The sequence below is a fragment of the Vipera ursinii genome, assembly GCF_947247035.1.
Source record: "Vipera ursinii genome assembly, chromosome: 1".
In the NCBI taxonomy this organism is placed as follows: domain Eukaryota; kingdom Metazoa; phylum Chordata; class Lepidosauria; order Squamata; family Viperidae; genus Vipera; species Vipera ursinii.
Genome location: NC_139512.1, coordinates 99719779 through 99863957, shown reverse-complemented (window position 1 = coordinate 99863957; position 144179 = coordinate 99719779). Strand labels below are relative to the sequence as shown.

At 38.3% G+C, this 144179-nt stretch overlaps 1 protein-coding gene across 8 annotated transcripts; it reads right to left on the bottom strand.

Annotated features, from left to right (window-relative positions):
- Positions 1-67129: 67129 nt before the first annotated feature.
- On the bottom strand, positions 67130-141660 carry STK33 (serine/threonine kinase 33). Of its 8 annotated transcripts, XM_083368837.1 has the most exons (17): positions 141576-141637; positions 111209-111273; positions 101813-101951; positions 98424-98713; positions 93266-93385; positions 92084-92197; positions 86108-86212; positions 83885-84023; positions 82096-82184; positions 79721-79820; positions 78027-78102; positions 75084-75196; positions 74773-74858; positions 69535-69783; positions 69311-69388; positions 68435-68624; positions 67130-67410 (listed from the first exon to the last, which is right to left on the bottom strand). In XM_083368837.1, exons 4-16 carry the CDS (start codon positions 98643-98645, stop codon positions 68457-68459), a joined length of 1659 nt encoding a protein of 552 aa, XP_083224963.1. In that variant the 5' UTR covers positions 98646-98713; positions 101813-101951; positions 111209-111273; positions 141576-141637; the 3' UTR covers positions 67130-67410; positions 68435-68456. The 8 variants fall into 8 exon arrangements, with proteins under 8 accessions (XP_083224963.1, XP_083224964.1, XP_083224962.1 ...); XM_083368838.1 differs by having other exon boundaries at positions 67130-68624; positions 141586-141646; XM_083368836.1 differs by having other exon boundaries at positions 67130-68624.
- Between the last annotated feature and the right edge of the window lie 2519 nt (positions 141661-144179).

The window sequence follows — 144179 nt, the reverse complement described above, 5'->3', positions numbered from 1 at the left end:
TATTGTAATATTGGAAAACTAATAAAAAATAGATAAACCCAATAAATGTTCTTGGTTTGTTCCATGGTATCTTCTCTTCAAAGGATCCATCCACAGGTGATAAGGAGAGTATAGCAATGATCCTGAGCAGCAACTGCCAGTAAACAAAAACAATTGATAACCTGACCTAACACTGCTCTGAAGCTTTCCATTCTCACTTATGCCTCTTGTGCCACTGTTATCCATTTTTATGATATTAAGCTTTAAAGGTTTTGGTTAACAACAAGCAATTAAGCCAGAGGGCTTGTAAGACTGTTCCCATAAGGTTCTGTGACTCCATGGGTCTTTTCTAGGTCTCAAAAGAAGAGACTCAGCTGGCCATATTAGTGTATAGCAAGTATGCTTTATGGATCTTACTTACATTTCCAGGACAGGAAAGAAATAGGTCCCAATGTAAACCACACCCATCGAACAGATGCAAATTCTACTCCACAACACATTTTCTTAGAAAGTCCACTGTGAGTGTAAAGTAGGGTTCTGTAAATATAGTGGAGACCTTTGCACTAATATTATTTGATTTTTAACCAAAAAATGGGCGGAGGATATAATTCTTTAATGATAGGCCAAACTCTTGGAGAGCAATCCTTAGTTCAATGAAACTAGGTTTTGCTCTATGCACTCGCAGAACTTTTTTTTAACATTAATTTTCTGGTTTAGATCAAACATTTTTATTGTTTCAGGCTGACGCTCTCTCATAAGACGTAATTATTTTCTTGCTTTCTATGTTCATTTTGGTGAAATGACTTTTCACCTGGCAATCAGCTACAGCTCAAACTGCAAAATATAATTTTCAAAGGACAGTAGTGCTTTATCAATAAACAAACATCAAAATTACAGATCAAAATCTAATAGTTGCTAGGAACCCCAGGCTTTGCATTTGGCTATCAAAGAATCTGCCAATTTCTAGAATGGAAAACATGCTTGTCTCGACCCTTCTGTGATTCTTCATTCTCTTGCTCACATTCCTTCTGTAGACCATCGTGTATAACTAATTTTTATACCCAGCATATCTGTGCCTCCATCTAAAAAGCCTGAGTTTTCAGACAGATTCATGAAGAGAATAAACTTGGGGTAGGGGAATAATTTTAATCATCACACATAGAATAGGGCCCTCCGAGGTAAGTTCACTCTCTGAAATAATCATTTTATTTCATTTTACATTTGAGCCCACTTTCTACATAGTTGCAGGAAACTGTTAACGCTTTGTTTGAAGAGATCCTAATTTTGTATTTCCACATCACATCTAATTTGAAGACAAAATATCTGCCAGGAATAAAAACCACCCTCTGATATCTAAGTTTTCTTTTTAAAAACGTACAAGACTCATTAACTGGCCTTGCTTGTTACAGTTGAAAATGCTTTCTTCTAACTACATACATTTGTTGAAAGCCTAAAAAGCTTTCTAATACCTAGCTACAGAATTGCTACTGCAAGTCTACAATAAAACAAATGGAGAATGTATATTTTCCAAGACAGTGGGACTAAAATTTGAACAATATGTGCAATTACTATAATTATATTTCCAGCCATTGCCACCTACAATCATTCAACTTTGTACACGAATTAAGCTCTGAAACTGTTAGTATTTCTATGCCCACACATATTTTTCTAGCACGTATTTGTAGCATACTATTGGCAGCAGAAAAGTTAACAGTTTAAACTGATGGAGTCACTTTATATGAATGTATTAATCACACCTGAATAGATAGGACATGCACAGTTGTAAAAATGAATTCTAGACCTTTAGTTCATATCTTGCTTCAATTTTCATTGTTTGGTTAATTTCCATTTCCAAATTTCACCTGTTGTCTGCCTTCTTTGTGAAATATTGTAGCAGTGGTGATATAAATGACTTATCTGGAGAGTCTGGAACTGCATTAACACATGCTTGCCTCTTGATGTTGCCTTCATTAAGTAATGGATGCTCATACGTCATCATTCATTCTATCTCGAGATCATGAATGTTACCATCTCTTCAGCTACTGCAAGCAATAAGTGTTTTTTCAAATATACAAGTGCAAGTTATGAAGTCCTTTGATCACAAATGCTTTAGATTTCCAAGGTTCCAATTTGAAAAAAGAAAACCCACCCAATCTGAATAATTGGTTTCCAGACTGATTAAAATTCAGGACCTCCATTTTCTATGAAGAGGTCTGCCCATTCATCAGTTTATAGAAAACTGGTTAGAAGAAAATGTTTCCACTTCAATGTACTTTGAGGATATATTACTTTTAGAAGGGAAATAGTTCAGTTGTCAGACTGTAATTGTTGTAACACTATCACTTTTTGATAAATGTTGCTAAAGAGACTCTGGGAGAATAAATCCTAGGAAAGAACCACTTTCTTAGGCAGATACTAAAGAATCTGATCATTTCAGAAGATTAGCGGACACAGGTATTGGGATTGTGCTAATTTATATATGAGACTGGAGGATAAAACATATGAAGAACGGTTGCAGGAATTGCATAAGTCTACTTTAATAAAAAGGACTAGGGGTGACATGATAGCAGTGTTCCAAACCTAAAGGCAGGACAAGAAGCAATGGATGGAAACTAATCAAGGAGAGAATCAACCTAGAACTAAGGAGAAATTTCTTGAAAATTAGAACAATTAATCAGTGGAACGACTTGCCTCCAGAAGTTGTGGGTTCTCCAGTATTGCAGGTTTTTAAGAAGAGATTGGACAATTGTTTGTCTGAAATAGTATAGAGTTTCCTGCTTGATTAGGATGTAAGACTAGAAGACCTCCAAGGTCCCTTCCAACTCTGTTATTCTGTTATTGTATTACACAGTATGTCAGGACCCTTTGTCTGAACTTGGCAGAAGCTGCCTAGGCATTTGACATAGCATGGATAGATAAGAATCTCTGTTAAGGATGCAGCTGTTTTAAGCCTTTGATCACCCCCTGTCACTGTGAGAGGAGGTGCAGTTCCTTTAGACATGCACCACTGCAGTATAAATCTGATACTCCGCCCAACTTTCCCTTCTTTTGCAGTTCTCAGGCCATCAATTGCTGACCCAAGTAGCAAGTCCTCTGAGAAACACAAACTTGTCAAATGCATGGCCTACCTTACCCCAACCTAGTTTATTGGACTATTACTCTTACAAATCCAATCAACTTGGCAAACATTGTTTTGATAAATTTGATGAGATAACAAATTGGTTAACAGGGTTTCATCCTCTTACCCCTTTGAGAGAATTTTGTCTGGATTCTGAAATGTGAGGAATGAGCTAGTCTTTCTCTGCACGCACCAGTATTGGTTCTGAGACAAGGAGCCAAAAAAGTTTAGTTGCAATATTTAAAAGATGTGTGCAACTCTACAACCATGGTGTTTAGCCTCATTTGAGCAACCCAATGGATTGAGAAAAGCTTGGCTAGCAGAAACTCAACATCAAGTCATGGAATGATTGAAAGTCAAAAAGTCCTTCTTTGATGAAACATTAAAGCTACTGTTCTCCAAACAATGAAGGCTTAGAACAATAATTTAGATAAAACTTAAAAGATTTGCCTCAAATAGTCATTCCTCATCATTGCATACATATCAAAGTGTCTTTTGGATTTCATGTGATGAGGGCAGGGAGTCTGTAAAAATATTACAAATAATCAGGGCTTTTTTTTCTCATAGAACGCTCAGAACAGAGTTCCGGCACCTTTTTCTTTTACACAAAAAGCACTGCAAATAATTATTTTACATATTTTATGCAGGGTTCCAGAACTTGGTGCTATAGAAACTTTAAGAAATCTATTACAAATAGACAGAATAAATGTTCTCGACTAGACTATCTCTCTGCTCCCAAGGAGTGAGAAGCGTTTAGAACCTTAAATGCTTTAAAAAAAATGTTTGAATAGAAAAGGCTGCAGCATTATCAGAATTCCTTCTGTCACTACAGTATTGGTTATTTCGTACACTACATACAAATCGCATCCTAGGTTTGAGCCTTCCTCAGGTTTGCTTTAGACTCTAAATTGTGAGGATAAGGCATTTGTAAACTTTAAGATACTTAGATGAAATCCAACAGACTGGACTCTAAACACTGCAAACTTTCATCTTTCAGTGGCTCACTCTTTTGAAGAACATTAAAGATGGCAGACAGTATTGACTAATATGAGTACTGAAATAGACTTTAGAGTCTTTGTCTAACAGAAGTGTTATATGGATAAGAATCACATTCATTTTTAATGGAATATATTTTCTGCTGCTATGTTTCGGACCAAAGAGTGCATGGAAATATATCAAGCATATACACCCACTTCAGTGCAAACTTGAAAACATATGTAAATCAAAAGTGAATTGAAACAGTCAGTATTTTCTGAAATACTACTCCACTATAATTCCTTCTACTAAACAAACAAAAATGTTTCAATAGCTGTGATAGCGCTGTAAGATAATTTATAATTTTAATTATCACACAAAATACATTAATAGAATTACAATTTATATAATGGCTTACTTTCACTTGGGATCATCAAGATTTATTTTGGAAACTTTTTTCTTATTAAAATGAACTGCAAATTGCTTTTATAAGTCAGATGAAAAAAAAGTGCAACAAACTCTTTAATAGCTAAAAGCTCTCAAAAACCTCCCTCCTTCTAGAATCTGAAAACAGGCTTTCTCCAACTGGTCAGTAGTCCCCAGTACCTATCAAAGCCAGTCCAGTAGGTCCATTAGAGCAGGGCTTTTCAACCAGTGGTACGGGTACCACCTGTGGTACATTGGCACCTGGCAGGTGGCACGCGACCATCCTAGAAAAGTGGTAGCGGGGGAGAGGAATGGCAGCACCGCACAAGCCTGAGAGAGAGATGGCTGGAGCTGCAGGGCTCAGCAGAAGCGCCAGGATCAGCACTTCTTCGAGGTTGTCAGGGCTCAGCAGAAGCACCAGGATCAGCGCCAGGCTCCAGCTGGAGCTCGGCACTGATCCTGGTGCTTCTGACCCCAGAAGAAGCACCGATCAGCTGGAATGTTGCAGCATCTCCAGGTTCTTGTGATTTACATTCAGATGCTTGGTAACTGATTCATATTTATGACGGTCACAGTGTCGCAGGGTCATGTGAAGTGACCAAAACCTGCTGCGACCACCCAGCAGACGGGGGGGGGAATAAAAACCAAACACCCCCCCACCCCACCCCACCCCCGCTGCCAATCCTCAACAGAAATGCTCACAACAATGAAAACCTCACACAGGAGGAAGAGTGCTGCTGGGTGGGCAGGCAGGTGTCTTGCTCAGCTGTGGCTTGGGGGGCACTTTTTTCAGTGCCATTGTAACTTTGAACAGTCACTAAGTGAACTGTTGTAAGTCGAGGATTACCTGTACTTCATCAGTTTTTTTCCTTTTGGGGGGGGTCATCAAGTTTTTGACACCTTGCTAGGCAACTGGTGGTATTCGGATGCTGCCATATCCTAAAAGTGGTAGAATGGGTGAAAAGGTTGAAAAGCCCTGCATTGGAGGGCAAAATGAAGCAACTGCCCCAACAGCAGATGCCAAAAGGAGGGAAGCAGCAGCAAAAGGTCAAATCATAAGCTGGCTTTCTTTCCACAAGTATGTCTATGGAGATTCTCAGTCATCCAGGTCATGGTTGTCCCAAAGATGCTTTTTCAGGAGGCAACTGGACATTCTTGTTTTTCTTTGAAGACATTTTGTTTGTCATCCAAGAAGCTTCTTCAGTTCTCCACCATCCAATCAGAGCTGAAGAAACTTCTTGGATGAGAAGTAAAACGTCTTCAAAGAAAAACAAGAATGTCCAGTTGCCTCCTGAAAAAGCACCTTTGGGTCCACAAGTATGGTGGAAGACACTTTCCTGTCTGCATCTCTCAGTCAACTGCAGATGACTGAGAGATGGCAGCAAAGAGATAAAGAAGCCTCTAAGCCAGGGGTAGGCTCTAAGCCCTTTCCACCATCTATTGTTGCAGCTCATGTATGAAATACCAAAGATTTGCTTTAGCTGAAATTAGAGTTAGAGAACATTCCGAGGTCAATCAAAGTAGAGATAGTTTTCAGCTTAATAAAGATCCAACACAATGTGACCAAGAATGGATATGATTAAAAAAATTAAACTAGCCCTAATAACAATGGACTTTTCAGATGGCTAGTCTGAAACTACATTGCTAGCCTGATATATGTTTTCATGGTCAACATAGAGAGGAAATTGACTAGGGTTTTTTTAATCTGTTATGACAGGGGACTTTTGTGGCCAATTTCATTCATGGCAAAAATGATTTGTATTCTATTAAATATCTGGCTAAATGTTGTCTTACCTGTGAAGAGGGAGTGGATTTAAGACATCCCTTTTCGGTCATGATTTTACTACTTGCCTTTTCTCCCATAACAATGTGGAAAAGAAAATTGCAGGCAGAAATGTAAATGGAAGGAAATCAAACTGTGATATCCCCCAAAGTGGACTCCCAATAGAACACTGATCTATTCTAGTAGAATAAGGTAAAGGTAAAGGTTCCCCCGCACATGCGTGCTAGTCGTTTCCAACTCTAGGGGCCGGTGCTCATCTCCGTTTCAAAGCTGAAGAGCCAGCACTTGTCCGAGGACGTCTCCGTGGTCATGTGGCCGGCATGACTAGACACCAAAGGCACACAGAACGCTGTTACCTTCCCACTGTAGTGGTCCCTATTTTTCTACTTGCATTTTTACATGCTTTCGAATTGCTAGGTTGGCAGAAGCTGGGACAAGTAACAGGCGCTCACTCTGTTACGCGGCACTCGGGATTCGACCTGCCAATCTGCTGACCTTCTGATCGACAAGCTCAGCATCCTAACCTTCTGAGCCACTGCATCCCTTCTTCTAGTAGAATAGCTGGAAGCTATTATTTTATTCTAGGGCATGAGCCTCAGTGTATAATCATGCTGGCTATATAACCACAGAAATGTCTTTGGACAATGCTGGGTAGGAAATGGGGCTGAGTACTACACCCTAGAGTCGAATATAACTAGACAGGAAAAACCTTTATCTTTTACCTTTTTATTCTTTTATTGAGAACCAGTTTGGTTTAGTAGTTAAGCTGCTAGATTCAGACCAGGGAAATCTGGGTAATATTCCTGATTATTTGGGGCCTGTCACACTCATAGTTCTAGAAATGCCAAGATGACTGCATGCATCCAGGTTGTCAACAGGAGTCAAGACTAAATTATCTGCCCAGCCAAAAGAAATCCCCCACTCCACTTTTAATATCATGGGTAGTTTGACCCGGAAAGTGCCAAGTTCAGGAAAGGTCTACATGTTTTCAAGATTAAAGCCAGTATTGGGCTCTCCAAAATACTTTAGAATTCTTGAAATTTTAAGATCAGAAGGAATGGAAAAATGTATTATTAACAAGACTTCACATATGTGTCCATTCTAACATCAACAAACATTCACATAAATGTCAGAAAGGAGGAGAGCAAAAGCATAAAGAAAATTTTACATTATGGATGGGTTGTTGTTGTTTTTTTCATTTTAAAGAGAACACTTGTACAGGAAGCCAAGAGTTTTTTAAAACATTTCTTAACAGAAGCTGAATGCCCATACATACCCTTCAAATTAGTTTTAGCATATACTTCAAAGATTGAAGTAAATCAGAACTGGATTTTTCCTTTTTTTTGGTGAAAAAAGGCCAGTGGCCCACTCACCTAATGGAAAAATAACATTGAGAGAACTTTCTTTTGACAATTATTATTAAGAAGCTATATCTGTGATGAATCCTCTGCATCAGGAATACTAGTCATTGTGATGTTGAAGTGATGATATAATTTCTGGTCTTACCTTGACAATTTTTTCACTGGGAATTAATCTAGTTCATAAATCAGCAGGCAATCTGACAGAATTTAAAAAAAGGTTTCTTGCTTCCTAGATTCATATGTGGTTAATTATATTCACTGTTAGCATGACTTAGAACAACTTAGTTCCTGATTTGTGGCAAATGTTTCTTAAACTCTTTTAAATGTTTTAATGTGTTCTAAGCCTTTGACTCTAACATTTGAAGTGCTTCAGCTTCAGACATGAGTTATAGATTTCTTTTTCCCACCATATATTAAAATTGAAAATATATTCTTTGTTTTCTTTTATCACTTAGGCAGAATGTGAAACACTGAACCCTTACATCAGGCTAATTTGTTTTTAAATAGCCAAAATTCAGATTGGAAATTAACTGACACATTAACATACCTTTAAAGATAGAATGGATGAACTGCTTGTCTAAAAATGGATGAGGTGTGGCCATTTAGCTGTGTACACAGCAGAGTGTTCAGTTAATTCTAAGGAATAAATCCAGTGACTTTTGACTGGTTAGATGAAAGCAAGTTGATCTAGATGAGTGACTTCAGTTGGCATGCCAGCTGTGACAACACTAACTAGAGACATGTTAACTATAGCCATCTATCTGCTGGCCTCCAACCATCAAAATTACTGCAATGCATTGAATATGGTATTGCTTTTGAGGACAATTGGAAGCCAAACAGTACAGACTGCTTGCTGGGACCAACTGTTTTCAATATATCACTCAAGGATTGGGTCAGCAATATAAACACTTTTCAGATTGAATGTCTCTTGACATACAAAAAAGTAGTGAGAACCAACTTGTTAAGATTATGATTGTAAGGGGATGCCATAGATGTACTTCTTTTATTTTATCTGATGCATTGTCTTGTTTTCTTTCCTTTAATATTCACCATAAACTAGCATGAGTCTTAAGAGAAAGGTAGAGATCTCTCTGTCAATCCAATCCATTTTCTTAATGAGATCCCTATTTGCCTTTGCACTTTGGAATGTTTCTGGTTTGCTCACAATAATACATACACAAAAATAGAAAGTACAGTATAAACAGAAATATTAAAAAATAAAGAACAATATGGAAACTCTAGCCAACAACAATCAAGCGTATGTGAGATTGGTCCCAATCACTCTACTCCAAGTCCTGGAGAATAATTAAGTTTTTTAAAAGATTTTTAAGAGAGAAGGCATGCTTCTTTGATTCTGAAAGATGACATTATTTCACTGAAAGGGTCTGAAGCTATTATAGGCCAATTTTTGTAGGCTTTTAAGGGCTGAGAAGATACCACAGGAAACAGGCAGTCCTTCAGATTACCTCTTTGTTGCTGTAAACCACCCAGAGTCAATTAGATGAGATGGGCAATGTAGAAATTTAATAAATAAATAAAAAAAGGCCCCATGCCATGTAGAATTTTTTAGATCATAAGCAGCACCTTGAATCACACTCAGAGACATACGGGCAACCAGTACAGTTTCTGTTTGTAATGAAAATAGGCAAAGATGTACCTGAACAGAAAAATGAGGATTGAACGCTGAAGCAAAATACAAAAAGTTCAGTTCTGGAATTATGCTATATGTAATTAGAAGGTATCTCTGCAATTATAAAGGGTTTTCAATTCATGTGCAGAGACCACAATCCTAGCTCAACACTATTTCCAATGCTGAGAGGGAAAGTGAATTTCATCCAGTTGAAGATAGCTGTAACCTTTTTTGTTTGCATGGACCACTCCCCAGTTGCAGAGAAGACTATAATGCCATCTGCAGGCTTCCTCTGACGATGATGATGAAAATTGTGGACAGTCTCCTTGTAAGAAATTCTTTAAAATTGATTGCTTCTGACAATAACATTGGACCACTCTACCAAGCAATATTTTATAGATAAAATTAGTTCCTCTCATGTCAGGATGGCTGATTTCCCATCCATGCCAGCTTCTTCTCAGTTTACAGATTGCAACCAGCCACAGCAACTTTGGTTGGCCCCTTCTCAGCATCATGTTTCATAAAAGATTGCACTTTGGCAGTATTGAATATGAGTTTTACTATTGCTTAAATTATTGCTGTATTTTAAATTCTCATTGGGAACTGGGTTTGAGGAACACAAAGCAATGGCTTAACTTGGCTTAACTAAATTTGGGCAGGAGTTGTTCCCATAGATACAGCACATTGCATAGTCTGGTCTCTGAGAGAAATCCAATAGCTCTTTTTAAATTATTATAATCTTTTTCTCTTGTTTTACTTTTTTTTTACTTTTTCCTTTGGTAATTAATAGGTATAAAATTTATACCGAGAAACAGAGAGGAATCCCCGCTCACTAAGTAACAATAAGTAAAGGAGACTTCATAAGTAATCAGCTTCAAACCTCTATATAAACATTACTTTGATGTCAGCTATAGTGTATCTTTTTCAGTTTTGAATGAAAAAGCTAAATAATTTTATACTTGTAATATGATTCTCATTATTCTAAGCTATTTAAATAATAGAACATTAATAATTTTTAAATATATTGTACAAATATCAACACATGAAAACATATTAAGATTGATAACATAATAGAAAAGGGGGGAGAAAATACTGCAAATTAAGTAACAATACATTGCCTACGTTCAGCCCTACTAAACTTAAACCTTGTTTGATTTCCAGCTCAAAAAAGCTTCTCCCAATATCAACTTCTTTCTTCTGGGCATCCAAACTGACAATTTCACCTGGAATTTGGAATGAGTTGTGGTGGGCCAAAAAGTTGATAAAGCAAATTTTTTAGCCAGTAATGCAGTTCTGAATAAAGTTAGGTTCTCCTTGGGGTTAGCTTTGCATTGAGAAGTATGGCTAGCTCCAGTCCTGTTTCTGAACACTCAGATGAGATCTGTGACCAATAGCAATATTTAGTTGATTGACCTTTAAAGAAAAAACCCTTCTTATCAACAGTGCTGTAGGAAGCAGCAGCAAAGTTATGAGACTTCATTCTCAGAGAGAGAGAGGGGGGGGGAGAGAGAGAGAGAGAGAGAGAGAGAGAGGGAGGGAGGGAGGGAGGGAGGGAGAGAGAGAGAGAGACTTCTAATACTGCCAGCAGCGTGAGTTTGGGCCAGACACCTTGAGTTATTTATAAAAATAATAAAGGCAAAATATAAATTAACAACTGACTATAAAGTACTTTCATACTCAAGGATTTACATTAATTTACAGTCAGTTGTTAAGGACCATTTGGACTACTAGTGCTTGGCTTTAAAAATCCAGGAGTATGCAGTCTGTTACCATGCGAATATTTTACACTAATCTGTCAGTCACACTCAGAGCAGTAGAAAATACACTCAGCAAGCATCAGGACCTTCTATGTAGTTAATACCTAGAACTAGAAATTCTCATTCCAGAAACATTTTGTAAACTCTTTCTTTTATTCCAACAAGTTGACTTTCTTTAGTTGGCTTTCTGGAAGCAGAGAGAGGTAAAGCATACTGCTAATTTTAGATTAGTTAATTGTATATTGATTTTCCTGATTCAGATTGTGTTTTACTGAGCGGTACGGTTGGTTTCTTGATTGTGGGTGGGGTGACCAGCATTTTTATTTATTAGGGGATGAGGAGTGGTTAGCGAAACTATTTGCTGTATTTCACAATAACAGAATAACAGAGTTAGAAGGCACCTTGGAGGTCTTCTAGTCCAACCTCCTGCTCAAGTAGGAGACCCTATACCAATGATGGCGAACCTTTTAGAGACCAAGCACCCAAACTGCAACCCAAATTCCACTTATGTATCGTCGGGTGTCAGGTAGGCGTGGCCCATTGGGTGGGTGTGACCAATTGGGTGGGCATTGCCCATTGGGTGACTGTGGCTGCAGTGGTAACGGCAGACTGGGTGGGACTAAAAAGTTCAATTAATTCCAACTTTGCAAGATGTTTTTTTTCTCACGAGAAGTTGAAATTGATTGATTGATTAATTGAACCTCTTTTTTTTTTTGCACAAAGTGGCAGAAGCCTAAAGAAAAATGGTTTTATAAAAGCCAGCTGAAGGCCTAGGACTGGGAAGATGCTGTGTGTGCCCACAGAGAGAGCTCTGAGTGCCACCTGTGTCCCATAGGTTCACCAATATGGACTTAGGGTTATCTAGGTTTCCTGGTAAAATACGTGGGAAAATCCCATTGGAGGAAAATTCCACTTAGGCTTAGGGTTAGGTCACCATGAACTCATAGAGAAAAATGGACATCGCCAACAAACTTGGAGTTCTTGGGTATGGAGAGGGAGTGGGCCTTCCTCTTGACTTTGCCCTCATGAGCAACTAGGCTAAGGAGAGCAAGCACAGCAGCAGCAGCCTTGAGGAGGAGGAAAGTGCAGGTGCGCACCCCCTTGAGGAAGTGGGACTGGAATTAGTGCCGTGGGTGCTTAAGGACTGGGCTGGGCATTTGACCTCGGCGCCACCATCCTTCTGCTTCCTTCGCATGGCCTTAGAGGAACAGTGAGGCTCCTCCAGTAGATCATGCCTTGGCACTTGCCCCGGTCCCATCTTCTTCTGCCAAAGAACCTCAGATCTGTCCCACTCCTGCCCAGGCACCCACAGGCACCCTTGATGCGAATGATGTAGAGCAGGCCATGCTCACCCAGTAGGCCAAATGCACTCCAGTCATGCCCACCCAATAGGCCGCACTGACACTGACCACACCCACCCAGCCCCCCGAGGGCAACTGCAAAGCTGATGCGGCCCTCAATGAAATTAAGTTTTTGGAAGCTGCAAAAGGATACGGTGGGGGAAAGCCTCAAGATGTTACAGATAGACAGACAGAGGACAATGGTGTTGGAGGGGATCAAGTCACAGTTTCATCGGTTGCTGCAGGAGGCCAGAAGAGGACGCGTGCCGCCCTAAGAAGAGCGAGACGAGAGCAAGAGCAGGATCAGCAGAAAGTTATGGAATCTCCAAAGCGTGCTTACAGTGAAGATGTGAGAGAGGAGCGGTCTAAAGAAGTTTTGGGGGTCATGACAGAGGTGCTCCAAAAGTTTTGGGGTGTTAAGATTGCTGATTAATTTTTAGATTAGAATGTCAATGGAGTAAAATTATTATAGAGGAGAAAGAAGGTTTTTTTTCTTTTTTTTTCTTTTTGTTAATATTTTACACAATTTAAGATTGCTTGCTAGAAAAGTATATTAGGGTAATGGATTTAAAGTATGTGTTGAACTAAGAATGGGTATGTAAGCTCCTAATTAATAACAAGTTGTCTTAGAGATTGCCTAAATCTTTATATATATATATATTCTTTGTATTTGAACTTTTATTTGAATTTAAGGATGATTTGGAACTGTGAGACATTTGGTGTGATACATGCAAGAATTATTTTTGATCGTAGTTTAGTTTGGTTGGAGATTATTAAGACTAACAGAGATAGGCACTTTTGGACTTCCGGTGGCGGCGCGGCGCCGAAGACAGCCTTCCCGGGCTGCCCGCGGCTCAGCTGTTTGTTTTTTCGCCCGAAACAGCGCCGATCAGCTGTTTGGGCGAAATTGAAGCCCCCTCCTCGGGAGAAGAGGAGGGGGTGAGGCCCCAGGTAGGGGTAGAGTTCTCCGGGGCCGCCTGAGCTTGGAGCTTGGGCGGCTGAAGGATTGAACTCCCCCGAAGCCTGGGTTGCTCCCAGCTGGCCGGCGTCTCTGCTCCGAACTTCTTGGAGCAGAGCCAGGCGTCTGCGAACCATCCCTGCCTGAAGAAAGGACTATGGTTTAAAGGAGCAGGCAGAGCGGTACAAGAGGAAAAGGTGAAGAGGATTATTTTACTATACTCTCGAGCTTGTTGGACTTTTTAAACTTTAAGTGAAAGTGCGTCATAATTGTGGACTAAAAGATGGCGGCGAAACCTCCCCCTAAAACTCTTCGGAGTGGTGGATCCTCGCCGGTGCAACAATCATCACTACAGGCGTTGCACCCTCCTGAAGCGCTGACATCGAAGGATTTGCGAGATGCTTTGGATAAACATGCCCAGGTACTTTTGGAATCAATTAATCAATCAATTGCTGATAAATTTGCACAGATGGAGGAGAAATTGGAGAAATTGGAGGAGAGAATGGAAGAGAGGATGGAACAGAAGTTCAGCGTGATGAAGGTAGACATTTTGACCTCAGTGCATAAAGTGGCGGAATGTGTGGAAGATTTAGATGAAAAAATGGATGATCTGGCTCAAAGGAATGCTATATTAGAAGTAAAAGCACGGGAGAATGAAAATGCAAGAGACAAAATGGAAAGGGAGTTAAGCCTTGCCCAATATTACCAGATGCAGTTTGCTGTCAGAATCAGAGGTTTAAAAGAGAATATTAAAGAAGATTTAAAGCAGCTGATCTCTGAGGCTCTCGAAGTGGTATTGAACCAGCCAGCATCTGAAATAAGAGCAACTATGGATAAAGTGTTTCGGGTGAATTCATGGATTGCCAGACAGAGAAAGTTGCCTAGAGATGTGGTGGTTTATTTTGCAAAAAGAGAAATTAGAGATCAAGTTATACAAGCTGCCTATGATGCTAAAGTTGTGATTGCTGAACAAGAAGTCTTGGTTTTAAAAGAAATCCCTCCAAGGATTTTAAGGGGAAGGAAAGACTATACATTTCTCGTGCATGAGCTTAAGCAAAGAGATATAAGGTTCAGATGGGAGATTCCAGATGGGCTGATGGTGATGCATGAAGGTAAAAGGTATCGGCTGATTACTGTGAAGCAAGCGCGTGATTTCTACAATAATGTCTTAAAAGCAACCCCATTAACACTTCTGGAAGCTGTAAAGGGATCTGGAGAAGGAGAACATCAAGAGGATGAAACAGAGGAAAATGGTGCTGGAGGAGATCAAGCTACAATTTCTTTGGATGATCCTAGAGAGCAAAGAGTAACGCGTGCTGCTTTAAAACGAGCAAAGAAAATAAAAGAACAAGATCAGCAAAAGTCTTCAGATTCTTCACAACGTACTCATAGCCAAGCAGTGGGAGGAGCACGGCCTAAAGAAGTTAGTCCTATCAAAGCTGTGGTCCAAGAGCTTTTGGAGGATATGCATGGCAACTAAATTTTTAACCTGGAATGTTAATGGACTAAATTCACCGCAGAAGAGGAAGAAAGTTTTTCAATATTTAAAACAATTTAAGATAGATGTTATATGTCTGCAAGAAACGCATATTAGAGTTTTGGATCAAAAGCACTTACTGAACTCGAGGCTGGGTACGCAATTTGTTGCTTCTGCAGAGAATAAGAAAAATGGAGTGGTTGTTTATGTTAAAAGTGCCTTAACAGCAGACTTAATTGAAACAGATAAGCATGGAAGATATGTTATGATTGAGCTGTTGTTAGAAGGTAAAAAGACGCTTTTAGTTGGATTATATGCACCTAACCAACAACAAGCTGACTTTTTTAGCTTACTTCATACAAAGCTTACCCAGTTGGATTATAAATCTTTTATTTTTATGGGGGACTGGAATGGTGTTTTGGATGTGCAGTTGGATAAGGCTGGAGCTTTTAAGCGCATTCCAAGTCATGCTAGATTGCCTAAATCTTTTTTCGAATTGAAGGACGACCTGGAATTGCGAGATATTTGGCGTGAGAGACACTTGCAGGAGAAGGATTATACTTTTTATTCTGACAGACACCAATCTTTTTCGAGGATTGATTTTATTTTGTTGACTAATGATTTTTTTTGAGAACTAAAAAGGTGAAGATTTGTGCAAGAACTATCTCTGACCACAGTCCAGTTTGGTTGGAGATTGATAAGGAGAAAAGAGATAGGCGCTCGTGGCGCGTAAATGAGAATTTGTTTAGAAATCAGAGAAATGTGGAAGAATGCAAACAGCGGATGAAGGATTTTTTTGAGATTAATATGAATAAGGGTACCTCTATGGATATGGTTTGGGATGCTAGCAAGGCCTATATGAGAGGGGTGTTGATATATATGAATAATAGACATAGACGTGCAGTGGAAACTAGAAGGAAAGAACTGGAGAATGAAATAAAGGAAAAAGAAAAGGTTTTGATTTTGAACCCAGAGGATGTGAAGATCAAGGAGGCTATTAGACTGCTAAGAGGACAATTTGATAAATTAATGGCTGATCAAGTGGCGACCAATCTGCGGTTTGCTAGGCATAATACTTTTTGCAACGCTAATAAACCAGGCAGATGGTTAGCTTATAGACTGAGGAAAAAACAAAGGGCCTCTAATATAGATAAGATTGAGTATAAAGGAAGGGTGGTGTTTCAACAGAATCTTATTAAGGATGCTTTTGTGGATTTTTATTCGAAATTATATACTAAAGAGGAGATTAATGCAAAAGATATTGATATATACTTGGAGAATGCTAGCATCCCGGTTCTTACGCAAGTACAAAAAGAGGGGATTAATCAACTGATTACAGAAGAAGAAATTTTTACAGCAATTAAGGAACTGAAGGTGGATAAAGCACCAGGCACGGATGGCTTGACTGCGGCCTATTATAAAAATTTACAATTAGAGATGATAAAACCGTTAAAGGAACTGTTCCAGACAATCCAGAGGGGGGGGAAAGGTGCCACCGTCTTGGAGAACAGCTTTTATCTCTTTGATTCCGAAGGAAGACCAGGATGCTACTCAAGTTAAAAATTACAGACCGATATCGCTTTTAAATACAGATTATAAGATATTTGCTAAGGTTTTGGCTAATAGACTGATGAGGGTTCTGCAACAGGTGATTCATGGGCATCAAACGGGGTTTATTAGTGGTAGGCAAATGAAAAATAATGTGAGACATATAGTTGATGTGTTAGAGTTTTTGGAAAGGCACAACCAGATCTCTGCAGCGCTAATCTTTTTAGATGCTGAAAAGGCCTTTGATCAATTGAATTGGCAATTTTTGTTGAAAGTTCTAGACAAAATGGATTTTGGGGAAATTTTTTTACAACCGATTAGGGCATTATATCAAAAACAAACTGCCCGAATCATAGTTAACAATAGCCTGACAGCAGCATGTAATATTGAGAAGGGCACAAGGCAAGGGTGTCCGTTATCGCCCTTGTTATTTGTGTTAACATTAGAGATATTATTGGTTAAGATTCGGAATTCGGAAAAAATTAAGGGGATACAAGTTGGAGATCAGGACTATAGATTGAGAGCATTTGCAGACGATCTGGTTGTTACAGTGACCCAGCCAGAGAATTCTGTTGTGGACCTGATGGAGATAATAACACAATATGGGAAGGTTTCTGGATTTAAAGTAAATACACAGAAAACTAAAATTTTGGCTAGAAATATGACAGTTTCACAGAAGGCTCTCTTAGAAGGATTAACTGGATTTGAGATTGTTAAAAGGGTTAAATATTTGGGGGTGATTTTGTCACCCTCTAATACAAAGTTATATAAAAATAATTATGAAAAACTATGGGGGAAAACTCAAAAAGAATTGGAGAGTTGGAAAAAATTGCAATTATCTTTGTTGGGACGGATTGCAGCAGTGAAAATGAATGTCCTGCCCAAATTTTTATTTTTATTTCAAATGATACCGATTCTTAAGAAAGATTCTAATTTGGAGGAATGGCAGCGTGGTATCAATAAATTTGTGTGGGCAGGGAAAAAGCCACGAGTTAAACTTAAGATTATGCAGGATACTCGTGAGAGAGGTGGCCTTAAATTGCCTAATTTTAAACTATATTATGAAGCTGCTGCATTAGTAGGAATAAGCGATTGGATTAATTTGACGCAACCGAGGTTATTAAATCTTGAGGGCCATGATTTGTTGTTTGGCTGGCATGCATATTTGTTGTATGATAAGAAGGTAGATACTGTGTTTAGGATGCATATTTTAAGGCAGGCATTGCTGAGAGTTTGGAAGAAGTATAGACATAAGTTAAGCAGCAAGATACCATTGTGGGCAATTCCAAAACACGCAATAGAAAATATACATGCTGGTTTCAAACATGATGTGACTACGTACAAGGAAATTTTAAGCTTGGAAAGGAATGTTTGGTGTTTGAAATCATATAGCCTCTTGCGAGAAGAGAAGGTTGTTCAAACTTGGTTTCAATATATTCAGTTACGGGCCAGGTGGAAAGAAGACCAGAAAAATGGATTTGCAATGACTGATGAAAATTTGATAAAGCAAATTAGAAATCAGGGACCAGCACATATCAAACGGATATATCTTGCACTGATAGAGATTGATTCAGAAACAGAGTTTGTTAAGGATTGTATGATAAAATGGGCCCAAAACATTCAGGAAGTTATTACAATGGACACGTGGGAAAAGATTTGGGTGAGGAATGTAAAATTTACTCAAGCTCAAAATCTAAGAGAGAACTTTTACAAAATGTTTTATAGATGGCATTTAGATCCTAAAAAGCTTGCAAGTATGTATCCGAATTACCAGCCTAAATGTTGGAGGTGTGGTGATGAAGATGCAACATATTTTCACATATGGTGGACATGTAAGAAGGTTAAGGTTTTTTGGATAAAAGTCTGGTGGAATATGCAGAAGATTTTTAAACGGAGGATAAAGTTTTGTCCGCAATTTTTTTTGTTGGGAATAATTGTTGACGCTACAGTTGTGGACACCAAGTTGATGTTGAACTTAGTTACGGCAGCAAGACTTTTGATAGGTCAATATTGGAAGAAATAGGAACTGCTGACCACAGAAGAGTGGACTTTAAAGGTTTCCAACCTGGCAGAGATGGCGAAGATTTCGGCCTATTTGAAAGATTATTCGCAAGAACGTTATATTATGGAATGGAGAAAATGGATTGAGTTTATCCAGAACAAGTATAGGGTTAAGAAGTTTTATGTAGCATTTGAATAAGTCTTCTTTCGTTTTTTTTTTCTTTTTCTATTTTAGTTTTTTATATATATTTAATATTGCTAAGGTTTGTTTTATCCTATATAAGCTAGAGAGTGATGGATTTTAGAATTTATAGTTGTTAGTATATGGTTGTTTATGATTGCTTTTTTATATATATATACCTTGTATTTAGCTCTGGGAAGTCGGGGGGGAGGGGGGAGGGGGGGAGGAGGGAGGGGGGGAGGGGGGAGGTAGGGGGGAGGTAGGGGGGGAGGAGGGAGGGGGAAGGGGGGCTTTTTAAAGGAAAACTGTATTTTAAAACTTTTCAATAAAAAAAAAAGAGATAGGCGCTTTTGGCGTGTAACTGAGAAATTGTTTGGAAATTAGAGAAAGGTGGGAGAATGTAAATAGCAGGTGAAAGTTTTTTTGTTTTTTTTCTTTTCTTTTTTCTTTTTCTTTTTTTTTGAAATTAATATGAATAAAGACTGGGATTAAGAAAATTTATTTTGAGCAAAGCTTTTTTTCTGTTTTCCTCTTTTTTTCTCTACTTTATTTGTAATGTTAATATTGTTTGTATTCATTTTATATGAGCTAGAGAGAGATAGAATTTATAGTTTATTGTTGATAACATAAGGGTGTCTATGTTTGTTTTTTGATTTTATGCCCTGTATTTAGCTCTGGGAAGTCGGGGGGGGGAGGGAGTGGGGGGGAGGGATAGGGAGGGTTGGATAGGGGTGGGGGAGGGGGGATTAAAGTTAAAATGTATTGTAAAACTTTTTAAATAAAAAAAAGAAATTAAGTTTGACACATCTGCATTAGAGGAAAATTCCAATTAGGGTTAGGGTTAGGTCACCATGAACTCATAGAGCAAAATGGACATTGCCAAAAAAACTCGGACTTCTTCAGTATGCTAAGGAGGCCACTTTCTTTTCTAGGCTGCCCTATCTATATTTCCTGGTAAAATATATGGGAAAATCCCATTGGAGGAAAATTCCACTTAGGGTTAGGGTTAGGTCACTGTGAAGTCATAGAGCAAAATCAACATCACCAACAAATTCGGAGTGCTTGGGTATGGTTAGGAGGGCACTTACTTTTCTAGGCTGCCCTATCTATGTTTCCTGGTAAAATACAGGGGGAAATCGCATTGGAGGAAAATTCCACTTAGAGTTAGGGTTAGGTCACCAAGAAGTCATAGAGCAAAATGGTCATCGCCATTTTTTTTTTGCACATGGTGGCTGAGGCCTTAAGCGAAAAGGTTTTATAAAACCTAGCTGAAGGCCTAGGACTGTGACGACGGCCCGCGTGCCAAGAGAGAGGGCTCTGCATTCCACCTGTGACACGCCTACCATAGGTTCGCCACCACGGCCCTATACCATTCCAAACAAGTGTCTTTCCAGTTTTTTCTTAAAAGATTCCAGTGATGGAGCACCCACAACTTCTGAAGGCAAGCTGTTCCACTGTTTAATTGTTCTCACTGTTAGGAAATTTCTTGTTAGTTCTAGGTTGCCTTTCTCCTTGATGGGGGAGAGGAGGTGTTTGTGAAAAAGCTATGGGATATCTGACTGAACTAATTTGGGATATATGGAACACTCCAGAAGGCCTGAGCCTGCTTCATTCTTCTTTTTAGTTACACTTTATGTATCCTTTTTGCAATCCAGAAACTCAGACACCAGGTATTTTGAAAAACCTCTTAACAGAAGCCACCCAGGGACCTGATTCAGGCTTTATAGCACACAGACAAGTACCAATTTAAAGTGGAAGCCAATTCCCAAAATGGCATTATCTGTGTTGTGTTAATTCTTTATTATACAAAAGATTGCTAACGGTTCATATCTGCACAAATGTGTTCATGCTTCATTCATTCCAAGTCAATAATAATGGATTCTTACTATTGATTATACATGAGCCTTTTTGTCCCATCATAATGAAATTTTAATGTTGATGGTCCCTAAACTATTATTTCAGCCTAATAGCAGCGAGACTTGACAATTACCTTGGTCTGTGAATTGCAGATAGAACTAATAAGGTCATCCTTAATAACTTTTTGTTTACCTGACATTTGGTAATTTTATAGCTATTATGTATTACTTTAAAGTCAGCGGCTTGTTTTTGTGGAGGAACGTTGCCTCTCCGTGGAATCAAAATACAGTGCCAGCAGAAGGAGGCCCTTTGGGGCTGGAAGATTCTGACCTGCTGCGTGGCCCTCACTTCTGTTACAAGATCTCTCCAGCTGCAGACAAGAAAGGAGCACGATGAACTTCCCAGATGCCAAAGAGAGACAGAGAAGAAAGGGGAGAAAGACCTCTTTAGATCTTCCAAAACAATTTAGGAAGGGAGGGAGGAATTTAATTTCAGAATCAATAAGAGCAAACAAGTTGCCACAGTGGTGGCGGTAATGCTGCTTCTCAACACAGACATTTTACTCTGACTATAAACTGCATGCTAATGTGAGGTTCGCCGTGAAGAGGTTTCAATAGGTGTGGGGTTGGCACAAGTGGCTTTCTCTGCTTGCACCTAATCTAATGCTGGTGGCCTGAGCAAGTCCGTTTGATGTAGTGGTGAAGAGAACCTATGAATGAAAAAGTTTCCTCAATGAGTGGCAGACAAATGCCAGTACTCACAAAGGAAGCAACAGCCACCCTATGCAGGAGTGCCTGTGGGAGAGAATTGCACTAATCTGAAGTTGCACTGTATTAGGAAGTTACTACTACACTCTTGTGTTCACATATAACACTAAAGGTCAAGCCAGGATTTCTAATCATTTAACCATAGCTAAGCCAGAATGGCTGGATTCATGCAACACATTAAGACAAAAATAGATAAATTGCCCTATCTTCTATCACAGACATGTCAAACACAAGGCCCGGGGGCCAGATCCGGCCTGCGAAGTGGTTTCATGCAGCCCGCGAAGCCATCCTGGAAACAGTGAGGGAACGACCCCCACTGCCTTGGCCCTGGCCCAGAGACCCTCAGATCTGTCCCACTCCTGCCCAGGCCCCCATAGACACCCTTGATGCGAATGATGTAGAGCTGGCCATGCCCACCCAGTAGGCCATATGCACTCTAGCCACGCCCACCCAGTAGGCCACACCCACCTAGGCCATACCCACCTGGCCCCTTGAGGGCAACCACAATGCTGATGCGGCCCTCAATGAAATTGAGTTTGACACCTATCAGATACAATTAACATCCTTCTAACTTTTGATGGGATTAGAAGGATGTTACTTGTGCCTAACAGAAAACTGGGTTTTACTTAGTTTTACTGGAACAGACTGAAAAGTTCTTTGTCTATATATACCAAGATGCAACAGAGATATAAACTTATATAGCTTTTTTTTTTTAGAAGTGATGTCGTATCAGTTCACTTGGCCAAATGACCAGGATTTGCCACGGATTACCAGATCTGCAAATCACCAGGTCTACCAGTTTGATATTAGTTGTACAGCTATCCCACTTGAAAAATTCCTCTGGGGAGCCATCTATAACCACTATTATCTATGCCTTAGTAATTTTCTTATTGCAATATTGCTATATGTGTGGCTGCAGGATGTAGCAGTGGCTGTTTCGCTGCATTTTTTTCTTAACTTCTTAATCATACAGATCATTATGCTATTTTAACAAAAATAGTATTGATATTACTAATAATTGTATCCATAAACTTTAAACCTCTAATTTCCACATTGTTTAGTGGCTGATTTCCCCTTGACCAACCGATGGTAGAAAAATATGGAGATGTAGAAACAAGACTTCCAATAAGCAGAGTGCAGCATCGTAAAAAATATATATATACAAACCAGGTTTTGCTTTACAGTAGTTTCAAATCACGGTGGAGTCAAGAATAAAAATTGGCTCAGCTAATGTCCAATGTTGACAGCATTCCCTGAGAATGTGATCATTATTCTTTTCTTCCAGCTTCTATCATGCCTGAGCCTATCTTGAAACTCTGCCTATATAGGTATGGAAGAACAGGATTATTCTGTCGTATCTTTAGATTTATTGAAGCTGACAATGAAGCTAGGTGACATAAGAATGAAATCTTGTTTTTGCTTCTATTCAAAGAGAGCCAGCATAATGTAGTGGTCACAGTGCTGGACTAAGAAGGGGGAGCCCCCATCTTGGTGGAGAGCCTTGGTGGAGCAGTGGGCTAATGCCTCCTTAAGTAACACCAGCTGCCTGCAATTAGTGCAGGTTCGAGTCCCACCAGGCTCAAGGTTGACTTAGCCTTCCATCCTTCTGAGGTAGGTAAAATGAGGACCCAGATTGTTGGGGGCAATTAAGCTGACTTTGTAATAATGCCGCTTGGGGTGTGTGTGAAAGCCCTAACAAGCAGGCATATACATAGAATGAAGGCTACTACTAAGCTTGTAAGCCGCCCTGAGTCTTCGGAGAAGGGTGGGATATAAATGTAATAAAAATAAAAATAAAAAATAAAATAAATCTTCTGGGCCTCCCCTAAGCATAGAAGCCGGCTATGTGACCTTGGGCTAGTCATTCCCTCTTAACCCAAGACAGCATCAAGCTCTGTGACAAGCTGGCTGTGAATAAAGTCCCTTGTCTTGTCATGTCATGCACTGATAGCGTCACTGGAAGAAGTGGCACAATGCAAAAACAAGTGGGTCCCGCAAGAATGCAGGAAAATGGTGAGAAAAAACCATTCCATTTCACAAAGGACCTCAGGATCTTTCTCTTTAAGGCTCATCTGAGGCCTTCAGTGAAGGAGCCTTTCATTTCAAGAGCATGAAACCGTGGTCATAGCCTAGCTTTAAGAGAAAAAAGGCTAAGAGAGGGACAGTATGTGAACGAATTTGATTTCAGTTCACTACAGCTGAAATGTTTTCTTGATTCTCTTGCACATTTGAGAAAAATAAGGAAATGTCCTCTTCCCAAACTAGATTTTTTTGAGATTTACTCATTTTGCTTATAGTAGCTGATCAGATAGACCGACTCATTTGAAAGATCTCATTTAGGACTGAATTAGGTCTCATTCAAATTAGAAATTCCACTGTTCGCAAAAAGTGCAATCCCAGTTAGAAATGCTGAGAGGTTCCGCACCACATACTCTGTTTATGAAAAATGGAAGCACACTCCTCCAAATCTTCCCTGCCTTTAATGAAAGCAAAGTGCCACAGAAACATTTATAATCAACAGTTCTGCTTTAGTGGTGTACATGCTTATAAAGTTGATGGATTCCTTTGTAATAAATAGGGGTTTAATACACCACACAAAGAGCAAATGCAACCGCCTTAATAAACATATTCATTTCCTCTTTAGAAAAGATAAAATGCAGTCATAAAAAAATGTGCAGACCTAAAATGTACAAGGACAATTTTCCACCTCAGCAAACATGCTGGGAGCAGCCAACTACTGCCCTTACCAGAGGGTTTCTAATTAAAGACTCAGACATTTGTGCACCCAAGATAACAAGATACAGTTTCCTGTCTCAGAGGTTGCCCAGATGCTGTTACATAACAATGGCCTGTGTTAACCTGCATCAATAAAATACTTTAAAGATGTTTAAGATGCAGTGCAATGCATATTCATAGATAAACATGGCAAAAAAAGCTTCCCATCAAATAAAAACCAACAAATAAATAAATATCCCAACAAAATTATGAGGGAGAAATCTCTGGCAATCTTGTTTTGCATGTCTAATCAGAAGGTACACATCTTTGCTATTTGTAACTGATCTCAGAGTTACACTGGTTAGGTTTTCATCTGCAATGCGTTTCAGCATTAGCGTCTCTATGGCAGGGGTGTCCAGCCTTAGCAATTTTAAGGCATGTGGACTTTAACTTCCAGAATTCCCATGGCTGGCTGGGGATTTTTGTAAGTTGAAGTCCACAAGTCTAAAAGATGCCTGAGTTGGACACTCTGCTCTATGGAATAAGTAGTTTAGGAAAAGATTTCTGAGAAAGCACACATAAGAAGCACAAATAGTTTGATATCCTGACTAAAAAGGCAAGATATTATAGAGTTAAGGGATCCTTTCCCCCACCTCCACCCCCCATCATTTTGAAGGAAACTCAGTGAAGCTTTGGGGCATAGGTTGTGCGTTCTTGCCATACACAGATTCCCCCCCCCTCCTACTGATCCGATAACCCAGATTTCTGAAAAAGGGAAGGGGCCACAAATTATTGACCAATAGCAATGTTAACTATACAGAACAAATGGCAGATCTGCCCGGAACATGTCATTTCCTTGATCCAAATTATGGGGAAGAGACAGATAGTCTGCTTTCAAAAGCAAAAGCCTACATGAAAATTAGTCCATAGGGAGGTCTGCTGCAAAAAATCCATTTAACCATTAGAGGGCAGCAAAAAGGGCCCCTGTATCACTTTGCTGCCATCTGGTGGTCCCCCAAATTTTTATAGCTCAAATATGGTGACCTATTGGGCCACTCTGGAATTTCAATGTCCTGCTAGAGAGGACATTTAAAAACTTTGCAGAAGAGGTATACAGTTTTATAAATGCAGAGCCTAGTTTTACCCATGTTGCTAAACAAATCAATAGACTGTCCCACTTGTAGGCACTCAAGTCTTGCCAGTCTCTTCATAGGAACTGTTCTGCTTCAAAAATGGAACTAGAACAAGAGCTTTGAAGTCTCTAAATAAGTTTCAAAGCTCAAATTATACCTTTTGCCTACAGAAACACATGCTGGCAGTTGGGCACTTCCCAATCTAAACCATTTGACTGGGAACACATATCATAACATTGTAAATGACTGTCCTTTTCTGAATACCCAAGTTCATTTTCTCAGCAAGAGAAAATCATTTTTGTTTTATTGGATAATCACTTTTTTAAAGGCAATATTTATAAGCTTCTGATGTTTTCCTCCCAAAATCAGGCATAAAAGAGTAGGAATTATCCTTCTGGATAAGATCAGTTGGTCCAGTACTGCATTTCCCCATAGTGCCAACCTGATGTTCATGAGGCTTCTACAAATACATTGTGAGGATAATCTAAAACTAAACTCTCCCTCAGACTGCAGCCAAGCTTTGGAGATAGGGAAAACATATTTGGTCATACTTTCATCCAGCCACCTGCATGAAATCTGCTGCTGGTCCTCATTGTCAGATACTTCTAGGCCAGTGTTTCTCAACTTTGGCAACGTTAAGATATGTGGACTTTGACTCTCAGAATTCCCCAGCTAGCCAGCTGACTAGGGAGTCCTGGGAGTCGAAGTTCATATGTCTTAAAGTTACTAAGATTGAGAAACACTGCCCTTTGTGTTCATGTACATGTACATACATGACTGCACAAGGGAAGATTAGCATAAGCCAAACAGTACAGATGGCTTATTGGCATCTTTCTCTGCAATTACTCTTGTGCCTAGGAAAGCAGGGTGTCTGTTGTTTCTTTCTGGGGTTCTGCACTTACCAGCCTCAGCAGTAATATTTATTAGGTGGAAGCAGCTTCCTTGTATGCATATTTACGCAGGAGTAAATCAGCTTTACAAAGAAAGCATAGGAATGCCTTTCTGGGGGGGGTCTCTGTTGCTTTTTGGCATAGAAAATCAATAAGGAGCTCAGAAGATAATCAGGGGAGCTCATAAATCCCATTTGTGCATGGAGGAGGAGGAGGAGGAGGAGGAGGAGGAGGAGGAAGAAGAAGAAGAAGAAGAAGAAGAAGAAGAAGAAGAAGAAGAAGAAGAAGAAGAAGAAGAAGAAGAAGAAGAAGAAGAAGAAGAAGGAGAAGAAGGAGAAGGAGAAGAAGAAGAAGAAGGAGAAGGAGAAGGAGAAGGAGAAGGAGAAGGAGAAGGAGAAGGAGAAGGAGAAGGAGAAGGAGAAGGAGAAGGAGAAGGAGAAGGAGGGATTCCATCAACCCATTAGAGTGAAACTCTTATCTCATTGCACATGGCTGCTTAAAGGCTTCCTCTCTGGCTATGTTGGGCTTGACACAAAAATGGGAGCAAACCCCCTTCTGACATCCTCTCTTGGCTGCTACATCATCATGCAGGACAGCCAGGACAGTTTTCTCTTAAGAGACGCCAACTTATGAAAATAGATGGGAAAGGTTTGTCTTTGGACTTAACCAGGCTTCCATAAATAACCTAAGACCTTCACCATCACTACTAATCCTCCTCCTCCTCCTCCTCCTCCTTCTTCTTCCACAAAAGAGTGTTAGTCTGTTGTTAGTCTGTCTTTTAAAAAAAATGAGGCTGGGCTGAAGCTGGGCTGTAACAAATAATCCCTTAGTGTGCAAATACATATCTGGAATTTTTAATCCTTTTTTTATTCTCACTTTAACCTCTCTCCATTAAGAATAGCCTTCCCACAGCTTGATTCTTTTATGTTAAACCAATAGTCACATTGCTATTTCATCTTTGGAAAGTACCCTTCTTGATCAGTGCCAATATGCATAGTCAAGGGCCTTTCAAAGCTAGCATTTAAATATTGCTAATGGAACTTCTTTGTAATAAGATCAGGAGATTTAACTCTGCATCACACAGCAAAGCCATTTGAAGCATCTGTCTTCAGACAGTCAACAATTGTAGAATAGAAAGAACTATGGCTCACCCTCACTTTTTGTAGGCATGATCAAACAAGAAAATGGCTTTAGAAAAGTTAGCTTGATAGAAAATGTAATGAAAAAGGCTCAGCTGAAGACAGAACAGTGGAGGCCCTGAACGAAAAGGCAGCCTTCCAACAAATGGTGTCTTGATACTGATGGTCACCCTTTCCTCTCCATGATTCCCATACTTAATGTAAAACAAATGACCACATTCTACAGTCTCCTGGGACCTCTGTCTATCCCAGATTACAGATCAGACAACAATCCAGTATGCAATGTTTCTGAATCAGGATCACATTTGGGATTTTGAGGGCATCTGATGAACACATTCACGAAATGACTGCCATAATGGGCAGCCACAACACATCCATTGATCAGCAGACAAAATAGCCTCTCTGCTATCCCAGTAGGATCTTTATTGCTGAAAATAAATATGATGCCACCGTTCTGGCATTTTGTGCTGCAGTATTTCAGCTCCTGGTTTGTTTTATAAAAAGCATTTTTTCTGTGGTCAATAGGCAGCTTGGTGACATCAGTGGAATTGTCTTGAAACACATAGGTAAGAATGACCAGGGAGGAATTATGTTATATGGTGATTAGGAGAAAGTGATAGATAACAGAAAAAAATGAAAGTTATGTTGTAACCTTTTACAGCAAGAGGTCAATTTAAATTTAAACTTTACATGTGTTGTAAAATAAAGTTGGGTGGCATTCCTTTGTATTTCTTTTTCTTTTATTTCTATACTTTTGGCTTTGCTTTCTCTTTCTTTACTTTTTTCTCTTTCATATCTTAAATATTAGTTTTTGTTAGGTTTTTATCTTTCTAAAAAATCTAATAAAGTTATTTAAGAAAGAAAGACTGATCAGGAAATAAGGAACTAAAACATGGAAAAGCAGTTGACTAATATGGGCACATTTAGTTTTGAGAAAAGAAATTTGTAGCAGTATACTTCCAATTTATTTATTTATGTTTATTTACTTATTCAATTTCTAATGCCCCAAAGAAGCTAATATTAAAGTCAAGTCCTTCTCGTCCTTATTCCAGAATAGAGGGCATGGAATAATGGATCTAATTTACAGGAAAGTTAATTCTGATTAAACGTTTTAGAAAAAGCCTTCCTAGTTGCAAAAGCAGTTCAGCAGTGGAACCAATTACCAGAAGGATAATGGGCTTCTCTTCACTGGATATGTCCGAACAGAGGCTAGACAGCCATCTGTCTGCGTTACTTTAATTTGGGTCCCTGCAGGAAACCAAAATAAAGCAATGGGCTGGGTTCAGTCACTTAAATGGCTGTTTCCAGTTCTTTGAGTCTACGTCTGCATAATTCTGTGACTTTTTTATATTTTAAATTAATACCTGTAGTATATGTAGATTATTAAGGCTAAGGCCACCCTTTAAATCTAAACTATGGTACACTGTATATCTAATCAGCTATAACGTTTGTGAAATGCTGTAAAAACTATCACTGTTCCATCAGGGACACAGATACATTTCGCTGGACTTAATATTTTTCCCCATCCATCCTAAGGGTTTCTGCAGGCATGCTCTTAAAAGATAACATGGCTCAATAAAAAAAACACAGTCTATAATCCTCGAAGAAGTTCTTTATCAACTCAGTCCTGGATAACGGAACAGGTCAAGTTCTACAGCATTCCTGGACAAAGTAATTCAAACAGCCAGTGGACACACATGGGTTCATTTCACAAAAGCTCTTTTTATGTGGATATCAGTTTCATGAGATTGTCACAGTCTAGTGAACTAGTACTATTCACTGCCAACAACAGGACTTATTTCCCTGATTCTAAATCCTGTGGACACACAAGTTTCTAAGTATCTCCTTCTGGTCATCCTTCTCTTAATGTTCAGTGCAAGAAAGAGAGGATTGTACTTATGGGTGAGTTTAATCACAAAGAAATTAAGTCTATTACTTCCAGTAGTACCCTGACTTAGAAAATGTTTTGATCTCAAAGACAGGCTTAAGGAACAAGCAAAACAGAGTTGTGGAAAGATTTGGTATTCCTCAGCAATTTGTTAGAAGCTCTTTGATATAAAAACAAAAAGAATATTGCCCATGTGCTTCTATTCAAGCACAGGAAGGGTGCCACTAGATCAGGGGTCCCCAACCCCTAGTCCCTGGACTAGCACCAGTTTGTAGCATGCCAGCAACAGGCCGCACAAACAAAATAAGCCCCATCCATGGGATGCAGGCAGTACACAAAACCGCAGCCTTTCTGGTCCGTGGAAAAACCTTTCTCCACGGCACCAGTCCCTGTTGCCCAAAAGGTTGGGGACCTATGCACTGGATCTTCTGAGACAAAGATTTGGGGCAACGGGGTAGACCAGGCTGCAGTTCCACTGACAAAGAGATTTCAGATTAAATTAGAGATTGTTCTTAAGATATTTGGAAAGAAGACCTTCAAGAGTGCTAAACATTTTAAAAACTCTTGGAAGAAGGCAATGATAATGACTTTCAAACTGCCTGCAGAAGAATATAGTGTCCCAGTGTTGAATTGAGACTGAAAGAGATTTTATCCACTCTTTTTGTCCAGATCTTATAAATTCAGTTGCAGTGAATCCACAAGTAGAATAAGAGATATTCTGAATGGGGGTTGTTATCCAAGCTTATATTCTGGAATTTGGATTTATGGTTTGATCATATTGGACAGTCATTTGTCTGAAATGGCACTGAGCAGTGATGGCAAACCTTTTAGACACCGAATGCCCAAAAACTGCCCCGTCTGCCTCTGCCCCGGCCTCCACCCCGCCCGCCTCCATGGACCACCACATCAGATCACCCAGGTAGCCCTGCAGCACCATGGTGGCCATGCCATCTGCCCACACCCCACAGCATCATCTGCACGTGATGGGGCGCGAGGGCAGAGTCTTGTCCCTGCTACCCGGCTGCCATGTCCTTGGCTGCACTGCTCCATGCAGGCCGCGCCAGGGGTGACTCTCCTCTGGGGGGGCTACTGGTGAGGAGGGGGTCATGGTGAAGGTGGGGCTGGGGTGACGGCACACATGCCCACAGAGAGGGTTCTACATGTCATCTCTGGCATGTGTGCCATAGGTTCGCCACCACTTAGAGTCTCCTGCCTGAGCAGGAGGTTGGACTAGAAGACCTTCAAGGTCCCTCCCAACACTGTTATTCTCTTATTGAAAAATACAAGAAAGAACCAGAAGGACTAACAATAAGTTCCGGGCACTGCTGGAACAAAATAAATGAGTAGATGCCAAATTCAGAAGTGTTAATCAAATCTGAGAATATTGTTATGTAATGTCTCATATGAAAACGACTATGAACCACGTCTATTTGTTAAGTGTGATGAAACAACTATAGATGATTTTTGTGAATACAGGTAATCCTCGACTTAGAACAGTTTGTTTAGTGACCGTTCAAAGTTACAACAGCATTGAAAAAAGTGATTTACGACCCTTTGTTTACAGGTTTGACCTTTGCAGCATCCCCATGATTAGGTAATCAAAATTCGGATGCTTGACAACTGGTTCTTATTTATGAGCGTTGCTGTGTCACAAGGTCACGTGATCCCCTTTTGCGACCTTCTGAAGAACTAGGTCAATGGGGAAGCCAGATTCACTTAACAACTGGGTTACTAACTTATGAACTGCAGTGATTCACTTAACAGCTGAGGCAAGAAAGGTCGTAAAATAGGGCAAAACTCACTTAACAAATGTCTCACTTAACAACAGAAATTTGGGACTCAGTTTTGCGGTTGTAAGTTGAAGATTACCTGTATGCACAACCCTATTTACTTGAGCAGTGACAATTCAAAAACTGAAGTTGAAAGAAGTTAGTTAATATTCATCAGAACTAAAACAAAATCGCTACATTATTTACTTAAGAGACATTATGTATTTATTCCCAAACTAAAAGTTGTTCGATTTTTTAAAAATATTCCTTTCAATCTTAAATTAAGGATTTTGTCCATCAAGCATGAATTGGCAAACTATTTTGGTTCCTTCATTGGAATATAGTAGTACTATATTACTGAGAGCCAGCTTGGTGTAGGGGTTAAATCCTGGCCTAGAAACCAGGAGACTATGAGTTCTAGTCCTAATAGCTAGCTGGATGGCTTTGGGCCAGCTACTCTCTCTAAACCCAACCCAACCTACCTCACAGGTTTGTTGTTGTGGAAAAACAGAAGGAGGAAAATTACGTAGGTTTCCTGCCTTGAGTTACTTATAATGTAGTAAGGGCAAGATAAATATCTAATAAATATTTAAATAAATAAATAAATAAATAAGAAATCAGGACTTCTATGGCAGTGGCCCCCAACCAGGGAGAACGGTTTTTCTGTGGACCGGAAGGGGCGTGGTTTTGCGTGTTGCCTGCATCCCATGGATGGGGCTTCGCTTTTTGCACTGCCCGGTTGCTGGCAAGCCGTGGCCTGGTACTGGTCCACGGAATGGGGGTTAGGGACCCCTGTTCTATGGGATAATGGCATTGCTGGAATCATTTGAAAAATTATAAAACAGCCACCAATTTTATAGCATCCTTTCAAGCTCAATGTTTATATTAAACAAAACTAATCAAGTTAACATTCTAACCGTTTTTAACACACTACAGTCTTTGACTATCCGAAACACAAAGAAAGCAACCCAAAGGACACCCCACTTATTGACAGGTTGCTCCCCTCTGCCTACTACTGCTAGTTGTCCTCTAAAATACATAGTCCTAGGAGACTGCTACGTTGACGGTGCATTTCTGACCATCATCTCAGTTCACAACAACCCACCACACAAAGCCCAACATTCTGCTTGAGTTGAACTGGAGTATTAGCATCTGATCCATCTCGAGTGCGTGATTTTATATTAACATTACAAATAGAAAAAGACTGCAATCCTATATCCTTTTCTGTGGGAGGGCCCCCTTCTGAAAACAATAGGACTTGACTCCAAACAGACATTACCATTACTAATCTTAAACTGACAAGTGAAAACTTTCTAGCTTTTGTCCCAAAGCTTCAGCTGAAGGATCACATTTCTTTAACAACAATTGGGTTTTTTTCCTCTGAGCTTTCCAATTGGCTTGCAGTCATCTAGCATTTCTGTTTCCAGGTTACTAACTTCTAGGCCTCATTATTCACAGTATTTCTGGTCTTGGTTTTTGTTCTTTCCATTAAATTCCCACTGCAGGAACAAAGTTTGGCAAGAAATTAGAGAAATGGTGCCTGTGGAAGTAAAAGGACGTGTGAATCCCCCGAGGCAGCCATTTCTTTAGAATTTGTGTACATGATATAGGAAATGAGATATATATGGAGGAACTCTAATAGCAAATGTTGGAACCACAAACTGCAGAGGTGGAGAGCCATAGAACTACATAAACCTGCTTGAAAGGATTTTCAAAGAAAAAGAAAGAAAAAATTAAAAAAAAAAACCTTGCCAAATGCATGGCAGAAATGCCACTAGAATGCTGGGTTATATTGTGCTTAGCTGATTGTTAATCTCCTTTTATTTTATTTTTATTGTATTTATTGTTTTAAGTGTTTTAATGGTTGTGATATCGTTTCAATTGTTGTTGTACACTGCCCAGGGTCATGTTTAGTGAGAAGAGTGGCCTCCGAAATTTGCTAGACAGATAGAAGATAGATGATAGATAGATAGATAGATAGATAGATAGATAGATAGATAGATAGATAGATAGATAGATAGCAGATAGATAGATAGATAGATAGATAGATAGATAGATAGATAGATAGCAGATAGATAGATAGATAGATAGATAGATAGATAGATAGATAGATAGATAGCAGATAGATAGATAGATAGATAGATAGATAGATAGATAGATAGATAGCAGATAGATAGATAGATAGATAGATAGATAGATAGATAGATAGATAGCAGATAGATAGATAGATAGATAGATAGATAGATAGATAGATAGATAGATAGATTCAAGTCCTTTAAGAGGGAAGCAATTCCAAGCATTCAACTCACGGAAACTGATACCAAAATCATATACAGCAACCAATGTTGATCATGCAATCTATTTTTGTAATTTCCCTTCATGCTTGGGACATTTTTTTAAAAATCCATTTTCCTTATAGCATTTTCCAGAAAGGGGGAAAAGGCTAATCCAAAATACTTAGATACACCTTGGGTGATCTCCTAAATGATTCTGAACTCCTGTAGTCAAGACACCATTCTCCTTAGGGATGATGTCCTGTTCCACGCATTCTCCATCAGCACATGGCTATTTGTCTCCCACATAGCATTACATCTGCCATGTTTTTCCAACAAATCTTTATTTTCAAGAAGGTGATATGCAGAATGCATGATGATGCGCTTTTTAAACTTCACCATAGAAACATATTATGAGTCATGGGATCTACATACCACAGTGATCATAGTGGGATTAGAGAGATGGAATTGAAATGAACTGCTGGTTCCAGATTAAAGTAACATAAATAAAATGTGTGTTATTTAAGAAAACGATTTAACATAAATCTAGCCTGTTGAGTCTGTTGGATTAGGAAAAGGAAAAAAGCAGACTTTATAAGGCCACAATACTCTTGTTGTGAAAAGAGTCTAAAAAAACCTTAAAACCAAACAAGAAACTTAAAAGTCCAGAAAAATATTTTAAAGGTTATGCCTGCCAGAGACAGTATATAAGGATAAAAAGGAGGACATGTTCTTTTGCTGGATGTCTGGTAAAACTAATCATTCTGGGTGTTCTAATTTTATATCATTCTTCCAATTGTATATCACCCACAAATTGATAAACAGCCGATCAATCCATATTTAGATTATTAGTAAAAATCTTGAATAGCATTGGCCCCAAGGCAGATCACTGCAGGACACCACTGGTTACTGATTTCCAATTCAATGTGGAGCCCTTAAACTTTCTCTTCCTTTTGCTTGTGGGGGTTTGGCCTTCAACCATAAAAGTACTAGTGAGAACACCATCTGGGCGCCAAGATCATTCGCTCTTCTGCCCAAGACATGAAGAAACCTTTCATATGCAGATGGTCATAACTTCCAAGAGCCAGTTTGGTGTACTGCTTAAGGTGCTGGCCAAGAAACAGGGAAAGTGTGAGTTAGAATAGAATAGAATAGAATAGAATAGAATAGAATAGAATAGAATAGAATAGAATAGAATAGAATAGAATAGAATAGAATAGAATAGAATAGAATAGAATAGAATAGAATAGAATAGAATAGAATAGAATAGAATAGAATAGAGCTGGAAGGGACCTTGGAGGTCTTCTAGTCCAGCCCCCTGCTCAAGCAGCAGAACCTATAGCATCTCAGACAAGTGACTGTCTAGCCTCTTCTTAAAAGCCTCGAGTGATGGAGTGCCCATGATTTCTGGAGGCAAGCTGCTCCAATGGTTAATTGTCCTCACTGTCAGGAAGTTTCTCCTTAATTCCAGGTTGCTTCTCTCTTTGATCAGTTTCCAAACATTGTTTCTCATCCTTCCCTCTGTTGCTCTGGTGAATAACATGACCCCCTTTTCTTTGTGGCAGCCCCTCAAATACTGGAATACTGCTATCATGTCTCCCCTATTTTTTTTCTTTTCTTTAGACTAGCCAAACCCAAGTCCTGCAGCTGTTCTTTGTATGTTTTAGTCTCCAGGCCTTTGATCATCTTAGTTGCTCTTCTCTGAATTTTTTTCTGAACTCTCAATATCTTTTTTTGTGTGATATGGTGACCAAAATTGGTTGCAATATTCCAGGTGTGGTCTTCTAGGGTTTTATAAAGCAGTACTAATACTTTGCATGATCTTGATTCTATGCCTCTGTTTATACAACCAAGGATTGTATTAGCTTTTTTGGTTGCTGCTGCACATTGCTGGCTCATAGTCAAGTGATCGTCCACTAGGACAGTGGTTCCCGAACCCCCGGGTGGTGGACCTGTACCGGGCCATTGCATGCCAGCAACCAGTCTGCAGAAACAAGCAAAGCCCCATCTGTGGGATGCAGGCAGCACACACAGCCATGCACTCTCAGATCCATGGAAAAACCTTTCTCCGTGGAACCAGTCCCTGGTGCCCAAAAGAAGAACTATGGACAGAGGTTCGCAACATTGTACAAGAAGTAGCAACTAAAATCATCCCAAAGAAAAAGAAATGCAAGAAAGCAAAATGGCTGTCTGAGGAAGCTTTGCAAATAGCTGAGGAAAGGAGGGAAGCAAAAGGCAAGGGAGAAAAAGAAAGATATGCCCAATTGAATGCAGAATTCCAGAGAATAGCTAGAAGAGACAAGAATGCCTTCTTAAATGAACAGTGCAAAGAAATAGAAGAAAACAATAGAATAGGGAGGACCAAAGATCTTTTCAAGAAAATTGGAGAGATGAAGGGAACGTTTCATGCAAAAATGGGCATGATAAAGGACCAAAATGGCAGGGACCTAACAGAGGCAGAAGAGATTAAGAAGAGATGGCAAAATTACACAGAAGAACTATACAAGAATAAGCTTAACGTCCCTGATAATCACAATGAGGTGGTCACTGACCTCGAGCCAGACATCCTAGAATGTGAAGTGAAGTTGGCCTTAGAAAAACTGAGCAACAACAAAGCTAGTGGAGGTGACAGTATTCCAGCTGAGCTATTCAAAATCTTAAAAGATGATGCAGTAAAAGTGCTACACTTAATTTGCCAGCAAATTTGGAAAACTCAACAGTGGCCACAGGATTGGAAAAGATCAGTTTACATTCCAATTCCAAAGAAAGGCAGTGCCAAAGAATGTTCAAACTATCGCACCATTGCACTCATTTCTCATGCTAGTAAAGTTATGCTTAAAATCCTACAAGCTAGACTTCAGCAGTATGTGGATCGAGAACTACCAGAAGTGCAGGCAGGATTTTGAAGAGGCAGAGGAACTAGAGATCAAATTGCCAACATACGCTGGATCATGGAGAAAGCTAGAGAGTTCCAGAAAAACATCTACTTTTGCTTCATTGACTATGCTAAAGCCTTTGATTGTGTGGATCATAACAAACTGTGGCAAGTTCTTAAAGAGATGGGAGTACCAGACCATCTAATTTGTCTCTTGAGAAACCTATATGCGGGCCAAGAAGCAACAGTGAGAACTGGACACGGAACCACTGGGAAAGGAGTCCGGCAAGGCTGTATACTGTCACCCTGCCTATTTAACTTATATGCAGAGCACATCATGAGAAAGGCAGGGCTAGATGAATCAAAAGTTGGAATTAAGATTGCCAGAAGAAATATCAACAACCTAAGATATGCAGATGATACCACTCTAATGGCAGAAAGTGAAGAAGAATTAAAGAGCCTCATGTTACGTGTGAAGAAGGAGAGTGCAAAACTTGGGTTGAAACTTAACATTAAGAAAACCAAGACCATGGCATCTGGCCCTCTCAATTCCTGGCAAATAGATGGGGAAGAAATGGAGGTAGTGACAGATTTTATTTTCCTGGGCTCCAAGATCACTGCAGATGGGGACTGTAGCCAAGAAATTAAAAGACGCTTGCTCCAGGGGGGAAAGCCATGGCAAATCTAGACAGCACACTAAAAAGCAGACACATCACCCTGTCAACAAAAGTGCGTATAGTCAAGGCTATGGTCTTCCCAGTTGCAATGTATGGCAGTGAAAGCTGGACCATAAGAAAGGCTGAGCGCCAAAGAATTGAGGCCTTTGAACTATGGTGCTGGAGAAGACTCTGCGAGTCCCTTGGACTGCAAGGCGATCAAACCGGTCAGTCCTAGAGGAGATCAACCCTGACTGCTCTTTAGAAGGCCAGATCTTGAAGCTAAAACTCAAATACTTTGGCCACCTAATGAGAAGGAAGGACTCACTGGAGAAGAGCCTCATCCTTGGAAAGATTGAGGGCAAGAGAAGAAGGGGACGACAGAGAATGAGGTGGCTGGATGGAGTCACTGAAGCAGTAGGCATGAGCTTAAATGGACCCCAGCAGATGATAGAGGACAGGAAGGCCTGGAGGAATGTTGTCCATAGGGTCACGATGGGTCGGACACAACTTCGCAGCTAACAACAACAACTTTTTAATATCAAAATAATTTCATTTTTTCCTCACTCTATTGATCATGTGTTCTGATGTACTAAGTTTTTTTTGTTGTGTTCTAATAATTGCTGCCATCTTTGACTCCCAAAAAACCATCATGATCTCCTTGATCAATCCAAGCACCTTAGCTCTTGTTACACTTCACAGCAATGTGCATACTGTATGTTTCCATAATGGGTGGGAAGTGGGATTACACACCAAGTTGTGTAGAGAAACATTTGATTATAGAATATGTTCTATAATTATATAGTAGGATAAGACAAATACTAAAGCTTCACAATGTAAGCAATAAAAATATATTCAACACTGTAGCCTCTAAAGCAGGGGTATCAAACTGCTGGCCTGCGGGCCGGATGCATCATAGTAAATCGCACCCACCCCATTGCCGGAAATGGGAAAAAAGTCACGATACGTCACAACACATCACGTGACGTTGTGAGTTTGACACCCCTGCTCTAAAGGAAACATTGGGGGGGCATATGTAAATTCAGACCATTGCACTGATGTAAACAAGACACCCAATTGTTATCCCAAATTTGTTCTATCATGATTCTCAAAGCGACTTACATGAAGCTCCCTAATGGCTGTTGCTGCCTTTGGAAAACACTGTTTTTCTATTTGTATTTGAAAGCTTGGGACTATTCTTTTTAACCCATATTTCACCATATATTATGAAATTGTTGATCCTCTTTTCCTCCAGAGTTAACCTGCAGACATTACACATTTTTCAATAAATGTAGTTTTTGTTCATTTGGCAATGTATTTCTCCTAGGTTAAAACTCTTGCAACAGAATATCATTTCCAAGCATTTTCAAAACTCAGTAGTTAACAATTGTTTTCTAGAGACATCAATCTTAACTCTAGCATCATTTCACATTACAAGTTGTAAGGTTTTCTCAGTGCTGCCACTATAAATAATTTTTCATGTATTTATGGCATAGTAATAAAGCTTATGCCAGTTGGATCTGAAAAATCCCATATCAAATGCAAATATTTTCCTGAAGAAAGATATGGGTGATATTTTAACTGAACAGGAAGTTCCCAGTTAGAAAAATATTAGTTTTTCCTTAACTAACATATTTGATGCTAGGGAATATGCATGCATAAAAAATACACCATAATAAAATATAATTGTAGGTATGCATTTGCCAATACGTATCCATTTGCGATGTACAACAATTGTTTGATTTTCAGATTTTTTTGAAATTATTTTCCAATTTGATATACTCTGGATAATTGTCCAATTTGTGATGAAATTAGGAGCTCAGGGGCATATATTTGAGTTCCTAAATTTCACCCATCCTACCCATGCCATCCTTATCTTCTCACTTCAATACTGTGAAAGTCAGTGCCCATCACATTAACTATTATGTGATGCAGGTAATCCCAGCTATTGTAGCTAATTCAGCAAACAAAGATAAATAAATGAAGGTATGACTGAGCATCAACTATGAACTATGAACCCTATCAGTTATTTTAATTCAGCTTTTGACAACCCTGTTCCTCTCCAGAACTACTGGCTTGGAGGTCCTAAAAACTATGTCGTTGTGGATTGATGAACATCATAATAAAGTATCACAGGACATCCTGTTAGGGAAGCCAGGCATACTGGCTGAGGAATTCTGGGAGTTGAAGTCCACAACTCATAAAAGGGCCAAGTTTGAAGACCCCTGGCCTTAACTGTTGCAAGGTTCGGGTTGGGATTCAGCAAAGAAGCCTATACTCACAGAAACAAATGACTGCATGACAAAGTATTGAATGTGCCATTAAGTGCTGGAGTATATCATTACAAATCAAGTTGCACAGCTTGCATGTGTTTGGCCAGCCTCAAGAAATCAGCACACTTAACAGTCAGATGGAAGGGCTCCCTTTAACCTTTCTTGCCTGGCAAATCTCCTTAGCACAACTGTTGGTTTTCTGAATTTATAGATATGCAAGAGTCTACAGCCATAATACTGTGGTGCAATGAGTGTTTTTAGGCCTATGTAGCTTTCTTACAAGGGACGCGGTGGCTCAGTAGGTTAGGACACTGAGCTTGTCGATCAGAAGGTCGGCAGTTTGGCGGGTCGAATCCCGAGTGCCGCGTAACCAGTGCTTTTTTTGTAAAAGAAAAAGGTGCCGGAACTCACACATGTCATACAACCCGCCTTGCCTACCCTACAAGGTTCCATCCAAAAAAGGTGCCGGAAATCCGTTCTGAGCGTTCTATGAGAAAAAAAGCCCTGCGCGTAACAGAGTGAGTGCCTGTTACTTGTCCCAGCTTCTGCCAATCTAGCAGTTGGAAACGACTAGCACGCATGTGCGGGGGAACCTTTACCTTTTTAGCTTTCTTACAGTATATAACTTTTCCTCTCCGTTTTACAAAGTTTTTTTTTTAATTAGATGTCCAGGTCTATATGCCAAAGAGCAGCAGGAAGTATAGATACCTAGGGATTTTTTTAAAACCTCCTTTCACTTTCATTCCTTGCTCTGCTTTCCCCCAGCTGCAGTTCCCATCATCTGAGTTTAGACAGGCAGTTCCTTACAAGTAATTCTAAAGAGACATCTGCTGGGCAAATGGAAAATTTGCTCCTGAATCTTTGCTTCAAAAGATTAAAAGGCTACGGGTGTACAGAAGTGCAATATTTAATTTTTCAAATAAATGTGAATGCAAACCCAATATTGTCCTAATAGCTTTAAGGTAGAAACTCATATTAAGGATTCAAATTCTGGCAGAGAAACACAGTCTCCATTCTGCTACTTTCTAAAAGTTTACTTTCCAGTCAATCAATGTCATACAGTTTTTCTTATAATTATTATTTATTAACATATAATCTGATTTTCCTTTAGTTCACAGCACTGTACCTCAGACTTGCTCCTTCAACTTTATCACAAAAACAAGCCTTGAAGGTAGGTTGTGTTGAGACTGGCTTTGTTCCTATGAGAGGCAACTTTAATAAAGACCAAATTAACAGGTCATGCAATTGATTAAACCTAGTTAGTGAGCTACAGATGGCTAATTTAATCCAGAATGTCCCTGGGGTTGCCATAGGCCAGGGGTCTTCATACTTGGCAACTTTAAGACTTGTGGAGCCTGCTGGCTGGCTGAGGAATTCTGGGAGTTGAAGTCCACAAGACTTAAAGTTGCCAAGTTTGAAGACTCCTACCATAAACCAAACTCTCCTCCCCCAATTAACCATGCCATGCAAACCTGGGTTATCAGAAGCTTAGCCAGAGGTTAGTTTCTAATGCCGACAAACATGGAGCTTCCCTCCAAACTCCTGCATATGGTTCTTTTCCTTTTCACACAACCCTTTATCAACATTGGTTGGGAGTCAGAGAGGTTGGAGAAACAGGTAGAATGGAGTGAGTAACCAGTTCCACCCTGGCTGTAACCCAGTTAGGTCAATGTGGACCTGTTCACATTTCACGGAATGGCAGGAAACAATACCATCCTTGTGACTGGGCTTCCAAGGCTAAATATGGATTTGACCCTAAGTCTCTCTAAGACAGGGGTGTCAGACTGCCGGCCCACGGGCCGGATGCATCATCTGGAAGCCAAACCCACCCATTGCCAGCAATAGCAAAACCGTCCCAATACGTTGTGCGACGTCACATGATGTCACGAGTTTGACATGTCTACTCTAAGACAACCCCTACATGGAAACCTCTGTGCCACTCTGGCAGCTTTTAAAGTAAATCCTAATTGGACCCAGCAGGAATATAATGAGACTTGCTATCACATGTTTTGGGCTGGGTGGCTGAAAGACTTAGTGTCAAAGGGTGAGAAAAAAGGAACAAGGGAAGGTATTCGTAGCCCAGTGAAAGCATCACCCGTACGGGCTCATCCTTGATTTGGGTGTTTAGCTGAACGTGGAGATTGCTGTCCAACTGGATTCCCAACTGCAAGCAAGCACAGAGTATCACAAGACTTTAGCTGAGTTGGCAAGTTCAAGCCACAGCCAGGTGTCTGTGCTAAGGCAAAGCCATTCAGTTCCTAGACAACTGTCACTGGAATATACAGTAACTAATAGTACATTCCCTTCCTTTCCTGGACCCCTGGCTTATTGTGTTCCACTCTTCTTCCTAGCCCTTTCTCTTTCATTTCCAGCTGAAATGTTTAATATTGTTTTTTGGGAACATCTAGAGAAGAATGCCTACTTAATCAGGAGAAAGAAACTTCTTGGAGGCTGGGAGAAGCACCTAGGGCAGGGGTAGGCAACCTTGGCTTTTATGACTTGTGGACTTCAACTCTCAGAATTCCTGAGCCAGCCATGCTGGCTCAGGAATTCTGGGAGTTGAAGTCCACGAGTCATAAAAGAGCCAAGGTTGCCTACCCCTGACCTAGGAACATCTAGAGAAGAATGCCTACTTAATCAGGAGAAAGAAACTTCTTGGAGGCTGGGAGAAGCACCTAGGGCAGGGGTAGGCAACCTTGGCTCTTTTATGACTCGTGGACTTCAACTCTCAGAATTCCTGAGCCAGCCATGCTGGTAAATTGCCATGCTGGCTCAGGAATTCTGGGAGTTGAAGACCACGAGTCATAAAAGAGCCAAGGTTGCCTACCCCTGACCTAGGGGTTGGGGCAGGGGTCACTGAGGGAGAAGGCAGAATGGCAATGATGTGATGTGAGTGAAGCTGGTAAGGAGTTTATGTATTTTCTTGGGTTTGAGCAATAGGAGTATAGGGGTTCTTTGTACAAGTAGTCCTCGACTTACAACAGTTTGTTTGGCGACCATTCAAGTTGCGACAGCATTGCGAAAAGTGACTTGTGACCATTCTTCACACTTATGACTGTTGTGGCATCCTTGTGGTCACGTGATCAAAATTCAGATGCTTGGCAACTGACCCATACTTAGGACGGTTGCCGTGTCCAGGGGTCATGTGATCACCTTTTGAGGCCTCCTGACAAGCAAAGTCAGGGGGAAGCCAAACACACTTAACAATCGTGCTGCTAATTTGTTGACGCAGTGATTCACTTCACAACTGTAGCAAGAAAGGTCATAAAATGGGGCAAAACTCACTTAACGAATGCCTCACTCAGCAACAGAATTTGGGGCTCGTAAGTCGAGGACTACCTGCAGCGTTAACCATATTGAACATGTTTTATATCATAGCTTTGTGCGTTTCCTCGCTCAACATTTTGGGGAAACATCCTGCTGATTTTCTGCTGCAAAAAAAGGCCTCAGGGCAACAGGCGTCTGAGGTTGTTCACTGCCCACCCCAGGCTAAACAGTTTTCTGCCATCATTAATCTACAGCTAGACCTTGGGAAATAGGACATAAGCTTTCCTTGAATATAAGGAAACCTCTCTCCTTCCTTTCTTCCTTCCTTCTTCTACTTTCTTGAAATCAATTGTAAGGTTTAAGAACTTCCCTCTTTTGTACTCTTCCACTCATTGAGCATTTCATTTCTGCCCTGAAAGCAGATGATATACAATTACACCAGTATTATGTGCTTTTTATGCTTCAATGTAATTAGAACCTCTTGACATATTTGGTAGAAAGAGCCTTATAATTTCCAAAAAGGGCATTGCACTCACCATTGAACTTACAATGACACTGATTTAATATCAAATTGAACAATTTCACAGTGGGTCACTATTTTCATCTGCATTTTGCAGATGTGGTTTATGAGAGCAAGTGAGCCAGCAAGAGAAGCTTATTTTAAATCTCTATCAAGCAAATTCATAGCAGGGGCAGGATTTTGAGCCAGATTTCAAGTTCAGTCTAGCTATTCTATTAAACAGAAATATGAGGACTTCATTCTGCTTCTATGCTCTCACTTTTCACCTGAAGCATAGGTACCTCTACTGTACATCTTGAAGGAGGGTGAAGTTTTTATGAACTCTTGTTCATTTCCAGAACCCTACTGAGGCATCACCACTACTACATTAAAAGGGTTCATCCAGCTGACTTTGAGTCAGTGTGGGCATAACCCTTGCTTTGCCCATTGGCCATTTGCATTCTGCCTCTGTTGTCTCTGACTCACTGCCGAATAGTGTCCTTGTCTGTGAGTACCATTATTTATAGGCAACATGATTGGTTGTTTCCTGTAGCTTTGGAGCACTCTTTCTCAAACTTGGCAGCTTGAAGATGTATGGACTTCCGAATTCCCCAGAGTGCTTTGGAGCCATCCCTCTGTGGCAACTCACCAAGCAGCAGGGAAAACATCTGCCAAGTGGAACACTGCAGCAGAAATGTGGTGAATCTCACTTCAGGAATCTGCCCATCTTCTTTAGTTTGGGTTACCTGACCTGCCTCCCATACCCCATGTTGAAATTTTCCAAATTTACAAAAACATGTAGCAAATAAACCTGAGGGAAGGCAACAGGTAGGAATAGTTACACAAAAGGAAGACCCTGATATGATTATACACATAGCTCATCCTGTAGAACAGAAGCACTGGAAATAATTAATTGATAAGCAACACTTCTCTTCTTTGAAGGAGAGGGTAAAAAGTTAATGACCAGTTTAGGGAAATCAGCAAATAAGAATTCCTCCCTCCGCCCCTCACAGGTACACACATACACACACATTTACTTTCCACATGGTACTAAAAACAGAGAAGAAGCGGGGTATGGGTGTGAAGGAACTCAGGAAAGAAGAAGCTAATTGTTGTTAGTTGCGAAGTCGTGTTCGACCCCTCGCGACCCTATGGACAATGTTCCTCCAGGCCTTCCTGTCCTCTACCATCTTCTGGAGTCTCTTTCAGTTCACACCTACTGCTTCAGTGACTTCATCCAGCCACCTCATTCTCTGTCATCCCCTTCTTCTCTTGCCCTCGACCTTTCCCAGCATTAGGCTCTTCTCCAGTGAGTCCTTCCGTCTCATTAGGTGGCCAAAGTATTTGAGTGTCAACTTCAGGATCTGGCCTTCTAAAGAGCAGTCAGGGTTGATCTCCTCTAGGACTGACTGGTTTGAACGCCTTGCAGTCCAAGGGACTCGCAGGAGTCTTCTCCAGCACCATAGTTCAAAGGCCTCAATTCTTTGGTGCTCAGCATTTCTTATGGTCCAACTTTCACAGCCATACATGGGAGAGGGCCTGTCCATACTATCTCTGATTACACTCACACTTGATCGCCTATCTTTACCTCCAAAGAAACATACGGTAAAGTAGATTGTATTTTCTTGAGATAATTGGACAATATCAGAATAAATGCAGTGTGCCAGAGCATCTACTATAATGTAAGCCGATGTCACCCACATACTGGGGATGAGACAAAGGCAACAACGTGGGAACAAGTCATAAAACTGATGTGGTGAGGACACAACTGAAGCAACAGGGCCTCAATCTTTTCACCAGTGTACTATACGATCCTGGCATCAACTGCTGTATTCTATCTACAGGTAGTCCTCTAGTTACAAAGACAATTGGGACCAGAATCTCTGTTGCTAAATAATACAGTCGTACAATGCAATGACATGCAATGACAGTGCAATCACTAGGCTGCCTAAATGTTTTCCATATCACATGATTTCATTTAAATCAAAAGCATAACATACCTAACTGGATGGGAAGATATAGTTTTCTTACTTCCCAGTCACACAGGACTGGACAAGAGCAAAAATAGGGGAAGGTCTGCCCTGATTCCATTCATAGTGGCAGCAAACCCAACTTAACTTTTTTTTCTGAGGTGAAAAGTCCAGAAGAAAATGACAGCTTCTTAGCTTTATGATAGCTGGAAGGAGTTTTAAAAGCTTTTCCTTTTTAGTCACTTCATTTCAAGATGCCCACTATCAAAATAAACCTTTTCTTTGTTTTTTTCCTCAGGTTTCTTTCTAATATGGCAAGTTCTCCATTTCTCCTGGGCTGGACAAAAAAGGCTGAAAAAAGCTTCATTTTAACCAAGTGTCACCTCTACCCTCTTCATTAACAGGGTGAAAATCATCTTTTCCTTGTTTACTGAATAAGTAGATAGGTTAGGACATGGTGATGCATTTTATCTATATTCCCAACAATGGGGCAGGTGGCAGCTTCGTTGGTAGCATCCCAGCCTTTGTGAGGATAAAAAATATTCAGCTGGAAGCAGAGATGAGAGTCAGCTCCCATTAGAGGTGCCATTTGGCCCAAATTGCTCTGGCATTTTGCAATCATCCATAGTGTCAAATAATGGTCCATTTAATATGTGCATATATGCACATTAATCAACGCAATGATGAAAGGCTGTTTCCCCCTCTTGGAAGAGGTGCCAGTTCTACTCCTTCCTCCCACAGGCACTGTTACGCCATTCCACCTTCTCTTGGCCACAGAAGCCTCATAACTTAACCATTGGAGATACAGTATGCTGGCAAACAAGAAAATGGCACAACTGATTATAATATTAACAAGCAGCCATCAAGAGATTCATACATATATCGAGCCGGGTTTGCAACTATAACACACATTTGCTGCATATAAATTTCTGGCTCATGGTTGGCAGTCTGCAATATTCCAGATATTCAGGAACCAAGCCCCTTATCTGTATGCAGCCTGCTTTAGTTCCAAATCTCTCTTCATGTTCTCTCTCTCTTCTTAATTAACAGAAAGCAGTTATGAATATTAAAGAAGAAATTAACAACAGTGTAAATAAATCTGGGTGTTTGTAGATTCCATATTTAGTTTTTAATTAGCCCCCTCTGGTTTCATAAGACAGTCTGAGAAACCTCATTTTAAAATTCTCCTTGTGTACTTTTTTTTTACAAGTATGAAATTGGAACTTTGGAACTTCATACTTAAGTATTACTTGGAGATATTACCTTGGGGGCTACTTTGGACTTTGTTTATGTCCATAGTACAATCCATTGTCCAAAACACCATTTTCCTTTAAATAATAAATAATAGAATTTTGCGATTTAAACAATACCTCTTCCAAAATATCTAGTTGGAACACTGACAGATGAAACAAACCAAAAGTCTGTGAAATACAGGAACATACTCCTTCCACACTATGGAGACACCAATGGTTCATTGCCATTATAGTTACTGTAAGTCCGCTTATATATCTCCTAAACATCAGAATAACAACAAAGAAATGTAAGTCACCTTACCTTTAAACTGCCCAGAGTCATATACATGAGATAAGCAGCTATATAAATTGAGGAAGGAAGGAAGGAAGGAAGGAAGGAAGGAAGGAAGGAAGGAAGGAAGGAAGGAAGGAAGGAAGGAAGGAAGGAAGGAAGGAAGGAAGGATCCTTAGATATATCTCCTTCCCATCAAACAAACCTCAGAAAAAGCACTATGAAGGAAGAGATGGAGTTCCTATGATCCTCATGTTAGTGGCATGATCCATTCCTCCCAACAATCAATTTCCAATCCATTAATTTCATTCTATCATTAGCAGCAATTATCCACTTGTGGAAATAATTTGAAACAGGATCTCTGGGAAAAAGCGAAGCCAGTAGGCTTCCTTCCCTTCCAGAAATCCTGTGATTTTGGTGAACCACAGTTCCCCTGCAGTAGAAAAGCTTCCATCCTCAGCAAGATTGTTAACCTAACAATCAGTTGATAAATAGACTACTAGAGAATATAAGGAATCGAGATGTTTGCCTTAATCTAGATTTGCTAGGCCTTTGGTGTGATCCAGAATTGCTCTGTGTGTTTTTATGTTCTCATTAAATATATACATGGGCCTGTTAAAAGAATATCCAAACTAAATGTATAATTATAACAGCACAGCCTCAAAGTGCAGATTATCCTTTTTACAGTTTATTTTTATTGAGCCCTGACCATTTTCCAATAAGGGCACTCAACCAAATAATTGAGACACAAATTATATCTGAAGGTTCTATGCTAAAGATTGTACAGCCCTTGAGACTAGGAAGAGTACAAATTGTTCATTTGCATATAACTTAAGAAAAGTAGAAAATGGGCAAAATACATTACTAAATATCATGCTCAGTTCAGTGGCAATTATCTTGATCAGCAGTGATCAGATGGAAGCCTACTTCTCTGCTCTATTGCCTATAGATCACTATTGGGAGTTAATATCTGCCCCATAGAATGATTGTGTGCTATGAAGCTGGTGTCAACTTCATGTACATAGATTTTCTACAGAAAATCTATCCCAAAACTGGTCATGTGTTCCAAAAGTGTACCTCTCCACCAGTGTAATTGAATCCATTCATATTACTACTGATTGTCCTCTTTGTCATCTTGCCCAGCATTACAGATTTGCCCAGAGAGCTAGGTGTTCGCATAATATGTCCAAAATTGGATAATTTGGGCCTGGTCAACTGCTGTCCATGGTACTCACTGAAGTTTTCTCCATATGAATAGCCTTTCTATCCTGCTCTACACAGATCTTCAAAAACATATGGGATGAAAGCTGGAGTCTAGCCATAAATATAAATTTTCATTTTACACCATGGATTGTGTAGACAAAGATGACTAGGCAATTTACTCTACAGTAAATTGTGGATATTTATAGGAAGTTATTTTAAAAAATAAAAAAAATCCAGTTTGTATTATTGCATGTGGAAATTATTTGGAGGCAATCAGGATACAGTAGTATTTGATTAACTAGTCTAGAAAAGGGGTTGAAAAGTTGTCACTTTCTCTTTTGCTTATTTCAAGGGGAACAAGTTTAGCTCTTCAATCACATCAAATGTTAACTCTTAAACTTTGTTTAATTATAAAAATAGGTGAAATCATGAGTTACAGAACTTAAAGAGATGTAGCTCTGAAAGCACACCACATACTCTGAGCCTTGGTGGAGCAGTGGGCTAATGCCTCCTTAAGTAACACCAGCTGCCTGCAATTAGTGCAGGTTCGCGTCCCACCAGGCTCAAGGTTGACTCAGCCTTCCATCCTTCCGAGGTAGGTAAAATGAGGACCCAGATTGTTGGGGGCAATTAAGCTGACTTTGTAATAATGCCGCTTGGGGTGTGTGTGTGAAAGCCCTAATAAGCAGGCATATACATAGAATGAAGGCTACTGCTAAGCTTGTAAGCCGCCCTGAGTCTTCGGAGAAGGGCGGGATATAAATGGAATTAAAATAAATAAATAAATAAATAAAATACTCACCCTCCAATCCAGTAACTGAAACTCAACTGCTGCACACATTCTGTAGCACTTTCGCTAATGAAACTTCGAAACTCAAAAATAATAATGAGTACAACTATTCAGCTCCAGGTTATTTTTTCCCTTTGCTAAGAGAATATCTTTATAGTCAGATAAGTTCAAAAAAGAACATAAAGAAAATGTGTTTCATGTATGTTTCACAAGCTGAGGATGGCACCTTACTGTTCTACAGTGTCCATAGCAGGTAAAGAAAAAGGCAGGTATAGAGAGAAATATTTAATTTAAACATGCCAGCAAAAAGTCACTGAAGAGTTTAAACTCTTTTTCAAGTATTTTTCTGTCATCGTTATCTGTTGATTTAATGATTAACACTTTTTAATCTCTTGGTGTTCTTTTTCAAAGATTTCCTTCTCTTGTCATACTTAGCAGTGTCTTTTCTATCATATTGATTAGAAGGCTTACTTCTTCCTCCCCGTTATGTCCACCTCATGGAACACTTGTAATATTGGCTGGAAAAATGTCTAACTAATTATAAATGAGAAAATGAACAGGCAATCCTCGGGTTACAATGACAATTGAAACTGGGATGGCAGTGATTAAATGATGCGGTCATAAAGTACAATATCATGTGACCCAGACAGTCCTGGTTGCCAAGATATGTGAGTGTGAAATAGGAAGAGGCAGGAGTCCCAGGTAAGGAGTACAAGGTTGCTGCAGAGAGGGAAGGCTGGGGGAGGCCTTTTAAGTACCAGGCAGGCCATGAAGAAGTGACGGTTGTGCGCTGGGTGGGAGAAAAAGCAGGAACCAGAGTGACTTGCAACCTTCCCTGCTGGTTTCTCCATTGATTTTATGGGAAGCCAGCAGGAAAGATGACAAATGGTACTCATGTAACCATAGTTCCCTGTGACATTACAATTGTGAGCCAGACAATGAGCCAGGTAATGTAACCATGAGGGTGCTGCAGTGGTGGAAACTTCAAAACATCCATTTTTTTCCAGAGCTGCCTAATTTTGAACAGTGACTGAAAGAACAGATATAAGCTAAAGACCAATGTCTTACTTAGTTTTCTGCTTAGTTACTCCTTGTAAAGTAGTGTTCTCCAAGCTAAGTTTGTCTGCTGGTGACCACATGGATACATCCATGTTATTTTCCTATCAACAGCTTCTTTTTTTCTTCTGGAATTTTCTTTAAATTTCTGAGATTTGCAAGCTGTCTCCCAATCAAATGCTAGTCAAATATTACTATGCTACCTTCTTCACTATCAGCCTGTTGAGTTCTTACTTTTTAAATTGCTTACATACATTTTATTTATTATTCTAATATACATAGCTACCATTATCTCAGCTCCACCACAACTCTGAATCCTCCTGCCCACTGGCAAAACCATATTTTCAAGGTGAAAACCAGCAGGGTTGGGACAAACCTACTCCCTGGGCACCATAGCAGAAAAGGGTCCCTTCCTTGGTTTCACCAGACAATAATCCTTGAATGAAACTTGCTGTTCCTGCTGGATCCGATACAATGGGTAGATGTGATTGGGAAGAGGCAGTCCCACAAACAACCTGGTTACGTGCCATATACGACTTTCTAGGACATTACTAGCATGTTGAATTGAAGTCAGAAGCACACTGGCAACCAATGCAGCTTATAAAGCAGAGGTATAACATGTATGGATTGTGGAGCGAACCTAATTGCATGTCCAGCCATATTTTGCAGCAGCTGAAGCTTCTGGGCAGCCCCATGTACAGCATGTTACAGTAATCCATACAACAGGTTATTAAGGCATGAGTGTCTATGAGCAAGGCCTCCTAATTCAGGAAGAGGCACAAGTGGCACACAAGATATACTTGCCAAAGGCCCTCCTAGTCATAACTAAAACCTGTTCTTTGAGCAGGAATTGAATCCAGAAGGAACACACATTGCACACAGATTCTGTTTAGAATAGGGCAGCACCATCCAGAACAAGGGGTGGAAAGCCAGAGGTCTGCAACGGGCAAAGCCACCCAAAGCCAGTTGAATTGAAGCCTGCTGTTTCTCATCCAAACCCCCACAGCCTCCAGGCGCCAGGACAGGACCTCCATAGCATCACTTAACTGGCCTGGGATAGATATATAAAGATGGGTATCATCAGCATAACTGATGGTCCCTTACCCCAGGGCATCAAATATCCTTACCCAGAGGCTTTATGTAGATGATAAATATCATGGAGAAATAGTCAGATCCTGTGGCATCCCACAAAGCAAGGACCTCTCCCCTCTCCCCTGATCAAGATTGATTGGAACTGGCCCCAGAGGAAAGACAATTAATTATGCATTAATATTTTCCAACATTTCAGAGAGCGCCGTAGATAGGGTCATAATATGGAGTTGGCCAGTATATAAAAATCCACCTTTCTTTTAAAATGATTTTAGAATCAATTTAAGGCTTACATAGTATTTTTGTGTATTCTACCTTTAAAAGAATACCCAAACCGACACAATTTTCTTCTCCAATTTTTTCCAATCACACTTCTGCACTTTTGTGAACTTTGAATTCTTCTAAACCTGCTGATATTTTTCTCTGGTGTGGATAGTGTTGTTTTGCTTATATATGTAGCTCCACACTCTTACCGAATATTCTTTTTCTAAACCTCTTGCTCCTGACAGTTCTGGCCCAGTGAGAGTTTTCTCCTTCATTTTGTTCTTTTTAGTGTGAGAAACCACTTTCTTCATTAGATTTTTGAGTTGCCTTCAGCTCTATAAACTCTGGAGAATTATGTTTGCCCCTCAAATTTCACTAACATTTTAGATTCCCCCATTCCCAAATGCTGAAAGAAAGCTAGGACAAAAACTCCAGTCAAACTCTACATCAAAGGAAAAAAAGCAATCAAATCTGCAAGGAGAGGAAAAGGGGAGAACCCTTGCCTCCAATCTAGGGCTGACAATTCCTGACAGCCCAGATGACCCTGAACTATGATTCTCAGCACCCACAGGTTGCTTACATTTGCTCCAGACTATTTCACTTTTAATGATCTAATGTGGAATCATATTTTTTTTAATTATTTCTGTATGGGCCTTGCTCTATTGGATATCTTTAATAAGAAAGAGTATTTGGGGCATGGGAAATCCTATCTTCCTCTAATCTAGGTGTAGCAATCCTTACTCCCTTGATGCCTTCATACTTAAAACCATTTTATGAAACTATAAATGGGGATTTCATATTTTCCAAATTCAGCAGACTTCTATTAATAAATACATATTTTTTCTCCATCTGTTGGTCATTAGATCTTTAGAGATTTCCAAACATTCCAGTTCCTTTGACTTATAACTATATTTGAACATCTAGTTTCTCTTAGCACCTTTGCAAATCCCAGGCTGTAATTATTATCACTCTTTCCTGCCCTTGCAAGAGATTGCACTGAACTGTAATAAGGCAGATCTAGCCCATCAATTGTGGGAAATACTTATCTACCCATTATCGCATCTCATGTCTTTTATCCTCTGAAATGCCTTGGGTGTCAGTTTCTTTGAATTTGATGGGATCTCTCATCGTTAAGAGCAATAAAAGAGCCACTTCTTGTCCATGAAATTATATTAAGTGACAGAAATACCCCCTTTTACTGATGTAAGCATATGGACAGCTGCATTTGTTCCCATGCCGTTAGCATCACTCATCAAGTGCATTAATATAGAATTAGAGGCCATAGGTCATTTTTCCCCAGACATAATTGGTATTTAAATTTCCTTGCAATGAAAGTACTAATTGATATTATGCTTAAATGAACTTTTTTTTAGTGCAATTATAAATATTCTGAATGCAAAATAGCATTTTCATTGGCATGTAGACAGCCCTCTCTTTCACTGGACATTTACAGGGGCAAATCATGAAATTTTGTTTACTCCATTTAGCAGCAGTTTTCCAGGGTCTTGTCTAGAAGTTCTCATTAGCATCTCTACATGAGATGCATTTTAACTGGAAATGTCAGAAACTGAGGTATTCCCCCTCCCCCATCCAACAATTTTGGATGAAAGCGGCAGCAGAATAGCAATCTTCAGAAAACAATATCAGGGCCACATGGGAAACACTTTGTGGAAAAGGAAATATGGGGGTGTGTATGATGGAGTCTAGTTTGGAGCAATGTTTAATGGATCTATTTCTGTCCCAACCAGATCATAGGCATGAACTACAAAAGGAATGGACTCCATAGGATAGATCAGTCTCTCCCAACTGTAATGATGTATCTTCCCTGAGATATATCAGTAAATCATGTACAAAAAATGTTCCCACATCTACAGACATAAGGGAATTAGCAATCAAGAAATATGCTGCAGATTTCCTCTCTTCTTGACAGCAGTTATACATTTTTATTTTGCCCATTCTCTGTAAGGTTACCTCATAATTTCCTTTTTTACGTAAGCTTCTAATCGTCAAACCCCAAAACCACAAGTTTATTTATCTCTTTTTTTCAGCAAACAGTCCATTAGGGGCTTCCAGTCACTAATAAATGTAGTTGTTGATCTTTCTCTATTCAAACAGGTTAATTGTGCTATCTCTGCTATAGTTCTATCATTTTCATCAACCATTCCCCCATTGTGTATATTTCAAAGTTTTTCCCAATTTTTTGTTTACAATTGTCTTGCAGTAGTAATCATATATAAAAATAATATTCCATGGCTCTTTTCTAATTGACTGTCCATTACCATCAAGAAAAAATCTGGTTTCAGTTGAAAGTTGATCTTTAAAATATTTGAATCATTTATATATTGGAACCAAGAGATCTCGAGGGGGGGGTTACTAGTCTACCAGGCATGATAAAACTACCCTTCACGTTGTCTACATTTCCAACATAAATTTGAAGTTACCTTTATATATTTAGAGTCTAAATGTATAAAGAATGTAGACAATTTTTCTTGTCATTTGGCAAGAGTACATCATTTACCACTGGTTGCCATTCACTATCGCACCACTGTCTCAACTACTTGGGAGGTATCTAGTCACCATAGAAATTCACTCAGAAGGCCTTTATAATCTTTATTTTCCTTTTCTCTTTTTTTCTCTTTTTCTTTTCTATTTCTTTTTCTTTTTCACTATTTGCAACTCTTCATTAATTTATTATCTTTATTTGTGCTTATGGTTTTTATATGTTACAAGTTCCTATCATAAAAATTGTTTAGAAAAAAAAAGATGCTGCAAACTGGCACTAGTGAGAAATGATGGCCTTGGAAAAGACATTCAGATGCCAAAATGTGTCTGTAGCTGCAAAGAACAGAATCATGTAGACAATCGTTTTCCCTATGACACTCTCTGGAAGCTTTGATGAAGCAGAACAGAAAGAGTACAGCCATTTTTGAAATTTGGTATTGGAGAACACTCCTGAGAAGATGATGGACAGCCAAAATAGGAAATAAATGGACCACAGAAGAAATCAATTCATAGATTTCACTCAAGGCACAACTGAACAGGCTGAAATTATAACATTTTGAGCACATTATGCAAAGGCCTGGCTCTCTTTAGAGATCTGTAATGCTGGGAAAGATGGAAAGAAAGGGAAAAGGACAACCACTAGTAACATTGATAGACTCAGTGCTAGAGATATTGGATGCATCACTGGAAAACATGAAGGGCTAGACTGGACACAGATTATTCTGGAGACATTGACTTGATAACAAATATTCAAGAAAACTAATTTTTATTCCAGACATTGGTAAGGCTGATAACCCCTTTGGTTTTTAAGGGCAAAGTTGCAATCCTATGCACATTTATTCAGAATTAAATAACTCAGTGTGTTTGATAGGATTTATGTTCATGTAAGTGAGAACAGGATTACTGTATACAGTACATTGTTTTATCTACCAGGATACGTTTCTGAATCTAGAGATTGTCTCACAACTGATATAGTAATGTTCTAATTATGCTAAAATGTGAATTGAAGTGATATCAGTATAGAACTGCTGGGAAGGACCAAGGATCCTTATGGTTGTTGTACACAAATCCCAGGAGAAATTGTCACATATATTGGGTGCAATGTGTTTGTTATTTTATGTCTTTAAATCTAAAAATGCTGCTTTCTATTTAGAATTTGGATCAAACTATCTTCTTTATCATATTTTAATCCAAATCAAACTGAATACTAAAATTAGAGGAACTTTGGATCCATAAATGCTGTATAAATGAGATCTTAATTTTGAAACATACAACAGTTGGATGTGAGTAGCCTTTGGGGGGGCTATGCATTTATATCACACAGATTCAATAGAAATTGTGTAAGAAAATAATAAAAACAAGCAAAGGTCCATCAGTTATTATTTACTGCATGTATTCATAGCTACATTTAAAAAGTCAGACTACAAATGATGTAACAATGTGTAATTAAATGTTTTCAGAAATCAAATTATTTTTCATTCTTTATCCATATATCCAGTATCTTATACAAGCAAAACAGTTTGGTTCATGATAGTTTAAGGACTTAGATGAAATGAAGAAAGTCCCTTCTAACCAAATGGCTCATCTTCCCCAGCACAACATCCTTAAGACATGTATTTGGCAGTGAAGGAAGACACCAAATTTATTTCTTAATGGTCAAATTACTATTTCTCTGTGCACAGTGAAAGGAGCTGCCCTTTCTTTTGGAGGAGAAAAAACAGAAATTTCTAATGGGTATAATATGGGTAAGTCTTGAGAAAAGATGTTGACACCTTCCTTAAGAATGTTTCTGAATAGGATATGCTTTTTCTTTTCTGACTGAAAAGCTGGACCAGAAAGAACAAGATTTGCACTGTATCTGCTCAAACTATGTGTTATCGAAGGAGTGTGTGCTGTCCTGATCTCTCTCTCTCTCTCTCTCTCTCTCTCTCTCTCTCTCTCTCTCACACACACACACACACACACACACACACACACACACACACACACACAAACACACACACACACACACACACACACACACCACAGGTCTTTATTAAGGCTTATTAAGTCTTCCAAATCTGAATTATTATTCCCCTTTGCCAACACCAGCAAACCCCCAATGAGTTCAGTAGACTACTCAAGAGTAGCCAGAGCCAATCTACTGCAAAAAGGCAAGGCAAGTCCATGAGGCAAAGACAAATCCAGAGTTCCAGAGGCAGGGTCCAAAGTTCAAATTATAGAATTCAGTCTGAGAATCAAGATAAGAATACACAGCAAGGAAACGGACATGTTCCCAGCGTTATTTCATTCCACTCGCTGACCTAAATAGCCTTTTCCCAGTGTAGCCCATCAAGAGGGGGCGAGGCTGCCTTCTTGCAAGTAGCCTGGCTGACCTTCATTGTACCTGCCTCTTCTCAGTTTTACATGTTCCCTTGCTCGGGAGGAGGAGGCAGTACTTCTTCATTTCCACTAGCCAGCTGCAGCTGTGTTTCCACTCCACTCAAAGCTTCTGGGCTTCCCAGCTACAGCTGTGTCTCTCCTGTCCCTAGGTCAGCCAGCTGCTCGTCTGGTTGCTCCACTGAGCTCAGGCCCTCGACTCCTGGCTCGTAGCCTCTGGCAACCGCCAGACATTCCTCCACATCTCCCCCCAGAATCCCTGGGTCCAGCCCTACCTCATCCAAACTAACGTCCAGGGAAGCATACAAGAAAGTCATCCCAGAGTGATGAACATCATTTGTATTACAGGGGAGTGAATAAGCATCTGGTATTTATAGCAATAAACTATTATTAGTTTAGGGGATCAAAAATTGTGCAAGCCTGTCTTAGAGATGCAGCACCTGCCATCATATCTGACATTGTTCTGAGACTAACCACTCTGGAGATGTCCCAGAAGAAATGTACTGAGGATTTTTGTTGAAAAACAGTTATGGCTGCATATTCAGATTACAGCAGAATTTCCCAACCTTTCCAACTCTGCGGACTGGGGGGCGGGGAGAAGCAGCATTCAGCTGGCAAGGGCATAGCAGCCAATAAACATACGTGCTCACCCGCTGCTGACACAAGGGGAAATGCATATGCGCACAAGCTCACCCGCCGCTTCCGTAGCCCAATTCCAAATGGCTCATGGCCCAGTAGTAGCCCGTGGCCCAGGGATTACAGTAACAAGGGGCTATATGCTGAGTTACACACAGCATAGAGTGAAACCATGAGAAAAGTTATCTTAATCCTGAAACATCAGTTAGACATATTTGAGATTGTATTTATTTTTTATTTGTATCCTATACAATTCTACAAAGTCCTGGCCATCTTATATAAAAGTATAAGTAAGTCCTAAATTATACTATACTTTGATTAAAGCATACTAAAAACATAAAGCAACCCCTTTGCAACTGATGTGATCTCAAGTGCTTAACAGAAAGGCTGGGTATTAGAACTTTCAAAAATTCTGACAAAGTGGTGACCAACCAGCTCTTGGAAAACAGAATGGTTCCAGAGAAGCTGGTACTGGGACCTCATCTTGAAAGAGGGGGTGGTAAGGCCCCTCGTCAAGAAACCTGCCTTGGATCCAGCTATTTTAAATAACTTTCGTCCTGTCTCCAACCTTCGCTTTCTTGCGAAGGTTGTTGAGAGCGTGGTGGCATGGCAGCTCCCTTTGGTCCTGGAGGAAACTGAGTATCTGGATCCGTACCAATCAGGTTTCAGGCCTGGGTACAGCACGGAGATGGCATTGGTCGCGCTGGTGGATGATCTCTGGCAGGCCCGAGATAGGGGTTATTCCTCTGTCCTGGTCCTATTAGATCTCTCAGCGGCTTTTGATACCATCGACCATGGTATCTTGCTGTGACGTCTTGAGGGGTTGGGAGTGGGAGGCACCGTCTTACGGTGGTTCTCCTCCTACCTCTCGGGCCATTCGCAGATGGTGTTGGCAGGGGGGCAGAGGTTGGCCCCTAGGCCCCTTAGTTGTGGGGTGCCTCAGGGGTCGGTACTCTCGCCCCTCCTGTTCAACATCTATATGAAGCCGCTGGGTGAGATCATCCGTGGTTTCGGGGTGAGGTATCATCAATATGCTGATGATACCATCTTTTCATCTCCACCCTGAACCAACCCAGTGATGCCCTCGATGTGATGTCCTGTTGCCTGGAAGCGGTACAGATTTGGATGGGGAAGAACAGACTCCGGCTCAACCCGGCCAAGACTGAGTGGCTTTACGTACCGGCATCTCGTTTAGTCCAAGAGGTTCCATCTTTGGTTATGGGAGGAAAGGTGTTACCTCCCGTTGATAGGGCACGCAATTTAGGCACCCTCCTGGATTCACGACTCAGTTTTGAAGATCATATTGGAGTTGTGGCCAGGGGGGCATTCGCCTGGTGTGCCAGTTGCGCCCCTATCTGGACCGAGATGCCCTATGTACAGTCACTCACGCACTCATTACCTCCCGTATAGATTACTGCAATGCTCTCTAAATGGGGCTGCCCTTGAAAACCACCCAGAGGCTTCAACTGGTGCAGAATACGGCCATGCGGGTAGTGATGGGAGCATCCCCATACTCCCATATTACACCCCTCCTGCGTGAGCTGCATTGGTTACCGGTTGTCCTCCGGCTGAGATTTAAGGTGCTGGTACTTATCTTTAAAGCCCTACATGGCTTAGGCCCGGGATACTTGCAGGACCCTCTGCTGCCGGGAACCACTTCCCATCGCCCAGTGCACTCACACAGAGAGGGCCTCTTCAGGGTGCCTTCGGCTAGACAATGTTGGCTGGCGACCCCCAGGGGGAGGGCCTTCTCTGTGGGAGCGCCAGCCCTATGGAACCAAGTGCCCCTTCAGCTTCGGATGGCCCCAGATCTCCGGTCTTTTCGCTGCAGCCTCAAAACACTCCTTTTCCATCAGGCTGACCTGGACTGACAGGGATTTTAATTATGTTTTTAATTTTTTAACTTAATTTTAATTTATTCTACTGGGGCTATTAATTTAATTTCTTTTTAACTTTTGTATTATTGTATTTTATTGTTGTTAGCCGCCCTGAGTCCTTCGGGAGATAGGGCAGCATATAAGTCCCAATAATTAATTAATAAATAAATAAATAAATAAATAAATAAATAAATAAATAAATAAATAAATAAATAAATAAATAAATCTCTTTACTCTCCCATGGAGCAAGAAGAAACATTGATCACATTCAGGTTATTCCAACATTTACTCAAAAGGAAAGATTAAAATCTTTCTGTTATTTTGACAAAAAAAATCATCCTGAATGTAATTTATTCTACTTAACCAAAAGGCCATTCGTCTCACATCAATCATAGAAACAACCAAGTTGTTCTGTTACCGGATTTGCTTTCTGTCCTTCATCGGCACCTCTTTTCTTTTTTCTCTGATGGTGAAATATTGTGTTCTCGCTTCTTTTTTTCTTCAAAACAATTCCACATTTAAATGCCAAGAACCCTCAACCATATCCCCCATGAAATCTCTTCAGTGGGGAAAAAGACTTTTGTTTTGGGATTAATTTGTTCATAATTAGGGAGGCAGGCAAAGCAGGTTTTCTTTTAAAATATTTTTATTTATCAAAGGATTCTAAAATTGGGGGGGGGTGGTCTTTAGAAAGGCACAGCTCTTTCTATCTCTTTACAAGTATGCAGTGGTATTTTCTTATATCGGCACTGAAGATAAGTATTTTCCTTGAAAGGATTTTCAGGAAGCTTTCATTCTGTTATACAGAAATTTCGGGTGGCTCTATAGGTAGAGCCTTTGTAATAGAATTTTAACAGGGAATGGACATAATAACTGATAAAAATCTACTTCCAAACGGGCACAGGCTCCCAAATAAAATCCATTTATTATGAGTTGGGAAATGGATAGTTTAAATCTCACTGACAAATTCTTTTCATATACTGCCACCAGTCAGGGTGAACATCCTAATATAGTATAATATAATATAATCTGTTGTCAGCCTTTCAAAGTAGAGCAGATTTAAATATCAAGGCCATGAATACTAAAGATACTTTTTATTATTGAGTTACTTGCAGTTCCGAATGTCTCCTCCACTTCTCTACACTTATCCTAAAAAGAACTAGGAAGGGTCCAGTTTGTGATGCTTTCTCAAATTCCATTCCCACTTTGAGCTCAGAGTTCCTTTGTCAGACATTTGCCTTAGCTGTGATTCTTCCTTCACTTCCTCAAGCTGATTTTCACAGCCCATTACATCTCTTCAGATGGTGAATGCTTCTAATGAGGCAGGCAAATGGATGCCCAGTCCTTCACTGGGATAGTGCAGCTGAATAAGGCAACTGGGCGTAGGATCCAGACTGTCGATAATACTCTCTGGATTAAAGATAGATCTTGAGATCACCTCATGTATTCCAGACAACTTGATTTTTTTAATAGATAGCAGACGCTATGTTTTTTCAACCATTTGCAGTCATTGGGAATTATGGATTTCATCCTGCTCTGAGCAATTATTATAGCCCTTTTAAAGAATTTTTAAAGAGTTTGACCAACCCTTATCTTTTTAATCAACTTGGATTTTAGTTTTTTTATTACCTCTTAAAGAGTGAAAAACCTTCAGAACAGCAAGCTTTGTAATCTTTAATATGTTTAAAAAGAACGGAAACTACACACTTCCAACTTTGTAAGATTTTATTTTTGTAATGTACAGCAAAAGGATGACTATAGTGTTGTTTCTGAGAAGTTTTTAAATGCTAAGAATGTGGATGAAATTGATTTAAAGAAAGATGTGGAAACTAACTAAAAATATCCTTTGTGTGGGAAAGAATTTCTCTGTTTATAAGTTGCCAATATGAAGGTTTTGAAGATTACTAGAAAGCAACAGATTGCTACTTAAAGGAAATTTATGATCTGCAGACTCAAGAAATGTATGAGCTGCTTAACCCTATTTTGCAACCAAAAAGTGTTGAGAACCAAACTTCTTTGAATAAATTTGAAAAAGATATTATAGAGGGCCCTAAAACCATAACCTACAAGAAAAAAATGGAAACATTACATTTACAAATGGAGCTGGAGTTTATTATAAAAAACAAGCACACAAATAACATATCAAAAGTGTGGCGTGTCAGATGTGGAAAAACCAGGACCATGTGTGAAATTCCAATTAAACCTATCTATTGCCCATTCAGGAATATTCCTCAGTAACAGTTAGCACTTGCTAAAAGTTAGATAAGGGTCAACAGAATTCATGGTGGGCTAGCTTTAGTATGTTTGTGATTGTGTAGCAACTCTGATTCCTTTTTTAACTCTGCTCCCAGGCTCTGTCTCTCCTTCTCTTATATGGTGAGAATTACTTATTTAAACTGAAATCTAAAAGATGTACTAGAAGGGCTATATTGAAACTGCAAGTAGACTTTAATAAAGGTGACAAGGACTATGAAAAAGAGACAAAAATAGCAGAAGAAAGCGGGCATCAGAATTTCATGTATGGATTTTAAAGACTGCTGGGGGGAAGAAGACAAAAATGCAAAACTGGTTTATTTGATTATGGCTAATTTCTGGTGTTGTTCAATGGATATTTCTATTGGTTGGATATCATTGTTTTGCCTACAATATCTAGGTAATTATTTTTGGTATATAAATGGTTATTCAAATAATGGGTCACTATCTCTGTTGAAATGTTTTATTGACTGTAATACGTTTGTTTGTAATAAGTATATGGTTTATATTATTTATAGTAGTACTTTTACTATATGAATAAGTGATATGTTGAATAGTTTTTAATTTTTTATAATGTTCAATTGTTGAGATCAGACTTGATTATTAAATAGAGTTATTTGGGGAAAATAGATTTTTAGGTTGAAAGTGGGACTATATGTTTGGCATTTTTATTAATTTTTACTGAATTTTTTGCTGACTAATAAAGCAAACTGAGGATTTAGATATGAATTTATAGAAACAGGATTACCTGGAATAAAGTTGTATTTGATCGTGTTTTAAAAGACAGTGATAAGTTATTAATGTTGAATATATTTGCTGGTGATGAAAAGGGAACGTTCTTTTTTTTTAATAGTCCTTTTCCCTTTGGGGAAGAGGTGTTTCTATACTTATGAAGACAAAAAGTCACTGTTTTATCTGTTTAATGTTTAATAAAATTATTGAAAACAAATCTGTCCAGATGAGTCAGCTGGCTTCCCTATAAGTTATGGAGAAAAAAAATGAATGCTCTTGGACCTTCCTGGCCAAAGTTTAGAAATCCAGAATTTAAAGTTTATTGCCAGATAGGTAAAGTAAATACTTTCAGAGAAACAAATATTAATTCAATATATCTTACTATCTCAGCATGGAGTCAACCGGTTAAATGCTTTTCAGGATCCATGTAAAATATATGAGTTTACTTTTGTAAGAGTATTATGATCTAAGACATAACATTTCAGTGTATGACTTACAAATGACAAATGCTAAAAAAGCACTGCTTGGGGTTAGCAAACATCAGTTTTGATTCGTAAATAGGATGGGTCTTTTCAAGCCTAGGGACGCGGTGGCTCAGTGGGTTAGGACGCTGAGCTTGTCGATCAGAAGGTTGGCAGTTTGGCGGGTCAAATCCCGAGTGCCGCGTAACAGAGTGAGCGCCTGTTACTCATCCCAGCTTCTGTCAACCTAGCAGTTCGAAAGCATGTAAAAATGCAAGTAGAAAAATAGGGACCACTACGGTGGGAAGGTAACAGCATTCCGTGCGTCTTTGGCGTCTAGTCGGCCACAGGACCACGGAGACGTCCTCAGACAAGCGCTGGCTCTTCAGCTTTGAAACGGAGATGAGCACTGGCCCCTAGAGTTGGAAAAAACTAGCACGCGTGTGCAGGGGAACCTTTACCTTTACCTTTTCAAGCCTATTTATTCAAAATCTAAAACAAAAATCCATGTCTAGAGAAACTTCTCCAGCATGACGAAATCTTATCTCTATTTCTTAAGCTTATAAAGTTGTAACTAAATAAGAAAAAAATCAGAAGCTGAAGAGAGATAAAATTTAAATAGCATCTCCATGTATCTGCATAGAGTAAGTTCCTGAATATGCTCACTCAAGACTGCTTATTTTGTTTTTACTTCTCTTGACAATCTTCATTAGCAATAGTTAGAACTTAGGGAGGGTACACAATATTTGCTAAGCTTTTGACCTGCCAATTCCCCTCCCTTCTAAGCACTCTCCTAAGTAAAAAAAAATAAGTTTTTAAAAGGAAGGGTAGGAGGGAGCCTTGTACAAGAGAAGACTGAGATTGAACCAATACTAGCTGGGTTGAAATTAAAAGGTATGTCAGTACTTAAAGTCTCAGGAGTGTTTTGGTCATTCCAATTCTCCCTACTCTTCTGAATGTGTCATTACTACATACTATAACTCTGTGGAGGAATTAATTGTATTAGTTCAACTGTTTTTGTCAACAACCTGTCTTCTGTGGGATGTTTTTTTTCCCCTCATTCTGGTGCTGAACCTGAGCGTAAGAAGCTTGTAGTTGCTCTGTGAGGATACTGAATATCTGAGCTATGACATCAAATTTGACAATTATGTTTTATTGCCTTAAACATTACTCACCAAATTCTGAAGGAGGATTCACCATAAAATTGTGAAAAAAGTTCTGAACTCACAATGGATACAACTAAGTATATTGGACCAGATCCTCCTATGACTGACAAGTCAAGAAGCAGATTTTATTTTATTTTATAATACCTTCAACATAAAGATTCCCTTATCTAAGGACTGTCCTGGGTGTGATGACTTGTCTTGAAAGGATTTTCACAGAGCCTTGATAGGCTTTTGCAAGAATTAGTTTTCACAAACATGAAAAACAGAACGATGATCACAAATGTGACCATTATAAAACAAAAGCCAGGTAGAGACAGACCATAGAATGGGGAAGAAAACAAATTGCAAAAGAGTTTGATTTTTTTTTCTATACTGGTTTGTTCTTGAACAGTTACTGAAATTCTTTGATTATAGGTTTCTACTTCCTTCAGCAAGTTTTACTTACCTGTAGTTTCTGGATTTCTTATGAGTTTGCTTCAGTTGTCCATTCCTGCCTTAATGGAGAACCCCAACACACTTCTTGAATCAATTGCAACTCAAATGTTTGGTGACATTGACTGTGTCAAGAATCAAGTATAGGTCAACAGAAGCTTTATCAATTGCAATTTGATTACCTAATATGATATTAATCAGATTCAACATCATCATACAAACTGTGAAAATTAGATTTGGGTTCTGTAAAAATTTGATCTCCTGATGAGACCAGGGCTAGGCTAAAATAGGCCGAAAGTATCCAAAACTAATTAAACAATATATCGAAACAATTCATTTTTAATGCAAAAGTTCAAATTCAGTTGTTACAATGAAGTAAGAAGAGGATCCCTGTTTCTTCTCTTCTACCTTTCTCTGTCAAATATCTTACCCTTTGAGCATAATGTGGGGAACACTGTTTCAAAACTGTGTATTAAATACAATTGAACTCAAAAATACATGAATTAGGAAAAATGCACATGAAAAAATATAAATGACTGTGTGGATTTTTTAAAAGGAATCTTTAGATGGTACCTAAACGGGATTTTTTAAGAAAGAAAAATTGAGAAAAGAGTAGCTAAAATTGACAGATTTGTCCAATACTACATGAAGTTGCATTTAGCAATAGCATATTATATAAAATCTAAGCAACACTGATCACAGCACTCTAGCCCTTTAATACACAATTGCAGCTATTGAACTCCTTTGATTGTTTCATAGGCAGGTCTATGAAGTCTCTAGAAGCTGAGCTTGACTCCAAGCAGAGTTTTGCTTTGAAGTTTTTGCTGTGTAGTAATAATATAGATACATTTGATATTTTAAGCAGAATGCATCATGTAGCAGCAGTAGAGATACAAGGGGTGTATGGTTTATTTCACTTCCCATAAAGATGCATATATGCAAAATCTAGCACGGGCACCTGACATTATGACCCATATGTGGATGTATCATGACTTCACAATATATTCTCACAATATACAATATATTCCTTTCCCATTTATTTTCAGCAGCAGTCTTACCTTTCAGCCTGCTGCCTCATATACTCTTTTATATTTGCTCTATGTTTTGATGAAGTACAAATGTGCTATTTATCAACAAGGCAATGATATACAGATAAGGTTAAAGCAAATGAAAATTCTATATTCTTGAAACTTGCTGCAACTCAGCAAGGATGTTAACATTCTCATTGCATTGCTGCTGAGAAAATTGATACTGAATTCAAAACACAATGAATCAAGCATTGGATTGCCAGCTATACATATTTCACAATGCTAAAAAGCAGAGAAAGGGGTGTTAAAGGGGGTGTTAGGATCCTGGATCCTAATTTCTATAATCTTTTGGGAGGGAGGAATAGAGGAAAATAAATGATGATATAGTTTGACATTTTAATACATCATGTCTATTTCAAAAGTTTAATGTATGAAGCATTGAAAACAGGCCTCAAGAATTTCTGTCACATCTTCCAAATATATATACCACAATCCAGAGGGTTTTTTAAAAAAAATCACTCATCTCTTTTCTTTTGCCTAGGCCTAAGACGCGGTGGCTCAGCGGGTTAGGACGCTGAGCTTGTCGATCAGATGGTCGGCAGTTTGGCAGGTCAAATCCCGAGTGCCGCGTAACAGAGTGAGCGCCTGTTACTCGTCCCAGCTTCTGCCAACCTAGCAGTTCGAAAGCTAGTAGAAAAATAGGGACTACACAACCCCCCTATCATTTTTGGAAGCTGCAAAAGGATACGGAGTGGGAAAGCTTCAAGATGTTGCAGATAGACAGACAGAGGACAATGGTGTTGGAGGGGATCAAGTCACAGTCTCATCGGTTGCTGCAGGAGGCCAGAAGATGACGCGTGCCGCCCTAAGAAGAGCGAGACGAGAGCAAGAGCAAGACCAGCAGAAAGCTATGGAATTTTCAAAGTGTGCTTACAGTGAAGATGTGGGAGGAGAGCGGTCTAAAGAAGTTTTGGGGGTCATGACGGAGGTGCTCCAAAATTTTTGGGGCGTTAAGATTGCTGATTAAATTTTAAGATTAGAATGTCAATGGAGTAAAATTATTATAGAGGAGAAAGAAAGTTTTTTTTTAATATTTTACATAATTTAAGATTGATGTTATTTGCTTGCTAGAAAAGTATATTAGGGTTATGGACTTAAAGTATGTGTTGAACTAAGAATGGGTATGTAAGCTCTTAATTAAGAACAAGTTGTCTTAGAGATTGCTTAAATCTTTTTTTTATATGCTCTTTTTATTTGAACTTTTATTTGAACTTAAGGATGATTTGGAACTGCGAGACACTTGGTGTGATACATGCAAGAACTATTTTTGATCATAGTTTAGTTGGTCGGAGATTATTAAGATTAACAGAGATAGGCGCTTTTGGCGTGTAACTGAGAATTTGTTTGGAAATTAGAGAAAGGTGGGAGAATGTAAATAGCGGGTGAAAGTTTTTTTTTCTTTCCTTTTTTTTGAAATTAATATGAATAAGGACTGGGATTAAGAAAACTTATTTTGAGTAAAGCTCTTTTTCTGTTTTCCTCTTTTTCTTTTCTACTTTATTTGTAATATTAATATTGTTTGTATTCATTTTATATGAGCTAGAGAGAGATAGAATTTATAGTTTATTGTTGATAACATAGGGGTGTTTATGTTTGTTTTTCGATTTTATGCCCTGTATTTAGCTCTGGGAAGTCGGGGGGGGGAGGAGGGAGTGGGGGAGAGGGATAGGGAGGGTTGGATAGGGGTGGGGGAGGGGGATTAAAGTCAAAATGTATTGTAAAACTTTTTAAATAAAAAAAGAAAAAAAAGAAAAATAGGGACTACTACGGTGGGAAGGTAACAGCGTCCCGTGCGCCTTTGGCGTCTAGTCATGCTGGCCACATGACCATGGAGACGTCCTCGGACAAGCGCTGGCTCTTCAGCTTTGAAACGGAGATGAGCACTGGCCCCTAGAGTTGGAAACGACTAGCACGCATGTGCGGGGGAACCTTTACCTTTACCTTAAGACATATTAGTAAAGTTCTGGTGTATAATCTGCCCTTTTTATGTAAGCAGAACAGTTCACTGTTGCATTTCTACACAACAATAATACCAGAACTTTCTTCAAAGGGCTTATAGCTTTCAATATTCACATAGATAGAATGAACGAGTGAGGCAATTTTTGAAGGGATCACCTGCTGTTGGTTGAGGCCTTGTCAAATCAGAATTGCTAGAGTTTTCCCAATGATGTGACTGCTAGTAGCTGTGCAGGCATCAGCATAGGCAACCTACCTAATTACAGTATGAAACTGCCAAAAAATATTAAAATATTAAACCATTCTGAAATAAATGGTTCCTTTTTTAAATGGAAATAAATGGTTCCATTGTTTCTCCTGGGGCCTCAAGAGAAACAAGTTTGATTAGAGAGATACTGTTGCCCTAATAAACCAAAATAAAGTGGAAATTCAAACCTGGACATTTCAACTTCAAAACCATGACCTTTGGTACATTTCATGATACCAAAGCAAAAAGCTTTGCATTCAGTCTTCACAGTTGTAAAAGAATTTTACAGGTCCATTTGTTTTGCATAAAATGCTATCCATTCATGAACCTAAAACAACAGAGGTCACAATTTCTATTAGCTTTGCTCATTAAAAAAAATCCATCTATAATCATCAATATCTTCTTTAAACCCAAAACTGAGTCACTCTGAAACATAATGTCATGAGTTTGCCATGAAATAAGTACTATGATAAAATTAAACTGACCTGAGATGAACTAATGGTGCTTCTGCAACTCTGAGGGATTGACTTCTTCAAGCAGGACTCTGACTAAGGGGAAAGAACTAACACTGAGAATTAATAGCATTTCGATCTAGTCTTTTAAGACAAAGGGGACCTCATGTGCTTCCGTCAGGAAAAGCCAAATGTGCATGAGCTTTCTGAAATTCTCTTCCTTTTTCCTAACAGACTAGAGAGAAAGTCAGATGCAAACAGAGTTTGTTTTGTGAAAAGCTTAATATATCGGAGGGAAATAGGAAACAATAAATTAATTTCAACAGAAGAATTTCCAAACATATTTTAATAAAGTTAGTAATGCTTTCACTAGTTGAACAAAATATTCCATTCTTGATTTTATTTTAATGAAGTAATTTTGAAGAGCAAAAGAAAACAACCATCTATTTGGGAACTGGTCAGCTGTATCAGATTTTTTTACTGTCTTTTTTCTCCTTAGATTTATAGGCCACCAAATCCAGATTGAATTACAGCAGCTAGCATGCATGCATACATACATACATACAATATATAAACAATTATTTGCATATCAAATTATTGTTTTCCATAATTTCAATTAAATCCCAAATGGTATTTTGAGCATCTGAAACATTAGCACTTTAATGTGTTTGAGCATCTTTTGCAGGGGTTAGTAAGCATAGCGTAGCATTAACTGATGTCGTCCCAGGTTCCTGAGCCTAGAAATCTTTGTGGAATATGTGGCTTGCATATTGCTTGGGTCACAGTATTGTTGACAAACTTGAAAGAAAGAAGGCGGGAAGATACCTTACAACTCAGAAACAAAAACATGGGAGCACATGCAACTCAGGAATGCTGCTGATAATTCATGGTATAAGTAAATACTGGATTTTTTACAAATTCAAAAATAAATGCACCCAGTATTTGAAAGAAGCCTATCTGTTGACCTGATTCCAATAGAAATATTGAACTAGAATAAATACATAGCAGAAAATTGATAGAATGTACAACTTGAAGCATCATGTAACAAGTGTATTAAGATATTTTGACCTTTAACTATACACACAGACATATACACACAATTAATTTTCTCTTTAGCAGAAACAATCCATCTTTATTTTAAAAAAAATGAAGATGAACTAGCATGTGAAATACACTCTTCTAAGATCGCTTTTATTTCAATACACAAGCATTTTAGCAGCAGGATTAACCTTGGCAATTTTCATAATATCTACAATTGCTTTAAGTAAATTGTCCAACTAACTATAATGCATAAAGAATTAGAAACAAATTTAATTGACCTTGGTACACCAGTTATAATGCCTACAGTTTTATAAACAAAATCCTATCAATTTTTGACAAGTGCAAAATGCAGTGAGTTTTTTTTAAAAATAACCTCATCACTTAGTCATTACATATTTTGGCTTCTTACTTTCTTTCCTCCTTTCACAAATTTTTATGACAATAAAAAGTAATCATAGACAAATACAAGTGGATTCAAAGAAATTAGTTGCTTGCCTGAATGATACCTGTTAAGAGTACAATAAATAAAAGACAGAAATTTCACACAATTCTCTGCTCTGAGTGTAATACTATCAGTGGATGCCCTCACATAGTTTGGGATTTCACACTGTTTTAGAACACTTATCAGCACTACTCTGAAACTAGACTTCTCTTGATGATTACAGGCTTCAGAATAACAACAACAACAACAGCAAGTATAGAAGTTCAAGGTATATTGGTCCTTTTTTTTTAAAGAGCTGCCACATTTTGGCACTGGCAATTGTTACATTGTAGGACTTACATTTTTGAAGAGTGGGATTCTTCTAAGATTTCTTCTTGTTTTTGTGTAAGCCACTATGGGCACTGGTTTTTTGTGTATTTTTGCTTGAAAGTCCTTGGGTCAAAGACTTCTCTATTTCAATTTTCTTCTCTTGATTATCTGCGCGTTTTGCAGCTAGTCTTGGGGACAATGATCCAACTGCACTCTGAATCTTAATAAGACAATTAAAAACAAGATATGTCGAATACTGAATGTAACGTGGGAGATCACATTTAGCCAAAGTACAAAGGTTTGTCTGTTACTGCTGAAACAAAATTTCATTGGTAGGATTTTGAAGGCGTTTATATTAAGAACAGAGATGTAGTTATCGCTCAAAATGACTGTAAATCAAATAAACTAAAATGTGAATTAGCAACAAAATCTGCACAGCAAAGCTATAGCCCTTGACACCCTGAGAGTATCCTGAGAACTTCTGCACTGGAGACAAATTCTAATCACACATGGCCAAATAAATTATTCAGCTCAAGTCAATCCTTCAGAGCTGGAATAGCTAAGCCATTCCCACAAGCCCTAAGAAACATGGCAATGGTGAAGTACTTTGCACCTACTGCTTTAGAGTTCTTTTTCACTCGCGTGTGCTATGATATTAGTAAAAAACTTTCTGGTTCAGCATATCCTGAAAATCTGTGGAGCTACATCCATACTACATCCATCCATACTTACCTCACCTGAAAAAAAATGAATTCATGAAAACATTCTGATCTCTGTGATAGCAGCACTTTTCTTATCAACTCTAGTAACATAGAGCACTCATCATCCAGGATCCTGGCCTAGTGCAAGTGCTTACACTTGGGCTGTTACATTAAACAAAATTGATGGTTGGGTAAGTATGCTTACACTGGAAGTTGATTTGGCAGTTGTACTCTTCTTTCGGTAAGTCCCATTTGGTAAAACATGAATTTTTTTCTTGCTAGTCTGGGGGGAAAAAAAGTAAAGGACAAATTGATTTTAAGGAAAATATCCGCTGCAAACATAAAAAAAAAGAGATATCAGGCCGACTAACACAGCTCTGTGCTATTGCTTGGCTGTTTCATTTAAGCTGACAAATATTTTAAGCTTACTTGTTTTGTTGGTGTTGAGGGTTTACTGCTGCCACTCTCGGGTTCTGTTTCTAAATTGGGGTCTGAATTGCCATTGCTGCTAACAGGGCTATCTTGTTCTCCACGAATTTCTTCCAGTTGTGAGGCAGGTGATGCACCATTTAGTCCATCTTCAAAAACTGTTACTTCTGTAGTGCTGCTACTGCTGTTATTCCACTTCTTCATTAACTCAAGGACATTAAATGGCCTTTGAACAATGTCTGTTTCACCCTAAACAATAACAATCCATTTAAGAGGGGGTTTTTTTTTAAGGAAAAATGAACAAAATAGATGCGCAACTACAGTACTACACTGCTCTAAATAGAAATTGTGTTTTTTAATAAGCCAATGACGAGAGTGCAAGTAAGCCAAAGAAATCAATTTTTTTCTCTTTTAAAAGAGAAAGACAGAGACAAGCATAGAAAATTAAAACAGTAGAGTACTAGTGGCTTTTTTAATAAGAACACTACCAACTTAACAGAGTACTTTTTTGATATAACTCTTTTTCATTATGACCAGAACATGCCAGAAATTGCTTATAAATAGCACAAGAATGACAGATTATGAAGCTGGCCTCTTTGGAGAAAAAGGTCTTCTTGAGAGTTCCCATCAGGAAAAAAAAATCCTGCGCCAACACCCACCATGATCCTTCAATTTAGAGTGTTCATGTTTTATTTCAGAAATGTACATCTTAGGAAAAAAGTAGTAATTAGGCCAGGATAACAAATCCATTTGACTGGCATTTAATTACAACCAAATTATTTACATATAAATTCATACAGTTATTTTCCATTTTAAAAATGTTTCCCTTCCATCATTTTAAGAGTATAATAGGGCAGCAACTTTGGTGGCATGCTGATCTCTCAGCCAAGCCTCAGATTCTGCCCTATAATTAGATATTGCATATTTGTTAAGAATACCTGAAGAAAATTATCATAAATTATTGGAAATGATCAAGGTTAGAAATAAGAACAGCAGAACTCAATCTTGATATTGCAAGTGAAACGTGCAGTATCCGCAAATATGTTTTGCCTCTTTCCTGGCAACATAAAATTTCATGAATTCTGTCAGAAAAGTACTGGGATTATTAGCAAAGCTTCACCTTTATAGTTTCAAAGCAATAATATTTCTAGAATAACTGTACCATTCCAGCCAACCTACCCTCAGCATCAGCTTTCTCATTGCAAAGTATCAAAATATTTAAATAGACAAAGAAGTATCTGAGACAATGACCGCCCTGAGTCCCTAGGGAGAAGGGCGGTATACAAATTAAATAAATAATAATAATAATATGTTGTGCTACACACAAGTGCAATCATTCGCAAGCAGCAAAGAAGCACTTTTGTCCTTATGAAAAGTATAGCTCCTTTTCTATTACTTTGTAGGGAATTGGAGCTGTGAACAGCTGAAAGACCATAGCCATTTAGAACGAAGGTACAGCTTCCTATACTCAGTTTGAATTAATGTCAAACTCACGACATCACATGACATATCACGACTTTTTCCCCACTGTCAGCAATGGGGTGGGCGTGGTTTTGGCGTGACACATCCAGCCTGAGAGCCAGCAGTTTGACATGCCTGAATTAATGTAACAGAAGTATGGAGACCAAACAATTATTTGGTGGTGGTGGTATCATGACACAATCTGCCTACCTAGTACTAGACTAGATGTGTGTTCACATGCGTGTGTATAAAGTTTTTTATTCTGATCTATGACAAAAGTAAACATTTGATTTTATTACTGCCTTTATTATAATTATCAAGGTGGTGAACACACGCACTACTTCTTCCTCCTATTTTCCCCACAACAACCATGAGGAGAGTTGAGGTGAAAAAATGTGACTGACTCAAAATCACCAATCTGGCAGGACTAGAACTCACAAACCCCTGGCTTCTAGCCTGGTACCTTAAACACTAGACATAAGGACTGGAATAATAGAGGCATGCACAAAGAAAATTCTATATGCATTTAAATAATGTATGCCTAGTACTTCTGAATTTATAGAATAATTTTCAGATATGAACTACCAGTTGTGCAGATGCAAATTTACTTCTGTAATTAACAGTAGACAAACTGATGTTTCAGACAACAAAATAACTACCTTATGTGCAAGCACATTCAGGTAATTAAGTGCACCAAATCACACCTACCAAATAAGAGGCTGAGTTGTAGCCAGGGGAAACAAGCCTATGTTTTAAAGAGCTACAAATACTTAAATAGCACATGAAATAGGATGGTTGTATTCTGACAGTTTTTAAGAAAGTGGAACCACTTAAGTTAATTGCTATATTGCTTCATTTGAACACCTGTTGCTTTTAATTTTGCTAGCATCTGGTGCTAATTGTGGGGAAAGTGGAGAATTACTAATTGGCTGCCTTTTAGATTGTTCATTTTCTTTTGTCTTTCTTTCAAGTTCTTTTCATCTAGATTTTAAGAAAGGGCACGTCAATAAGATTAAAATCATAGATTGAAACAATATGCCCCTCTATCATGTGGCACTCAGCTTACGTCAGAAAGACATTTTCCACTTTTATGACCTTCAAACACTTGCCTCTGAATGGCAATATTCCCAGACCATGTCAAGAGAAAAAAATAAAGATTTGCTGAAGAAACTTCTTCAAAAATTAAGAAAATAATAACAAAAAACCTACAGTAACAGAAAAAGAGGCTTTAATAGCACTTACTGGCTACTAAAGTTAAATATATGCCCATAAACAAGACATTGCAGAATTGATGAGCTTATAATGACTAAAACAATTTATAATGACCAGAACATACTAGAGAAAGCATACTCAGTGCTTAATAATGGTGAAAGGAAAAACCATGTTATTGAAAATAAAAATGTAGCACTCAGCCATGTTGAAAATCAACATCAAAACATAGTAAATTATACTTTCAGAAGATAGATAATAAATTTATGTCTAATGAAGTTCACAAGCACATGCCAATTATTTACCTTATTTTCTTCAAAGGCTTTTGTTAATTAATCATTGAAAGAGAGAAATAGTAAATTCCAAGGATGCAGTCATTCTGGAATCTCTCTTCCTACAATAGCTATTATTACAATTTTGTAAACATTATGTCCAAAAATAATGTTTCAACAATTTTTCTTCTAAAAATGTTAGGATGGCAAACTCTCATTTGATATTTTAGCCTTTTGATGCTGCACTATAAAGAAACTGAATTACAATCATTCAGATTATCAGATAAATTAATAGTTAATGGGTTATCTTAGCCATGATAACCTCACACAATTACTTCATAATTTGCACTGATGTCTTCTCCATTTCCATACCCCATTCAAAGTGCTGATATTCATCTTTAAAGTCTTAAATGGCTTAGGATCAATATGTACTTAGTCTGTATTTTGAGACCTTTCTCTGGATGCTCCTGCCAAGCAATGTAAAGTTAGTTATGGAAATTTTAAATTTTCTTACATTAGCTGTTGCTGTAATTTAAGAAGAAAAGCTTCTTCTCATTTCTCCTTGTTTCTATCCTTGCTTGTACACAACATTACTCCAATAAATTTTCAACCTTCCTGATTCCCCCTCACCCATCATAAATCTCTTAGCTCAACTTAGCTCAAAATATAAACTTTCCATAAGACTGGCATACACACCACAATCATTTCAACATCAGATGCACAACTTTTGGTAATTCCAAGTATTTTGCCCTTCATGTATTAAAAGAACTTCTTAGATCCATGCTCTGCTACTATGCTGGGCTTTTGAGTTTCATTAAATTTATTCTGTAGAGTTCTAAGCACTCACTGAGCTTGGTTGTTTGCCTGCAGACATTTCCTTACCCAACTAGATATCATCATCAGTGACTGACGTAAAGAGGGCACTGATGATGTTACCCAATTGGGCAAGAAAGATCTGCAAGCAAACAACCAAGTTCAGAGAGCACCAAGGATTGCATAGTTCAACCCATTCTATTCCATTCTAGGTCTATTCTAGTACTGTTGATGTTTCTTTTACATTTTATATTGCTCCGCTATTTTCATGTATTTTATAGTTTTAACTTTTGCTTATGAAAGGCCCACCAATCTTAGTAATTGTATAGCATAATCATGCAATATCTAAATTCTAACTTAGAGGAAGTTTTAAAATTAAACCTAGTTTTGCTGTATATGATTTTCTATAGAAATTGTTCTTCATATGACTATTACTGTGATTCATTTTTTCAGTATATCCCTTTCCAAAAGAAAGCAACACCAATGGATACAAGAGCCAAAAGTAGAATTGTTTATTCAGAACTCAACTGGGCTTATGTCAGCAGGACAGCTGGCATTTTCCTCTCTTTGTAAGTTTTTTAATTTTTAATTTTCCTCCCATTGTTTACAATGGAATAGAAAATTGACCGATTCCAGGATTGCCACACTTTTCCTTAATGTTATTGGCAAGTATGAATAATGGGAAAGTTGCTGTTCTTGTGGGTTCGCGACTTTCTGTAATCCCTCCACCCACACACAAACCCCACTTTCTGCTTGAGTAGCCCAAGGCAGCTGGCAGAGGAATTTAGAGCTTGGATCTCAGTTTCAGTGACAGAGTTCTTTCCATCACTGTAGAAGTTCTAAAAGACTCAGAAAAAAATAGAATTGTATAAAATCAGAGACTATTATGGATATTATGGAAATAATTATTTCTACAGCTTTTAGGAACTTTCTGCAGTTTCTAAACTTAATATACTGAAAAAAATGAATATATACTCTGCAGATTACTGATAGTAAAAAGAGATTTTATTTGCTTATGTGTGGAGGCAGAACATTTGTAGACAATTGTTTGGAGGAAGTCTCCAGTAAATTGTGCCCTTAACTGATTATTTCTGTTGTATTACGTTCGCTTATTTATGATCTAGCTACATAAAATGAAGATCTGTTACTATAAATTTTTGAAGGAGCTAAATACATTTTCCTGATTATGTCAGAGGGCTCAGTTTCTAAAAGTGCTGCCTGCCATTTAGAATCAAGGGATTAATTTTTTACAGTAGAATAATTATTTGCTATTAAATATCTGTACAGCATGAAATTATCTGGACCATTAAGAAAATCTGGTTTCACCTTTAAACTGTCCTAATTAAAATATGTTAAACGTATAGGTGTATAACATGTATATAACATGTAGGTAAGTAAATGTTCATTTGAACTTAATTGGAAAAATTAATTTTTCAAACAAAAAAATCAGAAATGTTTAAAAGAAAAATGAAATAAAGCTTACTGTGATCCACTGGCAGTCAAGCAGTTCATTTGCAGTGATTCTGTGGGCAGGATCTACTTTCAGAAGAAGCCGCAATATATTTTTAGCTATAAAAAAAGACATTCATGAACCTAATTTCTAATATTTGTAAAAGCTACGTCTCTCCATTGTATTCATGTATGTTAACCCAGCAGAGTACTATTCAGTAATTGTTTTATGAAATTTGTTCATACTTCAATGAGGATCATGTTAGTGATTTTAAAAGTTCAAAAGGTCATTTGAAAACGCTTTTATTTATCAGTGGGTTTTTAGTCATGCAGTTATCTACCTACCAGCTATATTGACTGATTGCCAGACTGACTGTTTAAAATGAAGGTCTCCTTTTTTTATAACTTCAAAAAGTTTTTCTTCTGAACTTGCCATAAAAGGTGGTTCACCAGATAATCTGGAGAGGTAACAGAAAAAATATTTTCAGTTATTAAAATATATCTCTAGTTCTCTACCAATAGCTTTATGTGTATACTGTATTTTTTTTCAATTTAGGGCAGCATTTTTTATTCAGTGGAACAGTAAATATAAAAGGAAGAATGGGAATATGATGGGCAAAGAAGCATCAAATACCAATTCCAAACTCTTAACTGTCAAGCACAGAGAAGTTATATATTGTATTACAGCTTCACCAAATATCCCTTTTTGCAGTGATTCAACTCTAGCTTAAATAGGATTCATAACCAATGAAAGTAGCCTTGAAGAAGTATGAACCAGCCATTATGAAAAATATAAGCATGGTTTGGAAAGACAGAAAAGGAGACAGTCTTGAAGGTTGACATAATGGATACTTACAAAATTACCCCTACTCTATATATGGATACAGGGAGTTAAACTGCTCATTCAAATTTAGAACATAGTAACTTGTTTCAGGAAACAGGAATTAAAATATTTCCACAAAAATATTTTTAGGATATTTGTTTATTAAGTCTGTTCAGAACTACTGGTTTCTTCTTATATTTGTATTCATGTAGGTTATGGCTTCTTTTGCTTCTCTGGATCAGTTACATGAATGATCCAGCCAGTTGGAAATCATGCTGTAAAGTGTGATGTCATACTACTGTTATCTAACCTATTTTTACTGGCATTATTATCATTAAAATTAAATGACAGATTGAGTGAAAGCAACATTTCTGAATCAGTCACATAGAGGATCCCAGTCAAGTGGGGATTATAATATATGGAAAAATTATTATTACATTATGCAGTCAATCCACGTTAACTCCATGATGTCTGTACTGTTGGAGTACAAACAAAGGTAACTGAGGTTAGAAATTAAGATGTAAATGAACAAGAAAACATTTTGAGAAGCATTACAAAAAATAATACAAAATAGATGTATTTCAATATTCCCCAATATGTTCCTATTTGCAAGTATAGTTGTTTTCCAGAATACTGTGGAAAAAAATACTGACCAGAGATATTGCTAATTTATCCCTGTAAAATTTGTAATCCATGAGGGCTTGACAAACTCAGCCCACTAGGAACTCAATAAAAAGATAATTGCCTCTTGTTTTACTAGTCGGTGTTTAAATAGAGATGGGCCATAAACTGCAGCTACATTACAATAAAATACACCATTGAGGCCCTATGCTACTACAAAAAAGTATCCATGAAACTCAACATTTCATTGTAAAATGAATATTGTATTTGAAGGATTGGATTTTCTATGGATAACAAGGTCAAGCTTAGTGTACTGTAATAGATATGCTTGTTAAGAGAAGGTATGCCATCTCTACTAATGCAATTGGTTCAGCAGCTAATACATTAATATAGATCCATTAAAAACTACTAGGCACATCAGTTAGCAATGACAACATTAAACATTCACTTAGCAAGGATAGCTAAAAAGATAATCTAACAATGATAGAATGAGCTGCTTATGAAAACTGTACAAAAATTAAAGAATATTTCATATGTCTATTAATATATCTTCTAAATAGAATAAAAGGAATGTATATTCTATTAATTCTTACCAAGTTTCATTTTTAAGTGTCAGTTAGGGGCAATATCAAGTAACATTGTTATAATATTATTGTGTTTCTACAATGCCAACTTAAAATATTTATATGTTAATTAAAGTATAATGTTATGAAGCCTGAACTGTGACTAAAATCAGGACAATTTGGTGTCTTTGTTTTACAAGGTCTGTGAATTGTACAGATTGCAGAAGCAGCATGGAATTCTTACTGTCCAATCAAATTACCCCACTCCAATGTATAATACATTCAGCTATGCTATATTGTGCAAAAATGGCATGGCAACATTAATACAATAAACTGTGATCATAAAATTGGTACTGTCTCGGTATTAAAAAGTTTCAGAACACAGCATGATCTACAAATTTTTAAAAAAGTAAAATCTGTGTGCTATGCGCAAGAACTATATTGGATAAATAGGAAGAATAATTATTTGGGAAGTATTAACTTTATTGGAAAGAAGTTTATTCTTTTTACTTGACTAATCTCTTGTCAGTTGCCAATATTGATGTTTTAAAGGGCAGCCTAATGAAATTCAACAAAGGAAAAGAACACTGTTATGTCCCATCTTGTTTCTCCATCAAAGAGAGTTCCTTATTACAATTCAGACATATTTGTAGAATTCAAATTGAATTATAAATGTAAGGACTAGAAGTTTTTTACTGTTCAAGTATACTGCATAAAATATTTCTGATTTTCTTTGATTAAAATATTAGTCTTATTTATAAATAACTGAATAATACAGTAACCCAAGATCTATAAAGTACAACTGCCTAAAAGTATTACAGATAGTATCTTGGATCCAGATTTGGTCATATTAAAAGGGGATCTATTATAATAAATGAGATTTAAATTAATCACAAACAATTTCAAAAGGTTCACATGAAGCATGACTTAGATCCAACTCTAACCTTAAATAAAAATATGTGCATTATAGTGAGTATCCATTTAAAACAAAGGCTTTCAAAGATAATATTTCTGGCAAATAAACTCCATTTTGTTAAATGTAACAAGCATAGCACAGAAATAAAAAACTGTATGCTCATAGAGAAAGAGACAGAGGGAGATAGAAACAGAGTACATATTTTCAGCTATGATCAAGAATACTTACAAGAGTTGAGGTTAATAATTTCTTTTAGAAAGAATTCAGTAGAGACAACTTAACCAATGTAAAACACCAATCAAACAATAATTGACAAATATTGTCTTCTTTAGGAAAAATATTTTTATTGTATGTAAACTACTTACAGCATATACATAATGACACCTATGCTCCAGACATCACATTGTTGGCTATAGTCATGTGCACTTATCACTTCTGGAGCTGCCAACAAAGAAAAAATATAGATATTTTCAACTACTTAAAAGAAAGCAGTATGAATGAGATACACTTCGTTCACCCATCAAAAAGTAGCAGATGTTGATATTAATAATGTAGGGTCCTAAACAATTCATGATGATATATCCTCACTTTGATCGTTTAGTTAGTCACGATTATCATAATTCCTAATTTTGTTGCTTGTCCTCTTCCTATTTGCAAATTCTGAACACTGTTCCTAAAATCTTGACTTTAAATCCTTTACAATACCACACAAATACATTTCCATTTGAAAAACAAATACATAGATTTATATATTAGTTTTAAAGTCAGAAAGGCTTCTTCCCTAGTATATAGTGTAAGGGCAGATTCTAAATAGTATGACATGCAGTGAGAAGTAAAAGGGTCAGAATAGGAGTTAGTAACCTGTTTGTGTTGAGAGGTCATGTGGGATGTTGAGTTTAAACAATGGGCATACACAAAAAAAGGAAGCCATGGTGGACATGACTAGTCTCAGAAGGAATTTTCCAAAAATGCAAATGGTCATCAAATATGCTTTCTGTCATCCAAGTGAAAATGTTGTAGGAACTAAAGGTTCTTTTACAAATTTCCTATTTGTTATTATTTTTTTAAAGCTAGGTGGAAAAGGGAGCTTCATAGCCACCATTTTATGAAATAACAGGATTGTTATTGTTAGTTATTATTGTTGTGGTGGTTGTTGTTATTATTGTTATTATGGTTTAAGTTACCCTATGGTAAGATGGAGGGCAATAATTTTACAAATAAATAAATAATTCATACAGTGCTTCAATAGATGAAGTGCTAGTGTTTATAAATACTCTATTAAAATTGAATAGAATTAGTCAGCTCATCCTTTAAATTCAACTTCAACCCTGGTATTGTACTTGCCAGCAATATTCTAAGAACTCAAAGACTATGCTTACTCATACCAATATAGAACAATGTTCCCAACTAGAAATCCCTTTGAACTGAATCAAAAATTGCAAGCAGATTTATGAAAATGGAATACAAACGTCTGTGCAAGTAAAAATCCATTGATGCAGTAAGGCATTTTGCTTCTCTCATTGCAAACTCCTGCTCTCCTCTATTTCATCTCCAACAAAAAAAGCACAAATAGACCCATGTTGTGATAATGTGATCTTGCCTACTATCATGCAAAGTCTGCTTACATTAACCTGGACACTATTCATACAAGCGGCCTCTACCAACAGTTAGTCATTTCATTCTTTCCCATGCCATATCTCCGTTCTTCTGATTCCAGGTCTCCCAAGGATGCAGAAGAATGGGAGAGGGGGAGAAGGAATAGGAAAGCCCTCTGTACCAAGCATGCTTCTGAATGTTAATATTGGAAGCAAACTTCTGTTCTCGGCAGTACCTATTAATATCATTATTTCCATTCTAGAAAGCTTACTCAGTTCTGTTTGAAGAAGCTTATATCATAATAATGTATCCAAAAGCCATAAGCATAGCAATTATTGTACATATATAAATAGCATCCAGCATATTTGTGCATATGTATTGATAGTTACAAAACTTTAATTCATTATATTATTTTAATCAGTTCAGATTTAATGGAAAATATTATATAAAGTACTGGACTTACCCATATAAATAGGAGTCCCACAGGTAGACTGGAACCTGCTTTCACTTCCTCCCGTCTTTTGAACAGCTAAACCAAAATCAGTTACCTGTAAGAAACAAAACTGTTTTCTTTCTTACATGTGTATTTATTCTTCTTAAGATTTCAAGATTCAGAGCAAAACCACTTTGTGAGAGATTTTTTAAAAAATCTCAAGTGATTTCCTATAATAATTCACATTAAGCAAAAACTCTGCATCAAGGTTTCCATAAATATTCCCAATTTTTTGTTTAGAAATTGCATTCGTACATACACAAAAGCAAGGTGGATATTCAAGAGAAATAGCCAGGAAAACCTCATGCTGCTGTGGGACTTACATTAACACATAATTATAATTTCACTATGTTTAAAGATCCAAATGCAGTATGTGATATAGAAGATACTAATATTGAGTAGAAGCCAGTGTAGAAATAAAGACATTTAGAAACTATATGAATATTTCAACTTGGGGGAAATTCATATATTTTATTCGTACACATTCTATAAACAAATAAGCAAGAAGGAAAAGGGAGGGAGGCTGGAGAATATTTTCCTTCAGGGAATCTAAGTACCCAAGGATCTTTACAGCCTATATTTCACAGACTGCTTTGAGAGGGCTGCCAAAGTATTGTCTATTCTCTGTATGTTTGATTTCAGACATAAAGGACAGAATGAGATACACGGTGTCAATCACGTGTCAGTCGTGTTCCTGTCAATCATGGTGTCTGCAGTAGATAAGCATTAGTCCATTCCATCTAGTTGATCTCAAAAAAGCTAAGCAAAGGCAAATCTAGTGAGTGCTTAGATGAGAGATCAACAGAAAATTCCATCTATAAGAGAAACTGGGAGGTCAAAAAATATCCAGGAAAAAATGATAACCAAATCTGTATTATTGTCAAGAAAATAACAAGAACATTCATGAAGTCACCAGATATCATTATGTAATGGAAACTACAGCAAAGGAACTGGTGCTTTTATTACTGCAAATGATGTCGTCAACTTTCTAGGGAAGTGTGTTCCATTTTCTTTCCAGGCATATTATATGGCAAAAAGAAATGTCAATCCATTGCTCGGTAACATCTCCCTTGAAAGGGCTATTGTCTCTTCCTGTCTCAGGGCCTGGCTGAGGTAATCTGTGGTCCCAGCTTCCCTGTACACAGAGTTTATTTCTGCATCTGTGGGAAATATTCTGCTACACTGAACTCAGGAACCATATAACCTGATAAGAAGGAGGCTGGATAATTGTGCCTACAACATATTGCACTCACCTATTGTTGGCATAAAAGAATAGGAATATGCCAAAGTGCTATGCAATAGAAGAAAAATCAACACGGAAGAACTAACATTGCCCGCATACTGTATTTTTGAAAATCTCAGCTACTTGAGTTACATTATTGTGTCTTCAGGCATTGGTGCTTTGTCTGGTGCACTGTTTCTTCTAAAACGTTTTCATCAGAACTGTCCAGGAAAACTGATGCCAAAAGAGCACAGCAAGGCTGTGCAGTCTTAAAACATAGTCAGTACTGTGTTGGAACAGGAGAAAAACAACAGTCTCCTTTAACACACAAACATGCCTCTCCTCAAACCCAAGAATGATCATACATTTCTCCCCAGAAATGCAAGCAGGAGGATATGCAGAATCAAAAGGCATGAAGAGAAGCATGAATTAGCCCTAAGAGAAACCTTGATTCATGCAGAACACTCATGGAGATAAAATACACTTGATCATAATATGTGGCTTTATTTCCCATAAAATGTACCCTAATATTAGATATCATTATAGACATTTTATTAAATTCTCCCAGTCATTTAAAGCAACTATAAAAATAGTAAGCATTTTGTAATTATATTTATTAAAGGCCAATTATTTCTTTATAAATAAATAAGTGTACGCTCTTGAGTCAGTTAATGCATTTTGGCAATAAATATTCATCTGAAGTCCATATAGTAGAAAGTTGTTGGGATGTAAAAACTATAGTTTTCAAAATTACTAAAATGTTTAAATTAATGCCAATATGCATAATTCATGCTAATCATGGATCTCCAGGCTTACATTTGCTAACAGTTTAAAATTCTATCCAAAAAGTGAACAAAAAGAATAGTTTTAAAAACATTTCTTTACATATAACTATACTGTTCTTTGTTCAATAAGAAGTTTTTCACTAGTGGCACTTGACTCCCACATTCTTGTCAATTGCTGCTATGTCAGAACCTTATTTTATGGCTTGATTATACCATTGCAGTTCAGTTTAAAAGCTACTAATAGGCATTTACTAGGAAAAATGACTTTTGATACCTGTATCTGGGGAAAAAACAAAAACAAAAAGTAGTGTATAAAGTGAAGTATTACAATTTCTTACCTTTATGTTTAATTTCATTTCATTTTGTTCATCAATGTCACTGCTTTTAACTAAAATGTTTTCCAATTTCAAATCTCTATGAACTATATCTGTCAAGATGGGGAACAAAAAGTAAAAGTGTTATTTATCAAATGCATTGAAAAATATTCTGACAGAAATATTTTAAAACCCTTTTGACTAATTTATGTGCATTTCATTTTACATTAATGCATGCAAGCAGACACTGTATTCTTTCTTTCATAAAAAAAAAAAAGAACAGTGTCCGTATGTCCCAAACCTCGATCAAACTTAGATCTATTCTTCAAATAAAATGAAAGAGAAGCCTGCATAGATTTTATTACATTAAAGAATATAACTTGTCACAGTAATATTTTAAAAGCACTAATGTATAAAATTAGTATTTTCAAATGAAAATGCTCAATTTGCTTTCTATGTTCAGAAACACAAAACATTAAAAAAAATTCAGGTGAGCATTTATTTTTTATTCAGTTCCTTCTCGCCACTACTACTGTTTTACTTCTATTCATGGCCTGAATCATTTCTGTTTCCTATCATTTGCTTAGTATTTTTTTAAAAAAATATAGCAAATCTCACAATAGTATTTTATTCCATATGCATGTGTGTCTATTTCTCTGAGCATCCTGGGGGAATAAAATGGGGCTCCATGACCCTCTCCAAAATAGTGTGAACTCTCTATACTAACACACACACACACACACACACACACACACACGCAATCTTAATGACTAAAGGGAAAATGAATGGATGACTATATGTTGACGATGAGGCTCAAATCCTCTGTACTGCATCACACAGTAAGAAAAGGACTTTATGTAATAATTCACCAGCATCCATAAGTAAAAGATTCCAATTCTATACACAGTATTTTTAATCCAAGAAGTTGGAGGAAAGCTTTGTGATAGGACCCAAGGAAGGTATGAATCCTATTGTTCTAAAAATATAAAAAATAAAACATTTCTGTATGGATCAAATAAGAATAACCATTGTCTTATCAACTGTCCATTCAAAATGGAGGTGAACAAATTAGGAGATAATTTTAGAAAGATATAATTTCTTCTCAAGGCCCTTTGCTCTCTAAAACATATCTTCTTAATTCTCTTAATGAAGATTACTGAAAGCTATACACAAATGCTCATATGGATCACTGTTTAGATTAAAAAGAATCAGAATCTATATTAACTTTTGCCCAAATTCACACTGATAAAAATGAAAACCCCAAACTTGATAAGTATGTTGTGTAATGGGTCCAAATATTTCTAGAAATAGCACCTTCATTGCCAACCTCATTGGTTTTTGTGCATCAGTTTGTAATGTCACATACAAGGAAATACAAAATTTAACAAATTTTGTTAAATGTTTTATACAACATTAAAACAAACTGGCTAAAAGACAAACACACATGTAAAAGACTCTATGTTTTATTTTTATATGTTTTCTTTGACTTTCCAATAGCAGTTCTTGTTACACTGTGGGTCTTCTCTGAACCTCCAAACCAGGAGGTGATGAAATGGAAGGATTATTTTGAAAAAGACACATCCCACTCATTTGCTTATTGAACAACTTTCTGGATTAGAACTTATGTCCACAGAAATGATAAGAAAATAATGATTATTAGAAATATTCTATGTCCTTATTACCTTTGAATAAACTGCTTATTAACTTACCTATTATACTAAAAATATAATTAGAAAAACGATTTTCAGCTAAAAGTACAATGAAAATAGGAAAATTGCAATTACTAAATATAGTATAAAATGAACATTCTTACCTTTCTTGTGAAGATAAGCAATTGCTGATGCAAGACTTTGGATTATATGCCGAGTCTCATTCTCTGTAAATTGACCTTTTCTTTGAAGAATCTCTTTAAGTTCTCCATCTTCGCATAACTCCATTACAAGATACATTCGCTGACATTAATAAAGAATATATGTGTCTCTGTCTCTGTGTACCACCACCTTAGCTTACATAGAATATTGAACTGAAGGAGTAATGTGGGAGTAACTTTAATAGATAGTTTTTTCCCAAATAATTATTCAGCATGTTCCAAAACTCTTGATGGCTGCAGATTTAACACTGAATCTTCAATATCAGTGAGGGCTTTCACCCAATACTTTGAATGATGGTGTTCTTTTGGCCCCACTGATGACTCTAGACACAGAGATACTATACTTGAAGGAACAGGGCCACAGCTTGGATGTCAGCCCAGAATCATGCTGCAGCACATGGACCTCTTGGAGACATTGGGGGAGGGGGGTGTTGCCTAGCTTCAGCTGCACCTATTGTAGCTGGATCTACAGTGACAACTGCAGTGGCTCATGCTAGCATCACCACCTGTCCAGACTACAGCAAAGCATTCTACAAAGCCTTTGAAACTTCAGTAAATGTCTTTATAGATGTTTAGGACACAGATAGACTACTGCAATGCTCTCTACATGGGGCTGCCCTTGAGGACCACTTGGAGGCTTCAACTGGTGCAGAATGCGGCCGCGCGAGTTGTGATAGGGGTTTCCCGATACTCCCATGTAACACCTCTACTCCGCGAGCTGCATTGGCTTCCGGTTGCCCTTCGAGTGAGATTCAAGGTGCTGGTGATGACCTATAAAGCCCTAAATGGCTTGGGTCCGGGTTATCTGAGGGAACACCTGCTGCCGGCATCAAGCTCCCTTCGTCCTGTGCGCTCCCACAGGGAGGGCCTTCTCAGGATGCCGCCGGTTAAGGAATGCCAGCGGGTTATTCCCAGGGGAAGAGCGTTCTCTGTGGGCGCGCCGGCCCTATGGAACCAACTCCCAATGGAACTTAGGACTGCCCCCAACCTTCATTCATTTCGCCCGGACCTGAAAACTTGGCTCTTCGAGCTGTCTGGCCCAGGCTGAGGGGTTTTAATTTTATTGGGTTTTAGTTTAAATTGGGGACTTGATCTAATTAATTTTAATCTGGTTTTAACTTTTGTATGTTTGTTTTTAACTCTCCCTGTAAACCGCCCTGAGTCCTACGGGAATAGGGCGGTATATAAATTTAATAAAATAAAAAAATAAAAAAATATGATATTATATATTATATATTTCAGGTCCTACACTGGTGTTAACCCTTATGGTTTGATTTCAGGTCATTTATAGGAATGCATCTCCTCAATGGAATTTGCAATTGTGCCAGGAGAGTCCCCTGATTGTTCCCAATTTTCAGGAAGTCAAGAAGGAAGGTGTGTTTTATGGTGGCAACGCTGGTGTTTTGAATGGCTGCCCACTTGAGGTTAGGTTAGTTCCAACACTGATCACTTTCCAAAGGAAGCTGAAGACGGAATTCTTTCGGAAGGCATCTGAATCATGATGGATAGTGTATGTTTTATGTCTAGTGTGTGTGTGTTATACTGTACTTATTGTTATGTTCATTTTATTTGTAAGCCATTGAGAATTGGATTAGATTGTGGTGAGTAACAATTTAATAAATGAAAACATAAATAGTTGACAGGGAAAAGCTGGCATATATAACAATCCCAATGGAAACAAGTAACAAACACCACAGTCTATGGGTCAAAAGGCAAGGTAGTCATAGCAGCTTTTTTTTTCTTTTACAATGGGATGGGCTTTCGGTCACCTAGCTGCAACTACCATCTCACCATTTATAACTACCACCACCCAACTGTTATCAGTGCAACCAATACAAGAATAATCAGACATTCATCCAGTCTAAATTAGCAAAAAAAAACCAAAACCCAACCAAATGCATTTCAGAATATGCAAGCTTATCTCACATCTATTCAGAAAAAAAGATATCCGGATGCTGCAAATTTGAAACAGAGAGAGGAAAAAAATATGTAGAATTAAATAATTGAGAAGAAAGTTTTGATCCCACCAACGTGATGAGGGTTGCTTAACAATGTTTTTAAGAATTTAGGAGCAAATTAATTATAACATACCTAACTGCCATCATTGTATCTTGTTTTCCGCATAATATTAACTGAACCCTGGGAATTAAAGTTATGAAATCTTACCTTTGGTGTCTCAAACACTTCTTCAAGATGTATTATATGCTCATGGTTTACTCTTTTCAAAATGCTTACTTCTCGTTCAAGAAGCTTCACAGCAGAACTCCCAGCCTTAATGTGAGAAAAGTATTATTTTTTTTACAAATAGTACTAAATTTGATTGTTTTTTGTTTGTTCTTATAATTTATTTTCATTTATTTATTTGTATCCCATCTTTACTATTTTTACAAATAATCAAGGCAATGAACAGATGCAAAATACATTTCTACCAAAAAGAACTTGACATTGGGACTATAGAAGTTATCAGACACTGCAAGAGCCTCAAACAAGAAGCAACAAAGCTAAGCTTTGTGCAGCTGAATGTTTGGTTGGGGCAACAAAATAAAAAAAAATATCACCCAAATGCCTACTTCATGCCACTTTATGTGACAAAAGGAAATAGAAAAGGATGATGAGCAGCAAAGTGGATAGACTCAGCTATACTGGTAAGAGTGCATGGTTGGAAGACCTGAAAGACTGGATTAGGGACCCATCATGATGAAGACAATATGGTTGGCAACAGTCAACAGCAACGTGACAACACATAATCAATCATTCAAGTCAACAATATTTTCTAAAGTTCCCTGATTTGCAGTATTTTTTCTCAGTCTGATTTCTAAAGCTACCACACCATTTGTCATATTTCATACAAGGGAGAGCAAGAAATCATGCACTCCAAATGTTTAAATCTTGATTTAGAAATTGTCTGACTTGGCAAAAGTCTTCTGGACAAACTAAGCAAGATAAAATTTGCCTACTGCAAAGCCTATATATAGGTCTAGGTTTTAAGGTATGAATTCTAGCATTTTCCACCTGCCATACTGAGTCAACAGATATTTTTACCATTCTTTTGATAGTCCCTTGCACTATTTGGTCTTTATTGACATAACAGTTTGCTCTGGCATGAGAACCATTGATTTTTTTTTATCACCACTCTTATTCTTTACACCATATGTGTGTAGCAAACAGACGAACATAAAAATATTTATAGCAGATATTGCTGATTATATATATATAATTATATATATATATATATATATATATATATATATATATATATATATATATATATATATATATATAAAGCCTTGACAAATACTTAACATATATACATATACATATACATATACATATACATATACATACACATACACATACACATACACATACACATACACACATATATATATATATATATATATATATATATATATATATATATATATATATACAAATATACACATACACATACACATACACATACACATATACATATATGTATGTATGTATGCATGTATGTATGTATGTATGTATTCCTTAGAAATACAATGTATTTTGTCCTGTCCATATACATTTTTTAAAGTGTGACTCTATTAGATACCTGTATAAAGATAAATGCCTGGAGTTTGTTTGTTTGTTTATGTATTTGATTTACATAGCTACCCATCTTACAAAACTGACTCTGGATAGCTTACAAATATTAAATCATAGAAAACATGCCACACATACACACACACCCAGCTTCCAAGAACAAACAAGTTGGCAAATCTAAACTGATAAGATGGATAGGTTGTTTCTATTCTTTCATTTAAGCAGGATTAAATTTAGAATAGAACAGAGCTGGAAGGACCTTGGAGGCCTTCTACTCCACCCCCTTGCTCAAGCAGAAGAACCTATACCATCTCAGACAAGTGACTGTCTAGCCTCTTTTTAAAAATCTCTAGTGATGGAGTGCCCACGATTTCTGGGGGCAAGCTATTCCACTGGTGGTCTTCGTTGTCAGGAAGTTTTTCCTTAATTCCAGGTTGCTTCTCTCTTTGATCAGTTTTCAACCATTGTTTCTTGTCCTGCCCTCTGGTGTTTTGGTGAATAACGTGACCCCCTCTTCTTTGTGGCAGCCCCTCAAATACTGAAATACTGCTATTTCATATTTTCTTCAGTCTAGCCAAATCCAAGTCCTGCAGCCATTCTTCGTATGTTTTAGGCCTTTGATCATCTTAGTTGTTCTTCTCTGAATTTTTTCCAAACTCTCAACATCTTTTTTGTGATATAGTGACTAAAATTGGCTACAGTATTCCAGGTGTTGTCTTACTAGGGTTTTATAAAGTGGTACTAATATCTTGCATGATCTTGATTCTACGCCTTTGTTTATAAAACCCAGGATTGTATTAGCTTTTTTGGCAGCTGCTGCAAACTGCTGGCTCATGGTTAAGTGATCGTCCAATATAACTCCAAGGTCCCTCTCACAGTTACTGTTTTTAAGACAGATTTTGCCCAATCTGTACTTGTACCTTTGATTTTTCCTGCCTAAATGTAAAACTTTGCTTTTCTCCACACTGAAACTCATTTTGTTGGATAGGGCCCATTGTTCAAGTTTGTGTAGATCTTTTTGGATCCTGAGTTTGTCTTCTGGGGCGTTGGCTACTCTTGCCAGTTCTGTTGCAAGTCTTTATTCTTTCTGAGTCTTTGCTTTCCTGAATTCATGTTTGCAAGTTCTGGCAGTCTGCTGATAATTGGCCATACTTATGCGCCCCTCTTTCCATTTTTTTTTTGTATTTCTCCTTTTTCTCTTTCAGTTTCTCAGAGACATCTTTGTGCAAAGATGCTGGTTTCTTCTTGAATTTTTTTTTTCAGTGGTATCGTGCTGGTCTGGGCTTTTATTATTATATTTTTCAGAATTTCCCATGATTCTTCTGTTGTTTTCCCCCTTTAGGATTTTCATCCATGGGATCTTTTCTAGGTTCTCTCTGAGTTTGTTAAATCAGCTCTTTTGAAGTTCAAGACACTGGTTGGATTGTTTTCTGTTGCTAGTGTTTGGGTTATATTAAATTCCAGTATGACATGGCCACTTTCACCCAACGTTCCTGCAACTTCAATTCTTCTTCTCCATTAGTTAGAATTAAGTTCAGTATGTCTTTATGTCTAGTTCCCTCCTCCACCTTTTGGATTACAAAGTTGTCGGCTAGAGTTCCTTACTTTTTCCTTCACTAGTTTACAGTTTACATCTAATGCATGCATAATTTGGGTGTTTGGGAACATGTATTGCATACCACAATAGTATCAGTCACCTGTTCCATGAGTTTGTTGTTTGAAAATCCCTCTTTTTGGTTGGTGGATGTGCTTTGCTGTTAGCCTTTCTTCTAGGTTCTCTGTTATAGGTAATTGTGCCTATTTTTTTCTATCCTTTTTTTCTGCCTGTTTGTGCTTTTTTTGCCTTGTTATTTAGGTACAGATAAAAGTATGTGGCAGTATGCCCTCTGGTTTTAATGGAAAAAAATTGCAGTTTATATTGAAGTTAAAAGTTAATGTTAGGATACAGTTATTTAACGAACGGAAGGGCTGCTTTCTCCTCAACAAGATATTTGCTTTTTGCTTCCTGCTCTCTGCCTAAAAATTCATCCCTATCCTTCCTTTTCTTAATTTGCTCCTTATTTATTTCTATCCTCTCTGCCTTGCTTTTTTGACTGCCTTCCTGTGCTCAGCAGATCTTTCTAATTGACCCCAATTGCCTCCAGCTGTTGCTCATCTGAGGTATCTTCTATGTTCAGCTAGTTTTTCTTTGCTGAGCTGGTCTAATAGCCGGTCTTTCTGAGCTGGGCAGGTTTGCTAGTTGGTTTTTCTCTGCTGAGCAGGTTTAACAGATGGGTTTTCTCCGCTGGGCCTTCCTACCAACTGCCTCCATCCACCGCTCTGCCACTCTGTCTGCAGCTGTTGCTCCATCTTCAATGCTCAGCCAGGTTCTCTCAAGCTGCCGGTTGGGTCCATTGCTGCTCTGCTGCTTCTGTCGTACTGCTTTGTTACCACCTGCAGGCCTCCCGGTCAAGTCCAGGTGGCACCTGGTCTGCTGCCCTCTGTAGGACCCAGTCTACCAGCATCCATAGCACCTAGTCTGCTGCCATCTATACTGTGCTGCAGCGTTCCACCACTCTCACCAACAGCTCCGTGGCCATGTGACTCCTGTTTGCTGATCCGTCGTGCCGATGTTCTGCTTCCTTCAGCAAACAGGGCTGCCTGGATGGTTCCCCATAAGCTCTCCTCTTCTCTCCCTGGCTGGCTCTCCTCCCTTCTCCACCATCTCAACGGCTCTCCTGTTTCTCTCTCTGCCGATCCTTGCGCTGTCCTCAGTCGGCTTTCCTCTCCACCCCACAGCTGATTCTCCTCTCTGCTCTGCAGATCTTTCTTCTCCTTTTCTCTTCTCCAGTCTTTATTTTTCTGACCTATCTTTCCCTCTTCTCCTACCGTTTTGTCATAGTTTGAGATAACCTAGTTTAAGTGCTACTTCTCTTCCCACGATGTAACCATGCTGCCTCTGTGACCGCCATCTTGCTTAGCTCCTTGCTTAACTTCAGGTTTAAGGTTACTTTTTTTGTGTGTAAATATGGTATTATCACCTTCACCTTAGCTAGAGCTTTTACTATAATCTCTTTTGTCTGATCTTGTTCCCCATACCACTTGAGTAGTGACCACCCTAGGCATGGTTTCTCTAAGGAACTAGCTGATTAGAAACAGATTCATCTACAGCCACTTCTTGAATTAACATAACTTTCACATTTTGGGAAAAGTTATGAACATCAATGTTTGCATATGTTAATCTAAACTACGCAACATTTCCTCACCAGGTAATAGAAACAGAAAGGGTTTGGTGGGTCAATATCCTTAGGTGCAATTGCTTCTCATCACATAGGGAGATGCCCACTTATGGCTAGTCCCTGCTATTTTCAGACTGCATTGCCAGGAACCTTCAACAGGCAGTGCTGCCTGCCACATGAAAGATGCCAGAAAGCTTTCTCCTCCATTCCTTTACTCACACACACAACTATAGAGTTAAATCAGAATTCACATTATTCATGAAGTACTTTACCTGTATATACAGTACGGTATTAATGAAATCTTCCTACCTACTCACTATTAATGATACCAAGTAGAAAAGGTGAAAGGAGCCATTTTTTCTCCGAATGGCTCTAATTGATATTTTAAATATTCTAATTAAAGAAATCAGTTCTTTAAGTCAAAGTCAATTCTTCAGTCAAAAAATAACTATTGTTTTTCCTACATTTATAGAAGCTCTATATATTTATAGAAGCCTCTCCAAAGGTCTGTAATTGGTTTTTAGAATTATATGTATGCTGAAAACTGCTCTAAAACATCCAGCCCAAAAAATCCACCCATATTTACAAAATGAGGTCCCTAAAGTTAATTAAACTTCATTCATATCCATTTACTGTTCCCCTGTTCATTTTTGCCAGAACATCAGCAAAGAACTTATTTGTTTCAGTCTTTTCTAAGTCACATCTATATACATTTGGTAGTACTGTTAGTATCTATGATACGTTAACTTTGTAATTGCCAATTTTCATTACAATTCTTTAAATCGTTAATGCTCATTGCTCACATTTTTGTTCTTCTTTTGAAAGCCCTCAACTTCATTTTTATAACATATATCATTTTTTTAAATATGGTATCGCCTCTCAGTGATACTTGCTGGTTCAAAGTTGAAGGATTTAATCTCATATGCCCTACACAATCTTCTTTGAAAGGGCTTGATTTAATATGAGTAAAACACGCATACTTTGTAATTTGAACATTACATATTTGATATTGCCAATATGACTAATTAAAGTTTTTAAAAGCAGTCTTTTGTCATAATATTTATTGAAATGAACTATCTTGATTTGTACAATATATTAGTCTGCATTGTAAAACGTTTTATTTCATTTGACGTATCTTCAGTCCCCCCAGTTACAGTCAAAATAAGTTAACATTATTGGATCTCCCATAAAATGTTGAAGAAATAATAAAAGCACAATAATCAATATTCCCCAACTATAGTAGAAACTTGAACCTCATAATTATAGTGTGGTTATTCAAATTAAATGTTAAAATAAGGTAATCATTGCCAAGAGGGTGAAAAACTCTTAGTGACTTAGTTTATTAAATACCTACCTTTTCACGGTTCACTTTCTTCATTGCCCACTTTATGCCTGTTTCTTTGTGTGTTACTTCAATCACTACACCAAAGCTGCCTTGTCCTAATTTCCTTCCAAAAGAATAAATTTGCTACAGAAATAGAGGAGAAATTGTAAAGAAATAAGTAAGAGGACAAAGTACAGAAAAAAAAGATATATATATTAGGGAGATGATAAATATGCACAATTACATGTAGATGATGTTTTATGCATTAAGAAAAACAAAGTACAAGGCAATGGAAGGGACAAAAGAATTGAATGAATTAAAAAAGAAAAATAATTAGAATTCCTCATTTTTTGAAATGTTTACTATAAGCAGTTCCCTCTGTTTCCAATTTAATGCTTGGGGTGTTGAAGGTAATACATTCTAATTTATATTCCTTTAAATCTAATGCCATTTTTGTTACCTGGTTATTTTTATAAAATAAATACCGGTATAAATACAGCTCTTTTACTCCTGGCCTTCTCTGGTGTTCAGAAAGAGTTTTTTTTTAAAGGCTGGGTTTTGCACCCAATATCATTTTTTTTATTCTTGAAATTATAATCTCTTCATTCTCCCCTAAAGCTAACATGGTGCATCAGAAATGTAGTCCCAGAATTAATCTTTTATATTCCTGGCATATCTGTAATACTAAGCTCTACATGTATGTTACAACACATTTACAAAATATTTGTTACAACACAACTAAAAATTGTGTGAGAATGTTGTCTGCTTGAGCAAGTTATGTGATCATAAACTAGTACCCTTGTGTTTGATTTAAGCCGGTTATGATAAACAGAGCAGCATGTCTTTTGAATCATAATTGCAATGAGGGGGGAAAAATCTCTAGAATAATTTTTAGCCACAATAATCTGATCATTTGTATGCCAGATTGATATAATTTCTCTGAGCACAAGAATAATAAATAAAATACACAAATATTTTGAAAATGTGTTCTAAACAGAGTAACGTAAGCTAGTCCAAAATCCATTTCATTTTGTTTAATTTTGAGACTGATGATTTCTGGAGAATTCAATAGCTTGTTCATGACTTTAGATATTTCCATATCATGATTTTAAACTCTTTTCAAACCTGCTGAATCCTAAACCATTATCTCTTTATCATAAAATCATACTTAAAAGTTACAACAACATTTCACAAGGATACTGAATTGCAAACCTGAATAGCTGCTCCATCGTCTATTCGTGTATGTGGAATTTTGCATTCCGCAATATTGCCACGAATGCCTGGGGTAACGAGCATTTTTCTGTGAGAGTCTGCTAAGTCTGGCTTTGACAACTTTAGGAACATAAAAAGAAAAGCATGAAATTAAAACATAAGCCCTTATTTAAAGACTATATACTGTTTGAAATAGCTTCAAGCATATGAGATTCATTTTATTTAACTTATTACAAGTGAAGAAAATATATGAAGTGGGATGAGAACTAAAAAGACATACTTAGCGGTCATAAAAGAACACACATCAGTATAAATCTATCTTATGTAATAGAGAAAATATTCTTGCAACATGTTATATCGTAACTGAGCTTTCCCCTCCATACGGACACCTTTTGATCAATTTAACTATGGAAATTTAAATTCATTCATACTTTGTCAAACATTTATGCTCTGTTTCAATTAATGGTTGAAACTGAAATATATTCAAAATCAGCTGAATCCAAATTTGAATCAGTCTGATTTATTTGTGTATCCAGGAGTGGTTCACATCACAGCAATGTTCGTCCAAAGGATCTGACCTCTACTGAGGTTGTATACATATGTACTTTAGAGACTCAGAGGAATCCAGAGCCAATTTATTTGCATTTAAAAATGAGCTTTTAGGGAGAAATATAACAATGCAAAGCATCTCTTCAAAGTAAAGATGCGAAAGGGCAAGAGACAGCTCTGTTATTTCAATTTATATATTGTAACGGGCTCTCCAGTTGCAGTGCTATTTGTTATGTTACTTTTCTAAAACTTGAATATTAAAACAGATTGGTTAGTCTTGGAGAGATTTAGGATATTATTATATTTACTGTTTATTTGGAAAACATCATACTATATGTCCAAGATTTCTGTCTCTTCCACTGTTTGCTGTGCATCCATTCACATGCCCAACTGCAATTTTTGTGACTTTGATAACAACTCCCTTAAAAAAAAAACACTTAAATTGCTTTTTATTAATCACTACATCATAAATCCCCCCATTTTTCTGAAATAATTCAGTTTTGATGCTGTGGGAGATGTCTGTTGTGTTTCTATTTTCATATATCCTTCCCAAAATGGGTAAAGAGGAAGCGAAATGAATGGGTTTTAACAGAGGACCTTCCATTCTGAAATTTGCATGACAATTTTCTTGAGAATATCTATAAAAAGGATAGAAACTAAGGAGAGAATATATCCTTTTTTAAAAGAAACTCTCAACTGTTATTTTTGTAGTTATATTAGTTTCTCTAAACTTAAAATCTGCAAACAAGCAAACCTGAGCCCATCAGAGGTGCCATGTCACTTTTGTTATATATTTCATCCAATTCTGTCAAGAAGTTCTCTTCTTCTAATAAATAATTCTCTAACAAAACATCTCCAGCTGTTCATATATACTCGGGCAGGATTATATCCCTAATAAATTACTTCCATTCCTGTAAACTAAATTATGCCAAATAGAAATGAATACAGAAATGTTTATCAATTTCCTACTATAATCAATGGGAGTTTTGGTTCTTAACTGAATTATTAAATTGAAAAACTGACTGCTTTCTGAATCACTGTTCAGAATTAAGCTGAATCTTGTGGCTGCTGCTGCTCATTCCTATTGACAATGAACATTTCTTTTTTTTCTTTTCTTTTCTGGAAAACATTACTCAAAAACTGAGTCCTCAAGTATGCTTGGATCTTGAACATGTCTACACACAATCTTTGGTTCCTGAAGCAGGCCTATTTCGTCTTGTGTTCTCCAGAAAAAGCCCTAGTTTAACTATCAGGCAGATAAGTTATGTTCCCTAAGTGTCATAGTTCAATGGCAGCACATGTGCTCCACATGTATATATATACATAATCACCTATACAAGTTAATGAATATGAAGTTTAATGGCTAATTTTAACATGCCTTTTAAAATGAAGCTGAATTATGAATGAGGAATCCAACTAAAAAAGTCTATACTCATGAATGTTTTCACAATTGAGCATGTGCTTAAATATTGCAAATTTGGAGCAGCCTGAATACATAATTTCAATTATAACAAACATGAGATTCTAAAAAAATCTTCCTGACGGATACAGTACATAGTTTAAAACCCTTTGAGTGCAAAATTCAAAAAGGAAATAGATAGCCAAAGAGGCAAAATATACCATCTCATGATCTAGCATTTTCTCATCTATTTTTAAAATTAAAGAATTACAGTAGTAGACTCATCTGCAGGTAAGCTCATACAAATTAAAAGGAAATAACACTGCATATTTTCTTATAGGTTACGCAATTAAAGACTAACTTAATACAATCTTCAATGTATGAGAAACAAATACATAACATCCATAATGCTATGGATATTATAATAAAATAAATTAAGAAAGAAGAAACAAGTAAATGATAAATAGGTTTCATATGAAACAAGTAAAACTAAACAGTCCCATACTTAGTATGCCCCATCTTTCTTGCCAGAAGGATTGAATATTTCTTTTCATACCACTAACCATCCTGAAATGTAGAATTCATAGCTAAATGTTTGATATCTTAGTGCAGGAAAAGGAATCTTGAGGGTCAAGGGTTAGTCTTCTGAACACCCAAAAGGCCATTAGATAACATGATGGCGTTACTTTGAAGAGTAGAGCCAACATTTTTGGGTCTGTTAATTTCTGGTGAGTTTTAAGACTGCAACCAGCTCACATTTCATCCATAAACTCCACAAAATCTCTGTTAAATATGTCAATGTTAATCTCAGGATATGGGGAACAGGGCATATGGTAGGGTGATCAGAGATCTGAATAAGCAAAGGAGTACATGGACAATTGTAAAGCAGTACAAATGAGGGGAAACTAGGACATACCGTTTAACTTTCTTGGCAATCACAAGAAAAAATACAGCAAAACAATTTGCAAAAAAGGTACTTGTATATGAAATTATTTTTTTTAGCATCAGAAATTATTTCAACAGTGATACACTTTTCGTCACCATAAAAATATATGAGTCAGGTGATCTACAGATTACAGTGATTGTAGTTTTGAAGGGGCTGGATTGAAGCTAATTGCTGAAATCAGGAAATAAAATAAATAAAGTAAATCTATGCGGTCAAAAATTTGAATGACACTGCTGTAAAAACTGTTTTTTTAAAAAAAAAAAACATGGTACTCAAAAAGCCAGGCAATATTTGCATGGATGACATGTCTTTCTTTTGCCAGTCATCTGGCAACTTGTCATATGATTCAGAAATTTTCCATTCCTGTCATGCTGTCTGAATACCATTTTCTATCCCAGATATTGATTATTCATGGCATGTTCAAATACTATTTATATGACAGTATAAAGCTTTACCTCTTCATTTTAAGAGAACCTCTTTAAAGAAACTATTTTATAGGAAGAGATAAATTACCTTTTTTCCCTGCAATTTTTGCCTTAAGTCTATTCTTAAATGTACGCTTCCAACAATATTATGATAGAAGAAAAATACAGCTCTACCAGCCCAAAAGAAAAAAAAGAAAAAAGAACTCACTATACTGGATTAAAATTAAATAAAAGGCCTTTTAATTTTTTTCTTTACCTTCGAATAAGAGGAGTCTCTTATAAAATCAATGCAGTCATTCATTACTTATTTCAAAATATTTGTATTTCATCCTTTACTAAAATATTTATATATCACCATTCTACTCTACTAAAAGCAACCATAAACATAACATTGGTTTATGGCAATGCATTGAAATATATAATTAATTTATATGATTTATATCATGTATAATTAAATCATATGTCATTTAAGTATATAATTAATCTATAAAAACAACATAAGAAAACAAAAATACAGAAAAAACTAAGGTATCTCTTAAATTTAAATGCCTAGGGGGGGGGAAAGACCCTACTCCAAATCTTGGATAACCTATTCCATTGCCTACATATGCTGAAAACACTGAAAAATATTGGGCAATAAAACCTTTAACATACCATGGGGTCAAACAGAAATTCATCGGTGCCACTTTTTAGAACCAATTATGTACACAGAATCATTATACCTGCATGCCCTTTATACCAATTTTAAAACCTATTCAGCCAGTTACCAGGATCAATTAAATCCTTCTCTGATGATTACTCTCTGATCTCTTTTCCTCTGATTGGAGATGTCATCCATTCAGGCCTTCAGTAATATTGTTGCCAAAATGGAACAATTAAAATTGGGGAAGTAGATCCAAAATGGGTTTATCTAATGTAATCTACTACTTCTTATTTCTTTCACTTAGTTGCTTCCTATCTTATCTTATCTTATAAGTACAGAGGACTCTATATAAATAAGTAAAGGAAAAGGAAACCAGTGCCTTAAAATGGCTGCAAATGTATTTGTAATAAATGTGTTCTGTCTTGATTAAACTGCCTTGATTTAACTCAAAACATTACACATTCCTGAAAGCAAATCCTTAGGTTCATTATTTTCCATATAGGAGTAACTTAAGAGTACAGCTACACCTGACAGATCAGTTTGTTGATGAGGAATGCTAGGAATTCCACTCCGACCTACAGTGGCATTGACCAGACATTAGAAGAATTTTTCCAGAAACTGACTCTCCATCTGAATACATGAAGTCAGACTCAGTCAGGAGAGAGAACAGATGGGGAAAGAGCAACAGAATAGCTGCAGATGTCCTCGGTTACAATTACTGTGATAAATGAAACACTCATTTGAAGATTAGTATAGAGATAGCTAAATATTGAGTCAATAACTAGGAGTTTGCCTACTTAGAAAAGAACGAAAAGTTACAGTGGTCACAGGATTTCATAAGAGAAGGAACAATATGAATTAGTCTATAAAGCAATTGATATATGACGCAACATCCATAGCTAGATTTCTCAGCACTCAGTTGCATATAAAACTCATCCCCATTTTAAAAGGAAGCTCCATCCAAGATTTGAGCAGGATACATTTTTCAGGAAAAATCACTGCTATTTCACAGGGCAACAGCTATGATCCTGGCGTATTTGTCTGGGTTTGTGGGTGATAATTTGTAGATGACAAATGTCACCTGGTATGTAATATTTCTGCAATTATTGTTATATAGGTGCCACAGAAAGTAATTTCAAAGTAAATCAGTGCAGAGGAGAGGGAGACAAGAAAATGTCTAAATTTTGTTTGCTTACATCTTCTAAAGAAGATACTTGTTTTCTTGAGGGGCCTTCTTCAGGTTCTAAATTCTCATTTGCTGTATCGGTTGTTACATCTGAAGTTTCTACTACAGTTCCTCCAGAGCACAAAGAATCCTTTTTGCAATAGGGACAAGAAAATACAATATTGCTTGGTTGAAATGTTGCAGAGCACTTGAGGCATTTTACATTCTTCTCTTCTTTATTGAGATCAGCCATTTGTTTGATTGTATGGATCTTGCTGTGCAAATTAAATAGTAGCACAAAGATTGGTGCCTCTCTATATACTGTTGAAGGAAACAGAACAAGGAGGTGAGAAAAGGAATTGTTCTGGTGGCACAAAATAGGTAGTGACTGGCAAGCAACAATATTGTAACAAAGAAAGACCCTTGATGTTTACAGATAATTTGGAGAAGCAAAAATCAAAAACATCATTGTAAAAATATTTTTCTACAAAGCAAACTCCAGCAAAGAATTATGGGAATTTTCCCATGTATTAAAAATACAGTCAATAAAGCTGGGTCTGTAAAAATATTTCTATAAGTAAGGAAGTTAAATCATCATTATCACTTCCACTATAACACTGCAGTAAGAGAGTACAAAGTAAAAATTCAAAAAGGACTTAGTGAGTTCTACAAAAATGAAATAACTGTTGGTCTTGATAGATTCAGTTTACAAAGCAGAAAAAATAGCACTGAGTTTTTTATGATCTAGTATTAGTTTGGTTTAGTTTGTTTTAATTTACTGTATATGACCACTCATTTCACTATCCAGTTTTAGATGTCCAACAAGATATAAAAACAATACAAGCATAATAAAGCCACAATAAATATGACAACCAGGTCTTGGGGCTAATGGTGTTCCAAAGTATAAATGCTTCAACAGAAAAGGTAAGCTTTCTGAATCCAGCAAGATGAATTGTTTAACCAGTGCAACTCATACCATGCCTCTCCCGCCAGACCAAATGGGACAAATAGAAAAAATTGGGGAAAGGCAGTTCTACAAATATCCCAGACTTATTCCATGAAAGAAATTGCATCCTGAATCACAATGAAATGGAACGGAATCCAGTGCAGCTCATAGAGCAGAAATATAATGAAAATGTACTAAAACAGAGGTCCACAATACCCAGGCTACAGACAATACCAAGTTGCACTCCTTGGGAATCAGGCTATGCAGGTGGCAGTTCAGCGTGAAAATGTGCAAGGTTGCATTTGTGCAAGCAGCACGAGTGCATGAAACTATCCCCTCTTCCCTTCCCCACTATGGATGCTAGTCCATAGAGCCGGAAAGGTTGGGGACCAATATACCAAAGCAGTAATCCCCAACCCCCGTGTGGTGGCCCACTACCAGGCCATGACCTATTCAGAATTGGGCTGCATGAGTGGCTGGCTGGAACATGCACGCACATGCAGCTCAACGTGCGTGAACGGCGGACCGGTGAGCACTAGCAAGCATGTGCGCCGGCATGCTGCTCACACAAGTCAAGCTGTGCGCACGGGTCTGGCCCTCTGCTTGTGCAAGGGCTGTGTGCACACGCTCGCATGCACGCCCATTTCTCGCAAAGTCCAGTTCCCCTATCTCCCCCCAGCCAGGCTGCCAAGCCACAAAGGTTGAGGACTGCTGTACGTATGCCCACAACTGCACACACTGAATCAGCTCCAAATTCTAGATTAGGGTCAGCCCCTTTTATAGTGCATTGCAGTCATCCATTCAAGAGGTGATCAAGTGATGAACGACCATTAAGCAATGTGTTCTGGTCCAGAATAAAATGAAGTTGTGTAAAAAGCCTTCCTGGACATGGTTGCCACTTGATGCCGAAGCAGGACCTGTGAAACCAGCAGGACCTTCAAATTGCACACCAATCCGGTTTGGGGTAGTCCAAACCTCTCCAAAACTAAACATTTAAAATCCCCAAATCTAGGAGGTCCTGAAAATTCAAAGCTATTCTGTCTTCTTAGAGCTGAGCTGCTGGCTCTTCTCTGCCCAGACTCCCACAGCCTCCACATCAAGGTAAAATCTCTACAGCTTCCTTTGGTTGCCCCAGGATAGAAAGAAAGAGCTGAGTATCATCAGAATATTAACGATACATCACCCCATATGTTCAATTGCCTTACACAGAAGCTTTATATAGTTGTTAAAGAGAGAGCATTGAACCATGGGCTACATTTCTTTCCCCCATTAACATTGGCTAAAATTAGCTCCTGAAGAAGAAAAGGCTGCTGAGAGATCAAGGAAAGCTAGGACAGACACACCACTCCCATCTTACCCTCATCAGAGGTGATCCACAACAACTACCAATGCCAATTTGGTCCCATACCTAAGTCTGAGACCTGATTGAAAGGGTCCAGATAAGAGAAGCTTGGAAACGGGACTAAAATTATTCAATGTAATTAGGTTCGGCTAGAAAGGGACGCGGTGGCTCAGTGGGTTAGGACGCTGAGCTTGTCGATCAGAAGGTCGGCAGTTTGGCGGGTCAAATCCCAAGTGCCGCGTAACAGAGTGAGCGCCTGTTACTCGTCCCAGCTTCTGCCAACCTAGCAGTTCGAAAGCACGTAAAAATGCAAGTAGAAAAATAGGGACCACTACGGTGGGAAGGTAACAGTGTTCCGTGTGCCTTTGGCGTCTAGTCATGCCGGCCACATGACCACGGAGATGTCCTCGGACAAACGCTGGCTCTTCGGCTTTGAAACGGAGATGAGCACCGGCCCCTAGAGTCGGAAACGACTAGCACGCATGTGCGGGGGAAACTTTACCTTTACCTATTGTTTCTTTAGGAGGGAATAAACTACCCCTTCCTAAGCACTGGCAGAAAAGCCCCTCTCAAGAATTCACCATGTAGCCTTTGCTAACTAGGAGAGTCATGGAGCTAGGCGGCTTAGCTTAGAGTTCCAAGAACCCTGTCCACTGAATCAGGATTAGCAGGATCAACTTCATTCCAGATAACCAAGCCAGGCTGGTCTTCAATCAATTTCATGGGACTTCCATCAAGGCCAGAGCTCAATTTGGAGCAACTTTCTCTGATAGGTACGTAGTATATTTCTCCCAGAGAGTCTGCATATGGTCCCAATTTCTTCATATTGGCCATTTGCAGTCCCATCAGATGGGTATTTGCAAATGCAGTAAGAATGGAGAAATACTAGTGTGTGGCTGCATTTACTACCACAAAGTAGGCATTAATAGGGGTTCTAGCTTGTACTCAGATTCATTCCTCATTGTCATCCAGCATTGATCTAGGCCAGGGGCAGGCAACCTTGGCTCTTTTATGACTCGTGGACTTCAACTCCCAGAATTCCTGAGGCAGCGTGGCTATCCTGTCCAGCCCAGAGATAACCATTCATTATTAGAAAAGAAATAGTTAATGCAATGTAAAAGAAAAATCTTACCTCAGAAAGTGAGGCCCCACAATGAAATGGGCAATATTGTCATGGAAAGGAATAGGAGCAATACCAGATAGATAGAAATCACTGAATGCCACTGAATGCCAAAAGTACAGATTCAATCCCTTTAATGTTCATGAGCTATCTAAAAAGACAATAAAAGCACAAGAAATCAAAACTAAGTTCTGAATAGTCAAAGGTATGTTTAATAAGGATGTATCAATTGGTAGAACTTGAAATCTTGGATAAAATTTCAAACCCTGCCTTTGGATCTCATCTCATTTTAGTTAAGACCGTGCTTGTCAGACCATAGGTAATTCTATTTCTTTTGAAAATGTAGTTCTTTAATGCTTCATTCTATACCGTGAATTGCTTGTCTTGAACAAGAGTCATGGGTCTTTGGTAAGTTCAGCATCTCCTGTAGTTCAAAAAACATAGTTTTTAAGGCCTAAATTACTGAAAGATTGAAGTTACTAAATAAAGTTAACAGACGCTCCATAATACATCATGGGTCTATTATTATAATCAATATACATTATAATGGCAATTCAGTTTCGAAACAACAAATTAAACTTTGCTGTTGCAGAACCAAAAAGATCAATCTTTCTATTTCAATACTGGAGTGAATTTAAGATTGAAAATAATTTTGCAACCTCAATCCGACAGTTGAAATCTAAATAGTTTCTTTCTAACAAAACAAAATTATCTCCTTCTTCACTCTACTCCAAGCCCAAAGAACTAAGAATTCTTAACGAACTAAAACTTTTGGTAAATAATTTAAATCATGTCAATAACTTTAAACATATTTCTCTATGCAAAATCACATTAATAATAATTTGAATATCCACACAAAATGGGACTACAGTATTAGTAAGCAAGCCCAAATCAATCAGAATAGAGCTGGAAGGGACCTTGGAGGTCTTCTAGTTCAACTCCCTGCTCAAGCAGGAGATCCTAAACCAGGGGTAGGCAACCCCGGCTCTTTTATGACTCATGGACTTCAACTCCCAGAATTCCTGAGTCAGCTACGCTGACTCAGGAATTCTGGGAGTTGAAGTCCATGAGTCATAAAAGAGCCGAGGTTGCCTACCCCTGTCCTAAACCTTTTCGGATAGGTGGCTGTCCAGTCTTTTCTTCAAAATCTCCAGCAATAAAACACCCACAACTTCTGAAGGCAAGCTTTCTACTGGTTAATTGTCCTCGCTGTTAGGAAGTTTCTCCTTAGTTCTAAGTTGCTTCTCTCCTTGATTAGTTTCCATCCATTGTTTCTGGTCTTGCCTTCTGGTGCTTTGGAAAATAAGTTCACCCCCTCCTCTTCTTTGTGGCAGCCCCTCAAATGCTGGAATACTGCTATCATGTCACCCGTAGTCTCTTCTTTTCTCTAGACCAGGGGTGTCAAACTCAATTTCATTGAGGGCCGCATCAGCATTGCGGTTGCCCTCAGAGGGCTGGGTGGGTAAGGCCAGGGTGGGCGTGGCCTACTGGGTGAGCGTGGCCAGCTCTACATCGTTGGCATCAAGGGTGCCTATGGGGGCCTGGGCAGGAGTGGGACAGATCTGAGGGTCTCTGGCAGAAGGAGGGTCTCTGGGCCAGGGCCAAGGCAGTGGGGGCCGTTCCCTCACTGTTTCCAGGATGGCTTCGCGGGCCACATGAAACCATTTCGCGGGCCGCATCTGGCCCCCGGGCCTTGTGTTTGACATGTCTGCTCTAGACCGGCATGTATCACAGGTATCAAAGTTCTCTCCTGCAGAAAAGACTTATAAACGTCGGCTGAGGTTTCCAATAAATATGAGTTAGTCTTAAATTCATGCAAGACATGAACTTTTTTCATTATTTTTTTCAAACGTGACCGTGCTGAGTTATTAAAAGTGAATGTTCTGGTATGTCATTCCGTATTTCATGCAAATGGTCATTGTCTATCTTAAGAATATTTACAGTATTTAAAACACAACATCAGCAGGCTTAGGATTTTCCAAACTATTTCCAATGCAAGTCATTTAGGAAAATTCAGAAGTTACAATAGGTCTCTACCAAATAGGGAAAATATGTTTTCATTGAATATATTGACATTTGATGCAGCCCTCCTTTTCTGCTTCTCCAGTATTCATTTGTAAGGAAAACAAATAGAATCATTTACTATGTAAGGGGAAAAAAGATATTCCACATTTTAAACTTTACTTCACTAAACACTTAATATAATGTTCAGGATACACCAAGCACGACACAGAAATTAGTTGTTCATGACATATGATACAATCATTTATTTAATGGTCAACTGTGCATAATGAGAGTGTTTTGTCTGCCACACCAAGGTACCAAGAAATAATTAACTTAAGGAACCTCTTAAACTTTTTAATGTTAACAAACCATGTCAAATGGTCATTCTTTTGCTCTCCTTATTTCATAATCCATTTGAAAACATTCCTAACATACCAAAAAAGAACAAGGCAACATAAGACTGCTAATAAAAAAAAGTGGGGGGAAACGTTATTATTATTATTCTTTCCAAACTGACAAAAGCTTTCAATACTCAAAATGAAAATAACAAGGAAATCTTTATAAGGCCCATTAAGTTAGTCTTGAATGCTATAGGAAGTCCATTGTGAGCTGAAGAATTAGTGTCATGTTATTCATCCCTAAAAGCAATAATTGCATATTAATAAAATAGCTCAAGCCAATACCATGTAATTGTAGCTTTATTTCTACTAAGAAAACTAAAAGCCTTTTATTATATAGTCACAAGAAGGCATTCTTCGCCTATTTAAATTTTCTATTTAGGAATATTTTAGGCTTGTGTTATAGGGTAAAGGCATAAATAATACAATTGTATTATGAGACAGGTAACATTTGTTCAATTTATATACTTGACTTTTTAGCAAAATATGTATAATCAAAAATTCTCTATTGATATTATTTTATTTCAGCTCATTAGTACTAATTTATTAAAAATGTATCCTCCCTTCAAATTTTTCACTAGGACAGGGGTCAGCAACCTGAAACAGTGAAAGAGCCACTCGGAACCGGTTCCCTCAAAAAAGGAAAAACTGGGAGCCGCAAAAAATGTGTGCGCATGCGTGTACATGCGCACATGCGCAGAACAGGGTTTCACTGAAGAGTGGAGCCAAGGCAAGATATGCACCTACCCTGCATATTTGAATTGATTGGTTGAAATTTTTTAGTCCCACTTTTTTTTGGGGGGACTGCACATGGCAGAGGACTGGGAGCCACAGGAGATGGCTGAAAGAGCCGCATGCGGCTCCGGAGCCGCGGGTTGCAGACCTGTGCACTAGGATAATACAGACTATATCATTATCTGAATAGTGGTATGAAATTTTCTAAAATGTTCTAAAAAGGCATTATTTTGTCCCTCATGTCCAGCCCATATTGAAGTGTGAAGAATGTGAAAATAATGTGCTTGGTCCTCTCTGCTGGCCTCCATCAAAAGCAAAGAGCCCCGATTAGAAGAATAGAAGAGCAATGATTCCATGGGTTGATCCTAACAAACGTAGAAACCAGAGGGAATAGCTTTGAAGGACAGGAGGAGAAGACTCCACCAAGACAAGAGTCTGATAAAAGAGTTTGGGACACGATTGTGCCTGAATAAAACCTCAGAAAACTCCCTCTCTAGTTCTCACAAAGACAAGGGGAGGGAGCACATTCAGACTTGCAAGATTTTGTTACTATAGCTTTACAGTAAAAGTAGCACTGGCCTACATAACATTGAATTTCTAGTCTGTTCTACCCTGAAGGACTGACAGTAAATATATCCAATTCATAGTCCTTTTAATTTATTCCCTCAGGGAATAAAATCTTTAACAAGCTCTCTCTAGATGACTACTGTAGAAAGTATAAACTGAATCACAATTAGCAAAAGTGTTCCTAATACAGCCCAACACAATGCCATACTGGGCTTTTATAAGTAATAATCAATACCTTGAATTGATCCTGGAACCCTACTGATAGTCAACGCAGTGACTTTAAGATTGTTAAAACACTACTATTACAGGTTTCCTTAACCAGTTGAAACCTTGTCACCGAGTAAACAATTTCTTTAAATATTCTTATCTTTGTTGTCATACAAATATTCTCACACTCTATTATTATATTACAGTTTGCCACTGCTTTCTTTCTTCGTAGGCTTAATCTGCTCTTTGCTTGTCCGACATACATATAGTTTTAGGCTGTGTTTTTAGGTTTCTGTTTTCATCTCTGTGAAAAACCTGTCTCTCAGTTATGTACTTTCTAGGTGCAAGCCTGGAAAAAAAGATTTCATTGTTTTAAGAAATTTACTTAAAGCTAAGGTGATTCTTTAAGTAGTTATACCTTCCCTCTCTGTTTGTTATTCTGAAGAATATTTATTTCTTACCTGGCACTGAAAGTCTGTGTGCAGCCATTGTACTGGGTGTTTTTTGTTGCCTAGCCTTTCATTTTCTAGCTTACTTTGGCTCTCGTGATCTGAAAACACTGTTTAGATCTGAAAGCCACTTGGGTCTTTTCCTTTGAAATTTTTTGCAGTGCATTTTATTTTCTGTTTTGGATTCCACAATAGCTCTTATAGCTTCCCATAGCTTCTCAAGTTATCTTTCACATAAGTTACACAAAGTAAGTCTGTCCCTTACATTGATTTTATTGTTTGGGTGTATGTCCTCCAGGTCAAATTTGCTGGCAGACATACTTCAATTTTCTAAGTGTAATCTGTATATTTGACCTCTGTAGCTCATGTCTGTTCTGTTCTCTATTTGAACTGTCTCAGGTAACTAGATTGCATTTCTGTATTGTCTGTTTCCAATGATGTGGTCAATTTGATTTCAATTTTCACATTATATCCACTAAATCCAATACAAAGGATCCTGGCATTTATTGGATTATAGATAGCACATACCTAGCAATTTGTTTTGAATTTACTACCATTTTATTCCATATTAAGCTCTCATGTCCTGAATAGTATATTATATACTCATTTAATTTAAAATGCCCTCTTCTGGCACTCTTGTTCACTTACTCCTAATTTCTCCTAATGTACTTCACTTCTACTTTGACAATTTCAGTGTTTTCTTGGTACACATTTCTCATATTCTATGTATCACTGGTGTGTGTCTCTGGATAATGGGACATTCTTCTTTCAATAAAAGCACCATAAACAACCAGGCCTCCTTGTGATTTTGGTCTGGCTATATCATCAGAACTACGTATCAGACTTTAGTATTATTTCCCAATAACAAAAAAGAGCCTTCTGACTTGCAGATTCATAATCTGGTATTTGAAATGTTTCAGCCACTTAATCCGGTTTTCTTGGCAACAATAACAAGGCTTGCAATTCATTTTTGTAGTTCGTTCTACATGAATTGTCTTCCCTCATGTGCACAGCCCACCTCCTCTCATTATCTGTTGAGGATCGTGCCTGGCTTTGCCTATTCCCTTTTGACTTTAATGGTAAAGATGACCTTGTGAAAACTCTCACTCCCGCCTGTATTTACTGAAGCTTCTCCGACCTCCCATCTCAAAGTCCAATCCCATCAGAAGGAAAATTCTGTTTAACAGCTAAAAAATGAAAAATGTAATTCTAAATACATGGTAGGGCTCTGATACAATATATATACTGTACCCATTTAAACATCATAATTACGTTTAATGTCATAAAAATGGAAGCAAAATGGCTGGAAAAATTAAGTAGAGAAAAATACTATTTAAATATGGTACATGAAAATAAAATGCAACCATGTTATTATGTTACTCTATTATTTACCTTGGATCATATTTTTTCTTAAGTGAACATTTATATGATATAAATTCTGGAATAAGTCTACTGAAACCAATATTCTAAGTTTAAGGAATCTCTGGTTCAATGTGATTAAAAGCAATAGAGCACATCATCTGATGATGTACTTCTCAAGAAAAGGCAATAAGCCTCAAGCTCACTATTATTTGATTACACAATTTTATTGACAGGTTGAAAAGCTTAAAAGGTAACTGAGAAATGAGCAAGATTTCATTTTCACAGGGAAAAGGTTCGTTTCCTTTTTTGAAAGGGCATCACCATGTCATTTTTCCAATGCTTAAAAATCCCCTTCTTTTGTTATGTGAAGCCTGGCTAATTTTTTTTTGTTCTAATGTTTTCATTTAAAAGATTTCTAGCCAGTTATGGTTGAAGGGGTTTTTTTTCACAATGCACAAAATCATTTCCAAATAATGATGGTTGTTTAGAGGTTTTTAGTACAGTATTTTATATCTGCATGTTTGGGAAAATCAATATTCTTATATTTAGTTTTCCTATATCCCTCTTTTTCAAGTATATAGAATTGTAACGAATTAAATCCAAAGTTCACAGGCTTTATTTAGAAGAAGCTCTTTTGATCAACCTGTGGTCAAGCAGAGAAATAGTGCTACAAGGGAAAGGTAAGCATTGCCACTTCTCACTTTGCAACTGCTTGAATTCTCTAAAAAAAGTTACTCCAAAGAATCCCTCAGACTTCCTCAGCAGATTTTTCAGACGGTAGAGAGTGTGGAAATAAGCAAAATAACTCTCCTTGCTCTTCTATTGGCAGGACACTAAGCAGAGATAAGCTAGTAAATAAAACTAAAGCATGCAGTGTGGATGCAATCTAGTATTTCTATATAGGAATGAATGAATAGAGAACAGTATGTAGAATGGAATATGGACTAGACTAGACTAAACTAGACTAGAATATAGAATACTGTATAGACTAAAATCATAGGGTGAAATGCACTTCAAGGTTTTCTAGTCCAACCTCTGCCCAAGTTAGGAGGCCTTATACCAGGGGTGTCAAACTGCCAGCACGCTGGCCAGACGCGTCATGAAGAAACCGCACCTACCCCATTGCCGGCAATAGGGAAAAAGCTCCGATACGTCGCATGATGTCACATGACGTCGCGAGTTTGACATGTCTGCCTTACACCATCTCAGATAAATGGTTATCCAACCTTTTCTTGAAAACCCCCAGTGATGGAGCACTCACAACTCTGAAAGGCAACCTGTTCCATTGATTAAGGGTTTTCATTGTCAGGAAATTTCTCCTTAGTTCCAGATTGGATCTCTCTTTGACTAGCTTCCAACTGTTACTTCTTGTCTTACTCTCAGGTGCTTTGGAGAATAAGTCAACCCCCTCTTCTCTGTGACAGCCCCTCAAGTACCAAAAGGCAATTCTTATATCACATCTAAACCTTCTCTTCATTAGGTTAGACGCATCAAGTTCCTTTAACTGTTCACTGTACAATTTAGCCTTCAGGCCCATTATCATTTTTGTTGCTGTTCTCTGCACTCTTTCCAGGGCCTCAGCATCTTTTTTGTATCTTGTTGACCAGAATTGGACGCAATATTCCAAGTGTGGCCTTATTAGTACAGTATAAAGCAGTACCATCACTTCTTGTGATCTTTTATTGATGTAGCCTAGGACTGCATTGACCTTTTTGGCAGATGCAGCATACCACTGGCTCATATTCAATTGGTGGTCCACTAGGACACCTAGATCCCTCTCACAGTTACTACTGCTGAGCCAGGTACTGCCTATTTTTTACCTGTGCCTTTGTTTTTTCCTACCTAAGGATCAATTTATATTTATTATCTAGGATACTTATTGGCACTTGGATGCTCAGAACAGGAGTTAAACTTAAATATAAAAATAACTGCAAAGACTGTTGACAAAAGAAGAATATTTGAACAAGATCATTCTGCCATATCAGTCAGTCACTACATACTGTAACCATTTTCACCGCTTTCTATAATATAGTATGCATAAAATGAGAGATTCTAAATCCTACTTTTAAAAAAAAATCACATCCATCTAAAAACAATCAGAATATCAGAATATGTTAGAAGGAAACTATAACCCAACACATCTAGAGGGTACCATGCTAGTAAAGTCTACATCTCAGTTCTCATATCCCCATTTCCAGACAAATAACCATCCAGGTCAAAAAGTCATTGCTTGCCTAAAAACAAGACTTATTTAAGCAGTATAGTAAACTCTAAATCAAAGATCTGAGCTGAAAATATATACCATCCTCACTGAGAAGGAGTAATATACAGCCTGATTCATAAATACAGTGGAGGGAAGGCTCTGAAACAAAGCTGTTTGTCAATTCCAATGACAAACTGCAGTTGCCATATTTTTATCTCCATTTACAATCAATTTGGAATAAAAAATACTACATTCTGGACTGCGAATCAGAGAGTAAAGAACCATATGTATCTTGGTGGGGATTTTTTGTATGGAACAGAAATGTACTTTTTCAAATATTTCTATTTATGGTCCTCATTAGCAACTTTGTGAAAAAAGAAATGTATAAAATAAAGATAGAACTGCTCCCACTAAGAGCAGTTCCAAACAGATGTTACCATGCTTAAATCTAAGTTTATCTTTTAGCGTATGTTGCATGATGGTAATTTGAAAAAATAAATAAATTCATGTCCTAATGTACAGTATTTAGAATAAGCAGGTTGAGGATTGCAACTTTAACCTACAAATATCTAACATACAAGTGCAGAAATTGAAATTAGATATATTCGTATGTGCTACTATGCTTTCATATTAGTAGTCTATAAACTACAAAGTTTAATTACGGTACTACAATATATTTAACAGCAGAACATAGTACCTAGGAATTGAGGCAATGAGCAATAAATTCTTAAACATGTGAATTAGATGTATATTAGCATTTATTTAAATCATATACTGCTATTCTACATGCAAATTAAAAGTCAATTACTGTCATTAATGCAATTAAGAACTGTGCAAGTGGCTTTTCAGAGTAATTTGCAAGAACAGTTGGAGTGGGGGCAAATCCAGACTACAGTCCTGGGGATTGATTGATTGATTATTTCATGTTTCTAAACCACCCATTTCTCTCAAAGTGAATTTAGATTTCCTACCTAGAGGCATACGTGGTGATCCTATTGCAGACTGATTTACCTTATCTCCTATCTCACTATCTTCTGTCTGTATTGATAAAAAAAAAGTCTCCTATAAATTCCTCACAACCACATTGCAATTCCAAACCAGAAATTGTTGCTTACTTTTTACTTTGATGTAGTGTTTCAATTTGTTTCTCAGTTTAGTGGAACTTGGTTTTCTATTGAAAATTATCTGCAGTATTCTTATTCACTTCACTATGTGTGTTTTTAGGAAGCAAGAAGCAATATACAAAAGGTGAAATGAGATTGTCAGGAGCTGTGAGCATTTTTTTTTCTATGAGTGGTGAGCATGAAGCTTTATTTACACAACTACATGGACATCAATTTACTGATGTCATAAACTATCTTTATTCTTCCAAATATATATGTTTTTTTAACAGAAAGGCCTATTTTGTTTCTATAGAACACCCAAGGGAGAAGGATATACACCTAGCATTTTAATTAAATTGATTAAAAATCACAATTCTTACCTGATTCATTTACATCTAATCTGCAGGAGAAAAGCAGCAACATGACTTCATATAGTTCTCATTACCTACATTGTTAACAAAGAATGAAAAAAGTGTTCTGTTATATTTAAACAGAATACTGGACTTTCCATTATACTTACTGTTCCAAAATGATAAATACAGAAAGGACATTTGAGAACATCCAACTTATATAGTAACATCGTCAGAGCAACCAAAAGGTTCATTGGATTTTCAATGGCTGGATGCCAAGGCTTTATAATCAGTGGAGCACATCTGGAAAAGGAAAATTCAAATGCAAGAGACCCAAGGGGGTTGGAAAAAAATGCTTGATTATATATGAAATCATCCAAGGGTAGCAAGGACCAAGTCTGTACAAGTAGAAGTAATTCTATAACTAGTCAACTTACTAATTGGGTAACAGATTGCTAGGAACACTAAACATAAAATATATAATATCTAAAACTGCCTTAAATGATTCTCCTTGATCTTCCCCTCTAATATAACTATCATCAAAAATAGTGTTTTCTGAGGAAATATATTCTGTACATTAAACAAATAACTGAATATTACATAATATCACATACCTTAATCAGTAAGTCACATAAATCAAATAACCACAATTGTTCTTTCTAGCTGGAAACAGACAAGACTACTCAGTTTCACACTCTTGGCTTTTATTTGCTTTCTAATCTCTCCCCTGCTCTTGAAAGCACAGCCCAAGGCTGGGTGCTACACAAACAAGTTACTCTCCTGAAATCCCCATGTTTCCAATCTCTCCTCTCTGTGGGTGAGGAGAAGGGGGGGGGAAGCATGTGATTTCTGTAGACAATCTTTCTCTTGCCCACTGGCAGCATAATTATATTGCTTGTGATGTGTAGAAGACAGTTACTCTCCTAAAATCCCTCTCCAATCTCTCTGTTTTGCAAGGGGGGAAGAGAAAGGAAAAAGAAAAAAATGGCAGGTCAAGCACAGGATAATGCATATAGACTGATCACATGACTGCGGGACACTGCAAAGGTTGTAAGTGGTCCATAGAGATATTTTTTCAGCACTTTCATAACTTCAAATAATTGCTGAATAAACGGTTGGTAAGCAAGGACTGCCTGTATCGAGAGCAGAGTAACAGTTCTGCTAATGTCTTTAGTGTCATTTTCAGAATGAAATTATGAGGTATTTTTACTTAGCCTTATGTTCTTTATACTTCATGATTCCATCTTATAGCTTTACCGTCTGTCTGAAGCTGACGAGAGAAATCATCCTAAAGTATGAAGTGGCATCATATGATGATACAGATATCCATAAGAAGCTCAGTCCAATAAGTTGAATTTTCTGTGAGTCTCACATCTTGTTGTTAGTTGCGAAGTCGTGTCTGACCCATCGCGACCCCATGGACAATGTTCCTCCAGGCCTTCCTGTCCTCTACCGTAATCTTCTGGAGTCCATTTAGGCTCACGCCTACTGCTTCAGTGACTCCAGCCAGCCACCTCATTCTCTGTCATCCCCTTCTTCTCTTGCCCTCAACCTTTCCCAGCATGAGGCTCTTCTCCAGTGAGTCCTTCCTTCTCATTAGGTGGCCAAAGTATTTGAATTTCAAATTCAGGATCTGGCCTTCTAAAGAGCAGTCAGGGTTGATCTCCGCTAGGACTGACCGGTTTCATCGCCTTGCAGTCCAAGGGACTCGCAGGAGTCTTCTCCAGCACCATAGTTCAAAGGCCTCAATTCTTTGTCGCTCAACCTTTCTTATGGTCCAACTTTCACAGCCATACATTGCAAATGGGAAGACCATAGCCTTGACCATATGCACTTTTGTTGGCAGGGTGATGTCTCTGCTTTTTAGTGTCCTGTCTAGATTTGCCATGGCTTTCCTCCCCAGGAGCAAGCGTCTTTTAATTTCTTGGCTGCAGTCCCCGTCTATGGTGATCTTGGAGCCCAGAAAAATAAAATCTGTCACTACCTCCATTTCCTCCCCATCTATTTGCCAGGAATTGAGAGGGCCGGATATCATGATCTTGGTTTTCTTAATGTTTAGTTTCAACCCAACTTTTGCACTCTCCTTCTTCACTCTCAACAAGAGGCTCTTTAGTTCCTCTGTCTCACATCTTATTTAGGGCCAATTTCATAATTGAGTTCAAGACTGAACTGTCAACAATCCCACAGAATGTCTTCCACTAGCTAAAGCCTCACTCTGCATAAACAGTATAATCACAATTATCACCAAGATTACAGTGCAAGTAACACATTTTGTGTCTAATAGCTATTGAACACAGCTTAAAAACATTACTATAAAAATGTAGTAGTTATAGAGTTTTAATGGAAAAAATATATCTGGTCAATAAACAAAGAGCTTCACTAACTCCTGGCTCAGATACAAGCTCTCCTTAAGGACTAAGATTTAGCTTTGCCTAACCTTCCATGGCTTTGGATATAAGTACCTGGAGACAAATCTGCTGCCATATAAATTACTTATTATTAGTTCACATATGCAATCTATTTATTTGGGAAGCTTAATGAAGTTTACATATTGCTCCTAGCAGACACTAATCAAATTGTGGTTAACTGTGATCGGAAAAGATTTATAAATGTGTCAAAAGGCATCCACTCTAATCTCAGACCTATCTATCTTGCTCTGTTTCCAATGGCAGTCAGCTTCTAGAAAGCTTACAGTTCTTTTTTCAATTTACATCTGAAGCATCTGATGCCTATTGGTTATGAACATGGGATTTAATCCAGGGGTCTAGCAGAGGAATTCTGGGAGTTGAAGTCCACAAGTCTTAAAGTTGTCAAGATTGCAGACCCTTGATTTAGTCAATCATAGGTACTTTTATCTCATGGTCATTATTTACGCTTATTCATAAAACTAATTAATCAGTGGACTCCTATTCCCTCACTAAGAATAATTTCAATTTAAAAGAAATGATTCTGATTTAGCCAGTTATTTATACTATAATACAGGGACGTGGTGGCTCAGTGGGTTAGGACGCTGAGCTTGTCGATCAGAAGGTCAGCAGTTTGGCGGGTCGAATCCCGAGTGCCGCATAGCAGAGTGAGCGCCTGTTACTCGTCCCAGCTTCTGCCAACCTAGCAGTTCGAAAGCACGTAAAAATGCAAGTAGAAAAATAGGGACCACTACGGTGGGAAGGTAACAGCGTTCCGTGCGCCTTTGGCGTCTAGTCATGCCAGCCACATGACCATGGAGACGTCCTCGGACAAGCGCTGGCTCTTCGGCTTTGAAACGGAGATGAGCACCGGCCCCTAGAGTCGGAAACGACTAGCACACATGTGCGGGGGAACCTTTACCTTTACCTTATACTATAATAGGAATTTATTTTTTTTACTTCGTGTGGTGCAAACAAATACATTGTGATTTGCTTGAAAACTATGGCTAAAAATCGCTGCTCAGCAGAATGCAGATATTTCACATTTGGCTTCAGTTAGTTAGCACTAGAAGTATAAAAATCGTATGTCCTGTTCCCCTCATTCTTCTTCATTCATTTCAGCTTCACACCATTTTTACAAGTAACTCATTTCAAAAATAAATAAAAGCAGTACTCGACTTACGATCACAACTAAGCCCAACATTTCTGTTGGCTAAGTGAGACATTTGTTGAGTCTTGCCCCATTTTACGACCTTTCCTGCCACAGTTATTAAGTGAATCGCTGCAATGGTTAAGTGAGTAACACAGGTGTTAAGTGAATGTGGATTCCCCATTGATGTTGCTTGTCAGAAGTTCACAAAAGGAGATCACATGACCCAGGACACTGCAAGTTATAAATGCGTGCCAGTTGCCAAGTGCCCAAATTTTGATCACATGACCCTGGGGGGTGCTGCAACAGTTATAAGTGTGAAAAACAGTTTTTTTTTTAGTGTTATTGTATCTTCGAAAGGTCACTAAATGAACTGTAGTAAATCAAGGACTACCTGTGTACAGTATTGTGACATTCCCTTTAGTCTTTCAATGGGGCAGGGGCGGAGCAGGGATGGGGCGGTTTTGGAGCACTCGCCATCACTGATCTAGATTATCCTGAATATAAGCAGAAGGGTGATAGTTGGTATTAAGTGATCACGGAAATTTAAGAGACACCAGTCTATCAGCTAAACTTCATTTATTTGTACCCTAAGAGAAATATAAGCATATTGGAAAATGATTTTTTTAAAAAAACTGAATTTGTAGATGGAGAAGACCTGAGAGCTGTGAATGTGAGCTTAATAGGTGGAAGTTAAAACCACATGAGAATTGTTCGGATTTCAAAGCTTATTTCATGGAAATAAAATAAAGGTAAGGAACAATATATTTAAAAAGAGAGTGGTGTCCCACTCTATCAGGCAAAAAACGCTATTGGCAAACCTGATTTCCACTTCCATACGTAAAACACACATCTGCACCTCATTGGGGAATTAGGGAACTTAATTTTCATTAAATCTGTTTTTCCCCCCTATGGTTAGTACCCCCCTTCATGGATTACTGCCTTGTCGTGGCGAAGGGGCTTGCGTAATTCAATGAAGCTATGAGCTATGCCGTGCAGGGCCACCCAAGACGGAAAGGTCATAGCAGAGAGTTCTGACAAAACGTGATCCACTGGAGAAGGAAATGGCAAACCACTCCAGTATCTTTGCCATGAAAACCCTATGGACAGTACCAAAAGGCAAAACGATATGACGCTGGAAGATGAGCCCCTCAGGTCGGAAGGCGTCCAATATGCTACTGAGGAAGAGCAGAGGGCTAGTACTAGTAGCGCCAGAAAGAATGAAGCGACTGGGCCAAAGCCGAAAGGACGCTCAGCTGTGGATATGTCTGGTGGTGAAAGGAAAGTCCGATGCTGTAAAGATTTTTTCTCCATAGGAACCTGGAATGTAAGATCCATGAATCAAGGCAAGCTGGACGTGGTCAAACAAGAGATGACAAGACTGAACATCGACATCTTAGGTATCAGCGAACTAAAATGGACAGGAATGGGTGAATTTAATTCAGATGACCATCAGGTATACTACTGCGGGCAAGAATCCCTCAGAAGAAATGGAGTAGCCTTCATAGTCAATAAAAGAGTAGGAAAAGCAATACTGGGATACAATCCTCAAAATGACAGAATGATCTCAGTTCGAATCCAAGGCAAACCATTCAATATCACAGTAGTCCAAGTCTATGCCCCAACCACCGGTGCTGAAGAGGATGAAATTGACCGGTTCTACGAAGCCCTACAGCACCTTATAGAACTAACACCAAAAAATGATGTCCTTATCATCATGGGGGATTGGAATGCTAAAGTAGGAAGCCAAAAGATAACCAGAATAACAGGCAAGTTTGGCCTTGGAGTACAAAATGAAGCAGGGCACAGGCTGATAGAATTTTGTCAAGAGAATACGATGATCATAGCAAACACTCTTTTCCAACAACCCAAGAGACGGCTCTACACATGGACATCACCAGACGGTCAACACAGAAATCAGATTGACTATATGCTCTGCAGCCAAAGATGGAGAAGCTCTATACAGTCAGTAAAAACAAGACCAGGAGCTGACTGTGGCTCAGACCATGAGCTTCTTGTTGCAAAGTTTAGGCTTAAACTGAAGAAAGTAGGGAAAAGCACTAGGCCAGTCAGGTATGAATTAAATCATATCCCTGTTGAATATACAGTAGAGGTGACAAATAGATTTAAGGAATTAGATCTGATAGACAGGGTGCCTGAAGAACTATGGACAGAGGTTCGCAACATTGTACAAGAGGTAGCAACTAAAACCACCCCAAAGAAAAAGAAATGCAAGAAAGCAAAATGGCTGTCTGAGGAAGCTTTGCAAATAGCTGAGGAAAGGAGGGAAGCAAAAGGCAAGGGAGAAAAAGAAAGATACGCCCAATTGAATGCAGAATTCCAGAGAATAGCTAGAAGAGATAAGAATGCCTTCTTAAATGAACAGTGCAAAGAAATAGAAGAAAACAATAGAATAGGGAGGACCAGAGATCTTTTCAAGAAAATTGGAGAGATGAAGGGAACGTTCAATGCAAAAATGGGCATGATAAAGGACCAAAATGGCAGGGACCTAACAGAGGCAGAAGAGATTAAGAAGAGATGGCAAAATTACACAGAAGAACTATACAAGAATGAGCTTAACGTCCCTGATAATCACAATGAGGTGGTCATTGACCTCGAGCCAGACATCCTAGAATGTGAAGTGAAGTGGGCCTTAGAAAAGCTGAGCAACAACAAAGCTACTGGAGGTGACAGTATTCCAGCTGAGCTATTCAAAATCTTAAAAGACGATGCAGTAAAAGTGCTACACTCAATTGGCCAGCAAATTTGGAAAACTCAACAGTGGCCACAGGATTGGAAAAGATCAGTTTACATTCCAATTCCAAAGAAAGGCAGTGCCAAAGAATGTTCAAACTATCGCACCATTGCACTCATTTCTCATGCTAGTAAAGTTATGCTTAAAATCCTACAAGCTAGACTCCAGCAGTATGTGGATCGAGAACTACCAGAAGTGCAGGCAGGATTTCGAAGAGGCAGAGGAACTAGAGATCAAATTGCCAACATACGCTGGATCATGGAGAAAGCTAGGGAGTTCCAGAAAAACATCTACTTCTGCTTCATTGACTATGCTAAAGCCTTTGATTGTGTGGATCATAACAAACTGTGGCAAGTTCTTAAGGAGATGGGAGTACCAGAACATCTTATTTGTCTCTTGAGAAACCAATATGCGGGCCAAGAAGCAACAGTGAGAACTGGACACGGAACCACTGATTGGTTCAAAATTGGGAAAGGAGTCCGGCAAGGCTGTATACTGTCGCCTTGCCTATTTAACTTATATGCAGAGCACATCATGAGAAAGGCAGGGCTAGATGAATCAAAAGTTGGAATTAAGATTGCTGGAAGAAATATCAACAACCTAAGATATGCAGATGATACCACTCTAATGGCAGAAAGTGAAGAGGAACTGAAGAGTCTCTTGTTGCGAGTGAAGAAGGAGAGTGCAAAAGTTGGGTTGAAACTAAACATTAAGAAAACCAAGATCATGGCATCCGGCCCTCTCAATTCCTGGCAAATAGATGGGGAAGAAATGGAGGTAGTGACAGATTTTATTTTCCTGGGCTCCAAGATCACTGCAGATGGGGACTGTAGTCAAGAAATTAAAAGATGCTTGCTCCTCGGGAGGAAAGCCATGGCAAATCTAGACAGGACACTAAAAAGCAGAGACATCACCCTGTCAACAAAAGTGCGTATAGTCAAGGCTATGGTCTTCCCAGTTGCAATGTATGGCAGTGAAAGTTGGACCATAAGAAAGGCTGAGCGCAAAAGAATTGAGGCCTTTGAACTATGGTGCTGGAGAAGACTCCTGCGAGTCCCTTGGACTGCAAGGCGATCAAACCGGTCAGTCCTAGAGGAGATCAACCCTGACTGCTCTTTAGAAGGCCAGATCCTGAAGCTAAAACTCAAATACTTTGGCCACCTAATGAGGAGGAAGGACTCACTGGAGAAGAGCCTAATGCTGGGAAAGATTGAGGGCAATAGAAGAAGGGGACGACAGAGAATGAGGTGGCTGGATGGAGTTACTGAAGCAGTAGGCGTGAGCTTAAATGGACTCCAGAAGATGGTAGAGGACAGGAAAGCCTGGAGGAACATTGTCCATAGGGTCGCGATGGGTTGGACACGACTTCGCAACTAACAACAACAACAATGGTTAGTACTAATTATTATCTAGAAATCTCATCGCATTATGATAAAGCTGCTATGGGTAGTCCTCGACTTATGACCACAATCAAGCCCAAGGTTTATGCTGCTGAGACATTTGTTACATGAATTTTGCCCCATTTTACAACCTTTCTTGCCATAGCTGCTAAATGAATCACTGTAGTTGTTAAGTTAGTAACATTGTCAAGTGAATCGGGCTTCCTCATTGACTTTGCTTATCAGGAGGCAAAATGTACTCGCATGACCCGGGGACACTGCAGTCATGATAAATATGAACTAATTGCCAAGCGTCCGAATTTTGATCACATAACCAAGGGGATGCAGGTACAGCATTAAGTGTGAAAAATGGTAATAAGTCCCTTTTTTCAGTGTCGTTGTAACTTCAAACAGTCATTAAATGAACTGTTTCTAAGTCAATGACTACCTGTTTTCTATTTCTTGGCAATCTATTCAAACCCACCTTGCAGCTTTATACAACCCATCTCATTTTACTTTCTACTTGCCCCCATTCATCTTTTCTCCTCTCCTTTTTTAAATTTTGTCTGACTATTTCAACTTTGTCCTGAAATAAATAAGTCCACAGTTGATCCTATTCATGATCCCATTCAAAATGCCCTATCCTTTTTCTGGGAAGTCTATAACCTTGACTGAATTTCCAGCTGGCACTTAAGTCTAGCCTCTTGTTTACCAGAGAAACATCGTATTTATACATGAATGTCAACAATTTCAAGGATGGGCAGGAATTGCACAGTTCCACCACAGTAACAGACTAAAATCAAATGGAATATATTCAGGTCCAGGTATAAAACAAATTTAAATTTATTTTATTTTATTTTATTTTATTTTTAAAAGCTGCAAAGTTTCTTGTGTAAGTGCTTGTATTAGGTAATATACAACAGGTTCTGGGTAATTATTTAAAGAGAATAGTTCTGAAACCCCCTAAACAAGTGTGTTTAATTACTTCATATTCCATTAAATTATTTTCTTTTTAAAGTGAAATAAATCGAGATTATCTTTCTACTTTTATCTGAAATAAACATAAATCCTGAAAGTTAAGGCTTAGATAAAAAAATGTTTCTATGTTTTCAATTTATTTTTGTATCATATTATGAAAAAGGAAAAAGTAAAGAAAATAAAAATACACTGCTGAAGTATATGCTATATTTTACTAGTTTTCTGCAAAATATTTAGATTTACAGGTCACAAATTGTAGGTATTACAAAGGCATTTAAAATTAATCTAAAAAACAACTACATATGTCTAATTATAATATTTATAAAGCCGCCTAGAGTTGTCAGCAATAATACACAGTAAATGATATTTTATCAGATAGCAATGTTATTATTAGTTTTTTCCACAAGATGGCACCCTAGGCCCATTCTTTCTTATACAAATTAAACTAACCAGGATTTTATAGTATACCCGGTATTATGTGGGTGCATTCTAGCTATTTCTACTTCTGAATTCAGTGAACTATCATTTTAAATGTCCCTGAAATACATATGTCTTATCTATGTAACAGAAGTAATTCTTGCCAAATCATCAGGAAATTGGTTTGTTTTTTCCACAGAAGATGATAGGTACTTCACTGGTGTGTTTCTTAAACCTTCAAGTTCATGATGTGTAATTTCCTCAGGGGAAAAAGCAACACTTCAAAATACAGTTCGAAATTCAGTAGTGCCTATTCATCTAACTAACCTTTCTATCTTTCTAGCCCAAACCCTGTTATATTCCACTCCATCCTATGGCGCACAAATGTCTTTTAAAAGAAATTGAGTATTCTCATAAACAAGCAATGATTTTACCTACCCATTAAGACGTATTGCATAATACTGCACACACTAAACAAATGCAGAATGACTAATAGCATCTTAGCATTAAATCTCCATGTTTCATATTATGCCATGACTGTAATATCGTGTTTGTTAATACTGTTACTTCTTGCTGGCCTGATTTTCACATTATGCTAACCTGACAGGCTAGTTTACATAAAACATTAAGCCATAACGGATGGATTCACACTAATCCAAGGCATAAGAAACTATTTCATGTATTATGACAACCCATTGTGTACTTAGGTAGTTTGCCCTTCACAAGCTTATAAAATCATTCCAATACAACGTGAACATTTTAAGCATTTTTCCCCAGATTAGGCTGTTAAACTCATAATCATAAAAAAAACCTATGAGAAAGGAATTGTGCAAAACATTCTATAAAATCCATAGAGTCTCCAGTTAAATGGAAATAATGATCCACTGAACAAAGGAGTTGACCATGCTTGTGTTTCATACAGACATGGTTGGTTGCTAGGAGCAGCACCTTCAAATAGAATCTTTGCATTCTTGCCTAGTTAGCTTCCTAAAGTATTTGCTGTAGCATTGCTATATTTCTTCTCTTCACTTTATATACAGTATATATTTAACACGACAGACTTCTATAAAAAACAGTTTGTGCTTCCCTGTTTAGACATGTAAACTTGTTTTAAAATAGAATAGAATAGACCTGGAAGGGACCTTGGAGGTCTTCTAGTCCAGCACCCTGCTCAAGCAGGAGAACCTATATACAATCTCAGACAAGTTACTGTCTAGCTAGCCTCTTCTTAAAAATCTCCAGTGATGGAGCGCCCATGATTTCTGGAGGCAAGCTGTTCCACTGGTTAATTGTCCTCACTATTAGGAAATTTCTCCTTAATTCCAGATTGCTTCTATCTCTGATCAGTTTCCAACCATTGTTTCTTGTCCTGCCCTCTGATGCTTTGGTGAATGATGTGACCTCCTCTTCTTTGTGGCAGCCCCTCAAATACTGGAATACTGCTATCATGTCTCCCCTATTTCTTCTTTTCTTTAGACTAGCCAAACCCAAGTCCTGCAGCCATTCTTCATATGTTTTACTCTTCAAGCCTTTGATCATCTTAGTTGTTCTTTCTGAATTTTTTCCAAACCCTCAACATCTTTTTTGTGATATGGTGACCAAAATTGGCTGCAGTATTCTAGGTGTGGTTTTATAAAGCAGTACTAATATCTTGCGTGATTTTGATTCTATGTCTCTGTTTATACAACTCAGGATTGTATTAGCCTTTTTGGCGGCTGCTGCACACTGCTGGCTCAATTAAGTGATCGTCCACTAGGATCGTCCCTCTCACATTTACTGTTTTTAAGCCCATTCTGTACTTGTACCTTTGATTTTTCCTGGCTAAATGTAAAACTTTGCTTTTCTGCAAACTGAAACTCATTTTGTTTGATGGGGCCCATTGTTCAAGTTTGTCAAGATATTTTTGGATCCTGAGTTTGTCTTCTAGGGTGTTGGCTATTCCTGCCAGTTTGGTGTCATCTGCAGATTTGATGAGTTCCCCTTCAATTCCCTCATCTAAGTCATTGATGAAGATATTGAAGAGTACTGGGCCTAAGATGGAACCTTGTGGTACCCTACTGCTTACTTCTCTCCATGTGCATGTAGTGCCATTGAGGACTACTCAGTGAGTATGGTTTGAAAGCCAGCTACAGATCCATCCGGTGGTGATATTGTCTATTCCACCTTTTTCTAGCTTAACAAGGAGTAGGTTGTGGTCTACTTTATCAAATACATTAAAAGTGAAGGTAAAGGTTCCCCCGCACATGCCTGCTAGTCGTTTCTGACTCTAGGGGCTGGTGCTCATCTCCGTTTCAAAGCTGAAGAGCCAGCGCTTGTCTGAGGATGTCTCTGTGGTCATGTGGCCGGCATGACTAGACGCCAAAGGCACACAGAACGCTGTTACCTTCCCACCATAGTGGTCCCTATTTTTCTACTTGCATTTTTTACATGCTTTCGAACTGCTAGGTTGGCAGAAGCTGGGACGGGTAACAGGCGCTCACTCTGTTACGCGGCACTCGGGATTCAACCTGCCAAACTGCCGACCATCTGATCGACAAGCTCAGCATCCTAACCCACTGAGCCACCGCGTCCCTACATCAAATACATTACTGAAGGCTAAGTATACTACGTCCACAGTATTTTGCTGGTCTAGTAGTTTAGTCACTTGGTCAAAGAATGAAATAAGATTGGTTTGGCATGATCTGTTTTTAACAAACCTGTGCTGGCTACTGGTTATAACTTTGTTTGCTTCCAGTTGTTCGCAGATCTGTTTTTTTATTATCTTTTCTAGGATCTTCCCAGGTATGTTAAACTGATTGGTCTGTAGTTTCGTGGGTCCATTTATTTTCCTTTCTGAAAGAGGGGAATCACATCAGCCCTTTTCCAATCCTCAAGTACTTCTCCAGTGCTCCAGGATTTGTGGTGGTGCAATGGTTCTGAGATAACATCTGCCAGCTCCTTCAGAACTCTGGGAGGCCCCGGTGATTTATATTAATCAAGGTTGGATAGGTGTTCTCTTACCATTTTCTTGCTTATTTTAATTTTTGTTTCTAATTTCTCTTTTGCAGTGGGTTTTTTGGTATGTTGGGCTATAGTTTCTTTTTGTGTGAAGACTAAGGCAGGTCTAGATCTCATAGTCTCATGGTTTCTAGCCCAGCATTTCAAGCATTACACCAAACTGGCTCTCACCATAAAACAACAAAAATTTTATCTTCTGTCTGTAACGTTTTCTTCAGACCTCCTTACAGATGAAAGTTGAACAAATTCATGATTTTCAATTGCTATAGGTCACAAAGCTGTTAGTAGAACAACCATTTAATAAACCAGTTCAAGTACAATCTATTATTGAACATAGTGTTCAAGAATCAGGAAGTTCAGGTATTTTTTCTCTGTTAGGAAAGACTAAAACTATTCTTATGTAATTAGTAACCATGGGGAAATAAGATAATTGGACTAATGAATGTAGGACTGAATAGCATTGTTCTTTGGTTTGGCCAAACCTAACAATATAATTATTAATAACAGATTTTTTAAAAAAACAAGTTCCATGGATAATATAAAACTCGGAAGCAAACTTCTTATCAGAGAATAAAAAGTTATTCTCAGAAACGACTGCTTAACTGTCAAGTAATCTCAACATTCTTTCTAAGAAATTTAATGTACTGTAACTATGAAGTGTCCATGAAGAATAGAGTAGGATTCTTGAAAGGATACAAAGAGATAATATTGTAAAATTATCTCTTATACAAAGCAAAAGAAATATATTTTTCTTTTAGATTTATTCATTCTTTTGCCATTTTTCTTACTACAGAATTTACATATTTCTCTTCAAACTTTAAATTCAATGTGTTTTACAAAATAAAGTATTTAAAATCACACATTTATTTTATAGACAACTCAAATAATTTTCTCTCCATTCTGGGCATAGCTACTTGCCAACATTCACAATTTTTTATATAAATGTAATGGGGGGAAAAATGAGGACAGGACATTAAATTAATTGATTTATTTAAATAAGCATTTATTCCCAAATAATGTACCAAATCTAAAACTGGTCCTATGTTTTCATCCAGTAAGAAAATAGTACAGAAATCTTACATTCTTTCAATAACATTAGCATGTATTTGTGTGCCACCCTATTATGGTTTGTTGCACAATCAGCCAAATCTTGAGACGGGATTTGTTATTATTTTTATCTACCTATCGAGTCCCTGTAGAAATAATGCAAAGAAGAGGGATCAAGATAATGGGAATAGCTGATATAAGATGCAAATGACATGGTAGTAAAAGAGTTCACAAAGGACACTTGTTTATTTACTCAGGAGAGGCCACAGCAAAGAATGGAGTGGGCTTCTTGGACAACCAGACATAGCAAAATGTACACTGGACATCAACGACGTTTCAGACAGAATAATAATATTGAAAATCGAAGAAAAGAGAACACAAATCATTTGTACAATTATATGCCCCATACAATTATAATTACATAGAAGAACAAAAGGATGAGTTCTTTGATAAACTATCTGTGGAGATAGAGAAAGTGGAAGGTAACAATATATTGTACATAATGGGAGAGTTCAATAGAAGAGTGGGTACCAACAGAAGAGAGTATTAACAGTTCATCAGTCCACATGATGCTAAGAACAGGGAAAGGAACGAGAATGGGAAAAGGATACTGGACTTATGCAGCCCACACCAAATTTTTATCACTAACATTTTTGAACACAGAGACTCACAACGTTACACATGGTATAAATGGAATAACCAGCACTAAATGTCACATGGATTACATATTAACAAGAGTAAAAAGACGATTCAGAATACTTGATGCAAAAACTATCCCCAATGGAATATGTGACATCAGTCAGTCATAAGATTGGAGAGCTAACAGTAAGATATGACAACTCTAATATTAATAGAAAAATACCAAATAAAAACATGAATTAATTAAGAAAGCAAAACTTAAACAAGAAGTAATACACAAATTACAATAAAAGGTGGAGTCAGCATTTGGTCAACTGTCACTAAAGGGGTGGGAAATGTAGAGGATGAATGGAAGAACTACCCTGCTTAACATTGCAGAACTATACAGAAAGAGGAAAAAAGTAGGACTTCCGGTTTTGCGCAGTAGTGACCGGTCGCAGGCTTGTGGATTCTCTGCACCTCCGCGGCTAATTTTGCCCTTCCAGGGGACTCTAAATGGGTCTAAGTCGCCCCAGAGAGGTGACTAATAAAGAAGGGTGCTCCAATGATTCTGGAACAGTGGCAGCCATTCCGTTCAATTTGGGGAAAGCCTTCTCATCCAACAGGAGAAAGGCTGGCCGTATTGCATTGACCAGCCCAATGAACTTGTAGCCGAAGTCCAAAAGCACTAACCAGCACAACTGTGAATAGCGTGCTTGAAATAGGGTGAGGAATTTGATCTTCTCTTTTCTATTTTACATTTAATTTCCTGGAAAAGATCCCCAAGAAGCAAAATACCTTCGAAAGGGAAGGAGGGGGATTTCCACCCCACCCTCATACTAACTGTTCTGTACCAGCCTGCTACCAGCCCTGCAGAAAAGGCAGGGACAACCCCTTTACAAGAAGGCAAGAGGTTGGAACTAAGCCTGCCAAATTTATTAACATAAAACAGCAAACAGAGCAAAGAGAGCAAACACGAACCATGAAACAGGGGCTATTCAAACTGTTGCCTTCAGCAAACCAGCCCTCCCACACATTCCCCTTTTAAACAGTTCAGGGCGTGGCTTCTCTCTGCCTCCTTCCGAGGTGCCCCATTGCCTTCCTCTGTTTACTCCTGATTGACTGCCTCCTGCGTCGGGCGTCCTTGAACAGGGCCAGCTGTGGGTCATCTTCATCCATGCTGTCAGGCTCACACAGCTGGGTCTGCATCATGACCAGATGGGAGGGGCCTGGCTGAGGGCTCTGTGGAGCCTCAATATTATTCTCAGCAAGCTCTCCAACACCCCCCTCCTCCTCCTCTGAATCGTCCGACCCAACTGCCGAACCCACAGGCTGACCCTGAATCACAACACTAACGGAAGTGGCAAATTAATCATTTTCTGGAGGATCAAAATATATGGAAGTGAAATAAATATAAAACCTGAAACTTAAAGCTTAAATCTGGATAAATCTAAAATTGTTTTAATGGTTAAGACTCTCATTCAAAGATAATTGTTCATTTTGGAAATTGAAAAACAAATAGTTGCTGACACCTAGTGGCAAATGAAGCCTATGACAGCTATGACTTTAATATAAAACTTGGCAAAATCTGGGAAAAGCTAATCTGTGTCTGTGAACTTCAAAGCTTTAACAACAAAGAACAGCTATGACAAGAAAAGACAATAATCTGGGCTGTAGACAGAAAAAATCTTTTTTGAACTATTTGGATTACAAATATCTATCTAATTAGGACTCTAAAGCTATTTTCAGAGAAAAGAAAGGAAGAGGAAAACTTAACTTCTTGGCTATCATGGATCAGAGACATGTTGAAAGAACATATCAAGAAAACATAAATGCATCACAGGAAGAGATATATAGTATACTGCAACTAATTTAAACAACAATGACTTTAAACCACAAAGAAATCCAAAACAACTTTGAAAATATAAATCAATCTATTTCCAAGTTAACTCTACAACAACAAAAATTCCCAGAAAACAACAGAGAAGAAGCAGATAAAACAAATAAATAGATATAGAATTTAGAATAGAGACTTAAAGATGAAACTTAACAAAACAAGGAAACATGATTTAATCTTAGTGGGGAAAAAATTCACAAGAATTGGGGGGAAAACTTGTCCCTTAAGACTACAAAATAAATCTGAGGACAAGAAAACAGATTGGCTAAAATGGACTGTAGAGATGTCAGGAACATTGGAGAGACAGGAAATGATAAGAGAAGTGGAGAGAAAGAAAAAGAAAAAGATTTTCAACAAACATGGAAAGGCAGAAGTCCCGTACAAAGATACTTTTCCTGATTTACTTTATATATCTACAGCAACATTTATGAACATACGGAAAAACTTTTTGATTCAGCAAAATACACTGATTAAGAAAGAAAGACACTGGGCAAAAGAAAAAGACTAAAGTGGAAACTAAGAAAAATAGATGATGGAACTTACCAGAGAGAATACTATAAAAAGAAACATTTGTTCGAATACGGTTAAAGAAATAGAAAAGTTTTGGAATATATGTGTCACTCTAAGAGGGATGAATTCTCTAAATATAATATAGTATGCTTTTTTTGTTCTCTTTCCTGATATGAGTAATATAAAAAAACATAAAAAATGTTTTGAATAAGAGTTAAAGGACTAGATGACTAGATATATTAAATGAAATGTTTAAACATATTTTTAATTATGGTTAAAAAGAATAAGAAATTTAGGAAATAAATACATATTAGCTTAGGAGGGATATATACTGCTCAAAAAAATAAAGGGAACAGAAAATAAGACATCCTACTAATAAATACAGTACATTGTGTTGTTTAAGTGTTCCCTTTATTTTTTTTTTTGAGCAGTATATATTTTAAGTAGTATGTTATTTTTTAGGCTTTTTTACTCTTGCTTTTCTTTTTTTCTACTGTTTTATCTATTTCTTAAGAAATGTAAAAAAGGGAGATGGTTCATATGGAAAAATAGAGTTAAATTTTTAAATGTAATTAATTTTTGAGAAAATCTTAACCAGTAAGAATATATAGAATTTGGTGGGAGAAACAAATTAAAATAAGGACTGTAACAGAGATCTATGATAAGGCAACCAGAATGATTGGATAGAAAAGAAATATTATGTGATTATTATTTTTAGGACTATTGGGGAAAAATTATATATTTAACTGTTATTTATCAAAAACGATAAGAATTGTATTAACTCAATATTTGCAAAAAAGGATATTTTGGGAAAAGAGGAAATCAACTAAAACTACTATGTGGATTATGGATTATAGAAATCAATTGTCAGTGATTGTTTTACCAATGTAACCCAGACAACATACTGTTCACCAATTATTAGGTGATTTATAAATCAATAAAATATATTGCAAAACAAAAGAAAGAGGAAAAGTAGAAAAAAAACAGAATGGGACCAAAAGCACTGCATGATGGTGTGAAAAGGTTAAAGCAATTTTTTTACAAAAAATTATTTAAAAAAAGAATTATACAAATGTTGGATAAAATCAGGGAAAGAAGATTATATAAGCTACAGATTACAATGCAGAGATACCAACAGGATAATCAAGAAAGCAAAACAAAAATCCTGGGAGTGCTTCAGAAAATCGTTAGCAGATAAGAAGAGATCAGCCTGCAGAATGTTTTTCAAAATAGTCAAAAGTATATGGGAAAGAGAGGAGAATTATAACCGCATAGAAATAATCGATGAGAAGAACAGAAGGCTACTAATAGAACCATCCGAAGTAATAGAAAGGTGAACGGAAGACTTCAAAGAGCTCCTCAACCGTCTAGGACAGGGGTCGGCAACCTCGGCTCTTTTATGACTCGTGGACTTCAACTCCCAGAATTCCTGAGCCAGCATAGCTGGCTCAGGAATTCTGGGAGTTGAAGTCCACGAGTCATAAAAGAGCCGAGGTTGCCGACCCCTGGTCTAGGAGATAAGCATGAAGAAGCAACACAAGACCACAAAACAACAGTGCCACAAATTTTATGGTACTACTCCCCCCAAAAATTGGTGTTATTAACCATCAAACCTCAAAAATACACTTTTCCCAAAAGGTTTCCACAATTTTAGCCACCACTGTAGAGCCAGAAATATTGTTTGAGGAAGGAATGGGGGTTGTTAAAAAGTCACCCAAATTCAAAGCACCTGGAATAGATGGGCTACTAACAGAAATAATTCAAGCAGCAGGGAAAAGGCTAATGCCTCCTTAAGTAACACCAGCTGCCTGCAATTAGTGCAGGTTCGAGTCCCACCAGGCTCAAGGTTGACTCAGCCTTCCATCCTTCCGAGGTAGGTAAAATGAGGACCCAGATTGTTGGGGGCAATTAAGCTGACTTTGTAATAATGCCGCTTGGGGTGTGTGTGAAAGCCCTAACAAGCAGGCATATACATAGAATGAAGGCTACTGCTAAGCTTGTAAGCCGCCCTGAGTCTTCGGAGAAGGGCGGGATATAAATGGAATTTTTAAAAAAAAGCAGTATCAGAGAGCTGCACAGAATTTTTAACACAGCATGGACACAACTAGCTGCACCTACTGACTGGCAACAAGCAATAATAATATTACTGTGGAAAAACAAAGTCAGCAAACAAGAATGCACGCAATATAGAGGAACCTCACTCTTGAGCCATTAGGAAAAATGTACACCAAGATAACAGAAACAAATTAAGACCATAGAACTTCCAACTAGCAGACGAGCAGCTGGGTTTTAGAAATAGAAGCTGCACAGGTGCAATTTTTGCACTTAAACAACTAAAAAAGAATATGAAATACAACGAGAATCTCTTTGTTGCATCTGTAGACCAAGAGAAAGCATTTGATAGAGTTGATAGGAAATTGTTCAGGCAAACATTGACCCAATATGGAGTAAGGAGCATCTTATTAGATTATGCAAAAGCTATATGGTGATTGCAGAAGCTAGAATAAGCCAAGGAACATCAGAACTCTTCACAGTAACATCCAGAGTAAAACAATGATATGTACTATTACCACTATTGTTTATCACCTGTACTGACAGCATAAGCAAAGAAGCCAAACTCAAGAATTGGAATAATATCAACAAACTACTCTGTGCAGACGATCAGGCAATGATAGCAAGTACAGATAAACAACTGCAGTAACACCTTATGCCCATGAACCAAGAATGCAAGACAAATAATATGAGAATCAGCAAACAGAAAACAGAAGTAATGGCAAATTGGAAGAAAAAAGTTTACCTTAAACACAGTAATAGAGGGAACAAGTATAAACAAGTATCAAAGCTCAAATATCTAGGAACAACATTCATTGCAAATGGTAAAGTCGAAGAAGAGATTAACATACAATGCAGTTAGGCAAATCAAGTATTGGGATAGCTACCTCAACTCCTATAACATAAGGCAGTACCCATCTGTACAAAGAAGATTATCATACAAAGCATATTCATCCTCACCCTGTGTTACAAGTGCCTTACATCGACACTTACAATAAAACATAAAACAAAGCTAGTCACCACAGAAATGAGATGCTTGAGGAAAGTTGCCGGAATGACCAGAAAAAATTAGAAATGAGATCATAAGAGAAAGAATTGACATAGAACCAATCTTAAATTACATGACAGCAAATAAAGTGGCTTGCTCACCTGGAGAGGATGTCTTGGGAGTCCATACCGTACAAGGCATATGCAAAAAGAGAAAAGGTCAAAAAACACAAGGTAGACCCAGAAGAAGATAAAGAGACAACATCAAAGACACACTATAACATTAACAATGATGAAAACCATTGAGTCAACTTACCCACAGCAACAATGGAGCTCATGCATTCATTCCCAACTCAAATGCCTGGGGAACAATCTGTTTTCAATGACTTATGGAAGGCTAACAGAACTCCAGGGAGTGCTGTTCCATATTACAGGTGCTGCCCATGAGAACATACAACTTCATTGTTCAACAAAATGACATTTGTTAATAGAGGGTACCTGGAGTTTGCCCTCTCAATTAAATCCAGTGGGGTGAGCAGAAACCATGGGAGAAAGGAAGTCCCGCAAGTAACCCGGCCCTTTGCTATAAATGGGTTTATAGGTAATGGTCAGCACCTTGAATTGCATCAGAAGCCTACTAGGAACCACTGCAACTTCTGCAGCAACACCAAAACCTACCCACGCTGCTGCATTCTCAACCACCTGCATCTTCTGAGTAGTCTTCAAGGACAGTGACTTACATGGAAAGTGACTCGTGCAGGAGTCCCCATAAATAAAGCCTCCCAGTCCAGGAAGGGATGCAGTTAATATACAAGACAAATCTGTGCAAAAGCTCCCCTGCCCACATAGCTACCTGCTCTTTGAACAGGAGTCAAGAGCCCAGGAAGATCCCCAAAATGCATGCCAACTTTGACTAGGGAAATGAACCTCCATGCAAAGTTAAAGACCTGGTCCCTGGAACCAGGAAATCTTAAAAACAAAACAACCATTTTACTAGTCCACTTCTTTCAGAAATAGGAGGTCAGAGACTGGACAAACATTTACAGGTTCTAGATCTGTTCAGTCCAGTGGTCTCTTGAGGAGTGGGCAGACAACTGCCTCTTCTTTGTACTGCCCAGATCCAACTGTCTCCCACCCTTTGGGAGACCAAGATCACACAAGTGGTGTGAGAAAATGTGCAGCAACAGCACTGTAGTTTCCCAGGGAGAAAGCAGCACACTGCAGAGAGGAGCCCAAAGCAAGAGACTGAACTGGATAGGAGAGGGAGGGAAAAGTTCAGGCCGCATGCTAAATCTCTCAGGGTATATCTATTATATAATATAGCTTTAATCTGGCAAGATTCTGTCTATTAGATTAAAGCAATTAGGATTGGACTAGATTGGATCTTGCTGTGTCGCCTTTGGGTTTAGGATTGACAAGTGTCACATTCACTGCTCCAATGACCTTGTCAACTTTATCCAGGATAACAGAACTCTTCCCAATAACTTGGAAAAAATGTGCCTCAGGCTATTCCACCAGACCAGTACAATTGGAGTTCAATATCTGTGAACATGTATATGAGAGGGATCCGGATGTGACCAATTTAAGATATTTGGATACTGTTAAGTTGAAACAGTTGTGAGATTGTTATGGAAACTTGAGAATGGGAATAAAATGTATAAAAGCCTATTTCAAATGTGATGAGATAGAGAAATATAGTTTATTACTTCAGGTAATCATTTTAATTATGGATTGGAAAATGGAGTCAACTATGTCTAAATGATTCCTCATAGGTTTATTTATTTTTGGTAAGCACACAAGTACTTATCAAAAACTGAGACAGGACAGACTTTTATACAGAAAGAAATCTGTACAGAATCTCCAACCCAGAAGAGGAAAGAGGAAATATCTAGAACAGGGGTGGTGAACCTATGGCACGCGTGCCACAGGTGGCACGTGGAGCCGTCCCTGTGGGCACGCATGCCATCACCCTGGAAGGAGACGGGGTCAGGCTCCTCCCCTCTACTTCTCCACGTGCGCCTGCGCTCTCTTTCTCTCTGCACTCTTGAGTCGGAGCAGGTACAAGAGTTGGGCAGATCAGGGCTGGATGGTGGAAGCAGCTGCCAGTGTGAGTCCAGGTAAGACTGCAGAGCAATTTTGCAGGGGCCCCGCCATGGCCAATCCAGGCAGCAGAGGCCTTTTACAAGCCTCTGGAGCTCAGATTGGGTTGCTGGGGTGCTGCAAAATCGCCCCGTGGCCATGGATTCGAGCTCGGGAAGGAAGGCAGGGCAATCCGTGCAGGGCATGGGGGTGAGAAAATGGTGGCGGTGGCACAGCAATCCGTGTGGGGGAAAGAAACGGTGGTGGCGGCAAGGAGATCCATGCAGCGGGGGAGAACAGCGGCGGTGGCACAGCAATTCGTGCAGAGGGGGAAATGGTGGGGGAAAGGAGATCCGTGTGGCGGGGGGGAACAGTGGCAGCACGGCGATCTGTGTGGCAGCTTGGGGCAACAATCTTCCCTCCCTCTGCCATGGCAAGTGGCTACTCATCGCGCTGTGGGCCATGCCCGGAACCCCCAGACGGCCACGGGTGGTGGCGAGGAGACGGCCCAGCTTCCCCTTGTTGCTGCTGGCCGTCTGGGCTCTGTGGCCCAGCGCTCACCCTCCCCCCATAGGAGAAAGAGCCTGGAGGGAACAGAAGAGCTTGGAGCAAATGGGGGAATGTGTGAATGCATGGAAGAGCCTGGAGGGAACATAAGAGCTTGGAGCAAATGGGGGGGGGGGAATGTGCAAATGCACCGAGAGAGAGCCTGGAGGGAATGGAAGAGAGAGCTTGGAGCGAACGGGGGGGGGGGATGTGTGAATGCACAGAGGAGAAAGAGCCTGGAGGGAATGGGGGAATGTGCAAATGCACCAAGGAGAAAGAGCCTGGAGGGAACAGAAGAGCTTGGACCGAACGGGGGAACGTGCAAATGCACCGAGGAGAGAGAGCCTGGAGGGAACGGAAGAGAGAGCTTGGACCGAACGGGGGGGGGAGGGGGAAACTATGTGAATGCACAGAAGAGAAAGAGCCTGGAGGGAATGGAAGAGCTTGGAGCGAATGGGGGAATGTGTGAATGCACGGAGGAGAGAGAGCCTGGAGGGAACCACAGAGAAAGCTTGGAGCTGGGGGGGGATGTACAGAGCAGAAAGTATTCATTCACACTTCCCGCCCCTCCCCTGCCCCTTTGCTCCAAGCTCTTTCTGCTCCCTTCATTCACACTTCTTGGGCACAGAGGGGGAAGGAAGAAGGAAGGAAGGAAGGAAGGAAGGAAGGAAGGAAGGAAGGAAGGAAGGAAGGAAGGAAGGAAGGAAGGAAGGAAGGAAGGAAGGAAGGAAGGAATGGGAGGGAAGGAGGGAGGGAGGGAGGAAGGAAGGAAGAGACAATGAGAAGGAAGGAAGGAGATGGGAATGAGAAAGGGTGGCAGGCAAAGAAGGAGGGGAGGGGGAAGGAAGGAGATGGGAATGAGAAGGAGAGAGGCACATGACCTCTGGGGATGCTGCAATGGTCATAAGTGAAAAATGGTCATAAGCCACTTTATTCAGTGCCTTTGTAACTTCAAACAGTCACTGTTGTAAGTCAGGGACTACTGTACCTTATCACTTTTTTTCCTTTTTTGGGGGGGTGGGTCATCAAGTTTTTGACACCTTGCTAGGCAACTGGAAAAGCCCTGAGTACTCAGATTGCAGCTGCTTTCTTGAAGGTATGTGGAATGGCGTGGGACCCACAGGTTTTGCAAAGTTAAGTGAAGAACTTGGTTACAACTTATTAGGAAAGATAAAATAGACAACCAAGAATGCTGTATTGACAATTCTTTGTCCAGATCAGTTGCATCTGCTAGTACAGGCATTCTGCTTCAGATTTCTGTTATTTTCAGCATCTGGTAAAATGAATGAGTACTTTTCCAACAACCTGTAAAATCCAAGACACTGTGCTTTCATTGTTTAATTCCCCCCTCATACAGTAGTGGCCAAAATTGTGGAAACCTTTTGGGAAAAGTGTACAGTAGAAATGCCACCTTTGGTTAAGTTTCCACCAATTTTTCTTGTAATTTCTTTATAACTGTAGCCTTGTTCACTTAATAATACTATTTTACATCAGTTTCTGGGCAACCAGTCAACTCTTTGTACCATTACTGTAATTTTATTACATTTTACAAACTCAATGAAAGAACACAAAAAACACAACCAACTTGATAGCGATCACATAACACACTGACAAATGTCCTCCTCTCAGCTTCCATACATGACAATAATTGAATCCTACTGTGATCTGATTGCCTTATTGCCAAAACAAGATGAGGAGCCTCCTGCCCACTGTCCCACCCGCCAGACACCCCCTGGATCTCCCCCAAACCTGCCTGGCCCCCACAGGCATCCCTCCTCAGGAGCAACATCGAGGTGGCCACGCCCACCCATGCTGCCATGACTACCATAGCCGCACCCAGTGGGCCATGCCCACCTGGTACCCGGCAATGCATAAGTGGGTTTTGGGTTGCAGTTTGGGCACTCGGTCTCTAAAAGGTTCGCCACCACTGATCTAGAAGGAGCTAAATACAATTTATTTCATACTAAAAACAGTGGGAATAAAATATGGTTCATTAAATTCCTTAAATTCAGTTAATTTTAATTCATAGGTAATGTTTGAACTACATAAAAATACAGTACATGTGATCATATGTGATGGGCACCATTCAACCATTAAAATGACTGAACTTTTTATTAATTAATAAAAATTAATTTTATTAATTTTTCAGGATTAATAATCCTATTAGGGTTATTTCCAAATCCCCGTTATTCTATTATCAGTTTCTGATGACTTGCAAATAAGAGTCATCAGGTAAGATTAACTGAGTTTTTTCCAGACTGTTGCCCGTTAGATTATAGCCCACTCATGGAAATACAGTATGACTTTCAATTACGTAATCTGTATCATGAGGGTATGGAACTTGGCCGTAATAAACCATATGAGGATGAGCAGAAATATTAATTATAAGTATGCTCACAATTTATAATTTGTATTAATAATGAGCTAAAAATATCCAATCTCCTATGATCCATGGTAATTTATAGATAAGTTATAGTGAAATAATTATGGATTCAGGAACTACTAACAATGACTAGTAGTTTCTACATAGCTTTAATATTCTGATTCTTTAATTCTAATATTCTTTTCCTTTTCCTAGGATGTTGTGCTATCTTAATATAGTATTTTTTTCTTCTTTCCATAAAAATATTTTTGTTTCATACAATAAAACTCTTTTTTTCTTTGCACAGAACATCAATTAAGTATTGAATTCATGACCAAGATAGTATCGGACTTAGAACAAGACCATACAAATCCAGAGATATTATCAAGAGTTGCTAGACTTGAAGGCAAATACTACCTCCATTATCTGATGTAGTCTGTCTCTGGTTGGCGGCTATTGTGACATTAGCTAGACTGGTGTTTAGTCTGATCTAGCAAAGCTTTTCTTCGTGTGTGCTGAGTTGTGTACAAATCCAAGCAGCAAATACAATTATATAGCCCCCCCTCTCTCTGTGTGTGTGTGTGTGTGTGTGTGAGAGAGAGAGAGAGAGAGAGAGAGAGAGAGAGAGAGAGAAAGAGAGAGAGAGAGAGAGAGAGAGAGAGAGAGAGTCACAGAGACAGAGGCAGACAGAATGAGAGAGAGAGAGAGATGAAGATGGGACGGGGGGGGGGCTATTTACAGTGTGAGAAAGCAAATCCTAAAATTCCATTTAGGATTTTGCAGCTGAAAGAAGTGAATGTTATAAGATGGGGGTTTTTTTCAAACTGCTACAAATTGATGTCTTAGAAGAACAGGATAATTTAAAATAAAGCAACAAAAGGCATGTTTTCTTTTTTAACTCAATGTATTGTGTATAAGGATTAGAGATTGATGTTTGAAGCTAGAAAGCATAAAGGATTAGGCTTGCATATCATCACAGAACTCTGCCAAAAGAAAATAATTATAAGGAACCAAAATCATATGACAGAATACTTTCCAGATATCACTAAGCTACATAAGCTCATGTTACTCCACAGCAGTATTTCCTGATAGGGCCAGATACTTTAGTTTAAACAACAAAAGGACTTGACTCTTTCATTTCTTGCTCCTCTGCTCAGCATTACTTATCCAGCTTTGCTAACACCCTGCCCCTTGCTTTCCTATCAATACAAAAGCCTACACTGAAGTATCAAAAGCCAGATTTGCTATACATATCACTCCAATAACCATACTTCAAGACAAAGAAGCTGGAAAGATTGTAGACATAAAATAGCTAGAAATGTGACAATAATACAAACAAGTCTAAATTTGGAGCTTCTCTATAACAAATTTTCAAATATTGGAAAGTAAACTATTCTTCTGGGAATACAGTGTCACTGTGGAAACATTGAATTTCCATGATCAGTTGAAATATTGATTTCTTGACAAATCAGTTAAAAGAGATTATATTCCTTCTCCACTATTATTCTTCTCACCCTCTCAGTTCTTGAGTTCAAATTCTTCCCACCTTATCTCTGCGCTGACTAGATTTGAATCTTACTTTAAACCAAAATTCTGATTACATAAACCATTAATATTTCAAATCAGATTAGTATTGGCAGTTTGTATCAGGGTCATCATAATTTACATTGACCTTTGCTTGTTTAATTTAGAACAGCAATAGTCCTTTAGTGTAAAAAATGGGTTAATTTATTTTTACTAAAGAACTATTGTTGTAAAGTTCCTGATTCAAACCTAGTCAGTGGAGTGAGAAGGTGGGAAGAATACTCTTCTGAGTTGAAAAAATGGCCATATTAAATTTAATAATTTACTTAATAATATGATCTTTGAAAAAATATTAAGTACAGATTTTTGAGGAAAAACTCATATTGGGTAATTACTGCAATATTGCTTATTTTATAGACTAGAATCCAGAGTTTTCATCCTGCTGAAGGAATATTCATGACTGGAATTCCATTTAGAACATTCCTAAGGATCAAAAGGAAATTTAATTTTCACATCCTATATTGTCTCTAGCATTGTCTCCATCCAGTCTTATTATGTCTGACTCTACAATCTTTCTTCAAAATACTTAAATACAAATAAATGTATCTCAGTCAACTCAATCTGCTTTTGAAAATTCCTTTGAACAGAAATCAAAAGCTTCTCAATAGCTAGATTAACACATAGCATTAATGGTATACAGGTAGTCCTTGACTTATAAAAACAATTGAGCCCAAAATTTCTGTTGCTAAATGAAACATTGCCCCATTTTAAGACCCTTCTTGTCACAGTTATTTAGTGAATCACTGCAGTTGTTAAGTTAGTAACAAGGTTGTTAAGTGAATCTGGCTTCCCCATTGACTTTGCTAATCAGAAGATTACAAAAGGTGATCCCTTGATCCTGAGATACTGCAACCAAGGGTCTGAATTTTAATCACTTGATCTTGGGGATGCTGCAAGTGTGAACAACGGTCATAATTCATTTTTTTCAGTGCCCTTGTACTGTCATTAAAGGAACTGTTGTAATCAAAGACTACCTGTAGCAACAATTTCTGAAGTAATGTGTTAGGATATACTTGATAAAAAAATTTAAATGGAGACCAATTGTGACTTTTAAAGAATCTTTAACTCAATAATTCTTCAGTTGTTCAGTATATTGATAATTTTTAATTGATATGATTAAAATCAGTAGATCACAACCTACTACTTGATAAGATAGAAAAATGTGGGTTAGACAGCATCACCACCAGATGGATTTGTAGCTGGCTGACCGGCCGTACGCAGCATGTGGTCCTCAATCAAACCGCATCTACATGGAGGGAAGGGTGTAGTGGGGTGCCCCAGGGCTCTGTTCTGGGCCCAGTGCTCTTCAACATCTTCATCAACGATTTGGACGAGGGGATAGATGGAAAACTCATCAAATTTGCAGACAACACCAAGCTGACAGGAATAGCCAACATTCCAGAAGACAGGCTTAAGATACAGAAGGATCTTGACAGATTTGAACATTGGGCACTATCTAACAAAATGAAATTCAATGGTGAAAAAAGTAAGGTTCTACATTTAGGCAAGAAAAACCAAATGTACAGGTATAGTATTGGTACCTTGCTCAATAGTAGTAACTGTGAGAGGGAACTCGGAGTCCTAGTGGACAATCACTTAAATATGAGCCAGCAGTGTGCTGCAGCTGCCAAAAAAGCCAACACAGTGTTAGGCTGCATTAACAGAGGAATAGAATCAAGATCACGTGAAGTATTAATACCACTTTACAATGCCTTGGTAAGGCCAAACTTGGAATACTGCATCCAGTTGTGGTCATCACAATGTAAAAAAGATGTGGGGACTCTGGAAAGAGTAGAGAGAAGAGCAACACAGATGATTAGAGGTCTGGAGGCTAAAAAATATAAGGAACGGCTGCTGGAATTGGGTATGTCTAGTTTAATGAAGAGAAGGACTAGGGGTGACATGATAGCAGTGTTCCAATATCTCAGGGGCTGCCACAAAGAAGAGGGAGTCAAGCTATTCTACAAAGCAGATGGCAAGATGGAAACTAACCAAAGAGAGAAGCAACCTAGAACTAAGAAATTTCCTGACAGTTAGAACAATTAATCAGTGGAACAACCTGCCTCCAGAAGCTGTGAATACTTCAACACTAGAAGTTTTTAAGAAGAGACTAGACAGCCATTTCTCTGAAATGGTATAGGGTTTCCTGCCTAAGTAGAGGGTTGGACTAGATGACCTCCAAGATCCCTTCCAACTTTTACTACTACTACTACTACTACTACTACTACTACTATTATTATTATTATTATTATTATTATTATTATTATTATTATTATTATTACCATTTCCTTTATACCTTTTCAATACAAGTGATATAAAAATATGGTTTACTTCATAACATTTTGCCATATTAAATCTGGTAGCTAACAATAAGTTATTTTTTGTTATATATACCTGCAGACAGGTGCAACTTATAAGGAAAGGCAACTCAACTCCTCAAATAAAAGAAAATTTATTAAAAATATGATATTTTTAATTCTTATTTCAATTACTTTTGTATAAATGAAGACCATATATTAGATATAATTTAAGTATTAAGGAAACGTTTACAAGGTAGTATGAGACAGCAATAAAAAAACATTATACTAAATTATATACTCGTTTAATTTAGACAAATTTGTTGCAGCCTCAGAGATCTTATTCTGGTCTGCATGTATGGTAGAAAGGCTACATACAAAAGTAATATTTTATAGAAAACTATGAGTTAGGATAAATTGTGAGTTTATTATGACACTAGGAATAATAGAAAACTGGAAGGAATTATATTACTGAAATGTCCCAGATGGAAAGCTAAATAAAAAAAGAAAATTAAGCATTTTCTTCCAATTCTGAAGAACAAGATAACCTAGCTGTGTTTTTAATTTGGCAAACACCACAGTTGATTATAGTGTTAGATGAAGTAGTTCTAACTATTACAAACACCCAGCATTCCAGAAGAAGGAAATCAGATTATTTAGATATATTTGCAAAAATGTGTTCTAGTCAGGGATGCTGAAGAACCTTGATACTGATTTATCATTTTATTTATAAAACTAAATTCTGGCCAAACCATACATATATATTTTGATTTAATAAACATATAGAGTTTATGTGAAAACTAGACTAATTTGCTTCAATATTTCAGGTTGCCAACTTTTTTCTAAAAGGATTTTCTGCTTCAGTTTCAAACATTTGGAGAGAGGCAGAAGAAAATTCATATCTTAAACTTTCCTTGTCACTGCAGCTGCTACAACTGAATGTATGCAGTTGCACAACTGATAAAAGCAAAGCAGGAAAAATGTTAAGATTATAAACATTTAAAATTATCCAGAGTCCAGATAAAAAAATTATGACATTGACAATGTTGCACTTCAAATAAAATTCTAAAATGAAAATTGTGATTAAATGTGACAATTTACATGATGATATAACAGTGCATACTTGAAGGACAAGGTTAGGGACAGATCATCATGGAGAAAAGATATCTATGTGATCACTAAGGTGGCACATAATCAACCAATCAATTAATGGTGTAAATTTACATGATAAATACTAACATGTGAAAATTAGTGGGCAAACATTTCCATTTTTCAGGATTATGTGCAACAGAAGTATAGAGATACCCATTCTGGAAGCAACATGTTTCAGCAAAGACCCACTAAATTGTTTAACAAGATGCTCAATTCCATCATCTTTTTTCTTAACAAAAGGTTAAGTATTTTTGCCCTATTGCACGTTAACTGACTACAATACGAAAATGCTTGTTAGCACCCATATGAACAATCACTGTATTAATTTTGTATACATTTAGGCTTGAATCACGTATCAGTTTCTTTAGGAGCAAGTCTCATAGAACTCTGTAGAACTTACTTCGTTAGCCTGGACCAGGGGTAGGCAACCTCGGCTCTTTTATGACTCATGGACTTCAACTCCCAGAATTCCTGAGCCAGCCAAGCTGGCTCAGGAATTCTGGGAGTTGAAGTCCATGAGTCATAAAAGAGCCGAGGTTGCCTACCCCTGGCCTGGACAAAACTGCAGAGAGTTCCTAGTAGGAGGGTAAAGTGCAATATAGGCTTTTATTGCAGTCAGCACCTTTTGCATTTTGTCTTCCTCTGAATAGTATTGCTCACGCATTTCCCCCACCCCCTCACCCCACCCCTAACAGCATTTGTAGAACTCGTTTACCAAAATGGACAATGTTTTCGTGCAGTTCACGAATTGGGACTCCAAGCCCTTAAAAAGTCACAAGAAGCACGGTAGCTTTGAAATGACCACGGGACTGCTGGCTTGTTGTTGTTGTTGTTGTTTGTTTGTTGTTGTTTTTGTTTTTGTTTTTGTTTTTTTTTGCTACAACAAACGCAGCGCCGCTCTGAACACCGCTAGCCTGGTAAAAGCACCCGAGTAAAAAAGAGGGGGTCTCCCCGTGGGATAAACCGGCGGACTCGCTGCTCTTTCTCCCTCCCCCTCCTTGCAACCGGCGGCTCCGGGCGCCCCAATGCGGCGAGCATCCTCGCCGTCGTCATGGCAACTGGACAACTTGCAGCTGTTCCGTGTCGCCCCGGCGGCAGCCGCTCGCTAAAATGTCCGAGTTCCCCCGCTTTAGACCCTGTACCCCACCAGTCCCTCCTCCTCTTCCTCTCACCCCTGCAGCTCACCCTCGCCGACCTGCCGGGCGGCGGTCTTCTTCTGAGACACTTGGGCACCATCGCGTTGCAGAAACTTTTCCCCGCGTTCAAACAGCCGGAGAGCCGCAGATGGTACGGGGGCCGCGGGCGGTCAAACTAGTGCACGACGCGAAATCGTTCCTTATTCTTCCCGCCCCCTGGTGGAGCTGGCCACAGCTGCAGAACAGGAAAGTTCCCTTTCTTTTTTTCTTTTCTTTTTCGGCCACCTCCCTCGGAGCGTCTTTTATTTTATTTTATTTTTTATTTTATTTTTTGCTGAGTTCAGATTGGGGTGACAGGAGTTGACTGTCTGTTCCTCCAGTTGGGGTATCATATTCAAAAATCTGAGCCATTACGGGAAAGGGTAAACGGGATTTTTCAGTCCCTTTGTGGCAGCCTTATGCCCCGATCCTATAGATAGGTGCCATATCCCAGAACTGATAAAAAATAATTTCAAAACAGTAGGTTGATCGGGGGCCTGTTACTCTCATTTAAATATCCTGAATTTCTTTTTGTTATTTTGATACTAAAGTTTAAATTTGCTGCAGGGAGGGGGAAATTATTTTTTTAACATATTACTGGTAACAGTCTTTAAAAGCAAGCATGCGTGAAATACAGCCCAGAAATCTAAAGATGCATTAATAGGAATTATGTTTAACTGTGTCCCAAATTGTCTGCTATAGATAAACTCAAATTATTTTCAAAATCAAAACTGTTTTCTGTTTTGTAATGTGGGCTCCTTGGTACTTTCTGAGCTTGCTTGTTTTCTTGAAGACGTTTCATTACCCAAACTAGGTACCATCATCATCGGTGCTGAGCTACAAATATTCTCCTTTATTGGTTTTGTGATGTTTCTATGTATTACAGCAGTGTTTATAGTGGAAGGTTTTATAATATCTATCTGCTACACTGTCAAGTTTAATAGTATCCCAGATTCTGTTAGAGCTACTGGCACCAAAGGTTAGCCCAATTCCTACTTAACCAACACACCACACCATGCATGGCTACCGGAAAGAGCCCAGCGGAACTTCGTTGGGGCAGAAGGCTTATCACCAAGCTAGACAGACTGCACCCCGACAGAGTGGCTGCGGAGTCGGATCGATCCAACCACCCCTAGGGAACTACACACAGGCGACTTGGTATGGGCAAGGAACTATGGGCCTGGACATGTATGGATCCCGGGGGTGGTGGTTGACAGAATGGGGCCATTGTCTTACATTATAGGGGTGGAGGGGGATCAACAAATAAGAAGACACATTGATCAGATCAGGTCATGAGTTTCTGAAGGACTGCCAGCCAGCAACCAACATGAGGGACACTTGTCAGTACCACCCACGATTCCGTATGATCACCAGCCGAACGCAAGGGGGGAACTGGATCTGTGGCCAGAAAGAACTGTTCAACCCGGGCAACAACAGGCACAGGGAGCTCACAATGAGCTGGGAACTGGAGGTGGTACACTGGGTGAGGACAGAGCAGAGGCACCCACTGACTCATCGGCTCAGGACAGGGGCGAGCCTCTGAGAAAATCTGCTAGGAATCACAGGCCACCGGCTTACCTCAAAGACTATGTGCAACCATAAGAACCAACATATTGTCTGGAAAAATGTATATATAGTTGTATTATAATGTTGTACTGTTCATTCTTAAGAGGGAAGGAGTGTGTATTGGAGTGTGTATTGTATTAAGCAATAGCTTAACAGATGACAGCTAGAAGGGGCTGTACATAACTGCCACAAGGCATGGCTCAGCTTTCGGCGGGAAAGCCTGGTTAAATTGATTGGCTGTCAGCTCAGCAGCCAGAGTATATAAAGGGCACAGGCAGCCCATTTTGTTGCTGGTTCTTCTCTACAAATAAAGAGCTGAATTCACTGCCTGGCGTAATCTTGTGTGTGTTAACCCACTACACTTCATAGACTTATTTACTTTTTAATAGTAAAATACTCCAGCAAGCAAATGAACAGGCTCCGGCTCAACCCGGCCAAGACTGAGTGGCTCCGTACCGGCATCTCGTTTAGTCCAAAAGGTTCCATCTTTGGTTATGGGAGGAGAGGTGTTACCTCCCGTTGATAGGGCGCGCAACTTAGGCGTCCTCCTGGATACACGACTCAGTTTTGAAGATCATATAGGAGTTGTGGCCAGGGGGGCTTTTGCCCAGGTTTGCCTGGTGCACCAGTTGCGCCCCTATCTGGACTGAGATGCTCTATGTACGGTCACTCATGCGCTCGTTACCTCCCGTATAGATTACTGCAATTCTCTCTACATGGGGCTGCCCTTGAAGACCACCCGGAGGCTCCAGCTGATGCAGAATGTGGCCGCGCGGATTGTGATGGGCATATCCCGATACTCCCATATTACACCCCTCCCGCGTGAGCTGCATTGGTTACTGGTTGCCCTCCGGGTGAGATTTAAGGTGCTGGTTCTTACCTATAAAGCCCTACATGGCTTAGGCCCGGGATATTTGCAGGACTGTCTGCTGCCAGGAACAACTTCCCATCACCCGGTGCGCTCACACAGGGAGGGCCTCCTCAGGGTGCTGTCAGCTAGACAATGTCGGCTGGTGACCCCCAGGGGGAGGGCCTTCTCTGTGGGAGC

Coding starts and splice junctions, on each gene's coding strand:
- STK33 (XM_083368841.1), bottom strand. CDS start 98,645: ATGGCTGATCTCAATAAAGAAGAGAAGAATGTAAAATGCCTCAAGTGC. Junction 93,386..98,423: donor AAGTATCTTCTTTAGAAGAT/GTAAGCAAACAA, acceptor ATGTTCCTAAAG/TTGTCAAAGCCAGACTTAGC. Junction 75,197..78,026: donor GGTGTCATTATGTATATGCT/GTAAGTAGTTTA, acceptor TTACCTCTCCAG/ATTATCTGGTGAACCACCTT.